Genomic DNA, 144,179 nt, shown 5'->3' with positions numbered 1-144,179 from the left:
TGCTCCCTTATCATCAGCCAGAGCTGCTGAAGCAAAGGATTGTGGCACATGTAGTCCCTAACACAAACGGCCAAATCGTTTCCTATGGGGACAAAACTACACAGACCAGCTGCCCTCAGCATAAAAGATAGGAAAGGACCCATCTTGTCTGGCTGGGGGAAGGAGACACTACAAGATAGAGGAGAAGACCAGACCTGGGGAGAGGTATTGCCTCCCGGTATGGCGTACCGTTATTGCTAGGCATCCACGACAGGTTGGGGGACATGATGCCTGAGAGGGGGATCCCAGGTGCATATCCAGCGCACCTACACCGACAGCATGAAGCGTCCAGTTGTGAGGTAGCCAATCGGGCTACCTGAAGAGCCTGCCTGTTCCAGAAAATTTCTCTTGGGCTTTGACCGCAGGATTAGTGAGCGAGCACTTACCCATTTGCAGGAAACAAAGACAATGCATACAGACAATGCTGTTATTACTTTGCCCACACTTGCCAGAACCTGGGTCACACGGATGCCTGTTAAGCAGTCACAGTGTCTGTCCTGTTATCCAGACACTGCCAGCATACTGCATTTACACTCTACCCAAGAGGAGTTCAAAGTGTACCAACTAAAGTGGCTAGCCGAAGATTTAAGGCCTTCTTCTTCAAAAGGGACTGAAATTACTGTGGCCATACAGGCATGCACCCATACTCAGGGCTCAGTACATGTGATGCATGACCGGGGTAGTTTTTCTTGGGAGTTAAGCCTTTGACCACTGAACTAGGCGCCGTGTTTATCGTTTGTGGGCCTGTGGTGTCAGGGGACAGAAGAGAGGGTCATTCCTCTGCTCTCTTCCTGCCTGGACTCATGGAGCCAAATTTATGTAAAGGTGACCAATCCGTTACAGAGAGCAGCCAGATAGTACCAATTAGTTATATTGCTCTTGATCCTCAGTCATTACTACATAGTTAATTTACTTAAGATATACTTGCCTGCTGTTCCTATATAGTGCTACTGTTTGTTACTACTTCAAAGAAATTTCACAGTAAGGACTATTTCTGTGTTTTACTATAACATGTGTCTTTCATTTGGTGGTGTTGCACTAACATTATTGCCAGGTGTGTAAGAGGGGCTGAGACTGTTCTTGGGGTTGAGAGGCAGAGTACAGAACCAATTATACTTAAGCGGCTCCATCCAGGGTAGCACTACATGTGTATTCCAGAAAGTTTAATAATCAGCAGATACAGTGCCTTGCAAAAGTATTCACCCCCTTGGCTTTTTACCTATTTTGTTACATTACAGCCTTTAGTTCAATATTTTTTTTAATCTGAATTATATGTGGTGGATCAGAACACAATAGTCTAAGTTGGTGAAGTAAAATTAGAAAAAAATATATATAAAACTATTTTTCAGAAATAAAAAACTGATAAGTGGCATGTGCGTCTGTATTCACCCCCTTTGTTATGAAGCCCATAAAAGTCTCTGGTGCAACCAATTACCTTCAGAAGTCACATAATTAGTGAAATGATGTCCACCTGTGTGCAATCTAAGTGTCACATGATCTGTCATTACATATACACACCTTTTTGAAAGGTCCCAGAGGCTGCAACACCTAAGCAAGAGGTACCGCTAACCAAACACTGCCATGAAGACCAAGGAACTCTCCAAACAAGTAAGAGACAATGTTGTTGAGAAGTACAAGTCAGGGTTAGGTAATAAAAAAAATATCCAAATCTTTGATGATCCCTAGGAACACCATCAAATCTATCATAACCAAATGGAAAGAACATGGCACAACAGCAAACCTGCCAAGAGACAGCCGCACACCAAAACTCACGGACCGGGCAAGGAGGGCATTAATCAGAGAGGCAGCACAGAGACCTAAGGTAACCCTGGAGGAGCTGCAGAGTTCCGCAGCAGAGACTGGAGTATCTGTACATAGGACGACAACAAGTTGTACGCTCCATAGAGTTGGGCTTTATGGCAGAGTGGCCAGAAAAAAAGCCATTACTTTCAGCAAAAAACAAAATGGCACATTTTGAGTTTGCAAAAAGGCATGTGGGAGACTCCCAAAATGTATGGAGGAAGGTGCTCTGGTCTGATGAGACTAAAATTGAACTTTTTGGCCATCAAAGAAAAAGCTATGTCTGGCGCAAACCCAACACATCACATCACCCAAAGAACACCATCCCCACAGTGAAACATGGTGGTGGCAGCATCATGCTGTGGGGATGTTTTTCAGCACTCAGGACTGGGAAACTGGTCAGAGTTGAGGGAAAGATGGATGGTGTTGAATACAGGGATAGGGATATTCTTGAGCAAAACCTGTACCACTCTGTGTGTGATTTGAGGCTAGGACCGAGGCTCACCTTCCAGCAGGACAATGACCCCAAACACACTGCTAAAGTAACACTTGAGTGGTTTAAGGGGAAACATGTAAATGAGTTGGAATGGCCTAGTCAAAGCCCAGACCTCAATCCAATAGAAAATCTGTGGTAATGACTTAAAGATGGCTGTTCACAAGCGCAAACCATCCAACTTGAAGGAGCTGGAGCAGTTTTGCAAGGAGGAATGGGCAAAAATCCCAGTGGTAAGATGTGGCAAGCTCATAGAGACTTATCCAAAGTGACTTGGAGCTGTGATAGCCGCAAAAGGTGGCTCTACAAAGTATTGACTTTAGGGGGTGAATAGTTATGCACATTGAATTTTTCTGTTATTTTGTCCTATTTGTTGTTTGCTTTACAATAAAACAAAAAAAACAAAACTTTAAAGTTGTGGGTATGTTCTGTAAATTAAATGATGCAAATCCTCAAACAATCCATGTTAATTACAGGTTGTGAGGCAATAAAACACGAAAAATGCCAAGGGGGGTGAATACTTTTGCAAGGCACTGTAAAGATACTCCAAACACCATCCCCCCAGGCAGATCCCAAGATACAAGAGATGGTCAGAGACTGCAGACGTGATACAAGAGATGGTCAGAGACTGTGCAGACATAGTACAGGAGATGGTCAGAGGCTGTGCGGACATGATACAGGAGACGTCAGAGAGGACTGTGCAGACATGCTACAGGAGATAGTCAGAGACTGTGCGGACATGATACAAGAGACTGCAGATCTACTATAAGAGATGGGGTGAGAGATTGTGGACATGATAGAAATGGTCAAGGACACAGATGACAGCAGAGGCTTCTCACACAGGCCATGAATGTGTACAATGTTCCGTGTATGGGGGGAGGTATGTCAGTGAGGTAAGTACAGGATGAGGAGGACTTGTGTACAAAGAAGATGAGAGTGATAATCACCCTTAGTCCTGTCCTGGTTCATCCCTGGACTCCTCCACTCACAGCCTGGCCACTCCATTTACCGGTTTCTCTAGGGGGTGTGCTTACTTCATTCAGGGTGACACCATGATGTCATTGTGCATGCGCCCCCCCGCCTGAGCCCGAACAGTCGAGCTTGCCTGAGCAGCACATGTGCAGTTCCAAAGTCGGCCCACAGCCACGGTTTTACGGGCAGAAGCTGCGGCCTTTTTATGGGGAATCAGGGCAGCCCAGGGGGCCGCCCAGGATAAAGCCAATTTTCCGGAATTCTGCCTGAGACATGGTCAGACCTGCACATGGGTCTGAATTCCACGAATGTCCTGGGCAAATTGGGACTATTGGCATGCTGCACGGAACCAGGCATCAGACATTAAAGCCTCATACACAAGCTTAGATTTTCGAATGTCCGTTTTTTGTGGCATGCTAGTCTTATGTCGAAAGTGCAGAGGTTACTCACAATACTAAAACTTTCGTATGACAGAATACAATGTCAGAAGTGACGTAATGTGTTGAATAGTTTTGTATGTATTCTTTCGCTTCTGAGCATGCGTAGCCTTGCTCTTACGATTTTTTTTTTGTACTAAAACCGTACTAATGAAACGAAAATCGGACGTTGAGTTCTCATCCAACAAAAATTTTATAGTCTGCACATCCAGCTTTTGTCTGACGAAAAAGCGAAATCGGCTGTCGAAAGCACCGCACTAACAATCCGAAAATCGGCAGACAGCTCGTCGTACAAATTTTTCCATCCGATTTTTGGATCGTGGGTACAGACCTTAAGGTTCTTCAGCAGACTGTAGCACTTGGCAAGTCATTAACCTAAAGAGTTATGTGTATATTAGGTGTCCTGAACTATTAATGTGTATTTGGTTGTGGTTAATTACTAACAAAGTACTGAAGAAAGTTTAGGCAAAAATGTTTGTTTAGTACTGGACAAAGCAAAGAAGGGTTAGAACCTCTGTCAGGTTTTCTTTGCCTTCTGTGTCGCTACTAGGGAGATGTTTTCCCCATTTCGTGCCAGGACAAATTTCACATGTACTTGAAACATTAGACTTCAGACATGAGTTCTAAGCCAAAACTTAATGATAAGCAAAAAAACATGAGGAATTTAATTCAGATAAATGAAGCAAGTCACATTATATTTGCTTGTGATTTGAAATTGTGTTGTCTTTCTTTAATGTCAGGATGTACTTTTATTTTAAAGTAATTGGCTTGGCACGGGACTAAACATATTTGAATGCAATATTTACTCGTTTCAGTTCCATAGCAAATCTTTCTTCATAATAAGAATGCTTTGAAAATTGTACCAGATGTGTTCTTCATATTATCAATAATACTAGGAACTGCCCTATTTTTTATATAAGTGCCATCTCAGCAAAGAAGATAATAAAAGTAGGATATTATGCATACATCTGCTACATTTAAGGTAAAGTATTAAGTATTTTTTTTCTTTAAACATGGCTTTGGAATTTGTTCCTTTGTGATGTTTTGCTGTGGTTTCCTTTCATCTTTATGTTCACTCGGCTCATCTCATGAATACAGCCACAGTAAGCATAAATGAAACATGGGCGCAGTATGAAATTTGCATTTATTAAGACATGATGAAACACAGGGAAGGAGGAAGAGCCACAGCTATGACTAGAAAAGCAAAAGGTAAAGGTGACATGGAATACTGTACATTTAGAATAATGTGACATAAAAATACAGTGCTGTTCTGTTGGGTATGATAGCCAGAGCTAGAAAGTTATGGTGAAAGGATGTCTATTCAATGTGTTACTTGAACTTTAGATTAATCATTGGTGGAAGGTGAACGGACCTTGTGTCGTATTGTGCCAGTGACTACCAAGGGATTGGTTTAGAGCACCTATCACCCCATTATTAAATCTTAACCGGTTATAAAGCTACTAAAACAATGTTGTGCCTAACCAATTCTAAGTATATTGAAACATGCAGTTGCCCATCTCTAAGAAAAAGAATCCCACACAAGGCATGTTCTACTGATTTATTGTGTGCTTTTTGAATTTGAGGTTTTAATAAAGTAAGGTGTATGTTTTTTGAATGCAGATCATGTGGGATGCTCACTAATAGAGATGGGCCGAACACCCCTTGGTTCAGTTCGCGCCAGAACTCTCGAACATTGCAAAAGTTCAGACCCGAACGATTAACCCCATTGAAGTGTATGGCAGTGGCGGCCCGTTCATAGGAGGCGCCTGGGCACGTCTCCCCTCCTGTGTAGTCCCCAAAAAAAATTTTTTTTTAAACTGCCCCTTTAAGAAAAAAAGTCCTTTAACATAGTGCACTGTGTTCGAGCGCCGGACACAGTGCACTATGGGAAGCACCACGTCAATGCAATCACGAGATTGCAGACGCGGCGCTTCATTTGCGGGCGTTTAACCCGCCTTGGGGCACTTTCCGAAGCGCTGAGTAGCTTCCGCCCGGCGCTATTACTATGGCCGGGTGGTTTGATTGACATCTGGGTTTGATGTCACTTCCTGTTTTCTCTGTATCATTTTTTAAACCTGCTGGAGTTTTTGTGGTTTTCTTCCTCTGAGATACATTTTGGCTTGGGTTTCTCTCTGAGCGCTTGAGCCTGCCCCTGCCTGTGTTGCAAAACATCCGGAGCAAACACATAGAGAGAACTCTGCTGGTCTGATCTGCAGCTGCACACTTGCTGTTAACTTTGCTCTCCCTCCTGCACTAACTTTGGGCATAACAGCAAGTAGAAGAGCCGTGCCAGTGAGTACACTTGATATCACACAGATTCAGACTGTCTCTGACAAAACTCTAGCCCTGCAGCCGCAAAACAGATGCCTCTGATCCTTCGCACGCGCTCCCCCCTCCTCTCTCTGTGCTTGATAATGGAGGTGAAGTCCACTCCAGCCAGCTACTATCTCTGATGTTCTTCCAACCACTGCACGGTGCCTCTCTGATCCTCCCTGTGCTCTCCCCCTCCTCTACTTGGGCTTGATAACAGAGGTCACTTCATTAATCAAAGAAATGGTGTTCCACCCAAAGTGAGATATTCAAATGCGCTCACCAGATAAATTTGGCCAGCAAATGACCATCAGGCATGGATAAGATAAGTATGGATTCCCTTTAATCGATAGAAGCTTTTTATTGTGGTGATCATACCTATCGATTGAAGGGAATCCATACTTATCTTATCCATGCCTGATGGTCAATTGCTGGCCAAATTTATCTGGTGAACGCATTTGAATATCTCACTTTGGGTGGAGCACCATTTCTTTGATTAATGAAGCACTTTACTTCACTGAATCACAGTGTTGGAGTTTATACATTGGGCTGTTACTACTCATATCACATTCTTTATTTTATGAAATTTTTGGTTTCGGCATTCTTATATATATATATATATATATATATATATATATATATATATATATATATATATTATATACATATTTTTTTGGCCTTTCACATTTTTTTGGATATTTATTCTGAATATACACTGATGTTTTAGAATTTTATGAAATGAAAAATGTATCACTAGATTAATCAGTTAGCGCCCTTTTTTTCATTTATTCCACTGATGTGGCACGAATGAGAAATGATGTGGCATGGATGATCACGGATGTGGCACGGATGATCACGGATGAGCACTGATGTGGCACGTAAGATCAGTGATGTGGCACAGATGAGCATGAATGAGGCATAAATGAGCCATGGAAGGGGATTGATAAGCCTTGGATGAGCATGGATGGGGATGGATGAGCCATGGATGGGGATGGATGAGCATGCATGAGCCATGGATGGGGATGGATGAGCATGAAGGAGGCAGGAATTGGCACAGATCAGCGCTGTGGGCACTTCAGGTCCAGCCCACAGCGCTGCTACCCTCAATCTCTCCCCTCTCCTGTACCAATTGGTAGGGATAGGGGAAGAGCTGAACCGGACATGCGCCAGCTTGTTGACAACTGATCGCTCCATCAATGGATGGAGTGATCACGTGGTAAAGGGCCGCTGTCATTGTGCCTTTACCCTGATGCGTCGGTCACAGACATTCCTGGGTGCATGGGTCTTAGAGTTATCCGACCACGCTGTAGCCGTCATTCGGCTATGGCCCGGTCAGTGAGTGGTTAAAGGAACAGTGATTTTAATAATGCTTAACTACTTCCTGATCAGGAAGTACGGCGGCAGGTTGGCTCCCCTGCGCGAATCGTAGCTTTACGGCGGCCGCTTTAATGGGTATAGGGGGCACGCGTGGCCGGTGGCCAAGATGTCCGTCGGCCACCCACGATCACTCCTCAGAGAGCCAGAAAGGGGATCTGTCAGTGTAAACTGACAGATCCCCGTTTTGTCAGGGAAGTAGAGAGAGAGATCTGCTGTTCCTAGTGATCAAGAACAGTGATCTTTCTCTACTCCCAGTCAAGGGAACAACTTGATCGCCCCCTAGTGTTAACCCCTAACCCCTTTATACAATGACATTTATACAGTAATTAGTGGCTATTTTTGGCTCTGATCGCTGTAAAAATGTCAATGACCCCAAAAAAGTGTCAAAAGTGTCTGATCTGTCCACCGCAATCCTGCTAAAAATCCCTGATCACCGCCATTACAAGTAAAAAAAAAAAAAAAAAAAAAAAATTTATAATAAAAATGCCATAAATCTATCCCCTATTTTGTAGATGCTATAACTTTTGCGCAAACCAATCAATATATGCTTATTGCAATTTTTTTACCAAAAATATGTAGAAGAATACATATTGCCCTAAACTAATGAAGAATTTTTTTTTTGTTTGGATATTTATTATAGCAAAAAGTAAAAAATAGTTTGTTTGTTTTTTCAAAATTGTCGCTCTTTTTTTGTTTATAGCACAAAAGATAAAAACTGCAGAGGTGATAAAATACCACCAAAAAAGCTCTATTTGTGGTAAAAAAGGACATTAAATTTGTTTGGGTACAACGTCACACAACCGGGCAATTGTCAGTTAAAGCGACGCAGTGCCATATCGCAAAAAATGGCCTGGTCATTAAGGGGGCAAATCTTCCCTAAGTGATTAAAGTGAAACAATAAAAATGAAAAATTTAATATAGTGCCTGGGGGGTCCCTTAGTCTGCCTGTATAGTGGCACATCTATACCGTGTATAGAACCTGCTGCAGCAAAACTGACATTTATAAAGAAAAAAAAAAAAGATTTTCCCTGCAAGCTTTTTTTTATTTAAACAACAGCTTGGGGAGCCAGTCTGTATGATGGGGCCACATTTTAGTGCACTCGAGACAAGATTGGAGAGTTTTTGGATAAATTCTTGTTTCTCTTTGGCAGACTTTGGATGGAAATGAAAGTTTTTCATTACAGTGGGCAAGCCCTATGTGAAGAAGCCAAATTATAGTACACTCAGGCCAAGATTAACATTTTTTTTTTTAGATAAGGTCTGGGGTCTCTTTCATAGACTTTGGATAGAAGTGCAGAAAAATTGGGCTTTGAGTGTTGGTGGTGCCTTCACACCATAACCCTATAGAGTTAGTCTTGATGAAAGCAAGAATTGGCCTTGCTGTAAAAAAAAATTAAATTTGACACCCCTGTCACACAGTTGCGGAAAAATTGGTCTTTGGGTGTTGTTGGTGCCCTCACCCCCTAACCTTCTAGAGGTAGTCTTGATGAAAGCAAGAATAGGCCTTGCTGTAAAAAATTTACATTTGACGCCCATTTCAAACAGTTGTGGAAAAAATGGTCTTTGGGAGTTGTTGGTGCCTTCACCTCGTAACATTTTGGAAGTAGTTGATGAAAGCAAGAATTGGCCTTACTGTAAAAAAATATTAAATTTGACACCCCTTGGTTGTCAAAAGGGGTCTTACACTTCAAAATACATTCTGCTACTCCTCCAGAGTATGGCGATCCCACATGTGTGAGACTTTTTCAGTCTAGCCACCACATAGAGAGGCACAAAATCAAGGGAGCACCTTCAGGCTTTCTAGGGGCAGAAATTATGCATCTAATTTCCTGACTACCTATCACAATTTTGGAGGCCCTGGAGTAGCAAGATAGTTTAGGCACCCACAAAATGACCACATTCTACACTCCAACGTATTATTTAAGTGGGATGGTTAGTCTTTTGAAGACTTGAGATTTTTTGCCACAAGTTTTTGGAAAATATGTAAAGAAAATAAAAAAAAAAAGTACATCAAATTTTCAATTTAATAAGATATTTTTCACACACAGCATTGGCATACTTACAACCCAAAACACATTCTGCTACTCCTCCTGAGTATGGGGATACCACATGCGTGAAACGGTTTCACTGTTTGGACTGATTATGTACTAGACATTGTATCTTGTGTATTACACAAATCAATCAATTGTATCAAAACCATTGTACTGTATTGGTAGTCCCCATACAAGTGATCAGGGAATAGAGCTTAGTGTAGCATCACCCAAAGCAATCAACATTGCTAAAAGCCACTCAAGCTTAGCCTACTAAAATGTGGTTGCCCCCAGAAATGCCATGTTTACTGTCCAGGAAGTATTGGAGGCCGAAGAAAGGAAGAAAAAAAGAGTTCCTGTGGTTTCAGGAGTGCAGTTGTCCACAGGGAATTGCTGGGATTGGTGTCTCACATGCTGGGACTAGTGTCTGACAGGAACGTAGTGAGTCAGACGTGCAGATGGGTCAGTTCAGGTGGCAGGCAGAGAACCGGTCAGCAAACAGGCAAAGGAACTGGCTCGGACAGCAAACAGAAACCTGATCAATAACCAGTCCATGGTCAGTACAGGCAGAGGCACATGTCAATGAGTCCTTTTGGTGACACTGCACCTGTGAACGAGTCCTTATGGTGAGACTGGTGTGATGGTGTTCATGGACACAGACTGGTGCAGCTGTGATCAGGGACACTGTGAATGGTGCAGCGGTGACCAGGGACACTGCAGTGACTGCTGTATCACTGTGCAAAGCACTGTTCCTTCCTTAAAGACTGTCATTCATGTAGTCTCTTTACCACTGTAATGACTGTAACTGCTCACAACCAACGTGTAACATGTGATGGGTGTGACCAATCACAGTAGTACCCAATTGTATGAATGACAGCCATTGTTTACTACTGTTAATGTGATTGCTTTGATTATTCACAGCGATCACATGGTACAGAGCCAATCACATCGGTCCTGTACCCCAATCTGTGATCCCCTGTGTCCAATCACACCACTGCATGAGCAAGAGGGCGTACTTGTAAGTCCTCCCATAATGACGATAGTCCCACCCAGCAATTTATATATAGTGGCTGGGTGGGAAGTGGTTAAAATAGGGCTATACAGAAGTGTCCGCTACATAAAAATTTCCAATGCAGAAGTGGTGGAAAAAACAAAACATAATTTAAGAACACGCAAGATGGCCTCCAGTGTACATGGTAAAACACCAGGCAGGAACAGACTACTGATAATTAGTAATATACAGTGCCTTGCAAAAGTATTCACCCCTCCTTGGCTTTTTACCTATTTTGTTACATTACAGCCTTTAGTTCAATGTTTTTTTAATCTGAATTACATGTGATGGATCAGAACACAATAGTCTAAGTTGGTGAAGTAAAATTAGAAAAATATATACATAAAACTATTTTTCAGAAATAAAACAACTGATAATTAGCATGTGCGTATGTATACACCCCCTTTGTTATGAAGCCCATAAAAAGCTCTGGTGCAACCAATTACCTTCAGAAGTCACATAATTAATGAAATGATGTCCACCTGTGTGCAATCTAAGTGTCACATAATCTGTCATTACATATACACACCTTTTTGAAAGGCCCTAGAGGCTGCAACACCTAAGCAAGAGGCACCGCTAACCAAACACTGCCATGAAGACCAAAGAACTCTCCAAACAAGTAAGGGACAATGTTGTTGAGAAGTACAAGTCAGGGTTAGGTTATAAAAAAATATCCAAATCTTTGATGATCCCTAGGAGCACCAACAAATCTATCATAACCAAATGGAAAGAACATGGCACAACAGCAAACCTGCCAAGAGACGGCTGCACACCAAAACTCACGGACCGGGCAAGGAGGGCATTAATCAGAGAGGCAGCACAGAGACCTAAGGTAACCCTGGAGGAGCTGCAGAGTTCCACAGCAGAGACTGGAGTATCTGTTCATAGGATGACAATAAGTTGTACGCTCCATAGAGTTGGGCTTGTGGGGATGTTTCTCTGCAGTCGGGACTGGGAAAATGTGTTGGAATGGCCTAGTCAAAGCCCAGACCTCAATCCAATAGAAAATCTGTGGTCAGACGTAAAGATTGCTGTTCACAAGCGCAAACCATCCAACTTGAAGGAGCTGGAGCAGTTTTGCAAGGAGGAATGGGCAAAACTCCCAGTGGTAAGATGTGGCAAGCTCATAGAGACTTATTCAAAGCAACTTGGAGCTGTGATAGCCGCAAAAGGTGGCTCTACAAAGTATTGACTTTATGGGGTGAATAGTTATGCACATTGACTTTTTCTGTTACTTTATCCTATTTGTTGTTTGCTTCACAATAATAAAAAAAATCATCTTCAAAGTTGTGGGCATGTTCTGTAAATTAAATGATGCAAATCCTCAAACAATCCATGTTAATTCCAGGTTGTGAGGCAACAAAAAACAAAAAGTGCCAAGGGGGGTGAATACTTATGCAAGGCACTGTAACGTAATAAAACAAGTGATATGCTAGGACAACATAGCAACAACTGAAAAATCACTGTGACGGATTGCCTGACACCCTGCCTGGAGCCTCTTCTCTCCAAACCCTCTTAGCAGACAGATAGCTAATAACAACGCTTTACCCCAAGCATCATAAAAAGACAAGATGTTGAGGTGAAAACCAAAGAAATCACTTTATTAAACAGAACTACAGCTTTATACAATTCAAAAACAGGGGCCGCTACCACGTGAACAATAAAAACAAATCTCACACATTGGGGTAAACATCCCACAATGATTAGGTAACGAGGTAAAGGTGACACAAGACTAATCACATCATGTAGGAACCTCCAGGAGGATTAGCCAACAAATAAACAATAGGTGACTCAATTAACAATGGGAATGCACACCTAGGTGGCACACAATGGGAAAAAGACCCGTAAAAGTAAACACATAACTCCTTAATAAACAGATTACAAATAACAGCAGGAGAACCCAGCATCAGGTGGTTTTGAGCCGATTACAATCATCAGCCTTGAGTCTCTGAGTCTAGGAGGTGTGGAAGCAGTCAATGCTGGTTTAAGCTTTTGACTCTATATCCTCTCAAAACACAGAGGTCCCAAATCTGTATCCGGGTCCTCCAGTTCTCAGAGTCTGTGTTTCGGGGAGACATGGACTTATACCAAGAAAAACTACTCCAAAAAGGTCCCCAAGGCACACACCTCCCAAAAGAATAGAGCCCCCTCAAATGCCAGGACCCATAGCCAGTAGGCAAGAGGCTAGTCTGCAGTCCCCTCTAAAAGCCCCTGTCCTGGCTGAGTCTGTCACAATGACAAAATAGTCACACACAAAAAAAAAAAAAAACTATGCAAGACCACTATAAATACACTATATGTATGTGAGTGTGTGTAAAGTTGAAAGAGCAGGGCAATTTCCTTAGTGACCAATGCAGGTCTGCCCTGTCTCACTTATTTTTCTGTCACTCTTGTGGATTGCAGTTATTTAGTCTGTCCAAAAGATGTAATACTCTAATATAATTTATACAGTAATCTACAGAAATCAACAGAATAAAACGTTTTGTGTGTAGAGTTTAAAAGGGATTCACTTTATTTATCAACTGTTCTGCTTCCCCAAATTAAGCACCACAATAGCGATCTCTATAACTGATCCAGTTGTGACAAGATAGCTTTAAAGTGGTGTTCCGGCCGAAATTATACTTTTTAAATAAAAAAAAAAACCCCTATAATACACAAGCTTAATGTATTCTAGTAAAGTTAGTCTGTAAACTAAGGTCTGTTTTGTTAGTTTATAGCAGTAGTTTGTTATTTTATAAACTTACAGCAGGCCGTGGCCATCTTAAGTCTGGGCATCTGAAGCCAGACTGTTTCTTCCTGGATCTCATCCTTGCAGATCTCGCACATGCTCAGTGCAGCACAAGCAGTATAATAGGTTTCAGGTCAGGTTTCCATAGCAACGGCAGTGTCAGAGGAAGTTGCCACCCCTTCCCAGAATGCATTGCAAACAAGAAATGATGCGATGGGCCGCGGCCAGGGAGGAGGAAGTGAAAAATGAATACAGCAGATATACAGTAAGTGCTGAGAAAAAAAAATTTAAAAATATCCAATTCGTTTACAGTGCACAGTTTAGTAAGGGATGCTGAAGAGTTGTAAAAGTGGGTGGAACTCCACATTAACTTACAGTTATAGCAGTGCAGGCAGACAGTGACTCAATCCAAATGACACCTTTGCAGATCATAGAATGCTTTATAGCAGATTATAACAGAAGAACATCAGATAGTTTAAAAATCATGTGTCTAACACCAGCAATGACGTACTCCAAACAGAAACTAAAAATACACACTGAAGAAGGGTGTTACAAATCATACAAAGCATCTTCTAGCTACAGTGTGAGGAAAGGAGAAAATTATTTAAAGGCAAACAATAAGGTATGTGTAACATCATACTTGAAAGCTATGGTTTCAAACATAAAACAATTGAGAATCAAGTCCAGACTTTACAAGTAAAGATTCGATCCCAGGAACACCTCTCTTTGATTGAGTCGTTGGTTTAGAACGGGGATATGCAATTAGCGGACCTCCAACGGTTGCAAAACTACAAGTCCCATCATGCCTCTGCCTCTGGGTGTCATGCTTGTGGCTGTCAGAGTCTTGCTATGCCTCATGGGATTTGTAGTTCTGCAACAGCTGGAGGTCCGCTAATTGCATATCCCTGGTTTAGAAGATGAACACTCTACTCGATTGTGGGAGGTCCTTTGCAGATGCAAGTCTGGGGTGTGGTGGTAGATCACGGTCTATAGCAGGGGTAGGCAACCTCGGCCCATGAGACATTGCAAGACCCTGACAATCACAGGCATAGAGGCATAGGCATGATGGGATTTGTAGTTTCACCACAGCTAGAGGGCTGAGGTTGCCTACCCCTGGTCTATAGGATCCTGAGGAGCTGGCCAGGGGTTTCTGGAAAAGCTCAGAGATTCCACTGAAAAAGAAAATAGGGTGGTGGGAGAGCCCTTATACCAGGGGTAGGCAACCCCGGCACGGGTGCCGCAAGTGGCATGCAAAGCCTCTTTCGCCGGCACTCGACTCCCTCCCCATCAGCAGAGCAGCGCAGGGAAGTGTCAGTGAGACACTAATGCATTCCAATTTCAGAATTCCCCACGCCACACCTGCACTGAGGGGGAGGCACTGTGCCCCCACATATTGTAAAAGAAGGGAAACATTGCTATGTTCTCTAACTTTGCTATAGCTGCGATCGTAAGCTTTTGTGATGGGTAAAAGATTGGGTGCAGTTCAGCTAGGGGGGGCGGTCCCTATTTCCAGGAGGAGTAGGACTGTCATTGGCCACTGCTAAAGCCAATCACAGTCCTGCTAGCCCCTTCCATCATCTGGAGGAAGATGACTCGCTTGGTTTCCACTACCAATCTCAGAAAGAAGGGATTTCACTGTGATTGAGAAAACCACAATCAGGTGACAGTTTGTGGAATTGCTGTTGAGCTTCTGGGAACTTTGTTACAATTATTCCTGAACCTTTGCGTCACTTACTACTGAACTCCTGCACTCTATGTCCCTTTAAGCCACAGCCAATATTCAGAGCAATTAAAATCACACCCAACTTTTGCTGTGGAGCAGAGTGACGCACTTTTTCTCAGCTGCGGGGGCCCAACTTATGATCCTGCACACAGGCCCACTGCTTTCAGAAAATGCCCCTGACCTGAGCTCATCAGTGCACATCCATTCCATATGCTTGTATGTGACATCACATACATTCCATACAAGCACGTGGGCTGGATGCGAGAGGTGGATCAGCAGGATGAGTGTGCCAGGACAGGTAGATGTGTCTCATCTCTGCTTCCTTTCACCACTTTGCATATCACACATATCATAGATGAGAAGAGGGTACAGCGGTGGAGCAGATGAGCAGGAGGGTACAGCGATGGGGAAAATGAGCAGGAGGGGTTCAGAGGTAAGATAGAAGAGCAGGAGGATACAGCAGTGGGGCAGATGTGCGGGGGGGTACAGGGGTGGAAGAGATGAGAAGGGGGTTCAGCAGTGGGACAGAAGAGCAGGGGGGTACAGTGTTGAGGTAGATGAGCAGGGGGGTTCGTTGTTAGGGCAGATGAGAAGGGGGTTCAGTGGTGGGACAGAAAAGCAGGGGGGTAGAGCAGTGAGGTAGATGTGAAAGGAGGTGTATTGGTGGGACAGATGAGCAGGAGGTTACAGTGGTGGGGCAGGAGAGCAGGGGGAACAGTGGTGGGGCAGGAGAGCAGCGGGAACAGTGGTGGGGCAGGAGAGCAGGGGGAACAGAGGTGGGGCAGAAGAGCAGGGGGGTACAGAGGTGAGACAGATGTGCAGGAGGTACATTGGTGAGGCAGATGAGAAAGTGGGTTACAGTGGTGGGGCAGATGAGCAGATGGGTTCAGTGTTAGGACAGATGAGAAGGTGATTTAGTAGTGAGACAGAAGAGCATGGGGATAAGGCGGTGGAGCAGATGTGCAGGGAAGTACAGTGGTGAGGCAGATAAGCAGGGGGGTTACAGTGGTGGGACAGAAGAGCAAGGGGGTACAGTGGTGGGGCAGATGTGCCGGAGGTACAGTGGTGGGAGGGATGAGAAGGGGTTACAGTGGTGGGACAGAAAAGCAGGGGGGGTACAGTGATGGGGCAGATGAGCAGGAGGTTACAGTAGTGGGAGTGATAATCAGGGGGATTCAGTGTTGGGCCAGATGAGACGGGGATTACAGTGGTGGGAAAGATGAGTAGGGGGTTTCAGAGTTGGGGCAGGGGAGAAAGGAGGTACATTGGTGGGACAGATGAGCAGGGGTTACAGTGATGGGGCAGAAGAGCAAGGGGAACAGAGGTGGGACAGATGTGCAGAAGGTACAGTGGTGGGGCAGATGAGAAGGGGTTTCAGAGGCGGGGCAGATGTGCAGAGGGGTGCAGAGGAGAAAGATGGTACATCAGTGGGTCACATGCGCAGGGGGTTACAGTGGTGGGGCAGAAGAGCAGGGGGAACAGAGGTGGGACAGATGTGAAGAAGGTACAGTGGTGGGGCAGATGAGAAGGGCTTACAGTGGTGGGGCAGGTGTTAGGACAGATAAAAAGATGGTTCAGCGGTGAGAGACAAAAGCATGGGGTACGGCGGTGGAGCAGATGTGCAGGGAGGTACAGTGGTTGGGCAGATGAGAAAGGGGGAACATTGGTGGGGCAGATGAGCAGGGGGTTACAGTGGTGGGACAGAAGAGCAGGGTGGTACAGTGGTGGTGCAAATGTGCAGGGGGTTACAGTGGTGGGGCAGATGAGAAAGGGGGTACATTGATGGGGCAGATGAGAAAGGTGGTATATTGGTGGGGCAGATGAACAGGGTAGTACAGAGGTGGGGCAGATGTGCAGGGGGTTACAGTGGTGGGGCAGGTGTGCAGGGGGTTACAGTGGTGGGGCAGGTGTGCAGGGGGTTACAGTGGTGGGGCAGGTGTGCAGGGGGTTACAGTGGTGGGGCAGATGAGCGGGGGGGTACAGTGGTGGGGCAGATGAGCAGGGGGTACAGTGGTGGGGCAGATGAGCAGTGTGGTACAGTGGTGGGGCAGATGTGCAGGGGGGTACAATGGTGAAACAAATTTGCAGGGGGGGCAGTGATCTGAGGTGTGAAGGTGCATGAATTGGGGCTGATCTGAGGTGTGGAATTGCAGGAATCGGGGCTGATCTGAGGCGTGAGAGTGCAGGATGTTAATTTCTCACTACTAAAGTAGTTTACAGCATTTACTTTATAAAAACTTCTTTTTGCGATTGAGAGTGTGAAGTTGACATTTTTTTGTTATAAAATTGGCATGCTCAATTTCTTTGAAAACATTTTTCGGTACACTGTGCTTAAAAGGTTGTCTACCCCTGCCTTATACTGTAGTACAGGGACATGCAATTAGTGGACCTCCAGCTGTTGCAGAACTACAAGTCCCATGAGGCATAGCAAGACTCTTACAGCCACAAGCATGACACCCAGAGGCAGAGGCATGATGGGACTTGTAGTTTTGCAACAGCTAGAGGTCCGCTAGTTGCATATCCCTGCTGTAGTAGATTCAATTTAGGGACAAGAATACAGTGCTTCCACAATAATAGGAAAAAAGGTAAAATAGACTTACAACGGTTGGGGTTGCGGTCACCCAGCTAGAGGGGAACACGCGGCGTTCCTAGTGCCCAGTTCGAGAAAACCTGTCTTCACACAGGGTAAGTGTGGTTGCTCTGTATGACTCAGGTATTCCCATCCTGGGTGCCCTGTGGGGGTTCTCAGGTGTGTGAATGAAGCATGAGAAGGAACCAGTGAAAAAAAGGGCTTTTGGGTAGTTCGAATAGCAGAGGTGCCAAACGTGGTTGCTCAACGGATAGGCACAAGTCATCTGCTTTGGTAAGACTTCCGATTACTTTATGTACAGTGGTGACGGAAAGTATTCAAACTCCCTTAAATTGTTCACTCTTTGTTATATTGCAGCCATTTGCTAAAATCATTTAAGTTCATTTTTTTCCTCATTAATGTACACACAGCACCCCATATTGACAGAAAAACACAGAATTGTTAACATTTTTGCAGATTTATTAAAAAAGAAAAACTGAAATATCACATGGTCCTAAGTATTCAGACCCTTTGCTCAGTATTTAGTAGAAGCACCCTTTTGATCTAATACAGCCATGAGTCTTTTTGGGAAAGATGCAACAAGTTTTTCACACCTGGATTTGGAGATCCTCTGCCATTCCTCCTTGTAGATCCTTCCCAGTTCTGTCAGGTTGGATGGTAAACGTTGGTGGACAGCCATTTTTAGGTCTCTCCAGAGATGCTCAATTGGGTTTAAATCAGGGCTCTGGCTGGGCCATTCAAGAACAGTCACGGAGTTGTTGTGAAGCCACTCCTTCATTATTTTAGCAGTGTGCTTAGGGTCATTGTCTTGTTGGAAGGTAAACCTTCGTCCCAGTCTGAGGTCCGGAGCACTCTGGAGAAGGTTTTCGTCCAGGATATTCCTGTACTTGTCTAGCATTCATCTTTCCCTCAATTGCAACCAGTTATCCTGTCCCTGCAGCTGAAAAACACCCCCACAGCATGATGCTGCCACCACCATGCTTCCCTGTTGGGACTGTATTGGACAGGTGATGAGCAGTGCCTGGTTTTCTCCACACATACCGCTTAGAATTAAGGCCAAAAAGTTCTATCTTGGTCTCATCAGACCACAGAATCTTATTTCTCACCATCTTGGAGTCCTTCAGGTGTTTTTTTAGCAAACTCCATGCAGGCTTTCATGTGTCTTGCACTGAGGAGAGGCTTCCCTCGGGCCACTCTGCCATAAAACCCCGACTGGTGGAGGGCTGCAGTGATGGTTGAATGTCTACAACTTTCTCCCATCTCCTGACTGCATCTCTGGAGCTCAGCCACAGTGATCTTTGGGTTCTTCTTTACCTCTCTCACCAAGGCTCTTCTCCCCCGACAGCTCAGTTTGGCCAGACGGCCAGCTCTAGGAAGGATTCTGGTCGTCCCAAACGTCTTCCATTTAAGGATTATGGAGGCCACTGTGCTCTTAGGAACCTTAAGTGCAGCAGAATTTTTTTGTAACCTTGGCCAGATCTGTGCCTTGCCACAATTCTGTCTCTGAGCTCTTCAGGCAGTTCCTTTGACCTCATGATTCTCATTTGCTCTGACATGCACTGTGAGCTGTAAGGTCTTTCTTATATAGACAGGTGTGTGGCTTTCCTAATCAAGTCCAATCTGTATAATCAAACACATCTGGACTCAAATGAAGGTGAAGAACCATCTCAAGGATGATCAGAAGAAATGGACAGCACCTGAGTTAAATATATGAGTGTCACAGCAAAGGGCCTGAATACTTAGGACCATGTGATATTTCAGTTTTTCTTTTTTAATAAATCTGCAAAAATGTCAACAATTCTGTGTTTTTCTGTCAAAATGGGGTGCTATGTGTACATTAATAAGGAAAAAAAATGAACTTAAATGATTTTAGCAAATGGCTGCAATATAACAAAGAGTGAAAAATTTAAGGGGGTCTGAATACTTTCCGTCCCCACTGTAACTGAATAAAACGTGTTTCATGGCTTTAAATTACCACTGCCTCAGTTTAAGGTGATACAATACATGCACCAACTATGACACACTTCATGGCCATCAGTGTTGGTTGCGAAATGATCAACAACATGGATAAGCTGTGAGATAACTCGCACAACAGAAGACCACTTGGAAAAGCTTTCAAAATGATGAAAACTCCTCATGATGATGAATGATGAAAAAGCCTCAACTTCACAGAGGTCTTGGGTGTATTGGTATTAGCTCTGATTTACTTATCAGGATTAACCAGTAAAATGTAGAATCAGTGTGCATTTTGATGGGGTCATTATTCAAGTAATCAGGTGGGGACAACCATGAAATGTCTGGAAACGCAGTGGCTGGTACTGCACGAGTGCTGCGATCAGCTGGACTGAGGTTTGTAGGCACACAGTGCCCTTGATCAGGATGCATACACAGCACTGATGATTGGTTATATATGCATCCTAACACTATCTTGCTGTCTGTGTAAAAGTTAAGAGAGTCTATTTCAAATTCCATGCCTTGGGATGGTATGTGCTGGTTTTGGGGTAAGCTTGGTCTTACCAAGAACAAAATCCACACTCACTTTGTCTCTTGGATCTATAACTTTGAGGTAGGCTACCATAGCTATTGTTTCAATGGAAGCATTAGAGAAAACATAGGTCAAAATATCAAATTGTGTCTAGCTCTAGCAATTAGATGTGTTCCAAATAGAAACTAAAAGACACCTCCTTGAAGAAGGGACTAACTATACAGAGTATCTTCTAGGCAAACAAGAATGCACGTGCAACATGATGTCAACATATACAAGCAACAAATATCACAAGAATTACTCTTCCCATACGGTTTTTGCTTCTCCATTCCTAAGGAAAAAAATTGAAACTTGATGCTGTCACAGATGATAAAAATAAAACCTACATACGTTAATCAAGTTAGGTTTGCATTATATTAAAGGGAAACCAGAAATTGCCACATTTTCAGTTTATTTTCTGGTTTACAGTTACTTAAACTGAACTGAGGTACCCAGCAAATACTTCAGGTTTGGCTCTGCCCATTTTGGTATCAAGGGTTTCTTAAATGATTGTATATCAAAAATTAAGTGGCTACATAATTGCTGAATTAGAAAACATGCACTGTAAGAACTAGTGAATATGGCAAGGTATAAAACATATAAAAGCATGTTTTGTGACATAAGATAATTCTATACTATAACAAGGAATATCCAACATAACTTCGTATTTTGCTTTACAGTTTAGGGATCCAGTGCCTTGTGTCATGAAAGGAAACAGACTGGCTTCTTCCAGAGCAGTAACCCAGTCATTGCAATGTTCTGCTGCATTACAGCACCAATGTCACTGATCAAGAACAGCTGTGCCGTCTTCTTTACTGGAGCTCACACCAGTGTTCTTTACTGGCTGGCTAAGCAGAGAGGTGCTGGCTGTCATTAACTGTTCATAAAACACTTTGCTTTATTTCCATTCTAGTGAATTGATTTGCTCATGCTGGAGGATATTATGGAGCCAAGTACATTCTTTCTTGTTCAAATTTTTATTGAAGGTAAAAGAAAACAAGAAATCTTAACAGAATACAATTGAAAGACATTTCCCCTGGATGAGGGGGGTAATGGTAGAGTGCTATCTCAATGAAAAGTAGGGGTGCAGCCCTGTGCAACAAAACATACAGAAAATATCAGAAAAGTAAGATAAAGCAACATATGACTACACCATGCAGACCAGGTAAACGACATGCAGGGGATTACGGTTAGGTGAGGTCTAGGGACTGTTCTGGTGTCTGAGAACCTTGGTTGATTATTGGTTATATCCTGATGAAGTCACCTGGAGGTTTACCAGGTGTCTGAGTGTCCTCATACCGGGTAGTATAGGTTAGATTGTATGATGGGCCTGTAGGCATTCATAGATCTTGACTTAGGGAGATTGTGGTTCGACAGAGATGCCTAGCTTCCACAAAATGCGTATTGATGTTGGTTGGAGCTGAGAAGTTTACATCCAGGAGAGCAGAGAGGAGCTGAGAAGGGGGAAGTAGAGGAAGAGGAGGAAGGCAGTTCACAAAGAGAAGATGAGGGACAAAGAGAAAAAAAAAATGAGGGGGGGGGGAAAGGGAGTGGGAATGGGGATCTAGTCTCTATGGGTAAACAAAGTTGTCGGTATGGTTATTCAGGGTAGTAGTAGGGCATTGTCAAAGTCAAGGGGTAGATAATGGTCGACCCAAGGTTTACAAAGGCGTTCAAATTTTTGGACCCTGTCTAGGAGAACTGCTTCTATTTTGGCATGAAACATGGCTCTGGTAACTCTATTCTTTTTTTCCAGGACTGTGAGGCGTGGAGTTTTCTAGGCCTTCGTGATGGTTTGCTTTGCAGCGATTGTTATCTGTAAGAGTAACTTGAACTGAAGATAGTCCTATTTAATAAACCCGATATAACCTATGGTTGGGTGGGGGGCTATGGTGTTACCAGTAAGGGTGGAAAGGATATGAAAGATTTCTGTCCAATATGATTGAACTAGTGGACAACTCCACCAGATATGTAGGTGTGTGCCTTCGTCTAGACATCCTCGGAAACAAGCAGGGGAATATGACGGTAGATATTTGGTAATCCGGGAGGGGACCAGGTACCAGCGCAACATTACTTTGTAATTAGTTTCAGAGGCTACAACATTCTGCGAAGCTGATTTTGTGGAGGTCCAGATAGATATTGGACCAGTTAGTGGTGTCCAGTTGGAGGCCCAAATCGGATTCCCATTTTTTAACATAGTGCAGGGATATGTGTGTGGTGGTGGGTTTAATAATTGTGAGTAGAAAGAGGAGATTAGGCCCCGTGCATGAGGGTCTTTTTTTCAGATACGTTTAAAGCTGGTCATGTCGGGTAGAAAAGATTCTGTGAGTAAGTTTGAGGAGAAAAAAAGTGTTTAAGTTGAAGGTAGCCGAAGATTTTGAAATTGGGAATTCCGTATGTTTCACAAAGATTGGGAAATGTTTTAAATGTGTCAGGAGTTGTGAATTTGTGAGCCCGGATTAGGTTGGCTGCAGACCATCGGTTAAAGGAAGCTGGGGACGTCCACGCTGCATAAAAGGTGGGGTTCCGCAAATAGGATAGAAGAGGATTATGGGGAGATTGAAATTTAAATTTGGTTTTAAGATTATCCCAAATTTGCAGGAAGTGACAGGTGACCGGGTTCCTCACTGTCTTGTGGTCACTAGGGCGAAGCCACAGTAAGTTGGGCACGGAAAGGGGATCGTGCTCTACCGATTTCACTGCTACCCAGAGAGGTGTTTCGTGAGAGGCGTGATATTTTGGAATAAAGGCCAATTGGGCTGCCTGGTAATATTTGGCGAAGTGTGGGAGACCAAGGCCACCTTGCAGTTTGTGTAAATACATAGTTGATCTTGCCACACGAGGTCTGGTCTTACCCCAGCCGTAGAATAGGACTCTGCGTTGTAGTATGCGGAGGAAGTGAGATGGCACTTGGATTGGTGAAACTCTGAACAAATATAACATTTTAGGGAGGATTGCCATTTTAGTCACGTCCCAGCCACGCCAGGGGCAAGGCAGCCCAGGAAGACATGAGGTTAGATAAATGGGTCAACATGGGTGGATAGTTGGCTGAGTATAGGGTGGCAGGATCATCGGTAAGTTTATTGTCCAGGTATGAAAACTATTGGGGCGACCAGGAAAAAGGGAGGGTCTGCTTAAGTTGTGAAAGCATCGGCTGGGGTAGTGAAATGTTAAGGGCTCTAGATTTCTGTGGGTTCACAACTAGTCCTGAAATTGCTGCGAATCGGTCCAAGATTGAGAGGAGGGTGGGAGTGGATGTCAGTGGGGAGGAGAGAAAGAGGAGGATGTCATCCGCAAACAGGCAGAGTTTATAGTGGATGCCACCCATTTCCAGGTCCTTGATCTCCGGGTTAGAACGTGTAAGGTGGGCTAGGGGTTCAATGGCAAGGGCAAAAATAAGCGGGGACAGGGGGCAGCCCTGCCTTGTTCCGCGACACACTGGAAATGGATCTGATTTGTAGCCTGCATATTTGAAGTATGCTGAGGGGGAGGTATATAGGAAGGAGACCCAGCGGAGAAAATGTGGTCCAAAACCCCATCTTTGTAGTACGAATTGGAGATATGGCCAGGAGAGGGAATAAAAGGCTTTTTTGATATCCAATGATACTAAACATGCAGGCATACAACGTGAACGGGCCGCGTGTGTTAGTAGAACTGCCCTACGAACATTGTCTCCGGCTTGTCTCAGAGGGATAAACCCAACTTGATCTTTATGGATTAGAGACCCTATAATCAGATTTAAGCGGGTGATGATTTTCGCAATAAGTTTGAGGTCTATGTTTAGTAAGGAAGTGGGTCGATAGTTGGCCCAGGAGTCATCTGTTTGAGGTTTTGGAAGCATGGAGACAATGGCCGTGAGAAAGTCAGCACGAAAAGAGTGTCCTTTTAGAATAGAGTTGAAGGCTCTAGTCAGGAGAGGTGTAAGTCGGCATAGTGTTTATAATTTAAAGCCGTGAAACCGTGGGGCCCGGGCACTTGTTTTTCTTCAACATGACTTCCAGTTCAGAGATGTGTTGGTCTAGATTGGCCCGTTGAGAGGCTGTCAGGGAAGATAGAGTGAGGGTAAAAAAGTGTTGAGGCACAAGCTTTATCAAACTATCAGCCAAATAGAGTTTGGCCAAGTGGCAGACAGACAGAAGACAGACAGGACCTTTATAGGGTCGCTTGAGTAAGCCTCTCTCCCGACCTTCAGTCTGATTGGTTTATAGGCACGGTCCATTCTATGAAGGTATCCGGTTTGTTAGCTTTCGCATAATATTTATGCCTGGATCGGCGTAAGGCTTTTTCAGCTGAATCGATCAGGAAAAGATCCAACTCCAGTCTGGCCCTCTCCAAGGCCTGCCTGTGTGTAAGTTGTTTTGAAAGGCGGCATGAAATTGGTGGAAAGTGGTTTCTAGTTTTTGGTATAGGGTTCGGTGTTCCCTCTTGAGATGGGTGGCTAATCTAATACAAGTGCCATGGATAACAGATTTGTGGGCTTCCCAGATGGTTAAGGGGGAGACGTCAGCTGTGACATTATGGGTTATGTAGTCCTTGATGGCTAGGGAGATTTCCATGCGGTGTGAAGGGTGGGCCAAGAGGGTTTCATTTAGGAACCAAGTGTGGCCCATCTGCCTGGGCATTAGGGAATCTAGAGAGGCGAGGACGGTGTTGTGGTCTGACCAAGTAAATGGTAGGATGACCGAAGCAAGGAGTGTGGGGGACAACCCGATTGAGATGAAGATGTGGTCAATGCGTGACAGTGTTTTATGGGGGTGCAAGTAGAAGGCATATTGTCGTCTGACAGGGTTGACCTCCCTCCAGGAGTCTAGTAGTGAGTGGCGATGCAGCAATTTTTGGAAAGTTAGTCTGCTTAGATTTGTGAAGGCTTGAAATGGTGATTTATCCAAAAAGGGTAGATGACCTATTTAAAGTTACCGCAGATCAAAACGGTGCCATGTTTATGTGTGTCTACAACTTGTAGAAGATGAGAGAGAAAAGATGTGGGATTATGATTTGGGGCGTAGTAGGACACCACTGTAATCTCAACGTCAAGAAGCTGACCTATCAGAAGAATGTATCTGCCTTCAGGGTCCTTAATCTTCTCCTGGAGTGTGAAGGGGGTAGTGCAGTGGAAAGCCACTAGAACTCCCCTTTGTTTAGTGGTGGCTGAGGCTGTGAATAATTGTGGGTGAAAGGCGCCAACAGATTTGGGGAAGAATTGGTTGGTGAAGTGGGTTTCCTGGAGGCAAACTTCAGCTTTGGCTGAAGCAAACGATCAGAAGGCTTTGACTCGTTTTTGGGGGGAATTCAGTCCTTGTACATTAAGTGTGAGGATGTTCAACTGAGCCATGGTGTGGAATGAGGAAGGGGCCTGTTAGGAATGCGTTGACTAGATCTAGTCTTCTCCTCCCGGTGAAGATAGGAGATGGAGAGGAGAGAGGGAAGCCAGGAAAGGAAGTTTAGAGGGAGAAAAGTGGGGAAGAGCATTGCAGTTGGTAGAGACAGGAGAAGGAGGAAGGGAGGGGGTGGAAAGGACAGGAGGGATGTGCGAATCCTGTCTGGGCAGGTCAAAAGTACCTGAACAGAGAGGGTTGTGTAGCCTAGGGAGAGTCCAGTAGGGGATGTCCACAGGCTAATGGGAGGCAGCAGTGACAACCGTGGGGGACACAGGAGCCGTCTATATGAAGATATATTGGGGTAGCATGCCAGTGAGAATAGCCAGTCCATCAACAATAAGGTGACTCACGGTTTATGATTATTAAATTATTATTAAATGTGGGTAGGTGGAGTATAGGTTACCTCAAAATATGAAGAAACTTGAGCTAAATAACACATGTGAACATAATGAAGTCAAAGCGGTTAGCAGAGAGTGAACTATGAGGGGTAGACCCATCAGACTGAGAGCGACCATGTCGCATGGAGGCCCATCTGGCTTGCGTGGAGCTAGGGCTCTATGCACCCGTTCCATTTCAAGGCGTTCAATAGGAATGGACGGGAATAGCGCAGTCACCATGGATTGGAGATCTAGCACAGTCTCAGGGATTCCATGGATCCTTATATTGGAGCGTCTAGCCCTGTTCTCATAATCTTTTAGCTGGGTTTGGGGGGATTGATTTTCCTTATGTAGAGCTTCTATCTCATCAGTACGATTGCTAAAGAGGGTTTCTAGATCATCTACCCTCTGCTCCAGGTCAGATGTACGTTGACCCAGTTCCCTGAGTTCTCTGAAGAGGCATTCTGTAATCTGGTCTGAGGTCTGCTTCAGGGCACGCTGTAGCATTCGCTCTAATTTCTTCAGCATATCAGGCTGCCCTGGGTTGGAATGTGAGAAATGTGGAGTGTCAGAGAAATCCGTGTCTGACTCACCCTCTCTTCTGCTGGTAGGCGGCTTCAGTCTGTATGGCCATGGGGAAGCAGTGTGTGGAGCTGTCGGCGGCAGCATCTTAGCTGCTGCCCGCGCCAGGGCCTCTTGGATGTTTCTGTACTTGGTTTTGCTCTTGCGGGACCCTCCGGTGACCATGTCCGCTATGCCCGGGTCCTGTTGGAGGCTGAAAATAAATTGCTATAGATTGATCTCCATTAATAGGAATAACCAATCAAAAAAGAAATTGATAATTTATCAAAGCGTGTATGTCCACCATTAGGGTTTAAAGTGTATTTTCTGTGCATGGGTGTTTTCTGAAAGTGCATAGGCAGTGATGGATTAGAAAAAAAAAATAGACAATAGTCCTATTCTAATGCTGCTTCAAATATAGTACATATTTCCCAGTGCTATTGTGTTCGCAAGAAGATATTATTTTGATTTTTTTTGAATGGCTGTCATACACAATATATTCCACTAGAAGGCACCCTTGTATAAATACTAAACCTCTTAGAAGTTCTTTTTTATGAAAAGTATGGGAACCAAGAGTACTGGCGTCCTTATGAAAAATTCCCTTTTTTCTTTGATACTGATTAGGGATGGAGGTGTGTGCGGTTCAAGAGCCTTTACTGCCTTGTATCTGACCCCTAGTGGTCAAGTTACCATATACCACATTGAACACAGCTGATTTTGATGGGGATGGGGGATTGGGCAGGCGCCACACCTTCCACTCTATGCGTGCGATGCCCAGTGGGCGTCCTTTCACGCAGGCGTGTGCTATTTCAGCTTGGCTGACACATTGTGAGTAGGTCCGGCTGCTGCCGTGCTGTCTCTCCCTTGTTGTCATGCCAGTGTGACGCTGGATGGGACCCTGGCCGCTGGGCTCACCTTGCAGTTCCCCTTTAGTGACCTTTTCTCAGCAGTCCCACACTGCACTCCATTTTTGGTTCATATCCCATTAGGACCTACATGGGTAAATACATAGCAAGCTCTTGCTTTATTCTTAAATTCTGCTATAACAAGCATTACTAATATTCCTTTACTCCTAGTTTTCATTAATTTCTCCTAATTTCAGGAATCTCATCTCCTCTTCCCTATTCTTACTGTATGGACACCCTATTTTTTTTCATTCTGTTCACCTTGTTGATATGCTCCACAATATACTTCTATACTGTGGTGATGGGTCTACTCTATGAGACATTTCTTTTTATTTATACCAATATGGTAACAAACCACTTACTTTATTGTATACAATACAGAAATCCCATCCACGGTTACATCAAGATTTTTCCATACACACTTTTTCCTTTTGGGGGGACTGCGTGTGTGCTCCTGATCCATGCTTGGGTCCTTTCCTCAGCTCCCGTGCTGGACATAATTATCTTGCTGACCTCCGGCAGGTGGTATCGCATGGCCTAGTATCAGCTCGCATGTGAGTACTTTCAGTTATGGCCCTTTATTTGTTCATCATCATCTTTAATCCCTCTACACCTCTAGTCTGTGGTTATATCAAACTATAATGGTGTTTTTTTTTATCCCATTTTTAGTATATGGATGCACTTGCTCCTGATGAGTGGATAGAAGTCCACAAAACGTTGTTGAGCTTATTTTGATGCATCCATCTCATATTCATGATTCTAGATGGTTTCTATTGCTCTACCAGCCTGATATGTTATGCCTACTCCATTTGGGGGACTGTGATGTATAATATTTACTTTCTGTGTCACGTTGGTGACTATCCTCAATATGTATGTTGATACTTTGTATTTTATATGCCAATGTGCTATTATGCGTTTATATGGGTTGATCCATGCCCTATCTTTGGTCTAATAAAGAATACAATTTTTTACATATGTATATGGTTTTGTCTAGCTCTACCCCACACACCATCTAAAATCCCCCCCCCCTCTTTTTTGCAAAAGCAACCAGGGATGGAGGCGCAATATTCCCCGTTGCGTCTCATTTAAAGTCCCAAATATTCCCTTTTTTCTTTGATTATGAAAAATACTAGTTGCCTGGCTGTGTCTGGCTCTAACACTTTTGGGTTACAGAACACTCATGCTATGAATGTGCATTATTTTTTTTAAATAATTTCTTATCACAGCTCTGAAACTTTAGCATCAACTTGACAGCCAGTTATTGGTAAAAAGCAAAAGATCGGCCACTACCCTGAACTAACCCAATGAACTACTCTACCAGCATGTCTTTGGAGTGTGGGAGGAAAGCGGAGACCCTGGAGGAAACCCACACAGGCAGAACATGCAAACTCCAGGCAGGTAGAGTTGTGGTTGGGATTTGAACCATCGAAGGGAGATGGGCGGAGCCTAGTGGAGCAGACATGCATTCTTAGAGCTCCGCACCGCTGAGGAGAGAAGAGAAGGACAAAGCGGAGCCTGCAGGCTCAAAAGGTATCCATTTGAACCTTTTTGCCCCTGGGAACAAACTGTGAAAGTTTGGGCAGGAAATATGGTACTGGGAGGAAACCGTGGCAGATATAAAAATCACCTCAGAACGAAAGAACAAATACTAATTGCTGCAAGAGAAAAAAAGGAACTTAATTTTCAAGGACACAATTATCAAATTTTTGCTGACCTATCCCAACTTACTATTACTAAAAGACGATCCATGAAACACCAACTAATGGAACTGCAACGCCACAACATTATGTATCAATGGGGCTTCCCCTTTTCAGTCAGATTTAACTACCAAGGTACAATTTACAGAAGCAGATCAGCAGATGAACTACAACAAACCCTTTTAAAATTAAATCTGACAGAACCCACAAGCAGCAACTCTCCCACACGCAGAAGAATGGCATCATCTTCACCTTCAGGCAGCACTCAGAAAATTTCAGAACAAAATGGGAATCATCATTCTCACAAAAGAGGCCGTTATGCCACATCATCCATGGACCAAGAAGATTCAATGGACTGACATCCTAATTCCTGATATCTCTTCATTTATTATACTAAGAGATGGTTCTCTATAAAAAACCTGTATTTATAACTGAATGTAACTGCATTCTGATAGTCACACACTGTGTGGGATCATGTTACATTCCAGTTATATTTCTTATTACTTCTGATTCATATAGCCTTAGAATATATAAGTGAAATAAGGAAATTCTTGTTCAGTTATATATTATCAGGTAATAACAATAGATTTATTACTTTTTAGGACAAATATGTTCAATAATCCGGAAGTAATGAAAGTTTTTTCTTTCTTTTCTTAAAACAAATATATTATTACCTAACTAGTTCCTAGAATTATGTTTTTGTTTATTCTAATCTGAAGCAATACAACCTCAATTTTATGAGTTAACATATCTAAACAGTTACATATGAATAAAATATGTAATTGTTTACTCTAAAAGGGTTAAAATCCCAAAATAATTCAAACTATCTTCATCAATACCAAAGTTATTAACAGTACCTTTCTAACTGAATTATTTAGCCTAGGGCAAGACTAACCATATACAACCACCCTGGAAAAAATAATTTCAACAAAAACTATATTCTGCACTCCAATTAATGAAACATCATTTTGATGTCTTTTGACATAGCACTTCTCTCCTGTAAGCGGAAGATCCGTGTACCCCCATTAGCCCTCCTCATTCTCCCAACCATATTATGTGGGAGTGTGACGAAGGCACTTATTCCCCTGAGAGAGATATTTATTCTCTTTCACGGGTAAATTGTGATTACTTGCAAAAAATAATTTATACAATGTATCATCTAATCTCATATGTTTTTTGTTTACTCTTTACTCCAGAATTCACTGGTTTCTTTTCTATCTATTCAGTCCACACAGGTTGATCTGCGCAGTCAGCTCTGCATAACAAAAAGTAAGTCAAAATTATTTGATCTGTTGCCATGGCACCACTTAATATACTTTCCCTGAATGTTCAGGGAATAAATGTCCCTCAAAAAAGGACCAAAGCCTTCCGTACTTTCCATAACAAGAAGGCTCACATAGTATGCCTCCAAGAAACACACTTCACCAAAGATTCTACTCCAAAATATATTTCTCCTTTTTATCAACAAATTTACACGGCTTCTGCCTGTACCAAGCAAAGGGGAACTCTAATTGTATTTCACCGATCCACACCATTCACCTTATCATCAGAAATTAAAGACCCAGAAGGTAGATACCTGATACTCATGGGTTATATAATGGATACAGCAATCACGGTGATTTCCTACTACGCTCCTAACAAACAACCTACACCATTCCTCTCACATATATTACAAGTGATTAATACACACAAAATAGGAACAGTGATAATGTGTGGGGATTCGAACCAGGTCCTCCTCCCATTTCTAGATAAATCACCTTTTACACCATCCAAAATAACCTCTAGATTACCTTTTTCTCAACTTCTTTCCAAATACAATCTGGTAGATTCGTGGAGAGAAAGTAACCCAATGAAAAAGAAATTCACTTATTTCTCGCACCCTCATCAAACCTTTACCAGAATAGATCATATTTTTCTAACAATAGGAATGATACCAGAAATTATTGCATCAGATATAATTCTGATTCCGTGGTCTGACCATAATGCAGTATACACTACTATAGCCTCAGCCATACCAAAAGCGCATGACCCAACGTGGTACTTACCGGACATAATGCTCAAACACCCACTACATCAGATGGCCATTGAACAAGCTTTAAAGGAATACATATCAATTAATAATACAACAGACATCTCCCCAATAACACTGTGGGCAGCTCATAAGCCTGTCTTGCGTGGTACAATACAAAGACAAATGGCACTATTTAAACGGGAACGCAAAAATCTAGCAAAAAAACTAGAACTCAATTTTAATGCAGCCTACATATCATTTCAAGATAATCCATCTCAGAGTACAAAATCTCATCTGGAAAAATCTAGATTGGAATACGATCTATTTCTCACTGAGTCAGTTGATAAATCCCTCAAACGCTCCAAACACAATTTCTACATGAATACAAACAAACCAGGTACATATTTGGCTCGGGCATTAAATTCAACTAACAAATCTTTCAAACCAATACGTTTGAAATTATCAAAAAATGTTTACACTTGTAATCCAGTTAAAATAGTCCATAAATTTCACTCACATCTCGCAACTTTATACAAGACAAACAATGAATTTAATCCTACAGAGGCTGAATCCTTCTTCTCAAAAATAACCTTACCTGAGTTATCTCAGAATCAAAAAAGCAGTTTGGATGAGCCTATAACTATAGATGAAGTTGCTAACGCCATAAAAGACCTAAAACTTAACAAAAGACCAGGCCCAGACAGCTACTCGTCTTTATACTATAAAACATTCTCAGAAATACTCTCTCCCATTCTCACTGAAACTTTTAACAAACTTCTAGATGGACATTCTTTTCGGCAAGAAACACTAATGGCAATTGTTTGTATGATTCCCAAAACCCCTTTCTGATGATACTTCCTGTTTGAATTATCGGCCTATCTCTCTGTTAAACCTCGATATTAAATTATTAGCAAAAATAATAGCAAAACGCCTCAATAGCATTATAGGAAAATTAATACATAGAGATCAAGTAGGCTTCATGCCAAATAGACAGGCAGGCGATAATATACGCAGGGCAGTGTTATTGGCACATATTGCTAAAAAACGGAAAATCCCTTTATGTTTTCTATCTCTCGATATTAAGAGGGCATTTGACACAGTATCCTGGCAATATATGCAATATTCATTACAAAAATGGGGTTTTGGACCCCACTTTTTAACATGGATCAAAGCATTATATAATAAACCCAAAGCCTATATAAAATATGCTGGATACAAATCTGAAGCCTTTAATATCGAAAGAGGTACCCGACAGGGTTGCCCATTATCTCCCTTATTATTTGCCCTTATACTCGAACCCATGGCCCAATACATCAGAACAAACCAAACTATAACTGGCATTGAAGTAGGAGGTATTACACACAAATTATGTATATTTCCAGACGATATATCACTTTTTCTATCATCACCACAGGTCTCTGGTCCTAACTTAATACCAGCTCTTGATGGATTTGCAGCCCTATCCGGCCTTATGATTAATCCTAAGAAATGCCTAGTGCTTAATATTTCACTCACAAACATGGAATTGATCCCGGCTAGGGCTGCACTCCCATTCACATGGGCAGAAAAATCAATCCCATATCTTGGAATTCATTTAACAGCATCTCATTCTGACTTATTCTCAACCAATTATCCTCCTGTATTAAGACAGATCACAAATCTAATAAAACAATGGTCGCAACTTCCTTTATCCTGGATAGGGAAGATTAATGCAATCAAAATGACTATTCTACCCAAATTGCTTTATCTATTCAGAGTCCTCCCTATTCCAATTCCTTCCTATTTTTTGAGAATAGTACAAAAAAGAGCAACTTAGTTTATATGGGGCTCTTCTAAACCACGTATACCTATACACACACTACATCTTCCCAAAAATAAAGGAGGCCTGGGATACCCTAATTTTACTAACTACTACAGAGCAGCACATTTGGCCAGTCTGTCCAAATACCATGCAAAACAGGAAATCCCATTATGGGTATTTATAGAGGCTTCAGAAAATGACCCTCTATTAATATCAAATTTATTATGGCTTGATCCTAAAGACCGCTTTAAAATTCATAATCCCATAACTAAACACTTCTTATCTCTCTGGGATAAACTAAAAACCAAATATCAGTTACAATCTCCACACAATCCTCTCCTTTCTTTTATCAGAAATCCGGCCTTTTATCCGGCATGGATCTACCCAAATTCTTTTAAAGCTTGGACAACATCAGGCATTCAGACACTAAATGACTTCATAGCATCTAAATCATTCCTTTCATTCCCATCATTTAGAGAAAAATATGATCTACCAAACTCTGAGATATTTAGATATCTCCAAATCAAAAATTTCTATACACCATTCCTAAAGGGGGATACACCATTATCCCAATTATCCATTTTTGAATCAATCTGTAAAAAAGATCCATTTGCTAAAGGTACAATTTCATCACTTTATAATCAATTATATGGAGTAGCAAATCTTAATAGACCCTCTTACGTTCAGAGGTGGGAGGAGGACCTGGGACGAACTTTAGAAGACACGGACTGGTCTAACATATGGCTCACATCTAAGTCATCTTCACCCAACATCTTAGCACTGGAGACAAATTATAAAGTCCTAACTCGCTGGTACCTTGTACCCGCTAGAGTGGCAAAATATTCACCTAATACCTCAGCTCTTTGTTTTCGAGGATGCCCAGAAATAGGCACATATTTACACATATGGTGGACGTGCCCAGTAATCCAAACCTTCTGGAAGGAAGTCTTCGTGATTGCATCTAAAATATTTTAAAAAATAATACAACCAGATCCATATTTAACTTTACTTAATCTAAAACCGGAATGGTTAACACTCTCTCAATTCAAACTTATGATCCAACTAATAACGGCTGCAAAACAAACAGTGGCCAAGGCACGGAAATCTCCTACATTGGTACTAGCAGAAACAATTCACAGAATGAATAATACAATGTCCCATGCTAAGATGGTAGCCATCGATCAAAATCAAATTCCAAAATTTGAAAAACTTTGGCATCCTTGGATAAAACAACAGTTCCTGTCAAACTTCAATGACTCTGTCCTGTTGCCATGGTAACAGATTAAATGACTTACAGAGACACCCATTCTAAGGCTTCAAAGAGAACTAAAAAGAATAATAAACTGACGAGCGAGACAACCTTGTGGACCATACCTCTACCTTTCAACCCTTTTTCTTCTTTCTCTTTCCTTTTCTCCACCTCACGATTAAAGCTCATTATCAGAATTTATTTGACCTATATACACTCTACATGTAAACAATATGTATAGTAGGTATAAATCATTTAAATACCTACAAAAGTAACTAAGGAAATGATATATATCTTTAATTTAGGTTTACGTGAACCCAATGTTTAATATTTGAAATTTCATGATATTTACCTATATAAACCCTACTGTAAAACAATGAGCTTACTTTATAGATCCCTGTAAACTTACTTTATGTATCTTTATAACATTGTATACTCAATAAACTTCTTTTGACAAGGGATTTGAACCATCAACCTGGTTGACTTTTTCCTGCCAGGTGAGAGTGCTACCCACTACACCACTGTGCCGCCCACCGTGACCATAAGCCCTATAGATGAGATATCTACTAAACAGGTAAACAACCTTGTTGCCATAGCAACAAGTTTGTGTACATGTTTACAAACCTGAGCTGTAATATAGACAGCGGGAGGCTCCTTATTTATTTTTTTTTTTACAGCTCAGGTATGTAAACAAAATGGCAACAAGGTTATTTTATCTTTTTTAGCTGACATCTCATGTATGTTTCCTAGAACAAGTATAGGATGAGGTTTTTTTCATGTGGAGTGTGAAGAAATGACAGTGTTTGTTTGCTATGAGGGTAGTGGGGACATCTTGTAAAGTCCCCTGGATTGTTTATTATGGGAAACCTGTACTGGGAGAATGTGAAACTGTGACTGCCGATGTCTCCTTCTGAATATACTAGTTGCCTGGCTGTTCTCCTGATCCATTGGTTTCTGTTCATTCTCCATCACTGATTATATAATGATTGGATAAAATGTAAATTGCCATTGCTACCTATACTTGTGGGGTGGGCAGGGTATTCTTTTTTTCACCGAAATTCTCTGACAATGTGTTAATCTGTGTAGATGGCTTCTGCTGCCTTGCATGTAGTCTGCTGAATTGGCAACATTTATTCTCTCTGTGTGGTGTACAATCTCTGGAATTAATGCTGTTATATTTCAAACAGGTTTTCCTTCTGAGAAAAAAAAAAAAAAAAGCAGGACCATGCCCCTGAATTATGATTGGTTTTAGAAGCATCTCAAAAATACATACAACTGATCCAATCAACACAGATCCATTGCTCTTTGACACAGGCCCTAATAATGGGAGGCTTTATAAAAGTAGCTGACCATCAGTACTGAAAAACCTATCTTCCTGCTGAACACCAGTGATGGGGTACCATTCTGACCCCTGACACAGAAGCATTTTACTCCCAGGACATTTATTATTCCCTCTGATGCCAGGGCATTTTTGAATTTAACATATACCTGGCCATTTATTACTCCCTCTGGCAATTGATATAGGGGCATTTATTACTGCCACTGACCACTGCACAGGGATTTATTTTTTTCACTGCCCACTATGCAAGAGCATTTATTACTCCCACTGAACTGCAACACAGGGGCATATTTTTACTCCAACTGACCACTGACAAAGCAGCATTTTTCAGCCGCACTGACATAAAGGGCCTTTTTTTTTACTCCAAATGACATTTTCAATCCCAATGACCACTAATGTAGGGGTATTTTTAATTTCTACTGACAACACTCGGATATTAAGGCTCGGTACACACTGCATGCCGATGCGGCTCACAGCAGGGGTCTTGCGCGTCCTGGCTCACTGTTTCGGGTCTGATTTCAGCCCGAATTTTGGTCTGAATTCGGACCTGAAACGGACCAAAAGATGCACAGGGCTCCTGTGCAAATTCGCACAGGAGCCGCATCAGAGATATGTGAGCCGCTCACAATCTCCTGCTATTGCAAATTAGATGCGGGGATCCCGCATCAATTTCGCAATAGTGTGAGCCCGGCCTTAAGGAGAAGTACAGCCAAAGGTTGTTGCAGTTCGTTCTGCACTCCTGTGACCCATTTTCAGCAGTGGGCTAAAGCCTGCTATTGGCTGACATCACGTGAGCCAGTCAAGGCTCGGGAAAGACCGCGACCATATGATCGGGATCTGCCCACATGCCTGGATTGGCACCCGGCTCAGCCTCTCAGCGAGCCGGCCACTCCCGCCCCCTCCACAGTCCAGCACTCCAGTGAGCACGAGGGGGCTGAGCAGAGAGCCGTTGACTGACAGACTGAGAATGGTATGCGGCGTTTGATCCCTCAGTTCTCAGTGTTCAAGCCAGAGAGGGGACCGATGCTGCATCCAGCTAGACAAGTATGATTCTGAAAAAAGACGTCGTTCGTCATGACGTCATACTCCTCTTTTAAATAATACCACTGATGTAGGGCATCTCCACAAACCTCTGACATTGGGGAATATTTTTTACTCCTAGATGCCACAGTCTGGTCCCCAACAGTGTGACAGACTGTAAACTGGCCCTTGGTTTAAATATTGTAGACCCCTGAAAGACACCAATTTAAGTTGTGAAGCCTACCATTTAGACACAGCTTTTGCACCGTCTACTATATGCTCTCTAGTGGAAGAACTCCTTGCTTATGATAAAGAGAGCTATTCCCAAACACAGCTATTGCAATCATTGAGAAACTGGCATTTATAATCTGACCAACAAATCAGAATCAAATCTGTTTAGGAAATGTGAATATGATTGGTGATACAGAAAGCTAAAGAGAAAAACAAAGCACAGGTTTCAGGAAGTACACTACCAGTAATTGAGTAGTGTTGTATTGTAAGTGTTTTCTGTAATTTGGCTGCAGTTGATTATTCAGAAAACAGATTAAAGCAAACTGACGGAACATTTTGATTTTAGTGCAGTTACAAAGCTGCTGGATAGCTCAATTGGCTCACCAATTGCTTTAGCAGTATCAGAATGCATCTGTTAACTACACAGAATGAGAATGTGTCACCAGCACACTATATATCTCCAAAAATGGATCCAAAGTTTATTCAGCGATCAAATGTCTAATGAATAGGTCCTGTGAGGCTAACTCTGCCTGAATGATGCGATTGCGGAATAAAGCTTAGGACCCATTTTTAGAGATCTTTGGTGCGCTAATGACAATCTTTCGCTCTGATTGTCTTCAGTTCCAGCCGGTGATCATTGCAGCACTCTCTTACATACACACACAGTCATTTTTGCAGGAATGAGTGCATTGGGAATAGATTGTTGTTAAACACACACACAGATATATTAGGTTACTTGCTAGGCTATTTTTGGCTTCACCATTTTCTGAGCAACCTGACCTGGTACATGCATGCAAATCACAAACGTCAGTATGCAGTCAGGACTCTGACTTACTCTGCATTATAATTCCAGGTCATCAACTGAGAAAGTATTGGAGGACAGTGAATCAGAATGACAACCAGAGGCCTAATATATTTAGAAGAAGAGGTCAGCAATGGCAGCCTCCATACATCCTCAAAGCAGGTTTTCTGTAAACAGAATCTGTCACTTTGCCAGTTCATAGAAAAGTGGCAGATTCTCTTAACAGAATACCCTCCTTCCTCACCCACCAATCCTTATCTATCCCACACCTCTTCACTGGCATGCTAAATAGTGAAAGCATAGATGTTAAACTCGGTGTATGCTCTGACTATGCACCTGCTGTTTACAGAGAGAGGTGCAAACAGAAAGGCACAGTGACAGTTGCAGCCAGCAGGCTTGTTTGTAAGCAAACTGAGTGTGATTACTACATGTGGTCACTGTGATCTCATAACAGAGAGCCACACTGAATGGATCCAGCTCAATAGGTAAAAATGGACAGCAGTCATTGACGGCAGTCGCAGAACTAGTAGTGCGCACGGAACATAGATTGAGGTTGTCTTTGCACATGGCACTGTACTTTGTTAACCTTCAGACACTGAGGGGGGTTCAAACACGTTAACTCCAACATTTAAATTATCATTACCAGAAAAAACAAACACAGTGGCCATCACCACCCTATTATAGACTATTTGCTGTGTAAGATAAAGTGCACTTTAAAATGCAAATTTGACCAAAATCCATCTTGAAGGGGGTCTTCTCTCACAAAGTCAAAGGCAAAAAGGTAGGGAAAGTTGGAAATTCTTTTATTATAGACATATATCATTTGTAACATTTATGATCCTGTCTTATTTTTTACAGTCTTTTGAAGCACTGCTTAAAATCTTGTACAATAAAAAGATAACAATAACCTTTTTCTAACCTACAGAAATTGTAGTTTGTAAACCAAGCACTGGAATGTATAACAGAACCACTGGAACAAAGTAAAACTTTTTAAACTACAAATAAAAAAATCCACACACAATATGTTAACAGTCCATTAATTACTGAAGTAGGGAATGTTCTGATAATTTTCAGTTCTTTTTCTGAGCCCAAACAATTGCATCACAGGAACAGTTGTGTCATTCTCCAAGACTTCCCCAATGTTCTCAAATTAAAACCTTTGAATATGGGACAGGTAAATGGTATGAAAAGCCAGTGACAGAGAAGGAATTCATGAACATCCTTCAAAAGTGAAATGGTTTTCACATGCCAAATTTAAACAAAGAATTAGTTAAAATCGGTATATAAAAGGATATTATGTAAACCTCTTCAGTGACAAATGAGAATGAATGTACCACTACAGTTACCATTGCCATTTTACTGGCATTTACTTTCTCCCGTTGAAGCAAAGTGCACACAACTGGCACAAAACAACAAAAATTAAAACAAGGTCCCAACAGCAAAGCTAAACTACAGTAATATCGAAAATTAAACTCCAATATAAGAATAAATAAGAGTGGGAAAATGAACAATGAACGCTTGATATTTGCTGACTACAAATGTTAAGGCACAACAGAGCTCATTCTTTGCAAAACAATTCTTAGTTCAATGGTTAGCATGTGGTTCAATATACAAACCAGCTAAATGGCATCTGTTGACAAATGAATGAAGTGCACAAGCTCTCCCAGCAGAGCTCCAGCAATCTCATTTCAGCCTCTTCTTTGATGACCCCTTATAAAATATACATAAACAGTCTGATAATGCCGTGCACATTTTCAGAAAGAGCTTCCAGTGAGTTTCATTAAAGCTGAACTCCAGGTACAGTTTGCATTGTATAGAAAATAGAATACATATTCCATACCTGAAGAAGCAGAGAATCACCGTAGTAGCTGTGGTTACAACAGTGATTTTTGAGGTCTTCTGGTGCCATGCTGCGTGACTGCCCTGCTGGATGGTGACCAGCATGGGCAACATTCAGGGAACCTACCTTGTATTTTTTTCCCAATGAACGCAAAGCGTTCTCAGACTGAAGTCACCACCCCACGTCTCCTCCTTCTAGAGTTCAGCTTCAACCAACATATTGGCCCAAATTTAGGAGAGATGGGGTCAGATTGCTGGAAATGAGCAACATATTTTATGTCTCTGGATGAACATGACCAATTGGTGCACCATAGGAACGCATGCATTTTATGACTAGAACCATTTAAGAGTCTTGTTTATGCATGAATGTTTTCAGCAATATAAACTCTTTTGATCTATCACTTCTATTATTAAACAATAAAAAAACCTACCCATAATGCACAACAAAACTCTGAAATATTGGGGGTTGTTTTAAAATATTTCTAGGACAGATTTGTAGGACAGCTGGCACAGTTTATACAGTAAACTGACGCATAAGATGCTGAGCAGTGATGAGCTAGTATATGGACATTGCCACTGACCAAATGGCCATATTAGGTCAATGATATAACCAGCATCCTCAATCCTTTGTTACATGTGGCTGCAGGGGGTGGGGGAATTACCCAGCTGCAGCTTTTTAGGCCAGCGGTGTTATGTGACAGTTTTCCAAAGGTGCTAAGGAAATGTAAGCAGTGAACATTAAAAACATATGGGTATCCTTATCAGCTAATTCAACAATGCTTCAACATTCATAGAATTCATACAGTTTCCTCTTCGTTCAATCAGCGGGTTGAATAAAAAACTGGTTTGCTTCCCCGTTGCACATCTGCCGAGCTATTGTATTCTGACAGCAGCGAGACTTCCCCACCATCAGAATACACTGATCAGTGTTGCAGGCCTGCGGCACTGATTTAACAAGGAAAATCCAACAGGGTGGTTGTACAGAATTTGATCGGTAGATCGACTTCTGTACAACCTCCCTGCCCGTACATGGATTGCAATTCAGCCAGTCCTAGCATGACTGGCAGAATTTGGATCCATCTATGGCCGGCTTAAGTATGTCTAAACTACAACATCGTTTTCTTTTTTGTTTTTAAAGCTGAATACTGAATACAGGCAAAAAGCTAAATAAACAGTCAGCATACATACATATGAGAGGTGTCTATTTGTCATTTAAATGTGTAATTTTGATAAGCCAATTCTGAGATTTACACAGACTTGCAGTCAGCTCAGCAGTCAGTCTGATAAAGTGACTTTTCTCTACTATAGTCATGCAGTACAGCTACCTACTCTCATCATGTAAATGGACATTGAAGGAACAACAGTGATGAGTTCACTATCTGCCCTCTCCTCCTGTCAGTATGCTCCTTAACAGCATGTGCTGTAAGCACACCTGATCAGCTCCTAGTGCTTGCCCTTTCGTCTCCCAGTGTGAGTGCTACTGTACAGGGGATTTCCAAAGTAAAATTCAGCGATTTAAACATTTAAAATTACAATTTTTAATGAATACATAACTGGACTAATTAGCCGATTGGTTTATCTCCCGAAGTTCAGCTTTAAAAGCAGTCTTGTTTTATTATACTTTCCTATGCATGTAAACAGAATAGCTCAGAAACGTAAACTGCCCTTGTAAAAGCAAATAAAGTCAGACTCCAGAGTGGAATTACATTATGATGAATTACTGATGACATACTTGGCAGATCGGGCCATGTTTAGCTGCCCATACTTACCTTAATGCCAATGCAGATATATGATGTTATTGATTAAAAGTTTTAAGATTTGTGTGTTTTTTACAATTTGCTGAAAAGACAATCACAGGAAAGTATTGTTTTTTAAAATCTTATATAACAGTTTTAACCTAAATAAAATGAACTTAACAGATTTTTTTCAAATATGTTTGAGGTTCTCCAAATAACCATTACACCAGCCACTGAAATACTGCACTATAAAAACACTATGAAGTAAAAGAAAAGTTAACTGAATTCCCATGGGAAACAGAACGAACTCCATCCATACAACAACTAAAAAATCCCCAAATGGGGCTATGTTACAAAACACAAGAAAGTTTAGCTTTTAGTCATAGCAACCAATTAGGTGTATCTAACATGCACTGGAAATATCATACATGGAATCGGTTTGTTATACGCCCTCACCTTTGTTCAAACTTTTTAGTGTTATTTTTTAATAAATAAGCCACAATGACAAGCATACAGTAACTCACATCACTTAGATTGCACATCCATGCTACAATGTAAACACAAATAAAATAGGTTTATACTGTAGAATTAGTCGTGGTTAGTGCTGACGCTAGGTGAAAGTATTTTGGGCTTAGAAAATCCCAAGTGGAAAAGAATAGAGTTCAGATTAATAACAAGAAAGGCGTGGTCTGGGTTGGCTGTCCTCTGCATTTCTTGGATCACTTGAGGGATGTTAAAGGTGTCAAAAAACTTTTTATTACTCCTAAAAAAGAAAGAAATAAAATATGTCAGTGGCTTAGTGATTGTGAACTAAAGTAAAAATGATCTACTTTCTACAACAAACTGGGGTAGTTTCTTTCCTTAAATAGAAAATTTATTCCCCCTACTTTTTCTCCCCCCCATCCCGCTTTACCTTTTATGCTGGGTTGAATTCAAAACACACACTCACCAGCCCAGTGGACTGTTCAGCTGTCTCCCACATCTTGGTTCTCTTCAGCTGGATGCCTCTTCCAGGTTTAGACAGCCCAGGCCCTAAGATGCGGAAGCTCTACCCCTGGCTGCTCAGTGAATGGGCTTCTACAGCATCTTGGGATATGTTTTGGGGGCTGCTGGAGCAGAACACATCATTCTGGCCTAGGCCAGAATGATGCTGGGGCCAAAAAAAAAAATAGGAAGGCCCCGTAAAAAAAAAAACCCCAAAAAAACAAAACTATTATTATTGCGGTGGGTGGAGGGTGGAAGGGTGCTACAGCACTGGCTACACATCAATGCCAAGGACCGGCTTCCTGATGACAATGGTGGACCATGCCTGAGCAACGTACTGTATACCAGAAAGGCTGCTGGTAGTCTGTACATGTGATAAAATTACAGCTGTCACCCCATAACAGGAAGTTCCTGGATAAGGACATTTATGGCAGAGCAATAGAAAGTATCTTAATAAGCTTCAGATTTAAAACTATTTTTACAAATTCCGTTAATATACTAAGGCGTATATGAAATTTAGGTGATTGGGTTTAGGTGTACTTTAAATTTATGGCTGTCTTGAGATTGGACTTATGGCTTCCTCCTTGCTGACAGCCAAAAATGACTTCTGCATTTTGTTCTTTGTCTTCTAAAAACAGAAGTCTTAGGGGTTTTATTTAAGGGCTTGTTCCCCATCAGATATATTGTCAAGCACTTGGCTGCACTTTCATGAGCAGACTAAAATCAGTTATTACAAAGGCTGATTTCCATAAAAATATTTTAGTATAACGGTAAAAGGACTTTCATATTAAACCTGAATTTTCCTATTCTAGTAAATTAAAATGTAATCTTTCAAATTACATAATGTAATGCATCTGAAAAAAAAAAGCAATGCAGGTTATTACAACAAGCACTAAAGTATCTATTCTGGTGTGATTAATCCCAAAGGTAAAATTTAGTGACCCACAACAGTAACATTTTATGTGGTATTACCCTTAACTGCTAAAAGGAAAAATCGAATTTATTATGAGCTGCTGAACTCTGATCTACCTGCTTATTAAATAGGCTGAACCATATTGGGTTCATGATCAAAGATACACTGCACCAAACCATGAAATAACAAAATGTAAATTTGAACAACTAAATTCATTCCAATACATGCCAATCATAGCCAACAACCCTCTATTAAAAGACATGATCTAGAAAGACAAGGAAGGGTTGTTTTTGCCCTGTACTGTACTCCACAAAAGGGATTTTACATATAAATCAAAAATCCTTTATATCTTGACCATAGAACACACCGAAACAATACAACTAAAGGGAGGGCCCCACAGCAAACAATGCCAACCTTACAAGTAAAGACAGCCAAGGGATTGTGCCAAATGGGCCAAAAGGAGAGCTTCTGCAGAGCCGGTAGGACCAATGTGATATACCAAGGCAAGATGAACATGGGGAGTGATATGAGCCACCCCTGAACAAAAGGCCTTTACCAGAGAATGAGTGGCCAACAGTTTTTTTTTTTTTTTGCCTTCCTCTGGATCAACTGTGGGTATAGGATACTATATATGGAGGTTTTCCATTTGTGTGTTTGTGTGTTTTTTTTTTTTTCTAGATAGACTAAGGTCTTTTTTTTTAAACCTGACTATGGAACTAACTATGTAACAGTCTCAGAAAAGAATTGCCCCTTCATGGTGCTCAAGACACCAAGTGACGCTGATCTCTGAGAACTTGGGTTTTAAGAGTCAAACGGTCAAAGTCAGTGGCCGTGAAGCAGGATGGTAGATCAGTCCTTGAGACAGCAGGTCTAGACGGTCTGGAATTGCCCATACAACATCTCCCAGGAGATGGAGAATGTCTGAGTACCAAGTCCATTTGGGCCAGATTGGTGCTACCATGATCAAGGACATGTCCTCCATCTCGAACCTGTGAAGCACTTGAGGAAGAATCATGATCCTGGCCACAATCCTGTCCAGCTTGTTGTCGAATTGGGATGCAAACATATATATATATATGACATTCCCAAGCAATGACATGGCAGTGATGGCCATGACACATCAGGGTGAAGTGACCCCTCATCCTAGCCCCATGACTGAAAAGTCTGCCTATCAACTGTCTATTCTGAGAATGAGGACTGGGACAAGCCTGCAATGTACCTTTTGACCCAAGCCATAAATGGAGTGCCACTTTCATGGTTTATGAGAGCCAAGACTGACATCTTTAGACAGAAGCCTCATTGGCTGCTCCTAAAACTAGTTGGTCCAATACATACATGGATAGGCAGATAGTCCTTCGTTATATATTATATTGGTGGGAAGTCTGGATTCCCTTGACAAGCATGTCCCTTGGACCTTGCCCAGTCTAACAGGCTGGCAAATGTTATGAGAACTGTTCAGGTCATCTGGTGACTGAGGCTGCAGGGTAATCCAGTGAAGGCTGATTTGGATACTTGAGTCATAATTTTTGAGCTGGAGCTGCAGTACAGTCTGTATAAGAGCCATGTGCTCAAAATGGCGCCCGGAGCTTGAGGAGAGCTGAGGTACCTTATACAGAGGGCATTACTGTACACAGAGAATGGGCTATTTGCTTATTGAATGGAGATTTTGGTTCAGGGCCTGCAACACATTTGGGTATGCAAAGGGGTGTAGAACATGCTTATGGCTGCATCAAACTATTTAAAGTGGCACATTTTAGGCTATGGTCGCAACAAAAAACTTACGTGTCACAGGAACCCTGAAATACACACAGCTCTTGACCTAAGGAACATCCACTGCCCAGTGTTCAGGGTAGAAGGAACCCCACAGTGAAAGAGGCCAAGCCCTGTACTCACACCAGGTTACATGCACAATCCCAGGGAAGAAGAACTAGATGGAAATGACCTGCATCGCCCACTTTGGGAGGGCATACCCTCTCCGCCATGCAGAGGATCTTCAGGGACTGGAACTACCAGGATTCACATCTCACCACTGCCCTGGACCTGTACATCACTCTGCGACTAACTATACAACGTTGTACTGCTAAACTGAGTGTGAGCTTCACATGCAGAGTGCAGTTTCCAAAAGCAACATTACAGATAGGGCTCATGTCCTCCAATGTATTAGGATTCGGGTATGGAACTGGCTGATTGTCTCAGCGGTGTCCATGCAGCCAGGTAGAGAGAGGGCTTCTTCGTGTAAAGAATCAAGCAAAGTATTCAATCTTCCAGTAAAATTGGAAACCACTTAAGGACACTAGCAAAAAAACTGAGGTCTGCCAGTATCCTCACCTGAAGGTGGCAGCACATAACCCATTGCCGAGTTTTAAAGAAGCCTGTATGATTAAGAAAAAACTAGAATGTGCAAAAGGTGCACCAAGAATATATAATTTTATCCATTTATACTCACACAAAACATAAAATAAAGTCAAATACAGTTGACTTAAAAAAAGAAATACATACTATATGGAAACTTACCTGACTTTGGAAAGCTTTTGTAGAACAATACTTAGTTTTTCAAGTATTTGCACATCAACTTTAGGATCCTTAAGTAAAACAGCACAGGTCCTAAAAAATGATTCCGTGCTACATGACTCCAGGAATGGCTGCAAAAATCCTGCAACATACACAAAAATACACATCAGTGGTTTATTTTTATGCTCAGTTACAATTCATCTATCATGCAGCTCCCTCTCTTCTAATTACTCCAGAAAAAGCTAAATGTTATAACGAAAGAGCACACATGACACACCAAAGATCAGAATTTGTCAGTCTTTTAAGCACCACAGCCATATAGAAGTAAAAAAAAGTTGAAAACTATACTTACTACTACTATCCTAGTTTAGTAGGTAGTATGCATTCATAAAGTATCCAAAAATCCACCTCCCATGAAGAGCTGAGTTTTTGACAGTGCTAGAAAAGTCATGTTTTGAGAGTTGGTGAAGTTGGGTGCAGAAACAAAAGGGGGTTATTTACTAAAACTGGAGAATGCAAAATCTGGTGCAGCTCTGCATAGAAACCAATTAGCTTCCAGGTAATTTTGTCAAAGCTTCATTGAATAAGCTGAAGTTAGAATCTGGTGCAGCTGTGCATAGTGACCAATTAGCTTCTTTTTGTAAGCCTAGGTTCACACTGACTGCGGTTTAGAAATTTCAAACCCGCATGTCAGTCCGACATTCAACCCCCCCTCACGATCTCTATGCAGAATTTCCCGATTCATTCATGTAACAAGTGTACAGAGTTCTCTACTCACTTAGCTGTCAAAAGAAAAAAAAACAGGCAGCCTGTCAAGATTTTCACATTGTCCAAGCTAGTAGATAACTATAAACATTGTAACTTTTTCTTAGATCAAAGGACTGAACTTCCATGTGTAGATGAGGTAAGTTTAACCATTTAAAAGCTAAACCTCTTTCTGACACTTGTTTCTTACAAAGTTAAAATCTGTATTTTTTGCTAGAAAATTACTTGGAATATTTTTTAGCAGAGACCATAGAGAATAAAATGGTGGTTATTGCAATAGTTTATTTCACACTGTATTTGCGCAGCGGTCTTTCAAACGCAATTTTTATGGAAAAAAATACACTTCAATGAATTTTTAAAAAAAACTAAACCGTAAAGTTAGCCCAATTTTTTTGTATATTGCGAAAGATGATGTTACGTCGTGAGAATTGTGATCTTTATTCTAAGCAAAAAAATAGTGATTCTTATTTTAGTCAGAATCGTGCAGCTCTAATTGAAATCGCACCCTGAAGTTGCCAAGAGTAGTACAGGAACTAATTTTGGGAATCGGTGTGGCAGCACAAAGTCAGCATCGCAGCTATTTGGATGATGCCGTTGCGGGCAACAGCTGCCAATTTGGCATGCGATTTGACATGTCAAATCGCATGCCAAAATCGGCCCAATATGAACGTGGGCTAAATCTACCCCAAAGTATATACATGCAGGTGTCGGGTACAGTCAATAAGCTCAGCTACTCTTCCACTGAAGTGAAAAAGATTTAGTGTTGGCAATTAGTGTTATTTTGGATTTTCAATAATGTCCCATTTTAACACAATAGATACATTTTTTACTAGTTTGGAACAGTTTCCGTTAAATGGTTAATGTAGCTCCTACACAGCCACCCATACTACATATATCCTTTATATAAGGACAAAAGGCTGCACAGTCACAAGCAGGTGAACTATATTTTCTATACTCCCCCATCCCATACGTTTTTTATATATAATATTGAGATTTTACTGGCAGCAGATCACACAGATGACAGGAATAATAAAAGTGTAAAAAAAAAAACAATTCAGTAAAGTAATGACCTGCAATTACAAAAGTCACACCGAGTTCAGTTTTCACGTAATCTATAACATAACTATTAATCTCCAGCTGGTGAAAGCTATCAAGGGTAAGCTGCAAGATGGCACTGTGCAGGCTTATTGCCCTCCGCACATCAAAAGAGACCAGCTTTATTTCTGAATTTAGGTGAAGACATTCTGTCTTTAGACTAAATTAGAATTTATAAAGCCAAATCTTTATGGCTACATAAACTACATCCACTTTATTAACATTCTGTCAGCCAAACACTGGTGAAGAATTACAATGAAGACAAAGAGATAGTGAACAAAGGCTAAAGAATAAACCCTGGATTTAAAAGGTTCAGTAAACTGTAAAAGTGGATACACTATATTGAACCTGCTGTGCAATACAGTATAAAGAGAGGTCCCTTGTGGGGATATGGGCTTAAGCTCGAAGGTTGGGGGCCTGGAAGTTATTTGACAACAGACAGGCTTATTGTTGAGGTAAAAGGTAGAAATTAGTATCTATGCTATATAATTTCTGAACATGAATTCTAAGTCTGTACTGATAGCAAACTGGGATAGTAAAATGATAAAAGAATTATATAAAAATGTTCTGAAATGTAAACTGCTGAAAGCACTGGATCCGCTTAAAGATATTAGTGACATCAATGCTGCCATCTTGTGTCTGGTTAGAATAAGTAAGCAAATGTTCAAGAGTTAAGCTGATTCTGTAAAAGAATGACTAAGAAACGATATTTATATATAGTTGTGCTCATAAGTTTACATACCCTGGCAGAATTTATATTTCTTGGCCATTTTTCAGAGAATATGAATGATAACACAACAACTTTTCTTTCACTCATGGTTAGTGTTTATTATCAATCAACTGTGTTTACTCTTTTTAAATCATAATGACAACAGAAACTACCCAAATGACCCTGATCAAAAGTTTACATACCCCAGTTCTTAATACCGTGTATTGCCCCCTTTACCATCAATAATAGCTTGAAGTCTTTTGTGGTATTTGTGGATGAGGCTCTTTATCTTCTCCAATGCTAAAGTTGCCCACTCCTCTTGGCAAAAAGCCTCCAGTTCCTGGAAATTCTTGGGCTGTGTCTTGCATGAACTGCACGTTTGAGATCTCCCCAGAGTGGCTCAATGATATTGAGGTCAGGAGACTGAGATGGCCACTCCAGAACCTTCACTTTATTCTGCTGTAGCCAATGACAGGTTGCCTTGACCTTGTGTTTTGGATCATTGTCATGTTGGAATGTCCAAGTACGTCCCATGGGCAGCTTCCCGGCTGATGAATGCAAATGTTCCTCCAGTGTTTTCTGATAACATACTGCATTCATCTTGCCATCAATTTTGACCAAATTTCCTGTGCCTTTGTAGCTCACACATTCCCAAAACATCAGCGATCCACCTCCGTACCTTTCATTATACGCCTTGTTGACTCCTCTCCAAATGTAGCGTTTATGGTTGTGGCCGAAAAGCTCAATTTTGGTCTCATCACTCCAAAGGACTTTGTGCCAGAAGGTTTGAGACTTGTCTCTGTGCTGTTTGGCGTATTGTAAGTGGGATACTTTGTGGCATTTGTGTAGTAATGGCTTTCTTCTGGCGACTCGACCATGCAACCCATCTTTCTTCAAGTGCCTCCTTATTTTGCATCTTGAAACAGCCACACCACATGTTTTCAGAGAGTCCTGTATTTCACTTGAAGTTGTGGGGGTTTTTTGCATCCCAAACAATTTTCCTGGCAGTTGTGGCTGAAATTTCAGTTTGTCTACCTGACCATGGTTTGGTTTCAACAGAACCCCTCATTTTCCACTTCTTGATTAGAGTTTGAACACTGCTGATTGGCATTCTCAATTCCTTGGATATCTTCTTATATCCCTTTCCTGTTTTATACAGTTCAACTACCTTTTCCCACAGATCCTTTGACAATTCTTTTGCTTTCCTCGTGACTCAGAATCCAGAAACGTCAGTGCAGCACTGGATGAAAGATGCAAGGGTCTGTCAGGAGTCCAAAAACTCATTGACTTTTTATACACACACACTAATTACAAGCAAACAGATCACAGGTGAGGATGGTTACCCTTTAATAGCAATTCAAACTCCTTTGTATCAACTTGCGTGCATGTTATCAGGCCAAAATCATCAGGGTATGTAAACTTTTAATCAAGGTCATTTGGGTAGTTTCTGTTGTCATTATGATTTAAAAAGAGTAAACACAGTTGATTGATAATAAATGGCTTCAGCCAAACACTAACCATGAGTGAAAGAAAAGTTTTTGTGTTATCATTCATATTCTCTGAAAAATGGCCAAGAAATCAAATTCTGCCAGGGTATGTAAACTTATGAGCACAACTGTACAAGGTTTTGTGTTCGTTGGGATTTCAGCCAAGTTGGTTATGGTGTTGCATATAACACTTTAATACAGTATGTTCGGTAATGTCATTTTAATCAGGTAATGATTTTAAACTGTTCAGCAGTATAACACACCTTGCATATACAGCTTTGTATAATTATTCAGTAAACATATTGATGTTATTGCATGAAAATTAGTAGGTTAATAAAAAAAAAAAAAAACGTTTGCTCTTCTGCCTGTGCTGTATTGTTGAATAATGGGAGCCAATTACCGTATTTATCGGCGTATAACACGCACTTTTTTCCCCTTAAAATCAGGGGGAAATCGTGGGTGCGTGTTATACGCCGATCCCCTGCTGACTGTGAGCAGAGGAGCGATCGCCGCGGACATTCATACATAGCCGAGTGTACTCGGCTAGCTCCGCTCACAGTCACGCCCAGTCCCGCCCTATGATGAACATAACACAGGGGCTGGGCGTGACTGTGAGCGGAGCGGAGCTAGCCAAACCTAGCCGAGTAATCTTGGCTATGTATGAACGGGACCAGTTCTGTGTCTCTCGGTGGCGCCATATTTAAAAACGCTAGTGACACTACAAGGCTGCAGATGACACAAGGCTGCAGATGACACAATAAGGCTGCAAATGACACAATAAGGCTGCAAATGACACAATAAGGCTGCAAATGACACTGGACAAGGATGCAAATGGACACTGATAAGGCTGCATTGATGGGCATTTAAATGTAAGTTTTTTTTTCCTTAAAAAGTTTTTACCTTAAAATTCCCTCCTAAACTTGGGGTGCGCGTTATACGCCGATAAATACGGTAGTTGATATTGGTTACTGAACTATCCACATGACACCAATGTACAGCCTTATTAGCAAACCTAAGAAGGGAGGAATCTGCAAAAAAAATTCTACTGTATATAGAAATGGCACAGCATTTCCCCACGCATACACAAACTCACACATATACACACACACATAAAATGGAATTAAAGTCAAGGAGACCAGGGGTGTTCACTATGGTGGAGGACTGGTGAAAATCTGTTCACTAATCTTTACAGTGTGATTTTTCATGGAATCATTCTGCTCTGAGCACTTCTGGGTATGCAGCTGTCAGGAAAGGAGTAAACAGTCTGTACTCTATTTGTTTCAAAGCAGTGCAGGGGAGACATCAGTGGTTAACATAAAGAGGGCCTGTCAGGCTAAATGCACTATTATATAGGGTAGGGGTCATCTTTCCCCATGTGATAATAAAGATAGATGAAAAAAAAAAATAATTTCAAAGGATTAGGGCTGAAACAATACATTTACATAATCGATTATAATCTATTATAAAAACAGTTGTCAACTATTTTCATAATCGATTAGCTGGCCTGCATACAGAATGCATTATTTGTTTACATATTAGGAAACACAGTGCAGCACACATACAGCTCAGTACACCATCCATAGATGTTTGTAAGTGCCTGAGATCATGGGAATGTGTGAGGAGCAATGCCTCATGGGACATATAGTCCTAGGCAGGAGAAGGAAGTGATTTAAAGTGATTCTAAAAAGCTTTGTTTTTTTTAACCTTTATGCATTAAGGTAAAAAACCTTCTTTGACCAGCCCCCCCCCCCCCAGCATACTTACGTGATCCCAAACTCAATCCAGCGCTGTACCTGAGAGCAGCATTGCTCTCTCTCTCTGCCTTCTGGCAGGACTCAGATGCAGCAGTGGGAGCCACCAGCTGTTAATCATAGCCTGTGAGGAGTGGGGAGCGGAGCTGGGACGCACTGTCTGTGTCAACAGAAGCACACAGTGCAGCTAGGGATCGCGCCTGCACAAGTACCCCCCATAGCAAGTGGCTTGCTATGGGGGCACTCTGAAGGCAAGGAGAGCCAGAAGCACCTGTGGGGGAACCCTAGAAGAGGAGGACTGTGGCTGCTCTGTGCAAAACTATTGTACAGAGTAGGCAAGTATGACATGTTTGTTTAACCACTTAAGCCCCGGACCATTTGGCTGGCCAAAGACCAGAGCATTTTTTGCGATTCGGCACTGCGTCGCTTTAACTGACAATTGCGCGGTCATGCGACGTGGCTCCTAAACAAAATTGACGTCCTTTTTTTCCCCACAAATAGAGCTTTCTTTTGGTGGCATTTGATCACCTCTGCGGTTTTTATTTTTTGCGCTATAAACAAAAAAAGAGCGTCAATTTTGAAAAAAAAAAACGCATTATTTTTTACTTTTTGCTATAATAAAAATCCCCCAAAAATATATAAAGAAAACATTTTTTTCCCTCATTTTAGGCCGATACGTATTCTTCTACATTATTTTGGAAAAAAAAAAAAAAATCGCAATAAGCATATATTGATTGGTTTGTGCAAAAGTTATAGCGTCTACAAAATAGGGGATAGTTTTATGTCTTTTTATTAATAATTTTTTTTTTACTAGTAATGGCAGCGATCGGCGATGTTTATCGTGACTGCGACATTATGGCAGACACGTCAGACAATTTTGACACATTTTAGGGACCATTGGCATTAATACAGCGGCCAGTGCGATTAAAAAGCATTGATTACTGTAAAAATGTCACTGGCAGTGAAGGGGTTAACCACTAGGGGCCAGGGAAGGGGTTAATATGTGTCCTATTGTGTGTTCTAACTAAGGCTCGATTCACACCTATGCATTTTTAGTGCTTTTTGCATTTTGCAGATTTGCACTACAGTCCATTTAACATGGTTTCCTATGGAACATGTTCTGTAGTGGAAATCTGCAAAATGCAAAAAGCACTAAAACTGCATAGGTGTGAATCCAGCCTCAAGGGGGATGGGACTGTGCAGGGAAACTAACAGATCATTGTTCATACTCTGTATGAACAGACGATCTGTCAGTTCAACCCTCAGAGAACCGGAAACTGTGTGTTTACACACACAGCTCCTGATTCTCCGTGTGCCTCGAGCGATCGAGACCGCAGGGCACTCGCATCAGTTCGGGGGGCGAGCCTGGGGGACGCGCCCCCTAGTGGCCGTTTATGTTACCAGCGTAACATAACGATGATTTGCGCAGCCGAGCCATGCTGCCGCAGTACAACTGCGGTGGCTGGTCGGCAAGCGGTTAAAAGAAAAAAAAAGTCTAGTGTTTACAATCACTTCAAGGGATATATATCTATATTAGGGCTGAAATAACAAATCGGCATAATCAACTATGAAAATAGTTGTCAATCTTTTTAAAATCATATAGTTGGTCAGTCGATTAGTTGTCCTGCCTACAAAATGCATTCTTTTTTTTACATATCAGAAAAGACAGTTCAGCACACATACAGCTTAGTGCACCTTCCTTACAACATGTCAGTAAGTGCCTGAGAACTTGTGCATGTGTGGGGAGCAATGCCTCATGGGACATGTAGTCCTGGGCAGGAGAAGGCCTTGTTATAGGGACACTCTATACCAGTGATGGTGAACTTTGGCACCCCAGATGTTTTGGAGCTACATTTCCCATGATGCTCATGCACTCTGCAGTGTAGTTGAGCAAATGTAGTTCCAAAACATCTGGGGTGCCAAGGTTCACCATCACTGCTCTACACTATACTTTGCGGCTTACTATAGGGGCACTCTGAAGGCAGGAAGAGCCAGAAGCGCTGGTGGGGGACCCCAGGAGAGGAGTATCAGGGCTGTTCTGTGCAACACCGTTACACAGGGCAGGTAAGTATGACACGTTTGGACTCTTTATTTTTAAACAACATTTACAATGACTTTAAGGGCAGGGAAGATCAGCTTCTGAACCCAGAGAAGCTGGAGGCTGATAGACTGGAGGTAATACAAAGCATTACAATTACGTTTAAAGTAAAAGTTCACCAGTATTGTGCATTATATTTAAAATGCTTATAACTATAAAAAAAAAAGTCTTCAGTACTACTTTAATATAAAGGAAGTATATTCCCCCTCCACCCTTCATATAGCTTTGTGTCTGACTCCCAGTAAAAATACCCTGTATATCCAACTTCTGGATATATTTATTATATAAGTGATATATATATTATTACTGTTTCACACAATAAATGAACCCCTTATAGTAGTGTTATCTGCTGTTTTTGTACTATAAAGGGCAAATTTGTGTTTTTTTAACCCCATCATGATAAAAAACACATGCTGCTGTTACCAAATGTCTTTTGCTTGCCACACACGTATCGATTTTTGGACGAGAATATTCGTACAAATATTCTTTGTACATATGAACATTTCTCTTGCATTTAACATACAATTTTAAAATGAATGTAATTTCTGAACTAAAATAACATACACTGTCTGAAAAATTCCTTCGACCTAAAAGTTTTCTATTCTGCTCCTTCACAATTTCCTATCACTGTGGTCACAAACGAATGTCGATTTGACCCCACTAATAATTCAAAAATTAAACAAATGGTTTTTAAAATTAAAATTTTCAAAAGGAAAAAATGGTTTGTGTATGGCCAGCATGAGTGAGATCAGGTGCAGGTTGTATCAAGCGACAAGGGAGTCAGTCATGCATAACATTACATTACAGTCCTGTCTGAAAATCTGCAGAACAGCGTATTAGGTTTTTTTTTTCTTTAAATAAAAAACTTGGTCTCGGAGTCTGAAGATTTTAACCAGATTCAACCTCAAATCGTGTATGTGTGTATATATATATATATATATATATATATATATATATATATATATATATATATTATACACACACACATATATACACATACACACACTGTATATCCTTTCTGTTATTCTCAGAGTGGATTGGATATTTTGTTCCCCAACGATATAGCTGGTTATTTCTATTTACTACTGCATAGAGATATTTAAGTATAAACTGTCTTTTTTTTTAGCTAAATTATACACCAAACTTTTTTTGAGGTTTTTTTTTTTTTTTTATGATTAATCAAAACAATAAAATCGATTATAAAAATATTCATTAGTTGCAGCCCTAATTTAAATACATCTATATATCCACTGCTCAAAAAAATTAAAGGAACACTTTGAAAACACATCATATCTCAATGGGGAAAAAGATCATGCTGGATATCTATATTGATATGGACTGGGTTAATCTGTTAGGAACGAAAGGATGTCACATTGTTTGATGGAAATGAAAATGATCATCCTGAGGAGGGCCGAATTCAAAGACACCCCAAAAATCAAAGTGAAAAAATGATGCAGCAGGCTAGTCCAATTTTGCTGAACTTTCATTGCAGCAATTCAAAATGGTACTCATTATTTTGTTTGGCCCAAACATGCTTGTATGCATGCCTGACAACGTCGGGACATGCTCCTAATAAGATGACGGTTGGTGCCCTGGGGTACTTCCTCCCAGATCAAGGCATCACTGAGCTCCTGAACAGACTGCGGTGCAACCTGGCAGTGTCAGATGGACCAACACATAATGTTCCAGAGGTGTTCTATTGGATTTAGGTCAGGCGAGCGTGGGGGAAATTCAATGGTATAATTTTCTTCATCCTCCAGGAACTGCCTGCATACTCTCGCCATATGAGGCTGGGCATTGTCATGTACCAGGAGGAACCCAGAACCCACTGCACCAGCGTACGGTCTGACAATGGGATCAAGGATTTTATCCTGATACCTAATGGCAGTCAGGGTGCCATTGTCTAGCCCAGTGATGGCGAACCTTGGCACCCCAGCTCTAAACTGATCAGCTGTAAGAGTCCATTCACATCAAATGCGGTGGGATTGCATTGGGCTACAACTCCAGCACAGTCCCACCACACTGACTTGTCTCCTATGTGCCTGGTTCCCACTACCACGTTGCAGTGGTGTGTGGGTGGTGTGCGCTGAAAAAAAAAAAAAAAAAAAGTACGGTCATCCATAGTATTTTTTTAGCACAGTGCAAGGCAACCCACCGCCTAGCATTGCGCACGGCCAATAGAACTTAATAAATGTTACTGCGCATTGTAACGCAACGCTGGTGTGAATGAATCTATGAAGTTTCTAAAGCGTTGCTTGTTTCATTATCAAATTTACTCAAACAGTCTTGAGAACCTTTTACATTTTGCAAAATGATGGGGAATATACAGTGCGTGAATTAAAATTAATTGTAGTGTGGTGTATTTTTTTACTGGAACTTTCTCGAAAAACAGTTGTACAAATATCCAGCTACATAAAAATTGCAACTACAATGTTTTTATTCTACATTACAGTGAGGGGAAAAGTATTTTGCTAATTTTGTACATTTTCCCTCTGACAAAGAAATGATCAGTCTACAATTTTAATAGTAGGTTTATTTTATCAATGAGAGACAGAACAACAAAAAAATCCAGAAAACCCCATTTCAAAAAGTTCTAAATTGATTTGCATTTTAATGAATAACTTGGTACTTGGTGGCACAACCCTTGCTGGAAATCACAGAGGTCAGACGTTTATTGTAGTTGGCCACCAGGTTTGCACACATCTCAGGAGGGATTTTATCCCACTCCTCTTTGCAGATCCTCTCCAAGTCATTAGGGTTTTGAGGCTGACGTTTGGTAACTCGAACCTTCAGCTCTCTCCACATATTTTCCATGGGATTAAAGGTCTGAAACCGTCTACCGACCTTAATGTGCTTCTTCTTGAGCCACTTCTTTGTTGCCTTGGTCGTGTGTTTTGGGTCATTGTCATGCTGGAATACCCATCCATGACCCATTTTTAATGCCCTGGCCTAGGGAAGGAGGTTCTCACCCAAGATTTGACAGTACATGGCCCCGTCCATCGTCCCCTTGATGCAGTGAAGTTGTCCTGTCCCCTTAGCAGAAAAAACACCCCCAGACCTAATGTTTCCACTTCCATGTTTGACGGTGGGGATGGTGTTCCTGGGGTCATAGGCAGCATTCCTCTTCCTTCAAACACGGCGAATTGAGTTGATGCCAAAGAGCTTGATTTTGGTTTCATCTGACCACAACACTTTCATCCAGTTCTTCTCTGAATCATTCAGATGTTCAATAGCAAACTTCAGACAGACCTGTACATGTGCTTTCTTGAGCAGGGGGACCTTGTGGGTGCCGCAGGATTTCAGTCCTTCATGGCGTAGTGTGTTCCCAATTGTTTTCTTGGTGACTATGGCCCCAGCTTCCTTGAGATCATTGACAAGATTCTCCGATGTTGTTCTGGGCTGATTCCTCACCGTTCTCATGTTCACTGAAACTCCACAAGGCGAGATCTTGCATGGAGCCCCAGACCGATGGAGATTGACAGTTATTTTGTGTTTCTTCCATTGTGTGCAGTACCGCTTTTGGCCTGAGGTGGGCGCTGGAGCCGAACAGCGCCGATCGTCGGCGTTCGGAAATGCACGAAAAGGCCCGAGGACAGTTCGGCTTACCTCGGCAAACTTCGGAAAGGCTCGTGAACGGAGTCTTTCCGCGGTTTGTCGAGGTCAGCCGAAGTGTGCTCGGGCCTTTTCGGACGTTTCTGAGGCTCTCCGGCGCCCCCCGCCTCTGGCTGCATGCGGTATTGCATCCCATTGAAGTCAATGCGGAACAAATGATTTTCGTTTCAATGGGAAAACTCACTTTGATATGCGAGTACTTTGGATTACGAGCATACAGTAGGTGACCGCGATATTGTGTCAATCTCGCCGCATTTCTCGGCGAGATTTGACACCTACGAGCCCCGTTGCAGGGGCCAGCGCCGAGATGGCTCACTCAACAGGAAAGGAAAACTTTGTTTTCCTTCCGCAATGAGTGACAGGCAGTGCTGACAGCTGTCTGGTATGAATCCTGAGGCGGGAACACCGCGCCAAATTTTAAATGAAAAAACCGGCGTGGGTTCCCCTCCCCCCCAGGGGCATACCAGGCCCTTAGGTCTGGCATGGATTGTAAGGTGAACCCCCTACGCCGAAAAATTGGCGTGGGTGTCCCCCCCCCCAATCCATACCAGACCCTTATCTGAGCACGCAGCCCGGCCGGCCAGGAAAGGGGGTGGGGACGAGCGAGCGCCCCCCCCCTCCTGAGCCGTACCAGGCTGCATGCCCTCAACATGGGGGGTGGGTGCCTTGGGGGAGGGGGGCGCCCTGCGGGGCCCCCCCCACCCCAAAGCACCTTGTCCCCATGTTGATGAGGACAAGGGCCTCTTCCCGACAACCCTGGCCGTTGGTTGTCATGGTCTGCGGGCGGGGGGCTTATCGGAATCCGGGAGCCCCCTTTAATAAGAGGGCCCCCAGATCCCGGCCCCCCACCCTGTGTGAATGAGTTTGGGGTACATGGCACCCCTACCCATTCACCTAGGGAAAAGTGCCAATATAAAAAAAACACAGTACACAGGTTTTAAGAGTAATTTATTAGTCAGCTCCGGGATCTTCTTCCAACTTCGGGGGGTCTCCTTCTGACTTCTCCCGGTGTTCGGCCTCTTCTCCCGGGCCCCGCCGCTATCTTCTTCCAGCTCTATTGCCAGCAAGGGGCCCGGTCTGCTGCCGCTGTCTTGCCGCCGCTGTCTCGCTGCTTCTTCTCTTCTTCCCCGATGTTGACACGACGCTCTCTCCGGCTCGAATGCTGTGTGCGAGCTGCGGAGCCATTTATATAGGCGGTGACCCCGCCCCCTTACGACGTCATGGTCCCAGTATGCGCAGGGACTCTGGCTTCATAAGGGGGCGTGGCCCCAGAGTCCCTGCGCATGCTGGGACAATGACGTCGGAGCCGGAGAGAGCGTCGTGTCAACATCGGGGAAGAAGAGAAGAAGCGGCGAGACAGCGGCGACAAGACAACGGCGGCGAGACAGCGGCGGCGAGACAGCGGCAGCAGACCGGGCCCCTCGCTGGCAATAGAGCTGGAAGAAGATAGCGGCGGGGCCCGGGAGAAGAGGCCGAACACCGGGAGAAGAGGCCGAACACCGGGAGAAGTCAGAAGGAGACCCCTCGAAGTTGGAAGAAGATCCCGGAGCTGACTAATAAATTACTCTTAAAACCTGTGTACTGTGTTTTTTTTATATTGACACTTTTCCCTAGGTGAATGGGTAGGGGTACCATGTACCCCAAACTCATTCACACAGGGTGGGGGGCCGGGATCTGGGGGCCCCCTTATTAAAGGGGGCTCCCGGATTCCGATAAGCCCCCCGCCCGCAGACCCCGACAACCAACGGCCAGGGTTGTCGGGAAGAGGCCCTTGTCCTCATCAACATGGGGACAAGGTGCTTTGGGGTGGGGGGGCCCCGCAGGGCGCCCCCCTCCCCCAAGGCACCCACCCCCCATGTTGAGGGCATGCGGCCTGGTACGGCTCAGGAGGGGGGGGGGGGGCGCTGGTCTGGTATGGATTGGGGGGGGGGGGCCCCATGCCAATTTTTCGGCGTAGGGGGTTCCCCTTACAATCCATGCCAGACCTAAGGGCCTGGTATGCCCCTGGGGGGGAACCCACGCCGTTTTTTTCATTTAAAATTTGGCACGTTGTTCCCGCCTCAGGATTCATACCAGACAGCTGTCAGCACTGCCTGTCACTCATCCTTTCCTGATGAGTGAGCCAGCGCGACATGCACAGTACCCTGTCGCCGAGAACCAGCGTGATGGTATCGCGCTGGAAACACAATCTCGCGGTCAGGTACTGTACTGCTGGAATGGATTATGCTTGTAATCCAAGGTTCCACTGTAATCGCAATCAACTGTTGTCACTCTCTTACCAAGCTGCTTGGCGATGGTCTTTTAGCCTTTTCTAGCCTTGTGTAGGTCTACAATTTTGTCTGACATCCTTGGACAGCTCTTTGGAGAGATTGGAATCTGATTGATGGCTTCTGTGGACAGGTGTCTTCTATACAGGTAACAAGCTGAGATTAGGAGCACTCCCTTTAAAGAGAGTGCTCCTAATCTCAGTTCGTTATCTGTACAGAAGACAGCTGGGAGCCAGAAACCTTGCTGATTGATAGGGGATCAAATACTTATTTCACTCATTAAAATGCAAATCAATTTATTATTTTTTTTTAAATGCGTTTTTCTGGATATTTTTGTTGTTCTATCACTGTTAAAATAAACCTACCATTAAAATTATAGATTGATAATTTTTTGTCAGTGGGCAAACGTACAAAATCAGCAGGGGTTCAAATCCTTTTCTCCCCTCACTGCAATGTTTTAGGGTTTTTAGGCTGAAAATGTGCATTATAGAAAATGTTTTTCTGGGGAATACTGCTACACTAGGGCACATGGATACTACCCCCAACCCCCCCCCCCCCAAAAAAAGGAAGAAAATGGCCAGGTCGGATTCCTGCATTAACTTGAATTACTTAGTAAATGTAGTACTTACTCGTCTCCATTGAAAGTTGAAGTAAAATATCAAGGACGCTGGAAATAAGTCCTCTATTGGTGAGATGTAGGAGATGTACAACCATTGGCACAGCCTGATACTCCAAGAACAATATTCTTCCCTCATCACATTTCAGGTCCATGCAAAGGGAATCCAAGGCCTGAGCTAGGTAGTCCACTGAAAGTAATATAATAAGCATTTGACATACCGGAAAAAAAAAAATATGTCTGCATAGTACAGTATGAAAATATAGATTAAACTATATAGGAGTACTTAAAGTGGTTGTAAAGCCAGAATGATTTTATTTATCTTAGGAGATAACGCCGAAATTTCAGCTGAAAATGTTATCGGCACTTATCGGACTGACCAACTGACCAAAACTAACTGACCAAAAATGAAGCAAGCAGGATTTTTAACATCATAATGGAAGCCCAACGGACCAGTGTGCAGACATACATAGAATTTAAAGGGATACATTTTTCTTGAGCTTTTCTTGCGCTAAAAAGGAGACAATAATGGCCGACGATAAATTCATATTCATTTAAATTGATATTAATTAAAAAGTCGAACATAATACAATTATATATAAAAATATTTTTTAAAAACTGTAATTTTTTTTTTTTGGTTTCGGTTTCCGGCCAAGTGCATCCTGTATTTTCGGCACCAAAATTTCCATTCGGTGCACCTCTAATCTTAGTGCATTCTATGCATTAAGATAAAACCTTCTGTGTGCTGCAGCCTCCCTAATACTTACCTAAGCCCCATCTAGATCCAGTTATATTGCACGTGAGCCAATGAGGAGAGAGAGGGGGCGGGGCTGAGGCATGGCTCTGTGTCTGAATGGACACAGGGAGCTGTGGCTCGGGTGCCCCTATAGCAAGCTGCTTGCTGTAGGCGCACACAACAGGAGGGAGGGGCCGGGAGCGCTGAAGAGGGACCCAAGAAGAGGAGGATCTGGGCTGCTCTGTGCAAAACCACTGCACAGAGCAGGTAATTATAACATATTTGTTATTTTTAACCAAAACAAAAAAAAAGGACTTTAGTATCACTTAATGCTGGATACACACTATACGACTTTTGTTGTTCGAGTTCCTTTAGATTTACCCTCAACCATGTAGTACAAGGACCTGCCCGATTGCATACAAATTGAAAGCGTTTAGGTTTAACCTCATATTATATGGTTTTGGTAAATCTAAAGGAAAAAATCTAAAAGGGAATTGTATAGTATGTATCCAGCTTAAGTCTGCTAAACTACAGGATAGATGATGCAGATGATGATACGTTGTTTGTGTTTGAGGCTGGGTTAACATTGGTGCGATGTCAGACATCACATTTGATTCACACCACACTGCTGTGCAAATCACATGTGATATCTGTGCGATGCAAACTCAGCCATACAGATTATATGGCTGAATTTGTATTGCATTTGGACCAAAGTCATGCAGGACCCTTTTCACACCCATGCGATCCGATTACTGTTCGCACTGTGATATGCGAACCAATCTGGGGGTGTCATTACCTTTGTATTGACACTCCCAGCGGTTCGCATAGGGCAGTGTGAACTGCCTGCGAGTCAGGTGCAATGCAGGTACCCGCACTGCACCAATGTGAACCGAGCCTCAAACCTTACTTTGAAATAAGGCTACAAGCAGAGGAGCTCTAACCATTAGCCATGACTCTTTTTAACCACAAAAAGTCCCACAAAAGTTAGGTGTTTTCTGTAGAAGAGTTGTTGTCTCACAATAGAGCTCATTTATGACAGCACTGCCTAATTATTTTGTATGACCTTTCTTCTACTTTTTTTGGTTAAAGTTTACTTGCCTTCAGTCGTGAAGAACATCTGCTCTCTCCTCTTTAAAATCCTTCTTGGCACAATGGGGAAAAGAGGAGTCGTTAACAGAAATCCTCTTGCTCAAATAGACTGCTGCATATATCTGGCTGTGTAAGGCCCAGCATCACATTGCCTCTTCCAGTGCAGTCTAGCTGTCAATTTATATACCAATATTTTGTTTTCCAACATAGAAGGCTGGCATAGTAATACCTTCTTGGCCACCACAACACTGCAGCGCACAGCGTAGTGACGCGATGTATAGTAGGTAAAAAAGAAAAGAATCTAACTACAATTGTATGCCCTCTTATTTAAAAAAACAGATTAATAAGTACACCTAATGTTTTACATGCTATATTGTAAGGTCAGAATTACACCTTTGTGATGTGGCACAGTAACGCACGTGTTACCATAATGTGCATTAATGCAAGTTACATGTGTTATCCCATTGTGGTGCCATTTATTGTGAATGACAAGGCATACCTGATGCAGACAACAAAGCACAGTAATGCACTAACATGCCTGTTCATGCATCAGAAAATATTCTGCATTGTACATATTTTTGTCCATTCTTGTGCATTATGTTCATATTAAACAGGTTGTATAATCATGTACAGTCCTTGGCGATAGCCATTTATTACATACTACAAGGAAAAAGTATATGTAAAAAGAGACTGAAAATTGATATTAAAATAAACTGGTGATCCACTTAAAGGGTTAGTCCCCTCCTAAAAGATACTTGTATTACAAGTATACCTTGGTGGGCTGAGTCTAGCCTTTTCTTCAATAGCCTGCCTTAACTCCATACATGTACATTGCTGGGCATGTTATCCAGTAAAGCCCCTGCTACACCTGAGCATTTCAACGTCCAAAACCTCACATTAAAACGGAGACTGTTCACATTTGTGCACTCAGAGACCTGTAGGTCAAAGTCTGAAACTGCAAAAGATACATGAGCCGATTATGAGGCATATTACGGGTTTTTTGGTCCCATATACTTCAATGGGAATGCCTGAAAACGCTTAAATCAAGTGTTTTAAATCCTTTTTTTTTTAGGCGTATTTCAAGCATTTTTAAAGCTGTAAGAACTGTTCACCTCCCCCTAGTGGTTTTAACTGGCTAAAAGAAAAATGTCTAAAGCTTGAGCACACATGTAAAATGCTTGAAATATGCTGCTAAAATGCTTGCATATGCATGTAAAAATGCAAATAAAAACACATGAAAGAGCCTGAAATAAACTGAAAGCTTAACTACGGGCATTTTTTTTTCCATGCAGTGGGATGTGCCCGCATTGCATGGGTTAACTGCTCGTTGGGATTGGAGAGCAGAGATATACTCACCTAATACTCCCAGAGCAAGACCTGTCCCCTGCAGCGCCTACCTCTCCCGCGGTCTTAGGTAGTGGAATGTTCCTGACATCCTGACATCACCACGCTCATAGACAGGCTCTGGATGTGAAGATATCAGGAACAGTCCACGGCTGGGGAGCGCCGTTTTCCAGAGGATCGAATAATGGGGCGAGTATAGGCTCTGTGTTCAACCCTAGATGAAATGAGCAGTTAACCATTGCAGTGCGAGCACAGCCACACTGCGTAGCGAAAAAAAAGTTTTTTGACCGCAGTTGGGCTTTAAGCAGAGCCATACACTAAAACTGGCCGCACATGTGGCAACTTTCAGGCAACTTCGATCACTTTTAATCCAAAAATCGAACAATCAAAAGTGGTTGCCTGAAAACAAGCCATCTATAACCATTGATCACCTGTTTTTGATCAAACTACTAGACTATAAACAAACAGCTTCAATAGAGATTATTAGGAGGAACAAAAAATACAGAAATGTTGGCAAAAGTATTCAGATTTTTTTTCATGGAGTTCAATCCAATCAATTTCAGTCACATCTTCTTGTGATCAATCCAACCACAAATTCTGCTTGATCAAAGTGGTTGAAATTGCCAGAAAATTGTCAAGCTTGATTTATTGCAAAATTGCCACACCACCAGTAGCAGGAATAACTCATTGCTGAAGCAACCAGAACATACAAGAAATGGCTTGATTCAGCCCACCAAGCTAGATTTATAACAAAAATATAAATTCTGAGAGGCCTGATTTTTTAAATGGATCATCACTTTTTCTGAATTGTCCTCTCTCTTACATACTGTATACGGTCTCCTTGTGCAACAGTCATCTGAATTTTTTTCTGTCGTACGTGACTTTAGTAAACCCATCAGATTCAATCTGAGATTTGCATGCAAAAAAAAAAAGAAAAAAAGGACGATCATTTCTCCGATAATCATTGTGAATACGAGGCTTAAGTTTGCAGCAACTGGGGATAGAGAAAGTGAATTAGTTGCTTTCAAGTGTATCATTACTTTAAAGTGGACTTAAACTCAAAAATGTGAAGAGTTGCCATGTTAGATAGGGCATATAGAAAAATGTTAGTTGTGTTTAAATAGTACTCTGAAAAAGCTATGTTTTGTCTTGAATTACTTCTGAGAAAATATAGTTAATGTTCCTACTATGTTTAGGTTCCTAGGAACATATTGGCAAGCAGTGCAAAATTTACCATTACTATGTAAAATGGGGACCTACCTAAAACTACACATTTAATCTGTATCCAATCAGGCAGGCACTCATACTAATGGTGCAACGAAATGAAAATTCAGGATGCACTTGGCTGAAAACCAAAACAGACAGTTTTTTAAAAAAAATATATTTTTTTATATAATTGAATTATATTCAGCTTTTTCATTCATTTTTGAAGCGCTTTTGCGTTAAAAAAAAAAAAGCTCAAGAAAAGTTCTAGAAAAATGCATCCCTTTCAAAAAAAATTTTGTATGTCATCATACTGGTATGTTGTGCTTCTGTTGCAGTGTAACGCAACTATCTATTGAAATACATTGAAAATGTGGTAAAAACGCATCCAAAAAGCAACCATGTTGCGTTTTTAAGTCACATGACCTATGAAAAACGTGGTAAAACCACGGCACAATCATGTTAAATTGCTGGCAAATCACATTTTTTGGTTTTTTGATGACCATTATCAGCGAAATGCCGATAACCCTATTTTCGCACGATAATTTTCAGCAGTCGATATATTGGTGTATCTCTAATGCAGGCCATACATAGGTCGATTTTCGAACTAATTCTCTTCTGAAAATCAGAAATTTTGTGATTCGATGGTGCCCCCATTGATTTCAAAATTCGACCAACAAAGTTTTCAATTTCGCCTCATGCTGCTACAGAAAAGAATTTTCATGGCTGGGAATCTTCTTTTCTTTCCAGGTCACAGCTCATGCGCATTTCTTTTTTAATTAGATTTCTTGCACGAGTCTCCCATCATTGATTAGAAATTAGTTTGAAGAAGTTTATTTTTCAAAAAATTTCCAGCATGCCCGATCACTCAAATTTGATGGTCGCGCGAAAATGGTGCAAAATTTGAATGTAAAGTCTTAGTTACGATTTTCGAAAGAAAATTATTTTGGAATTTGACCCAAGTATGGCCAGCTTCACTCATACCAAAAATGGTTGATGGCAAATCTAAAGGAGATTGCACAATCAGATTGGAACATGTATCATCCATTAAATAAATAAATAAAAATAATAATAGTTTTCAGAGATTGTTCCCCAACAGACAGCCATTTAGAATGACCATAATAATGACATAACAGAAATGTTGATGAGGATACAGAAAATGCTGAGAATATTACTGTTGACATATGGTATGTATGTGGTATGATATGTGTACAGGTGGTCCCCTAGTTACAAACATCCGACTTACAAACGACTCCTACTTACAAATGGAGGGAGACAGCAGAAAATCTACTCCTAGGAAGGGAATTCACTCCTGTAAGAGTTATCGGAAAAAGGCACCTCCACTGATGCTTTATCACCAACAACCCAAAATTTTCAAAATCCAATTGTCATTGGGACAGAAAGTGAGGTGAAATCTTCTGAACAGGGGCACAGACAGCAAAACAAAGATTACGGGGGTGTTAACCCTTCCCTATGCTACCCAAAAGGACCTAAAAATATTTTTTTTTTTTTTGCTGGAGCTACACTTAAAAAAAAAATGTACCTGTTCCGACTTACAAACAGATTCAACTTAAGAACAAACCTACAGACCCTATCTTGTTTGTAACCCGGGGACAGCCTGTATTTTGAAATTTTTTGAACTGTCATAAGCCAGTAAAGAGATGGTTATTAAAAACGATTCAGTTGATTTATAAAAAGTTAAAGTGGAGTTCCACCCACTTTTACAACTCTTCAGCATCCCTCACTAAACTGTGCACTGTAAACAAATTGGATATTTTTAAATTTTTTTTCCTCAGCACCTACTGTATATCTGCTGTATTCATTTTTCACTTCCTCCTCCCTGGCCGCGGCCCATCGCATCATTTCCTGTTTGCAATGCCTTCTGGGAAGGGGCGGCAACTTCCTCTGAAACTGCAGTTGCTATGGAAACCTGACCTGAAACCTATTACACTGCTTGTGCTGCACTGAGCATGTGCGAGATCTGCAAGGATGAGATCCAGGAAGAAATACAGTCTGGCTTCAGATGCCCACACTTAAGATGGCCACGGCTTGCTGTAAGTTTATAAAATAACAAACTACTGCTATAAACTAACAAAACAGACCTTAGTTTACAGACTAACCTTACTAGAATACATTAAGCTTGTGTATTATAGGGGTATTTCTATTTATAAAGTATAATTTCGGCCGGAACACCACTTTAATGTAATGCAGTTATTAATTTTGCTAATATAAAAGAGAACAGATCAGCATGAAGCTTTCTGACAATGCAGTGGAATATATCTCATTTTTTGTATCCATTGAGCTCCAATTCCAAAAAAAAAAAAAAAAAAATTTAGTCATTCCCATATTTTATTTCACAGAATACCAAAATGCTTACCTTGTGTTACAGTTTTGAGAACAACCAGTGTTGAAATAAATCGGAGTGGTAAGTTATTGCTCTTAAAAAAAGCTACAGATTTCGGCTTGCGTTCCATGCCATTATCTTCTGTGGAATTACACAGAACTCCTTTATACGTTTCATCGCCAATTCGCCTTAGAGTTGAGGTCATGGTGGACTGTGGCCATAAGAAAGGGAAAAACATAGTGTAAAACAATGAATGGAGATCATAGCATAACGAGTCATTTAAAAGAACAGACAGCTACTATGTGGATATAAAATACTGCTGTGTGATGTCAATCCAGAAAAAGATTGGTATTCTTAAATCTACAGAAACTGGGTTACAGAAGTCCAGCTAGAAGTATAATTAGCTTTACCTGTGTCGCAGAATCAAGCTGAACCACAGTCCAATATGTAAACCTCATGAATGACAAATGCATCTTGGCATTGACATATGGCATCCATTCAAACTGCTCCACAATAATAGGCAGGGCCTGAAAAACGGAAAAATTTTAAAATGTAGTTTACTTTTTTTTTGCAAAAAAAAAAAGGCCAAATGCCAAAAAGTTACTCCGACCAAAACAACTTTTTTCTTAAAAAGGCGTCTTTTGTGCATCAGCCTTTCATAACCAAGCCTATGATAGAGATATATATATATATATATATATACACGATATATATATATATATATATATATACACGATATATATATATATATATATATATATATATATATATATATGTTATACTAACCTGCAGAGCTACTGGTTGCCGTGTCCTTATTCAATTTACCAGATTATCTAAGCTATTATATATTATGAACCCCCACAGGTCTAGTGAGACTGTAGGTCCTGCAGGCAATATATACGAATCATCTTTTATCAATTTCCCATGTGGTGAACTAAGATATTTTGTGTGGTTATTCCATGAGAAACCAATTTTCATTGCCATCACCTTACCTACTGTTACTATTGTTAACAGTGTCACATGTATGTATATATGTATTGTGTTATGTGCCAAGATACATCATGAATGTTACCTTATATTTTTATGACCTCAATCGTGTATGGTTATTATTCAGCCTTTAATAAACTATTATTAACAAAATATCTTTTTATGTTCACTCACTTACCTTCCTTGCAGCTACGTGCTTCATACAAAGTCCCACGCTCCTTGTTAATTAACTTCTTGTTAATTAACCCCTTCCTCTGCTGAGCACAGAGCGGTGATTGTCAGTCACCAGCTCTGTGTCCTGCCCTTCCAGGTCTCACTGGAGCGCTGGACCGCGGAGAGAGCGGGAGCAGCACGCTGAGGCTCTCAGCATTGCGCTGAGCAGCTAAGCCAGCTGTTAGTCATAAATCTGGGCGGATCCCAACATTATTGTTGGGATTCCTGTAGAGCCTGTAGGATTGACTCTGTGACATCAGCCACCAGCAGGCTTTAGGTTGGGGTGGTTGCCATCTGTTTGTATAGACAGCGGGCTTCAGCCCGCTGTCGGCTGATTCTGGGTCACAGGAGTGCAGAAATAAGTGCACTCCTATGATCTATAGGAGAAATATGGCCAAAAGAGCTTTGGCCATAGTTCTCCTTTAAATAATACGCATTTGTGCTCAAGCACAGTGAACGTTTCTGGCAGGATAAGTGACAGTGCTTTGTTGAAACCTGCAACTCTAGAAGAGCACCATAAAATGTTGTAATAAGCTTACCTTGGCACACTTTTCCTGCACACAGTTTACGGGCAATTTGTCTGTGCATAGTGGCTTGTCTCCAATTCTACTTTCTTCCGATGCATACATCCAGTCCATAAGAAAGGTTAAGAGTTTGTATACTTGCATATTGGTAGGAATCTGCAAAATGGCCAACATGTTATAATTTTCATCTGTGTACTGTGCACATTAGAATAATAAATTGAGCCAATTTATGCTGATGATCTGGCATTGCTTTTTCACACAATGAATAGACAGTTTGACCTTGCCTGACTTCACTTGAATTAAGATGTGAAATGCTGCCAGGATCTGATGGAGCTGCCTGTGCATGGTAGGAGACACCATCAGGTGCTGAAAGCTCTGTCACAGAAAAAACTAAAATGTTTGCTTATAGCTTTAAAGATAAAGATAACCAGTCACAATATGGCTTATGCAAGAATCGGAATACTCCCCGTTAAATAATTACCACCACACAGACTAACTTATGAAAGGCTTGCCCCATATTTAGCTGTATCTACTTTGTCCTTGTCCAAACTGAGTCAGGGGGTTCAAGATCACCAGAGGTTTGGAAACTGATGACCTGTCAAAACCTGACAGCTACTAGATGTATGCATAACTTTATAAGGTACCAACTATTCAAATAGGATCTGACTCCCTTATCTGTGCTAACCACTAAGACAGAGTAAAAAAAATAAAAATTCTTTAAAAAAAAAAAAAAAAAAGCACAAACAATTTAAAAGGAGTTGTAAAGGCAGAAGGTTTTTGATCTTCATGCATTCTCTGCATGAAGATCAAAAACCTTCTGTATGTAGCAGCCTCCCCAGCACCCCCTAATTACTTACTTGAGCCCCATCTCTCTCCACCGATGTCCACGAGTGTCTTAGCCGTCCGAGACTCTCCTCCAGATTGGCTGAGACACAGCAGTGGCGTCATTGGCTCCCGCGGCTGTCAAAGTCAGTGAGCCAATCACGGAAGAGGGTGTGAATGGACACACGGAGCTGTGACTCGGCTTGGGTGCCCCCATAGCAAGTTGTTTGCTGTGGGGGCACTCGACAGAAGGGAGGGGCCAGGAGCAGCGAAGAGGGACCCTGAGAAGAGGAGGATCTGGGATGCTCTGTGCAAAACCAACTGCACAGAGGAGGGAAGTATAACATGTTTTTTTTGTATTTTTTAAACAAGAATTTACAAATCACTTTAAGATGGAAAAGCCCAACTGTGATCGGTTCTTTTTAAATATTATATTAAACAAAAAATGTTTCTTAAAACTATGGTGTAATGTGAAGAGAAAACAAAATTAGGCCTCATTCACACTGACATGGTCAAACCTCGTTTAGATGCATATAGAGGACATTTCTAAACACACATAAATGGATGTAATGGTTTTTAAATGGTGCCATACACATAGAGTTTCCCTGCGATTAGGTGCAGTCGGTTTAACTTCTTTGAGGGAAAATAGAATTATGTGAGCCAGACTCCAACTAGAAATTCTAAAATGTGGCTAAACCTGCTTTAAAAAAAAGGAAAGAAAAAGTGATCTGCGATGCATAAAAGGATATTTATACTTCCCAGATCACTTCTGCTTTTATAAAAGCTATACGTAGGGAGTACAAGGGTGAATGAGGTTTTTAATAAAGCCTTCTACCACTGCAGAAAAGGGAGACACTTTTTTAAACACCTGAAGGTTGGCAATCTTCAACATTTTGAAAGTTAGCACAGATCTAGTTGGTACTTGTCCGCTGTCTTCTTTTCAGGAAATACCAACAAATAATGGCTACCCGAAAAACTGTTGGCCAATAAGCCATACTAGAGGAGGACAGCTATAGCGATATGCTGCATAAATGCATCACATTACAGTGCTATTTAGTAACACATTAACCTAACCCTCCAACCATTGATATTATTATTGTAATTCTATGCAATACTGACATATATGGTAATCACACACACAAAGGTTGGACTTGATGGACTTGTGTCTTTTTTCAACCTCACCTACTATGTTACTCTTTACTTAAACAGCACTAACATATTTCACAACTACCTACAGAAAGTCTCATGTTAGAATTTGTAACAAAAAATACATAACTTGAACAAAGTGGCAGTGGAAGTGTGGCCCGTATAAGAAAATTTAAACTTGCCTTAGCTTTTTGGGGAACAGGAGCTTTTTCAGTCTTATTATATTTTGGTTCACGTATGACCTGAGAAACATCTTTGCATTTCTGCACTGTAAGAAACGCTTGCTTTTTCTGAAAAACATACAGCTTACGTTAGCAACATGTCTCAGCTGGCAACAACAATTCTATCACACAAATTACTTTAAAGTCAAATTTTTTATGGTCAAATAAAACAGAAGAAAAAAAAAACTACACGATTGTCTCCCAAAATGGGGATATAGCCACAGTGCAATCCTAGAAATTCCATGGTTTTTAACTTGTTGTAGTCACTTGTTGGTTTGGGATGATGGTACCCTTGGGGTCTTATGCCTATCTTTCTCCCTTTTTTTAATTTATGAACAAAAAAATAAATATTATTATATTATAGTATATTCAGAAATGTTGGCTTACTGAAAGTATGGTATGTCCATGTACAGTATAGTATGCACTCAATACTTGCTTGGGGCTCTTTTTACTGCATCAATGCGGTGTGGCATGGAGGTGATCAGCCTGTGACACTGCTGTGTTATGGAAGGTTTCTTTCTGAGTGGCTTTCAGCTCATCTGCATTGTTGGGTCTGGTGTCTCATCTTCCTCTTGACAATACTCCACATATTCTCTATCGAGTTTATGTCAGGCGAGTTTGATGGCCAATCAAGCACAGTGATACCATGATCATTAAACCAGGTATTGGTACTTTTGGCAGTGTGGGCAGGTGCCAAGTCCTTCTGGAAAATGAAATCGGCATCTCCATAAAGCTGGTCAGCAGAGGGAAGCATTAAGTGCTCTAGATTTTCCTCCCCAAATCATCACGGACTGTGAAAACTTCACAATGCACCTCATGCAACTTTGATTCTGTGCCTCTCCACGCTTCCTCCAGACTCTGGAACCTTGATTTCCAAATGAAATGGAAAATTTTCCACAGTCCGTGATGATTTGGGGAGCCATGTCATCTGCCGGTGTTGGTGAATTGTCCATCAAGTCCAAAGTCAGCGCAGCGCTCTACCAGGAAATTCTAGCGTACTCTATGGAGATGCCGATTTAATTTTCCTGTAGGACTTGGTACCTGCCCACACTGCCAAGAGGACGATAAAAGACACCAGACCCAACAATGCAGGTGAGCTGAAAGACACTATCAAAGCAACCTGGGCTTCCATAACACTCCATGCCACGCCGCACTGATGCAGTAATTCTATACATGGACATAGGGAATTCGATCAGCCATGACTAACTGTAGCCACAACATGTGAAAGCATCATTACATGGTAAGGCAAATGATACAGGGAATGTAACTACATTAACCAGTTGCCGACCGCCGCACGACGATGTACGTCGACAGAGCGGCACGGGCAGGCAAAAGGACTTACATGTACGTCCTTGCCTGCCCGCGGGTGGAGGGTCCGATCAGACCCCCCCCGGTGCCTGCGGCGGTCGGCAAATCTCCCCCGGCGATCGGTGGTGAGGGGGAGGCCATCCATTCGTGGCCCCCCCCCTCGCGATCGCTCTCAGCCAATGGGATCATTTCCCTGCCTCTGTATTGTACACAGAGGCAGAGGAAATGATGTCATCTCTCCTCGGCTCGGTATTTTCCGTTCCGGGCCGAGGAGAGAAGACTGAAATGTGAGTGCACCAAACACACACACACACACAGTAGAACATGCCAGGCACACAAAACACCCCGATCGCCCCCCGATCCCCCCCCCAATCACCCCCCCCCCCCCCGTCACAAACTGACACCAAGCAGGTTTTTTTTTTTTCTGATTACTGTATTGGTGTCAGTTTGTGACAGTTACAGTGTTAGGGCAGTGAGTGTTAGGCCCCCTTTAGGTCTAGGATACCCCCCTAATAAAGTTTTAACCCCTTGATCACCCCCTGTCACCAGTGTCGCTAAGCGATCATTTTTCTGATCGCTGTATTAGTGTCGCTGGTGACGCTAGTTAGGGACGTAAATATTTAGGTTCGCCGTCAGCGTTTTATAGCGACAGGGACCCCCATATACTACCTAATAAATGTTTTAACCCCTTCATTGCCCCCTAGTTAACCCTTTCACCACTGATCACCGTATAAGTGTTACGGGTGACGCTGGTTAGTTCGTTTATTTTTTATAGTGTCAGGGCACCCGCCGTTTATTACCAAATAAAGGTTTAGCCCCCTGATCGCCCGGCGGTGATATGCGTCGCCCCAGGCAGCGTCAGATTAGCACCAGTACCGCTAACACCCACGCACGCAGAATACGCCTCCCTTAGTGGTATAGTATCTGAACGGATCAATATCTGATCCGATCAGATCTATACTAGCGTCCCCAGCAGTTTAGGGTTCCCAAAAATGCAGTGTTAGCGGGATCAGCCCAGATACCTGCTAGCACCTGCGTTTTGCCCCTCCACCCGGCCCAGCCCACCCAAGTGCAGTATCGATCGATCACTGTCACTTACAAAACACTAAACGCATAACTGCAGCGTTCGCAGAGTCAGGCCTGATCCCTGCGATCGTTAACAGTTTTTTTGGTAGCGTTTTGGTGAACTGGCAAGCGCCAGCGGCCTAGTACACCCCGGTCGTAGTCAAACCAGCACTGCAGTAACACTTGGTGACGTGGCGAGTCCCATAAGTGCAGTTCAAGCTGGTGAGGTGGCAAGCACAAATAGTGTCCCGCTGCCACCAAAAAGGAAGACAAACACAGGCCCGTCGTGCCCATAATGCCCTTCCTGCTGCATTCGCCAATCCTAATTGGGAACCCACCACTTCTGCAGCGCCCGTACTTCCCCCATTCACATCCCCAACCAAATGCAGTCGGCTGCATGAGAGGCATTTTTATGTCCTCCCGAGTACCCCTACCCAACGAACCCCCCCAAAAAAGATGTTGTGTCTGCAGCAAGCGCGGATATAGGCGTGACGCTCGCTATTATTGTCCCTCCTGTCCTGAGAATCCTGGTCTTTGCATTGGTGAATGTTTTGAACGCTACCATTCACTAGTTGAGTATTAGCGTAGGGTACAGCATTGCACAGACTAGGCACACTTTCACAGGGTCTCCCAAGATGCCATCGCATTTTGAGAGACCCGAACCTGGAACCGGTTACAGTTATAAAAGTTACAGTTACAAAAAAAGTGTAAAAAAAAAAAAAAAAACACAAACAAAAATATAAAATAAAAAATAATAGTTGTCGTTTTATTGTTCTCTCTCTATTCTCTCTCTCTATTGTTCTGCTCTTTTTTACTGTATTCTATTCTGCAATGTTTTATTGTTATTATGTTTTATCATGTTTGCTTTTCAGGTATGCAATTTTTTATACTTTACCGTTTACTGTGCTTTATTGTTAACCATTTTTTTGTCTTCAGGTACACCATTCACGACTTTGAGTGGTTATACCAGAATGATGCTTGCAGGTTTAGGTATCATCTTGGTATCATTCTTTTCAGCCAGCGGTCGGCTTTCATGTAAAAGCAATCCTAGCGGCTAATTAGCCTCTAGACTGCTTTTACAAGCAGTGGGAGAGAATATCCCCCCCCCCCACCGTCTTCCGTGTTTTTCTCTGGCTCTCCTGTCTCAACAGGGAACCTGAGAATGCAGCCGGTGATTCAGCCAGCTGACCATAGAGCTGATCAGAGACCAGAGTGGCTCCAAACATCTCTATGGCCTAAGAAACCGGAAGCTACGAGCATTTTATGACTTAGATTTCGCCGGATGTAAATAGCGCCATTGGGAAATTGGGGAAGCATTTTATCACACCGATCTTGGTGTTGTCAGATGCTTTGAGGGCAGAGGAGAAATCTAGGGTCTAATAGACCCCAATTTTTTCAAAAAAGAGTACCTGTCACTACCTATTGCTATCATAGGGGATATTTACATTCCCTGAGATAACAATAAAAATGATTAAAAAAAAAAAAAAATGAAAGGAACAGTTTTAAAATAAGATAAAAAAGCAAAAAAATAATAAAGAAAAAAAAAAAAAAAAAAAAAAAAAAAAAAAAAGCACCCCTGTCCCCCCTGCTCTCGCGCTAAGGCGAACGCAAGCGTCGGTCTGGCGTCAAATGTAAACAGCAATTGCACCATGCATGTGAGGTATCACCGCGACGGTCAGATCGAGGGCAGTAATTTTAGCAGTAGACCTCCTCTGTAAATCTAAAGTGGTAACCTGTAAAGGCTTTTAAAGGCTTTTAAAAATGTATTTATTTTGTTGCCACTGCACGTTTGTGCGCAATTGTAAAGCATGTCATGTTTGGTATCCATGTACTCGGCCTAAGATCATCTTTTTTATTTCATCAAACATTTGGGCAATATAGTGTGTTTTAGTGCACTGAAATGTAAAAAAGTGTGTTTTTTCCCCAAAAAATGCGTTTGAAAAATCGCTGCGCAAATACTGTGTGAAAAAAAAAAAATGAAACACCCACCATTTTAATCTGTAGGGCATTTGCTTTAAAAAAATATATAATGTGTGGGGGTTCAAAGTAATTTTCTTGCAAAAAAAAATAATTTTTTCATGTAATCAAAAAGTGTCAGAAAGGGCTTTGTCTTCAAGTGGTTAGAAGAGTGGGTGATGTGTGACATAAGCTTCTAAATGTTGTGCATAAAATGCCAGGACAGTTCAAACCCCCCCCCAAATGACCCCATTTTGGAAAGTAGACACCCCAAGCTATTTGCTGAGAGGCATGTCGAGTCCATGGAATATTTTATATTGTGACACAAGTTGCAGGAAAGAGACAATTTTTTTTTTTTTTTTGCACAAAGTTGTCACTAAATGATATATTGCTCAAACATGCCATGGGAATATGTGAAATTACACCCCAAAATACATTCTGTTGCTTCTCCTGAGTACGGGGATACCACATGTGTGAGACTTTTTGGGAGCCTAGCCGCGTATGGGACCCCGAAAACCAAGCACCGCCTTCAGGCTTTCTAAGGGCGTAAATTTTTGATTTCACTCTTCACTGCCTATCACAGTCTCGGAGGCCATGGAATGCCCAGGTGGCACAACCCCCCCCCAAATGACCCCATTTTGGAAAGTAGACACCCAAAGCTATTTGCTGAGTGGTATAGTGAGTATTTTGCAGACCTCACTTTTTGTCACAAAGTTTTGAAAATTAAAAAAAGAAAAAAAAAATTTTTTTTGTCTTTCTTCATTTTCAAAAACAAATGAGAGCTGCAAAATACTCACCATGCCTCTCAGCAAATAGCTTGGGGTGTCTACTTTCCAAAATGGGGTCATTTGGGGGGGGGGGGGGGGTTGTGCCACCTGGGCATTCCATGACCTCCGAAACTGTGATAGACAGTGAAGAGTGAAATCAAAAATGTACACCCTTAGAAATCCTGAAGGCGGTGATTGGTTTTCGGGGCCCCGTACGCGGCTAGGCTCCTAAAAAGTCCCACACATGTGGTATCCCCATACTCAGGAGAAGCAGCAGAATGTATTTTGGGGTGCAATTCCACATATGCCCATGACCTGTGTGAGCAATAAATCATTTAGTGACAACTTTGTGCAAAAAAATAAATAAATAAATAGTCACTTTCCCGCAACTTGTGTCAAAATATAAAATATTCCATGGACTCAACATGCCTCTCAGCAAATAGCTTGGGGTGTCTACTTTCCAAAATGGGGTCATTTGGGGGGGGGGGGGGGGGTTGTGGCATCTGGGCATTTTATGGCCTTCAAAACTGTGATAGGTAGTGAGGAGTAAAATCAAAAATGTACGCCCTTAGAAATCCTGAAGGCAGTGATTGGTTTTCGGGGCCCCGTATGCGGCTAGGCTCCCAAAAAGTCCCACACATGTGGTATCCCCATACTCAGGAGAAGCAGCTAAATGTATTTTGGGGGGGCAATTCCACATATGCCCATGGCCTGTGTGAGCAATATATCATTTAGTGACAACTTTTTGTAATTTTTTTTTTTTTGTCATTATTCAATCACTTGGGACAAAAAAAATGAATATTCAATGGGCTCAACATGCCTCTCAGCAATTTCCTTGGGGTGTCTACTTTCCAAAATGGGGTCATTTGTGGGGGTTTTGTACTGCCCTGCCATTTTAGCACCTCAAGAAACGACATAGGCAGTCATAAATTAAAGGCTGTGTAAATTCCAGAAAATGTACCCTAGTTTGTAGGCGCTATAACTTTTGCGCAAACCAATAAATATACACTTATTGACATTTTTTTTACCAAAGACATGTGGCCAAATACATTTTGGCCTAAATGTATGACTAAAATTGAGTTTATTGGATTTTTTTTTAGAACAAAAAGTAGAAAATATCATTTTTTTTTCAAAATTTTCGGTCTTTTTCCGTGTATAGCGCAAAAAATAAAAACGGCAGAGGTGATCAAATACCATCAAAAGAAAGCTCTATTTGTGGGAAGAAAAGGACGCAAATTTTATTCCCTAGGCTTAGGGTCTCTGCTAAAATAAATAAATAAATAAAAGTATATTGTTGAGGGATACAAGTAATTATCTAGCAAATAATACTAATTTAAACAAAAAGTGCCAGAAAATGCCTGATCTTAAATAAAAGACTTTATCATGTTTTTTGATCAGTCATATTTTCAATATTAATGCCAAAATTTCACGATTTGTGCCAGAGTATGCTAACTTTTGAGCACAACTGTACATAGCTACACTGGTACAAGTTGGACCAATATAACTATGTAAAAATATACCATACCTGGAAATCATTTTTAAGACTTCAGGTTTTTAAAGCCCTTTCAGAAGCTAATTTTACCACTTAGGCTTAATGTACACAGGACGTTTTGAAACCTCTCCTGAACGATTCAACTTGACAGATAGTTACCAACGTTTAAAAACGTCTGTTTTGCCGCGTTTACATGTCACGTTTAGCCGCGTTTGTGTTTAGAAGCGTTTTTTTACCATCAAATAGTCAAAAATGTATCTGCTATAAAAACGCCTGTAAACGAGTTACCGCATTTACAAATCTGTTACAGGTATTTGGCATTTCAAAATGCCTCTGAACATCTGTCCTTGCTTTCCAAAAAATGATTCTAAACTCAACTGCCTGGAAACGACCCTGTGTACTTGTACTGATAAGATGACATAGAGAGGGGGTTCTGAGCCAAACACTAGCAGGGATGAGAAACACAGAGATCATTCCCTGTGTATAGAGCTCTGTGTTGAATGCCAACTCAGAGCTGTGGGCTGTGAATGTACACAGCCCATCAGCAGGTCCCAGGCGTGAATCATTGGTAGGGACTTGCTGACATGCGTATGCATGTGCCCTAAACACAGAATTAGGTAGTGACGTACGGGTACATTTCTTTGCCTACAGTAGCTGCTTGTCCATGTAAATTGCGGATGGTCGGGGCGTGGCCTGGACCGGCATGGTGTAGGGAGTGTGGTACGGGAGCTCCGCTTGCCTAACATCCGTTATTATACATCCTGGGGCTAAACTTGTTCTTTTTCTTTACAATACCGGATTTCTGGACTGACATGGTACCAAGGAACATGTCACCGCCAAAAAAACCGACGGATTCAGCTGCTAAATTGGCTAAATACCGCCATGCAGAAAAGGAGGCCGAGGAAGATAATGGCGCCGGATCTCCTTCTGGGACGAGCTCTCCTGCAGAGGACACTGCACGGGTGCTGGAGGTGATATCGGATTGCAAAAGTACCCTGACGGGTAAAACTGAGGAGGTTAAAATTGATGTCTCGCTCAAACGCCAAGACCTACAGAAACTCCGAGATTGGGTCACCGAGACGGAGAACCGTATAAGCCATGTGGAGGACGAGATGCACCCGTTACAAATGGCTACAGAACAACTACAGCACCAGCTCCACACAATTCTAGTTAAACAGGACGATATGGAGAATTGCCTCAGGAGGTGCAACCTACGAAGGATCAGAGGGCACAGACCCCCCCTTATTTATTGAGAATCTCCTTATTACCACCTTCGGACGGGCCGAATTCTCCACGTCTTTTGTGGTTGAAAGAGCGCACAGGCTGGCTGCCAAACCTCCCCCTCAGGGGGCACCACCTAGAACATTCATAGCCAAAATGCTTAATTTCCGAGATCGAGATGCGGTTCTCCGCCTCACCAAACTAAAAGGCAATATTCCTTTCAAGAACGGCGAGATCAAGGTATTTCCAGACTTTTCAGCTGAGGTTCAGAAAATTTACTGAAGCCAAACGGCAACTGAGGATATATATAATAGGATATTCTTATGCGATGTTATTTCCAGCTAGACTCCGCGTAGCTGGAGGACCGGGCACATTTCTTTGAAACGCCAGAAGCTGTCCTTTCCTGGCTTGAAAATACAGCGGCACCAGCATGGGACCTCGCTTGACAACTCGGCTGCTCCCCTTTTGGATGACCATCCAGTTTAAGGTGTCTGTACGGATGAATAATTTTTCCTAAACTTTCTAGAAACATCTGGAACATGAAACCCTGAAGGTACTGTGTGGTTTTGAGCTCCTCTAAACCCCGTGGTCTGTGTCCCCCCCCCCACTCCCCCCCCCCCCCCCGTCCGTAGGGGGGCGAAAATCTCTCTCCACTCTGTCCCGCTTTGGTACCATTCCCCCGTCATTTTTGTTTATTTCATCCCAGGTTATCCCCTCCCCTAAGGCCACACATGGCTGCCACGGTACTGAACTTGATATCTATGGCCCTGACCTTCTAATTTAAATGGCAGGCTGACTACCGACATGGCATCTGTGACAAGGCCTTGAACTTTCAAATCCTCCCGGTCCCCCTGCATACTTCATCCTGATGTCACAAGAATGGATGTCACACTCTTTGTACTGTAGTATGTTTTTCAGCAGTTAATCGCCCCCTTAGATGCGGAGACCCCTAGGGGCCCCGCTACTGTTACTAATAACTGCAACGTGTTTTGTTTGACTCAAGTCTGGTTTCCCTGGCCTGCCCGGTTCCCAATGTCTACACTTGATAGATCTTCAGTGTGCTGTCTTGCCGGGCATGCCAGCGTGTTAGTTTATGTTGTTTTAAGTTTAAATACGTGGTTTTTCTTTTTTTGTTACAATACTCATTACATATATGGTGTACACAGAGATACTTGTGGTCATGATTGCATAAAGGCACGGATGTTATCCAAAAAGCCGTGCTTTTTTTGTGCTGCTGATATGCTGCAGATCTGGTGGCGTATGTTGCAATATCCTGTTCTGGGGGTCCCGGGCTCTGCGGGCGGTCCTGCATATCCTCCTGGTTGTGGGGGGGTGTGCGGGATGGGCGCGTGGAGTTGGGATGCTGGGACACTGGATACCTATTGCCCTGTTAATATGCCTGATATAAAATGTATTACATGGAACGTATGTGGCCTCAGAGCTAGACCCAAGCGTAATGCAGTCCTGTCTTACCTTAAAAAGCAGATGCAGGGATTATGGTATTGGTAGAGACCCACCTCACAGGCCAACTTATGTTAGCACTTAAAAAACCGTGGGTGGGGTGGATGTATCAAGCTCTATTTACTGCAAACTCTAGGGGTGTAGCTATCCTTGTGGCAAAAACGGTGCAATTTGTACTATTAACGCTTAAATCTGACCCCCAAGGTAGATTTTTATTCTTGCATGCCAAAGTAAACGGATTAGAACTCCTAATACTAGCAATGTACATACCCCCCCCATTTCAGTTTGGTGTTCTGACAGAGGGGTGGCATTTATGTCCCAATTCCCTACTGTCCCTGTGCTTTGGTTAGGCGATTTTAATATTATTATCCACAAAGACTTAGATAGATTGACATTGACACCTCCTGATAACCCCAGTCAATCCTACACTAGGTTTGGTAAGCTCCTTACTGACCTTAATTTAGTGGATACATGGCGGCACCGGCACCCAAAAAGACAGGGTATTTTCGTGCTTCTCTACATCACACAACGCTATGTCACGCATAGATCTAATTCTGATCTCTCACGCCATTCTCCCCATTTTGGGCGAGGTAGGATTTAACCCACGGGTCCTATCCGATCACGCCCCGTACTGGATCACACTTCGAATAGACTCCTCCCCTATGACATATACACGGAAACTAAACCCTTTTTGGCTGACGGTTATCCCTGAGCTAGAGGGACTTGGTACTGAATGGGAATTGTTCTTCCAGATCAACAGGAACACTGCACCACTTGAGATGATCTGGGACGCTTTTAAAACGCATGCTAGGATGATATTATTGCAGCGTATATCCAGATATCGTCGGAGCTCATCTCAGGTGGTTAGGCAGGCAGAACAATCCCTTGCAGAAGCAGAGAGAGACTTTTTGGCTGACCCATCACCGTCCACAGTGGATCGGTTAAAACTACAAACTAGACTTCATTTCCAAAAAGCTGAAAGGAAGATCTTTTACAACAGAGGATGTATGAGTGTGGAGAGCGGGCGGGACGCCTCCTGGCATACCTGGCCCACTTGGACCATAAACCTCCCGTTGTGGTATCTCTTCGCACTGCCGAGGGAACAATGATTACTGACCCCGATATGGTGGCTGAAGAGTTTTGCTACTCTCTATTCCTCCACTGCCACCAACCCCCCTGAGGAATTAGTGACACTCTTAGCTAATATAGAAGTGCCCACTCTGACACATGACCAATATGAGCTGTTGGAGGCTCCTATATCCAAGGATGACATAATTGAAGCCATGTCTTTACTTAACCCGTCTAAAGCACCCGGCTCTGATGGTCTCCCCCTTGAATTCTACACGACGTATACTGAGACCCTAGTTCCCAGACTACATGACCTATTTTCCCATATGTTTAAAGCTGGTGCTTTGCCCCCTTCTATGTGCGAAGCCTATATCGTGCTGATACCCAAACCTGGGAAAAATACTGTCCTCCCTGAATCGTATCGTCCAATATCCCTACTCCAACTGGACATTAAGATATTGGCCAAGATCTTGGCACTACGTCTGAATAAGGTGATAATGAACCCTAATCCACCCAGACCAAACTGGGTTCATGCCAGCCAAAAACACAGCTTATAATTTACGTAGAATGAATGAATGAATGAATGAATGAAGGAAGGATTTGTAGAGCGCTGCAAATGCGAACTGAATCGCCTCAAGGCGCTAGAGTTCATATGTAACATAGGTTACATATGAACCTGCAAGCTGAACATGACCAACTAGGTTGCAGAGTAGTAGTGTCCCTTGATGCCGCCAAGGCATTCGACTCCGTCGAATGGGACTATCTTTGGAAATGCTTAACACGCTTTGGTTTTGGGCCTAAGTACATCAGGTGGATTCAACTCCTATATCAGAACCCATGTGCCAGGATCTTGGTCAACGGAAAAGTTTCTGACCCTTTTCCCCTCTCTAGAGGCACTCGTCAGGGGTGCCCTTTATCCCCATTATTATATGCCTTGGCGGTGGAACCTCTTGCTTCCTCCCTCAGGGCAAATCCTGGTGTCCAAGGACTGAGACGTGGAGAATTGGTAGAAAAGATTAGTTTATACGTGGACGACATGTTGTTTTACTTGGCAGACGCTGGCCCATCCTTAAAAATAGCCCTCCAGCTTATTCAAAACTTAGGTAAATATTCCGGCTTAAAGATCAATTGGGACAAATCTTTGATTCTCCCCATTGATATTAGCGTTCCCACTGATATGATGGCCTCGTCCCCTCTCCTTAGGGTTAGTTCCATGACATATCTCGGTGTAGTAATAACTCGTGCACCAGAAGAATATGTCAGGCTCAATATAGAACCCCTGATAGCAAGTTTAAAGGCTAAAACGCAAACATGGGCCAAACTACCACTGGGGATTATGGGTCAGATAAATCTTATCAAGATGGTTCTCCTCCCCAAATTCTTGTACATCTTATGGCACGCTCCAGCTTATATACCCCTTAGGCTCTTCAAGTCTATAGAAGCCTTTCTTAACGCCTTCGTATGGGGAGCGACAAGACATAAATTGTCCTGGCAAGCACTTAAGAACCCTACTGAGCTGGGGGGTGCGGCGCTGCCAGATTTCAACATGTACTACCTGGCTACGCAGTTGTCTCATTTTTTCTTTTTAGATAAACAGGACAAAGAGCGATACCTAACCTTGGTATGTTCCCCTCATGCCCGGGGACTAACACACCCCTTCCAAATTCTTCTTAAAGCCCGTAAGGGAACTGGGCAGCTGGGAGGATGTAAAAGTTTATTGTATCATCATTGGAAAATATGGGAGGTAATAGGCCGCAAACTGAAAATACCACCTACGCATTGTCACACACCACTATGGGACAACCCTGACTTGCAAGAACTACTAACTATCCCCGATTTTAGTATATGGCTGAACCAGGGAATAAGATATTTATCTGACGTCTATTGTGATAGTGTACTTAAATCATTTCAACAACTCAAGGGAGAATTTCATCTTCCCAATTCGATGCATTTTCGGTACCTCCAGCTCCGCCACGCCCTCTAAACACAGTTTAGAGATGAATCCCCTAATGTAGAGTGCCTTGATGTTATATGTACTATAACAAGCCAAGACTCCTGCAAACTTATATCTATGTTCTATAGTTCTCTACTCCGACCTTCCGCAACCACTTTAGCATATAATCTAAAGGAGCGAAGGGCCCGGGACGTGGGGGAGTTGGAGGATGACGAATGGGAGGATGCATTGAGTACTAATAAAAAGTTGTCTACTAAACTATCTGATCGCGCCACACAACTGTATATTATGCATAGATCATATTTAACCCCCAATAGACTGGCTAAATTTAAACCTAACCAGAACCCACTATGCCCTAGGTGTAATAGCGACTCTAGAACTTTCTTCCATCTTCTTTGGACGTGCCCGGTGATACAGGATTATTGGTCCCAAATAGTTAAGTTCATACATGATGAGATGGGATCTCCTCTGACGCTATGTCCGAAACAATGCTTGCTGGGAATATTCCCTGACCCTGACTCGGACAAATTCCACAAAATTTTCCTACAAGAGGTATTGTTCACAGCTAGGTTACTTATAGCGAGGAAATGGCTGCAAATCACGCCACTGACGCTTCAGGAATGGATCTCAGCAGTCAGCCAGGTCTTGCCATACAAAAAAACGATATATACGTTCATAGGAAATGCCCTGCTAAATATGGTAGGATTTGGGATACGTGGCTGGGAAATGCAGATACGTGCACAGAAATATCTAGTGACTCATTATAGTATGGCTCCTGTGCCAGGTTATTTACAGACCTTGTATCCAAGATATGTGTGTACCCGCATTCAATATGTATCCCATAATAACAGAACGCGGTATGTTTAAATTATGTACGACATGTAATCGGACCACACCCTTTCAGTTGTTTCCACATATTGTAAAATTGTAATGATGTAATATGTATACCATGTGTGTTTCAATTATTTTTCAAATAAAACACCACGTTATTTGTAAAAAAAAAAAAAATTGTGGATGGTCACTAAGTAGCTATTTAGTTCTTATGTGCACCATTGGTAAGAGACCCATTTTGGGATATGTAGTTTCTTCACAGGAAGTGTCAGCTATAATTAACGGTTATAAAACTTACTTGCAAATTTTCCAGGCGCGACTGCACTTTTCTAGCTTGAATTTCCAATTTCTTGTTTTGCTCACTTACTTCATTCAGCTGCAAAGATACAGAGAACACATTACAGAATGCAAGATTTTATTCTGCAGAGGGAAGCAACATGGTGCCACTCTCTCAATAAACAATACCAAATGGCGTGGGACCTTTCCTACATCTAAACATAACTTACAACAAGAACAAGTTTAGTCACTTAATTATAAGTACAGTCACACACTACAGTTTTCTGCAAATTGGAAAAAGTAAGGACATTCCCTATTAGTCATCCCCAACAAAAGATTTCCTTTTACCTCCTGTTTTGGCGATAACCAAAATCCATCAGTTTTAGTTCTGGTATAATGATCTCCAATAGAAATTTAGAGGGTGAACCACCCAAGGGGAAATAAGCTTTAAAAGGTAGCAGCATTATTCATGGAAATTGAAACGCATGGACAGCTTTTTTTTTTTTTTTTAAACTGCACGCTGAAATTGAAGGTTAAAATGGTGCATGCATTCATACTTTCAAAATGGTGCCTTGTGGCTTTTCCCAGGAGGTCATTCAGTTGTTGTGTAGGCACAGTGCAGAATTCCCCATCACCTCATAGTTTTACCTCTTCTGATGGAGCAGTTCAGAGGTCATAGGTTTTTCTCAGGTCCCTCTTAGTATGTATTTATATCTATTTGTGTAGGAGCCAAAGACATCACTGAACAGAACCATGTGACTCCTCTTAGTCATATACTATTTTCGTCCTTCTTACTGGATAAAGGACTGCAAAGGAGGAGCGGTGTATGAGAAAGCGCTGGCAGTGATTTATTCTTAACTTTACAGTACGCTGGCAGTGCTGTCCCAGGAGACTGGGGGTCTCCTGGGAGTGCAGAGGGGGGTATTGTGGGGGGGTGTACTGTGCAGAGGGTGGGGGGTTGTGTATTGTGGGGGGGTGTACTGTGCAGAGGGTGGGGGGTTGTGTATTGTGGGGGGCTGTGTACTGTGCAGAGGATGGGGGACCTGTGGAAAGTTTTTTTCCTGAAACTTCCCTCCTAAAATTAGGGTGCGTGTTATACGCCGATAAATATGGCAACTTCCAGTTTTCACAGAGCTGTGTCTGTGAGTTTGTTCAAACTTTAACACCATAAATAATAACATTCGTTTTTTTTACTTCAGGAGTATATAATGAGTATATAGGAGTTTGGAAAATCCAGAGAAATGCTTAAATAATGTGTTACAATTTAACCAAACACATTCGATTTTAGTTGACTAAAATTATTTTGACTAAAATGTACTGGAGATTTTAGTCGACTAAAATACGATGACTAAAATGGGACTAAAACTAAAGTGGCATTTTAGTCAAAGACTATGACTAAAACAATTGCAGAAGACTAAAATTGGACTAAAACTAAAATGCCATATTAGTCCTAAGACTAAAGCTCAAACTAAATCGAAATGTGCTGCCAAAATTAACACTGCGTTGTACCCATATGAAATTTTTATCTTTTTTTTTTTTTTTTTACATAGAGCTTTCTTTTAGTGGCATTTAACCACAACTGGGGTTTTTATCTTTTGCTAAACAAATTAAAAAAGAAGACAGAAAACTTTGGAAAAAATAAATTAAAAATTTGGTTACAACATTTTGCAAATAAGTAATGTTTCTTTTTCACTGATATGTGCTGAAGAAGCTGCACTGATGTGGCTGTACTAATTGGCCATGATGGGCACCGATGAGCTGCACTGATGTGGCTGAACTGATAAGTACTGACAGCCTTGCCGGGTATCGGCTGTCCATTCCTCACACAGACACAGCGTGTGAGGCAAGAACTGCAGATAACCGACAAGTCTGTTTGCATGTAATCAACTGTGACTGGACACAGCTGATCACATGGTAAAAGGCTGCTGTGATTGGCCCTTTACCATGATCTGTAATAAGCTGTGTCTGAAGTACACAGCTGTCACGGAGCGTGCTGGATGCGTGCCCCAGGGGGTGCACATGAGGTAGGTTCTGGGAAAACGTCCATGGATGTCCTCTCGGAACTGGAAGACCGCGCTGTAGCCGTCTTTTGGCTATAGCATGGGCAGGAAGAAGTTAAACTCTGATTTACCATAACAGTCTCAAAACATCACTTACCACGTGTGCCGCCTACCTAGATTGGCACAAAAACATTTTATTTAAACTGTTATGTCACAAACACCATTATTAAAGTGTATGTACAGCCACAACTTTTTTTTTCCATTTTTGGATTTGGATAGGAGTAGAGGTTAAAACCCTGTTGGGGAGTTTCCCCTTAACTTTTTGTACTGGCTGCACAACAGAGGTCTGTTTCATATGGGCTTCAGCTTGTATAAGAGCAGTGTGAACAGTGAACATTGACAAATCATTTTCAGAGCTTTTAGAAAGTTTTGGGGAAGCTTTTAAAATACCATTAAACTCCTGAAGCGGTAATCAGCAATCCCATTAGGATCTGTGTTCAATATTTACAAACTGAATGTTCAGCTTGTATAAGAGCAGTGTAAACAGCAAGCTTTGATAAAGCATTTGTACATATTTCAGCAAACTTTGTTGAAGCAACATTCAGTTTCAGTTAATAAATTATGAACACAGATCGTAATGGCAGTGCTGACTTGCCACTTTAAAGCGGGGTTCCACTCAAATTTTTAACTTAATCTTACCCCCTTCAGTTAATTGCATAGATGTTCAAATGCCGCACAAAATTTTTTTTTATCGCTGTAATTACCTTTATATTGTGGCACTTCCTGTCTCTCCTCCCATGGGAGTAGGCGTGTTTATTGCCTTTCCCCGGCGCCGCACTGCCTCCTGGGAGCTTAGTGTCAGGCTTCCCAAGATTCAGTGCGGGAACAATGATCATGCTTGTGAACAAGCTGTGAATGAACAGCATTCAACGTACCCAGGAAATCAATGCTTGTGGGCTTCACATGCCCACAAGCAAGATGGAAACAGCCAGAATCACATTTTTAAAGTTATTCTTCAGTACGAAAACAGAGGCGGAAATATTACACCCAAACTGTGAGTATTATTTTGGGATTAGCAAAGTGTCTCAATGACCTAAAAAAAAAAAAAAAAAAAAAAAAAGAAGAAGATTGGTCGCCGGACTCCCACTTTAAACAAGCTTGTAGCAGGTTTCAGCAGACTTTCAACAAGCTTCAAGGCTTTATTGGTACTTTAAAAGCTTCAACAAAGTTTGCTGAAAGCTCTGCAAATGTTGATGTTTACACTGCTTTTATACAAGCTGAAGCCTGTGTGAAACTGGCATTAAAGTGAGAGGAAACCTCTAAAAAGTGAGCTGAATCCCACTCTTAGACATCTGTCACTAAATCAGGTGTTCCTACTGGAAGATATACCTTCAGCCCTTGTTCTTGGTACAACTCATACATTTTGGGTTTCCCATCATTTTCTGTCTCAGTAAGCATGGTCACCAAGAGAGGGTGAATATAATTTGTGAAGACAAAGGCAGAAATTAAAAACATAACAGGAGTTTTAATCCTTCCCTACTCTATCCAAAACAACAAAAAATACAGTTTTGTAAAAATATAGGAAGTTCATATATAACTGCTTTTTAGGGCGGCCATAGACATTTCGATTCACGTATGGGCAGGCTGAATGTACCCAAGCTGATCGATCAATCAACTTGGGTACAGCCATCCTGTCAGATTTTACATGTGATTAACCCCTGTTCTCCCAGCAGGGATGGCTTCTCCCTCCCCTCCTCGGCAGGAGAACTCAATGGCTCTGCGGGAGGGATTTTCCCATCAAAACTGACTGTGTTGGTGGGGGAATCAAGCGATTTTCTTTCCTGCATAATGGGACTGTCATGAGAGAACAATGGGGGCTGACATTACTGGCTCTGTTTTGAAAAAAAATCCTTATCTCTATATTTGTGTTATTTTAGTTACTCAGAGAGCATTGAAGAAAAATGCATCAACGTGACAGCCTGTCAACTAGCATTTTCAAAAGTAGACCAGCAACGGCAGTTCTTTAAATGATGAACTTTCTGTTAAACAGCAGAAGTAGTTTAAAACCAGGGGTCATTAGAATGTCTAAATTAACTATTGTACCTCCTCTGCAATAAACTGGATAGGGCTTTGATATCCTTGTGCCTGTGCCTGTGCCCAGGCCCTTCAACTACATCACAGCATATCAAGATAAAAAGTATTCTCCTATTTCACAATGGGAATCAAGCTCTATCATTTTTCAGACTACTAGTCAATAACATGGTGAGAAGGATGGGCTACAAACAGGTCTTTTTTGAATATTTTTACCCCCCCCCCCAAAAAAAAAAAAAAAACAACTGTGTAGTCTCCCTATAGAAAGAACATTTTTTCTAGGGTTATAGAATTTACAGTTATCCTATGTACACCAATGACAACAACTAAAGCACAGCATAACCAGAGCGTGAAACACCAATAAAGAGAACCAGGTTTTTAGTCCACAGTGTGTAAACCATACTCAGAAAGGTTTCTGATCATCTTATCTTGTTCTGACCTGTAATGTAATGATTAGTGGGTCAGAGTTTATTCATCGGATCATAAGTATTATAAACAGAGGCCGTTTCTTGCCTGTTTTTTTAATGCATCGTTCATTTCCTTCAAGGTGTCGAAAGAGGATTTTAGCCTTTTGTTTTCTTTAATCTTCTCTTTAAGAGCTTCTGACAGATGTTTTACCTCTGCATCATGCTGCTATAAAGCAAAGATAAACACGTGTGAGAGATGGCTTTAACTGAAAAAAGAAGATTTAATTCAGAATATTTGCTAAACAAAGAATTTCAACTTGACTTTTTACACACTTCCTTTTTACAGATCTGTTTATGTTCAGTTATGTATAACTTTTTTTTTTTACAAGCATGATAAAAAAATAAAGCAAATCAAAATTCAGAACACAGTTTACAAAGGAATAAATTATATAAAACCCACATCAGTGTTTTGTAATAAAAAGCCTGGATAGTTAAAAAAACAAAAAAAAAAAAAAAAAAAACCCACCACACTAACATATAAACGTGGAACGAAAGTTGGAAAATGATAAACTGGGAACAGGCACAGTATTTATTGCGGAGATAAATGCAATGTCTTTGTTAATGTACACTGAACTGCACATGAGCAGTTCAGTGTACATTTCAGCACACTGGCTGTGTGCTAGGATTGACTGCACTCCTACACGTGCGTGCTAGTGATGTTATCCTGCACTGGGCCAAGCAAAACAGTCGAAGACTGGCACCTAGAAAAAGCCAGGGAGAAGATGCTGGCGTGGGACTTTGCAGGCGTTGGATTTTTGGAACAGAGGTATTTTTTACCTTTACCGCTTAAAGAGATCTTAAAGAAAATATCAGTACCATAAGTAATCTATCAGTATGATACTTGATAGGATCCTTAGCATATTGATTCGGCTTTTTGCAGCCTCATGGTTGAAATCCGTCCAAGAAAAGACACAGAAAATAAAAACTGTGTATTGTCATGCTAAGCAGAACTATCGTGATACCAGTCTCTAAACCCTAATCCCAGCCATGGGGTCGTCACCTTTATCATACTTCCCCAGCCACCTGTGAGTGCAGAATCATCGGTTTCACATCACTTTTCATGCGTATTTCAGTGAGACTTTATGCACGTTGACATCAGTATTCATACAAGTCAGTTATGTGCCGTGTTGACATCACTTCAGGTTTTTTCGGTGCAGAAAACTAGATACGTGTTGAAGATTCCTGCGCAAAAAAAATCCACATGCGATACCAGTGTGGTAGTTTGAACAGGGCACATAGAGAACATTTTTTTTTTGTGCCCTTGCAGAACGCGCACAGAAAAACTAACGTGTCTGCACATGGTGTGAACAAGGCCTAATAGCTACAGTATTTGTAGCTGCTGACTTTAACCACGTCACCTACGGAATGTTTACTCCCCTTCCTGACCAGACCATTTTTTGTGATACGGCACTGCATTACTTTAACTGACAACCAGGCAGTCGTGCAACACTGTACCTTTTTTTCCCCAAAAAAATAATGCTTTCTTTTGGTGGTATTTGATCACCTCTGCAGTTTTTATTTTTTGCGCTGTAAGCAAAGAACGACCAACAATTAAAAAAAAAACACACAAAACACTTTTTTTTACTGTCTGGTCTAAAACATATCCAAAAAAATAAAAAGTAAAAAAGTGTAATTTCTTCATCAATTTAGGCCAACATGTATTCTGCTACATATTTTTGGGAAAAAAAAATCCCAATAAGCGTATATTTATTGGTTTGCGCAACAGTTATAGCGTCTGCAAATTATGGGATATATATATATTTTTTTTTTTTTTACTAGTAATGGCGACGATCAGCAACTTATAGCGGGACTGCGATATTGAGGTGGACAAATTGGACACCTGACACTTTTTTGGGGACTAGTGACATTATTACAGTGATCAGTGCTAAAAATATGCACTGTCACTGCACTACTGTCACTGGCAGGCAAAGGGTCAACATCCGTGGCATTTAAAGGGTTAACTGTGTGCCTAGCTAATGTTTGTGTAGTGGGGAAGTGCTTTTGCTAGGGGAATACATAGATCGATGTTCCTGCTTTACAGAAACACAACATCCATGTCTTCTGTACTGACAGAATGACACTGCCTTGTTTAAAAAAAGGCAGACTGGCATTTAGCTAGTGTAACGAACGATCAGCTGGTGCCGACGAAGCTACACTGTGCTTTGTGAATGGTCCTGTAGCATTCTGGGACCTGTGACATGTTCCAGAAGGCAGCAGCCAAAAAAATGAAAAGGTATTCAAAAAGCCATTGGGGGGGGGGGGGGGCGGGGGGCGGCGGAGCCAGAGAAGCGCAACTTGCCCTTTTGGATGAAGTTCCGCTTTAATCACCAGGCCTGAATATTGTCAAATATATAATTATATTATATTTAGAGGTCGACCGATATGGGTTTCTCTCTGGCCGATGCCGATATTTACAAATCGCGGTGGCCGATGGCCGATATGTGATGCCGATTTTTTTGGGCCGATATATTAGGCCGATTTTTTTTTTTTTTTTTTACCTTCATCTCATAAATTCTAACAGTTAGACCCCTTTTACAATGGGGCATTTTTCAGGCGCTTTTGGGATAAAAATAGCGCCTGTAAAGTGCCTGTCAAACGGCTCCCCTGCAGTCTCAGTGTAATATCCCGAGTGCTTTCACACTGAGGCGATGTGCTGGCAGGATGTTAAAAAAATAGGATTTTTTAAAACAGCTTACCTGTAAAATCCTTTTCTTTCGAAGGACATCACGGGACACAGAGCCACAGTAATTACTGATGGGTTATATAGGTATCACTGGTGATTGGACACTGGCACACCCTATCAGGAAGTTCAACCCCCTATATAATCCCTCCCCCTTGCAGGGATACCTCAGTTTTGTAGCCAAGCAATATAGTGTATTAGAAGAGGGGTGGGACCTCTGTGTCCCGTGATGTCCTTCGAAAGAAAAGGATTTTACAGGTAAGCTGTTTTAAAAAATCCTATTTTCTTTCTCGAACATCACGGGACACAGAGCCACAGTAATTACTGATGGGATGTCCCAGAGCAATGCTACCTGAGGGGGGGGAACCACGACCAAGTAGGGTGCAATCAGACCTGAGGACCCTGTACCGCTGCCTGCAGCACACTACGCCCAAAGGCGATATCCTCATGCCTTCTCACATCCACCTGATAGAATCTGGTGAATGTATGAACTGAAGACCAGGTTGCGGCCTTGCAGATTTGAGCCATAGAGGCCCGGTGATGCACTGCCCAAGAAGCAATAATAGCCCTTGTGGAATGTGCCCTGATCTGAAACGGAGGAATCTTCTGTTTCAAACCGTAAGCTTGAATGATCAACTGTCGAATCCATTTAGAAATGGTAGCTTTTGACGCTGCCTGTCCTCTATTGGGACCCTCTGGCAGCACAAACAAAACATCCGTCTTGCGGATCTGAGTAGTTGCCCCTAGATAGGCCTTAACTGCTCTTACTACATCCAACGAATGTAGAGATCTCTCTTCCGGAGAACAGGGATCTGGAAAAAAGGAAGGTAGAACAATGTCTTGGTTTAAATGAAAATCAGAAACCACCTTCGGTAAAAAACTAGGATGAGGGCGTAGTACCACTCTATCCTTGTGTATAATCAAATAAGGCTCCTTACAGGAAAGAGCTGCTAATTCTGATACTCTTCTAGCAGAAGAGATGGCCACCAGAAAAATTAATTTCCTTGTCAACAAGACCAAAGGAATCTGACTTATTGGTTCAAAAGGCCGTTTCTGTAACACAGCCAGGACCAAATTCAAGTCCCAGGGGTTTAGGGGTGCTTTAACCGGAGGATTAAGACGCATCACCCCCTGCATAAAGTTTCGGACCAAAGAATGTGAAGCAAGTGGCCGCTGAAATAATACTGATAAAGCAGAGACCTGGCCCTTGATGGTACTCAAGGCCAGCTTCATCTCTAATCCCATCTGTAGAAAATCAAGGATTCTACCTATGACATATCTCCTGGGATGCCAACCTCTGGATTCACACCAGGTTATATAAGCTTTCCAGACTCTATGATAAATCATCCTGGAAGCTGGCTTCCTTGCATTAATCAAGGTAGATATGACAGGACCTGAGAGCCCACGACTCTTCAGAACGTGGGTCTCAATAGCCAAACCGTCAAATTTAGCGTTTGTAAGGCAGGATGGAACACTGGACCTTGAGATAACAGGTCTGGGCGTTCCGGTAGTGTCCACGGGGAACCTACCGTCATCCTTACTATTTCTGCATACCAAGTCCTTCTGGGCCAAGCGGGGGCCACCAGAAGTACCGACTTCCTTTCCTGCCTGATCCTGCGAAGGAGTCGTGGTAGTAGCAGAATAGGCGGGAATGCGTAAATCAGTGAGAACCGATGCCACGGAATCACCAACGCATCCGTCCCGCATGCAAGAGGATCTTTTGTCCTTGCCACAAATCTGTCTATCTTTTTGTTGAATCGGGATGCAAAGAGATCTACATCTGGAACCCCCCATCTTTGGCATATGGCCCAAAAGACGTCGGGATGCAGAGACCATTCCCCTGGAAGTAACTGCTGGCGACTTAGATAGTCCGCCTGCCAATTCTCTATTCCCGGGATGAAAACTGCCGATATGCATGGCACATGCATCTCTGCCCAGACTAAGATCTGGTTCACCTCTTTTTGAGCAGCTCGGCTCCCTGATGATTGACATAAGCCACTGCTGTGGCATTGTCGGACTGGATCCTGACCGGACAACCCTGTAGCCTGATAGTCCAGGCTTTTAGAGCTAGATGTATCGCCCGGATCTCCAGAATGTTGATGGGTAAGGTCCTCTCTGTCTTGGACCATACTCCTTGGACCGCAGCCTGTTCCAGAACTGCTCCCCAACCTGACAGACTGGCATCTGTTGTTACCACCGTCCATGTAACCGGTAGAAAGGATTTCCCCTTCTGCAGGTTTTCGGGTATGAGCCACCAATTGAGGCTCTGACGCACCGCATGCAACAGGTGCATCGGAAAGTCTAATGCCTGAACCTTCTTGTTCCAGGTCGACAGAATACTGTGTTGCAGCATTCTTGAGTGAAACTGAGCATAGGGAACTGCTTCGAATGAAGACACCATCTTCCCTAGTAGCCTCATACAAAGGCGGACTGAGGGACCCTTCTTGGTCCTTACTGTCAGAATCAGCTCTCTCAAAGCAGTGATCTTTGCCTGGGGTAGAAATATTTTCTCCTGGCTTGTATGTATAATCAGACCTAAATATTCCAGTCTTCTTACTGGTTTTAGGAAAGACTTTTCTAAGTTGAGGATCCAACCCAGGTGTTCTAGATACCTGACCGTGGTCCTCAAGTTTCCATTCAAAGAGGCTACCGACTGGTCTATCAAGAGCAGGTCGTCTAGGTATGCTATGACAGCTATACCCTGAGCCCTTAATCTGGCCAGAGGAGGAGCCAAGATCTTTGTGAACACTCGAGGTGCAGTGGCTATCCCAAAGGGCAGAGCCATAAACTGGAAATGGCGCCCTCCTACTTCGAAGCGCAGAAACTTCTGATGAGCAGGAAAAATGGGCACATGCAGATATGCATCTCTGATGTCTATTGATGCCAGAAATTCTCCTCCCTGCAGGGTGGGAACTACTGTTCGAATTGATTCCATGCGGAAGGATTGAATCCTTAGGAATCGGTTCAGATCCCTTAAGTCCAAAATGGGCCTGACATCCCCATTTGGCTTTTGGACCGTAAAAAGGTTGGAATAGAAGCCCAATCCCTGGTCCTTTGCGGGAACTATCATAATGACCTCCTGCGACAAAAGTCGCTCTAACGCTAGAAGGAGCGACTGCTTCTTCTCTGGGTCTCTGGGAACATTTGATCTGAGGAACCGAGGAGAAGGGAATTCCTGAAACTCCAGCTTGTACCCTAAGGTTACCGTGGAGACTACCCATCTGTCCTGGAAGTCCTCCTGCCAGAGCTCTGAGAATTGTCGCAGTCTTCCCCCCACTCGAGTGAGCGGGGGCGCCCCCTCATGCAGAGGTCTTAGTGTTTTGCCTAGTAGGCTTCTTTCCCCAGGACTTCTTTTGTCCCTGGGGTTGACTCTTGTCTCTGGACCCCGATGGAGGCGGCCGTCGAGACTGCCTGGAGGCTGAAGCCCCCGGCGCTGGGGAAAGAGTCCGTTTGAAAGAGGGACGCTTACTCTTCTTCTTGACAGGTAAGAGAGTGCTTTTCCCACAAGAGATTCTCTTGATATATTTATCCAAGTCCTCTCCAAACAACCTTGCACCACGAAATGGAAACCCAGCCAGTAGCTTCTTACATGGTGCTTCGGCTGACCAATTTTTCAACCATAGGATTCTACGTATATGCACCAACCCCAGTGAAAGACGGGAGGTTTGCACGATAGAATCTCTAATGGCGTCAACCACAAAGCATAAGGCCGCTGGAAGGTTAGCAAACCCCTGGGCCTGCTGTTCAGGTAATACTTTGATGACCTGCTTAACATGGTCTCTTAAGTATTGACAGACTCCAATCGCTGCTATTGCAGGTTGGGCCACTGATCCTGCTAAGGAGAAAACATCCTTCAATAGGGATTCCATCCTTTTATCTACAGGATCCCTGAGCATCTGAGCATTGTCTACAGGACAAGTCAGGCTATTATTTATGGAGGAAATGGCGGCATCAATAGCTGGTATTCCCCACATTTTAATAAACTTTTCTTCCATCGGATAAAGTGTTGAAAACTTTCTCGGCGGAAAAAAACGTTTGTCTGGGTGATCCCACTCAGAATAAATAAGCTTTTCAAGTAAAGTATGAACAGGAAAAGCATGTGCTGCTTGGAAAGGTTTCAGTGACCCCAAAGCAGAAGAGGATTCTTTAGCAGTTTCAGGTATGGGCAACTTAAATGTGGAGCGGACCAATCCAGTGAGGATCTGCACTAAGACTTTCTCCTCTTGGGAAGTCGCAGAGGGTCCCTCTCCACCTGAATCCTCCGAAGAGGAATCATCCATCCCATCCCGATCCTCTGAAAGGGATTCATCTCCTTTATCCCAGAGCTCCTCTGTCTGAGGGTCTTGGGGAACAGAGGAAAGCCTAGTGCGTTTTCTTCCACTGAGTGAAGACGTAATCACGGCCATTAATCTTTCCTCTAGACCATTAATGGTTGAGGAAAAAACCTCCTGTGTAATATATACAGGGGCTGAAGTGCCAGAAGCAGGTGTAGCCCCTGACCCCGATGGCTCTCCCTGGCTAGCCGTCCCTGGCCCATCTTTAGGGGGGAAGGATGCTGCCGACAGGGGGCCCTCAGAACCTGAACGAGATCCCCTAGTGTCTCTGGTTCCTGGGGTGCTTGAACCTCTTCTACCCATAGTGCAAAGCAACAAGGTGTGAGGTATACAAATGAACACTGTCCGCTGAGCGATGTAGTCTGGCTAAAAGCCTTGCTACCCAATGCTCAGTCTGGTGTTACTTCAGTAAATGCTGCCTAGGAGAATGCCTGTGTCCCACCTTACATGCGACCGTCAGCTCTGTGTCTCTCAGAAGGCTGAGTGCACCTGTACAGAGTGCCTTTAATAGCCTGCAGCTGGCCTGAGTGGGAGTCTAAACACTCTGTGCTGACATCCCGCCCCCTCCTCTACCGCCCCCCCCCCTCGAGTTTTGAAAAAAACGAGCGCTTCCCGCACTGCCGACTCTCCTGTCATGCTCTGGAGAAAAGGCTGGGGATGGGGGGGGGGGGAAGGAGGGAGACTGGTAACAAGATTTGCCTGAACGGCTATCTTCAGAGATGGTGGCCATTAGGCCACAGAGCCCGGGTGGTATAACCACTTTCTAGACCCCTGTGGCCCCTCTCTAGCCTGGGGGGGGGAACATTCAAACATGAGAAATCCCCCCATCCACCTTACCTGCTTGCAGCCTGCTTGATACGCTGGGACATACACAGCGATTACAACACCTGAGACAGACATTCAGCATGTGTAGGTTTGTGCTCTTGGCAGCCCCCGGTGGTCACAATAGGCATAGCATGCATTTACCTTAAAGGAGAAAAGCCACTAGAACTCAAAAATTCTGTGGAATCTCCTCTTACCTTATCCAGCCGCAGGGTGCCGTTTACACAGACCCAATCTTCACCTCTCACGGTGGGCTCCGTTTGAAAAAACCGTCAGAGACTGGGGCCCCCATCAGTAGGGGGATCCAACAGTTCTGGGACCGTAAAGCACCTCGCCAGAAATTAGGAAGTTTAAAGCCATTTTCTGATCTGCGGGGTCCAGCTCTCTAAAAAGAGAAGCATTACGGGTAAAACCTCGTTTCTTCGGACACGAGGCCCGGGTACCATTCAATTCGGCCATGAAAAGACACTTTGAATGGATCCGGTTCGCCTGGCTTGCCCCAGTATAGGATCTTAGGATATTCCCTTTGGAGCTCAGCACAGGACATCTTTACACGTCCATCACCTAAGACACTGGCTTAAAAACTGAGGTATCCCTGCAAGGGGGAGGGATTATATAGGGGGTTGAACTTCCTGATAGGGTGTGCCAGTGTCCAATCACCAGTGATACCTATATAACCCATCAGTAATTACTGTGGCTCTGTGTCCCGTGATGTTCGAGAAAGAAAAAGTCCTGCAAGCAGCATCTTTGGAGCGGTGTATACCGCTGCTCCAACACTCCTGCCCATTGAAATGCCTGCAAAGTGTTTCTTCAGGGGCGCATTTAACTCCTTCCTCGGCCGCTAGATGGGTTATAAGCGCCCTGCTAGCAGCCGAATAGCGCCGCTAAAATGATGGTAAAGAGCCGCTAAAACTAGCAGAGTTTTACCGTCAACGCATGCCCGCTCCAGTGTGAAAGCAACCTTCAGCGATACGGAAAATTTTTTACATTTAAACATTTATTAAACAAAACAAACCTCCAATCAGTTCACTTGTATGTAGAATTTAGATTAAAAAAAATATAAAAAAACACCTCTCTTAAATATTAAATACACAAAAACAGGTAATCAAAACTTCTGGATGAAAAAAAATGGGCTAACTTTACTGCTTAGTTTTTTTTTAAATTTATTAGTGTATTTTTCTTTTAAAAATTGCATTTGAAAGACCACTGCGCAAATACCGTCACATAAAATATTGCAACAACCGCTATTCTATTCCCTAGGGTCTCTGCTAAAAAAAAAATATTATATATATATATATATATATATATATATATATATATATATATATATATATATATATATATATATATATATATATATAATGTTTGGGGGTTCTAAGTGATTTTCTAGCAGAAAATACAGGATTTTTACTTGTAAGCAACAAGTGTCAGAAAAGATTTAGTCTTTAAATGGTTAAACTGAGAGCTTCTACACACCAGCTCAGTTCATTTATAAGTGTAAACATTGTATCCTTCAGGTTCTTTTTATCAGATTTGGCAGGCTGCCCAGAGAGGGGGAGAAGTCTCTTCACACAGGCAACTTGCACTGACTTCTATTACAGAAGTCTTTTGCAAGTCGTGCTGAAGCTAGATCGACTTTTTTTATCAGCACAATCGGCCGATGCCGATTAAGTAAAAAACACCAAATATCGGCCGATATATCGGTCGACCTCTAATTATATTATTATAATAATATCTAAAGCATCAAAATAAACCAACTTATGGCAGATATGACCTAAAACAAATAATCAGTCCACCCCCGCGTCACACCATTGGAGCTAAAAATGGTGAATAGTAAATATAATAAATATATACAGTATAAACACCCTTAACTTCCCCACTGCCACATTAACACACTCGAAATGTAATAGAACCGTGAATAAAATTGAAGAATAAGAATTCATCTTGCATCATATGGGGGAGGGGGGTTCTTCCTTCCACAACTATGTGAAACAATATTAATTGGTTTTACGTTTAGTACCTAATAAAAGCTGTATGATTTATATTAAATCGGAGGTCCGCCCACTGCTGCAAAAATTAAAAGCCAGCAGCTACACATACTACAGCTGCTGGCTTTTAATAATGGGACACTTACATTTCCTGGAGTCCAGCCATGTCGGCACCACAGCTGATGTTTCCATCAGCTGTCGGGTGCTGCCGCCACCATTGTGCGTAAGGGAACCCGGCAGTGTAGCCTTACAGCCTCACCCTGGGAACCCTACTGCGCATGCGCGAGACTCCGCTCCTCTCTCCTACTAGTCCGACGGCAAGGGAAGGAGGAGGGAGCCGAGCGGTGACGTCAACAGCCGTGCCTGTGGCTCCCAGAAGTGGGAACATATCCCCCAACCCCCCCCCCCGAAAGGTGTCAAATGTGGCACTGGAGGGGCGGGGGGGGGGGGAGTCAAATGAGTGGAGGTTACACTTTGCTTTAACATTTTGATCCTTGGGATGCCTATAAAGTCCATAGCTTTTCTCTATTCAGTCAATTGCTATTTCAGTTATGGGATGTGGCACCCTTTACCATTTTTACAGTATTGAGTATCTATGGTGCCACCCAGTAGATTTCAAGCTCACAGAGCATTGATTAAGCACTTGTTTGGATCCATTTATTCACAAGAGGACACTTAATAATGCACTTTGATATTAGGACTACACAAGACTTATAAACTTTCACTACGTATTTCATATGAATTTTTTTTTTTTTTTTATTGGTTGTTAGGAAACAGAACATTCACAGAACATTTTATTTAAATAATTATTTCATATTTATTCTGGACACACAGCACTGCATTAATGTATATAATTGAATTGAAATCCCAGCTCAAGTTCAACGTGTACGCCAAGTATCAAACAAGTACAAATAGACATTGCTGTTATTCAAAAGGCTATCATGTATGCAATCCCTCCCTATAGTCTGGGCATACATGGCTCAATTTCAGCAATTCCTGCTTTTGAGTTATCCATTTCTGTAAACCAAGCACTAGTTCTAATTTGCATCGCCTCACTTTTATATCCCTGGCAGGAAAAGGCAGTGTGCCGACTTTCAAGTCCAAAACCCACCACTGTCAGTCCACAGGACGCCATGTATTGCACTACATAAACAGCTAATAGATCACATGTTCTTTGCAAGACATACCAATGTGGAAATATTTAGAGGCGCTGTGCAATTTGATTTATTTCTGAAAGTGTTTCAAGATCTTTGCACTGGAAAATGACATAACTTTTATTTTGGGACATATGGTACAAAAACTCTTTTTGATGTGATTTATTGAAGAATTGTTACCAAAGCTGGGAGTCACACCATGGAAACACAGCCTTGCTCAAATAATTATTAAGACTGAAAATCCATAAAAAGTTTCCAGTAAGAGATAAAATGTGAAAAATTATTGAATGAACTAAAGACAGGTGATAGATAACATAGACGACATCAAGATTTTTCTTAGGATATCAGCAAGCAGGGCAAAACATAAAACTTTGATAAGCACACCTAATCAATGAACAAAACATAAAACCATTATTATGATTAATAGCTTAGACACATTTGTGCTGGGTGTTTTTCTTTGTTTTGTACATGAAAAGAGTAGATGAAAAAAAAAAAAAAAAAAAAAACCCAGTCTCCGTTTCTATGCTGCGATGGATATCACAATCTGAATATTTATGTGCTGTATTTTATTAAATACACTGAACACACAAAAATAATACAGAACAGCCCTATCAGAAAGAAAAATGGTAAAATTATATATATATATATATATATATATATATATATATATATATATATATATATATATATATATATATATATATATATATATATATATATACACATACACACACAAGCCCTACCCTGAGAATAAGACCTACAAGGACTTTAACTAGGGCTTATTTGGGGGGTAGGGCTTATATTGCAGCCATTACCGACAATCACGCTAGGTCTTATTTTCGGGGAAACAGGGTATATACACACACACACACACACACACACACACACACACACACACACACACAGTGTGTAAGCTTACCACACACAAGACTTTGTGCACTGACACTTAATGCCTTAGGACCAGTACACACCACATGCAGTCCAGTGCGTTTTTTTCGGCATCAAAAATGCATGGAAAAGTAGGTTACATGGTTTTCAATGGCACAAATCACACCAGTACTTGCAGTTCCAGTTACAGAAAAGAAAAAGTAGAAAATGCTGCATTTTTCCTGCACTGGAACGCTGTAAAACACATCAAAAATGCACTGGAACACACGTCCTTATTTAAGAATAAGAAAAAAAAGGGGGGGGGGGATTGAACTGGACTGCATCAAAAATACGCATGCAGAAAAGCATCTGAAACGCATTCGGACTGCGTTTCTATGGTGTGAACTGGCCCCAAGAGAATATTATGTACAACATTCTCATACAGTTTGTTTCCATTCAAAAAAAAATATCCAGTTTATCCAACCTCATTCAATTTTTAATACTGGATTCTATACGAGGATGTAAATCAAGATTGATGTATAACTTATCATGCAATTATCAGATTGTACCCGATTGCAGTGTGCTTGCTTGGCTAGGTCTGCAATAGTAAATACGGTAATTTCTCCATAGCAGGTGACTAATAACCTATGCCATCTGCTGAAAATTACCAAAAACAGTAACATTGCCAGAGTGTAATCTCAAAAGAACAAAAAAATAAAAAATGATGCTTGCATACAGTGCTGTGAAAAAGTATGATGTTTGATTTTTTTATTTTGTTTGTATATTTGTCACACTTAAAATGATTCAGATTATCAAAAAAATAATATTACACAAAGATAACCTGAGAAAATAGAAAAATGTAGGTTTTTAAATAGGATTTAATTTATTAAGGCAAAAAAGCGGTCCAAACCTGCCTGGCCCTATGTAAAAAAATAATTGCCCCCTAATCCTAAAAACTGGTTGTGCCACCCTTGGTGGCAACAACTGCACTCAAGCGTTTGCGATAACTGGCAATGAGTCTTTCCCATCGCTGTGGAGGAATTGTGGCCCACTCTTGCAGAATTGTTTTATTCAGATACATTGGAGGTTTTTTGAGCATAAACAGCCTATTTAACCACTTTAAGACCAGCCTCGTTTTGGATTTTAGGTGTTTACATGTTTAAAACAGGTTTTTCTGCTAGAAAATTACTTAGAACCCCCAAACATTATATATGGTTTTTCTTCTAACACCCTAGAGAATACAATGGCGGTCATTGCAATACTTTTTTTTGCACCGTATTTGCGCAGCGGTCTTATAAGCGCACTTTTTTTGGAAAAAATTCACTTTTTTGAATAAAAAATAAAACAACAGTAAAGTTATCCCAATTTTTTTTAATATTGTGAAATATAATGTTACGCCGAGTTAATTGATACCCAACATGTCATGCTTGAAAATTGCGCCCGCTCGTGGAATGGCGTCAAACTTTTACCCTCAAAAATCTCCATAGGCGACGTTTAAAAAATTCTACAGGTTGCATATTTTGCGCTACAGAGGAGGTCTAGGGCTAGAATGATTGCTCTCGCTCTACCGGTCGTGGCAATACCTCACATGTGTGGTTTGACCACCGTTTCCATATGCGGGCGCTACTCGCGTATGCGTTCGCTTCTGTGCGCGAGCTCGTCGGGACAGGGGGGTTTTAAAAAAATTTTTTTTTTATTTTACAATATTTTTTTTTATTTTTACACTTTTAAAAAAAAAAAAAAATTGTGTCACTTTTATTTCTATTACAAGGAATGTAAACATCCCTTGTAATAGAAAAAAGCATGGCAGGACCTCTTAAATATGAGATCTGGGGTCAAAAAGACCTCAGATCTCATATTTACACTAAAATGCAATAAAAAAAAAAAAAAGTCATTTAGAAAAATGACATTTGAAAAAATATGCCTTTAAGAGGCGTGAACGGAAGTGACGTTTTGACGTCGCTTCCGCCCAGCAGTGTCATGGAGACGAGTGAGCGCCATCTTGGCCTCACTCGTCTCTACACACACCACGGCAGAGGACGCGATCGCCTCCGCCGCTACCGACGGCTCCGGTAAGCGGCGGAGGGCACTGGATCACGGCGGGAGGAGGGGGGGCCCCTCTCCCGCCACCGATAAAAGTGATCTCGCGGCGAATCCTCCGCAGGGACCACTTTTATCTGAAAGCCGGCCGCCGCACGAAAACGGGGATACCGGGGTTATGGCAGCTAGCTGCTGCCATAACAACGATATCCCCGTTCAAACTTAGGACGTACATAGTCGTGCGGCGGTCGGGAAGTGGTTAAGGTCATGCCACAGCATCTCAATCGGATTTAAGTCTGGACTTTGGCCACTCCAAAACCTTAATTTTGTTTTGTTTTTTAGCCATTCAGAGGTGGACTTGCTGTTGTGTTTCGGATCATTGCTCTGCTGCATAACCCAAGTGCACTTGAGGTCACAAACGGATGGCCGGACATTCTCCTTTAGGATTTTCTGGTACAGAGCAGAATTGATGGTTCCAAAAATTATAGCAGGTTGTCCAGGTCCTGAAGCTGCAAAGCAGCCGCAAACCATCACACTACTACCACCATTTCTGACTGTTGGTACGATGTTATTTTTATGAAATGTTGTATTAGTTTTATGTCAGATGTAATGAGACGCACACCTTCCAAAAACTTTAATTTTTGCCTCATCAGTCCACAGAATAATTGCCCAAAAGTCTTGGGGATAATCAAGATGTTTTTTGGTAAATGCGCGACGAGCCTTTGTGTTCTTTTTGGTCAGCAGTGGCTTTTTGCCTCGAAACTCTCCCATGGATGCCATTTTTGCTCAGTCTCTTTCTTTTCAATCTTAGTTTATTTCAGAGACAAAAAAACATAATAAAAAAAGGAGATATAACAGAAAGAGAAAGTTCGCTACATTGTACTTTTACAATACGTGATTACATGCATTGTGCAAAAAGCAATGGTATATATCTATACCATAGATGAGCAGGTGTATACAGTTTGACATAAAGTCTCTGGTTAAACAACGAAATATATTGTAAACAAAGGCCTTTAGACATATGGGAAGTATGTTATATGCGTGGGATCCAACATATGTTTACTCATATGGTTTTGCGTATTGGTATTATCAGAGGGATCTCCCTCTTCCTGATATACTGTTGGGACCTTTTGTTGCTCACTTATATGAAGTATTGATGTAGTTAAACTAATCTGGGTATATGGCCTTTGTTCATATGCTTAAGAGACTGGTTCAAAACAGAAAGAGAAGTATGTATAGAGAGGGATGGGAAAGACGCTGTGAAAAGAAGTAGGGGATGATGAAGAAAGTGGGAAGCACCCCAGGATGGCTAGCCTGTAGTCGGTGATGGGGCATCCCTGACCCATACAGAAAAGTCGTCAGAGTAACAGAACATTGCCCACGCGGTCCAGGTGATGGAAAATTGTTCCTCCTTCCCCGCTTCCTGCGCCAACAGGCGCTCCAGATCTCTTATCTAATCCACCTCGACAGCCCAGTCGCCCAGGGAAGGCACATCTGCTGTTCTCCAGTGGCGGGGAATCACTGTCCTGACTACGGCCAGCTCAGTCTCTTTCTTATTGTTGAATCATGAACACTGATCTTAAAGAGGAACTACAGTCTGCTCACATAATTTGTAAAAAAAAAAAAAAAAAAAAAAATCATCTTTGCCATTCTGAAGCTTCCCTCCAACCACTTTGCATATTATTTTATATACCGTATAAGTCGAGTTTTTCAGCACATTTTTTTGTGCTGAAAGTGCCCCCCTCGACTTATACTTGAGTCAAGCACTTTTCTGCAGCAACAAAAATTCATTTTCCAAACTGATTTTGGGGCCCCGTATCTCAGGGCCACTTTGTGCTAGGAACCATAAATTTGGTGTGCAAACCCAGTGGAACTGGTACCATAACATATCCAAAGCTGGGGTTCCTAGCACTAAGTGGCCACAAGATACGGGGCCCCAAAATCGGTTCGGAAAATGTCATTCTGTTACAGAAAATGCTTGACATTTTCTGAACTGACTTTGGGGCCACGTATCTCAGGGCCACTAGGTGCTAGGAACCCCAAATTTGGTGTGCAAACCCAGTGGAACTCGTACCATAACATATCCAAAGCTGGGGTTCCTAGGACCAAGTGGCCCCAAGATACGGGGCCCCAAAGTCAGTTCGGAAAATGTCATTCTCTGCTGCAGAAAAGTGCTTGTCATTTTCTGAACTGATTTTTGGGGCCCTGTATCTCGGGGACACTTAGTGCTAGAAACCTCAGCTTTGGATATTTTATGGTGCTAGTTCCACTGAGTTTGCACACCAAATTTGGGGTTCCTAGCACTAAGTGCCCTGGAGATACGGTGCCCCAAATTCGGTCAACTGTGTCCATCTGCAGCAGTGTCATTTCGGGACCATTTGGGTTCAGAGACCCCAAATTATGGCTGCAGCTAGGGGGCATCTAGGAACCCTTAACTACCGAGTTTGAAGTTCGGGGGACCTATGGCTGCAAATGGGCACAGTGAGGCATGCAATTGGGCACAGTGAGGCATGCAAATGGGCACAGTGAGGCTGCAAATGGGCATTGTTGACCCTCTTTTCCACTTACAGTAGCTGTGCATTTCTCACCCTCGTCTTATACTCGGGTCACTAAGTTTTTCCCATTTTTTTGTGGTAAATTAGGGCCTCGACTTATACTCGGAACGACTTATACTCGAGTATATACAGTATACTGTGATTCTGTATTTGCCAAATATGCTGCAGAAATCTCCCTCCACTAAGACTGGCTGAATCTATTTTAACTGTGGACAGCTGAAGCTGCTGCCTGTTCACTTCCTGGATTTACACACACACACACCTCCAGCTCTGCAGCCCGGCAGCTTTCATTGGCCCTCCCATGACTCATCTCCCCTCCCTACCTGGCAAACTCTCAGGAGAGTGAGAAAGAGAGCTGTGCATGATGTCATAAACCTAGGCTTTTTACCAGACAAGAAAGTTTTACTATCCAAAGTTAAAACAACAAGGGCAGAGGATTTAATAGATAGAAAGTTGAAAAAAGAACGACTGAAGGCCCGCTTTAACATGATTGTAAAGTCTCATTTTTTTCCTATAAAAATAATAAACATTTTATACTTACCTGCTCTGTTGCAGTGGTTTTGCACAGAGCAGCTCGGATCCTCCTGTTCTGGAGTCCCTCTTCAGCTCTTCTGACCCTTTCTTCCTGTTGGGTGCCCGCACAGCAAGCAGCTTGCTATGGGGGCACCCAAGCCAAGTCACAGCTACCCGTGTCCATCCAGAGATGGAGCCCGACCTGGCCCAGCCCTCTTTCTTCTCCCCCGATTGGCTGGTTGATTTTAAATGACAGCAGCGGGAGGCAATGGCACCACTGTTGTGTCTCAGCCAATCAGGATGGCTAAGACACTCATGGACATCGCTGGGCAGAGAGGGACCTCAGGTAAGTGTTAGGGGGACTGAGGGGGGCTGCTGCACACAGAAGGATTTTTATCTTAATGCATAGAATGCATTAAGATAGAAAAAAACTTCTGCCTTTACAATCCCTTTAACTGAGGCAACTGAGGCCTGCAGTTCTTTAAAAGTTGTTCTGGGTTTTTTTTTTTTTTTTTTTTTTTATGACCGCCTGGATTTTTTAAAATTGCTTTTACTAAGCAATAGCGGTGATCAGCGATTTAGTGGGCCTGCAACATTGCGGCGGACAAATTGGACACTAAACGACACTTTTTGGGGACCAGTGACACCAATAAGGTGATCAGTGCTAAAAAAAAAAAAAATAAAAATGCACTGATCCCTGTATAAATGACACTGGCAGGACAGGGAAGGGATTAAAACAAAGGGGCAATCAAAGGGTTATATGTTTCCCTGGGAGGTGCCTGCTCACTGTGTGGGGGACAGATACACTGGAGGAAAAGAGAGATCCGTGTTTCAGCTTAACTGAAACACAAGATCTCTCTTTTGCTCCCTGACCGATCAGCGGTCTGCCTTGTTTACATAGCTGCTCCGTCTCTCCTCTGAATAAAATGCGGGTTGCGGCGGCCATTGCGGCTGCCGGACCTGCTGATTGGCCCCCCAGCTGTGTCCAATCACAGCGGGAGCAGCACCCCCTACAGGATGTGTAAAAAAAAATCACGTACAGGTACGCGATTTTGCGCAGTTTGGCCACCCTGCCGCAGTATATTTGCGGTGGGCGGTCCGGAACTTGCTAAAGTGTGACAAATATGCAAAATTAAATAAATAAATACAGAAAGAGGGCAAATACTTTTTCACAGCACTGTACATAGAATGTGGAGGCCAGATTTAAAAAATGTTGATAATCCCTTTTTCTGATAACATGCAGACAGGAAATCTGGTTGTCTGCCTCCTTGTTCCTCCCCACAAACGTCCAGTATTTTACCCTCTACACCTTTCCCATAACCCTAAACGGAACAAAGGCCTCTGTCTAATTTGCAGAGGGACTAGGATTCAAAGCAAAACTAGCTAGATAACCAAAAGGGTCTTTAAGCCCAACTCAAGTCAAAACATTTTCTTCTTTTTTTTTGGGGATGGAGTGGAGAAACATTTGAATCTACATGAAGTTCCTGTGTCACCAGGGCAGGAAGAGAGAGGGCCTCAGTAAAAGCATGTTGGGTTTGATAGAATGAGTGGGAAAGGATTAATTTTTGTTTGCACCCCTGTTGTGCAGATATCCCACACTTCCTGTGTGGTCACCACGGCTCGTACACGTGTGTTGATTATGAAGAAATGCTCCTATAGCATTTATGTGTTTATGATGTGTTTTTGTTGCGTTCTTGGCACTTTAAAAAAGCTTTTAAGAATGCTTGATAAAGGCTTGTGGGAGCGTTGCTTTTCTAGTGTTTAAAGTGGAAGTGATGTGGAGGAAATTATCTACTCTGAGGTGCGGTCAGGTTGTGATGTGATTGCAGACATTTCTGTAATTTTTCTGCAAGATGGATTTGTATACTTTGATCTCTCTGACACTTGGCTGAGTGCAGCTCAACTTTGCAGGCACAAAGCTTTTGCCGCTGACAATAATGCACAATGCCTCTGCTCCTACAGAATTGCTGGCTGGCTGATGCTTTTGTCTGTACACACAAGCAAATAGTGTTACCACACAGCTGCTCTGTATAAGTAGGAAGTGGCTGGAGCTGCTCTGTCCTAGTTCTCTATTATTTCCCAGTGCATTCTGGGATACCGAAGCCTCCACTGTCTCTCTGCCAATGCCCAGGTAACACTTTATAAAATGTTTCACCAACATGCCAAAAATGCTCTAGGTTCTGTTAAGGTGCGGCCACAGAGCCATTACCATTGAAATCAATGGAGGAGGCTGACAAACAAACATCGATGCCTCATGAAAGCGTCATGCTGCTTAATTTTTAACATGACACAACACAATGCTACCGCTGTGTGAACAGCAGTGTGTGGTGTCCATTGTAATATTCATGGCAGGCATTGAAGGGCGGTAATGAGGGGTAATGAGGCTTTCAAATATCTGAATGGATGTTGCTTAAACACAGGGTATTGATGCACGTGTGAACAAGCTCTAAGAGACAGCAAGTGAGAGTAAATACTAAACTTCCAGCTGAAATTGGGCATTAAACTGCTGGTATTTAGGGCATTGTAGATCCAGATCTTTTAAATACAAGATCCACCAGAGCTTTGTATTTAATAAACACACATTAAAGTTATAATCTAGAACCTCACCACAGAAAGAGAGCCAACTAGATTATTGCCCATTAAACTACTCAATTTACAGCCTTGCATCTCACACTGATAACAGCAATAACTAAAACGCAAAAGAGTATCCAGAGCGCACCAGAAAAGTCCTATATTTACTACAATATAAAACAAAAAAAAAAAACTTGTAAAAGTATCCAAATAACTACTCGTCATCCACTCGGTCCATATTGATTCCATTTGGCTGAGCTACAAATTCCAGATTGTGGTCAGTGGGTGTTAACCTAAAACAGTGCAGATGAGTCTGGGAGAGTGGTGGGAGAGATTATTAAATCTATCATATGGCAAGGAAGAAGTGGTGCTCTTTTATCGGCATCTGTAGTTTGTGACTGCAATCCCCTTTGACTTTCTGGGAATTGCAGTTCAACCACAAACTATTGGCACACAGTATGAATGATTTTTTTGGCTACTTCTGTGAGTAGCTTTTTTTAATCAAAATTAATACATACTTAGCTATGCTAATGCACTCTTGTGTCTCTTGCTTTGTGGATAAACATCTAAAAAAATATCACAACAAAATCTGATAAACAGTTTAACTAGAACACGTACAGAAGATTTAGTATAAAAACACTTAAAGCATTTTTGATTTTTTTGGGTAACAAAGGGATCCTGTTCCCTTTAAAGCATGTTATACAGTGCCTGTGCTGTGTATTTATGGCTCCCTGTATAACCACAAATACCTGGCTGATCCTGCCAGGTTCTGCTCTTTCCCCTGTAAACTGACCACGGTTTATCATGGCTCCTGAGCCCCAACACTGTGGTCAGTTTACGTGCCACCATCATCCTCAGCTCTCCTCTGTCCTCCTCTCACCCCTCCCTGCCCGTCAGCTCTGTCCACTCCTCAGCTCTCCCCTCCTGCTGCAATCATAACTATATTATAAACATGCCATCCCCTCTGTTAATAAACTATGTGTATCCCAGTGTCTTTGCTATATAAAAAAAAAAAATGATGTTAACTTCTACCTTACATCAGATCGTCGCCCGGCACTCACTCACGTGACTCTTCGGCTCCCTGCTTGTCTCCTCCCCTCCTCACGTCACGTCCCGCTATAGCTGTCAGCCGGGGAGAGGAGAAAGCCGAGGAGCCACGTGAGCACCAGGAGACGCTCTGATATAAGGTAGAAGTCAGCATCTTTTTATATAGCAAAGACACTAGGATATATAATGTTATTTAAACAGAGGGGATGGCATGATCATAATATAGTCGCTTAACAACCCCAAAATGCAACTGGGCTTTGGCCACGGGTCTGTGGCTCAGGACAGTAAATGCTGTTCATGGAGAAGACTGAGGAGGCCTTGTTTGTGTAAAATTATATATATATATATATATAAATATATATATATATACATACACACACACACACACACACACACACACACACACACACACACACACACACACACACTCTACAACCAATGTGTGAACCTCGTTCATTAAGATTTGTGGTCTCACTATGTGATGTATTCCCTGAAACTGGTTTGATGGATAATCCCACCTGTTGGACAAAAATGGTAATTAAAAGTAAAACATAATTTTAATCCAAACGTCCTCAAGTCACAACAAGAGTTCATGTTTTGCAAAAACCCAAATGTAGCTAACAGTGGAGCTCCCGGCAAACAGCTACATCAATTTCTAACACTTTAGCTGCCAAATAATTTGCAATTCTGCTCAGATCCAGCACTGCACCTTCTATAGAACCTCTCTGTCCCCAGCCTGCATACTGAACAATAAAAAAAAGCATAAAAGAGCAGGTTTCTGACCTAGGAAGCAGTATAGATTATCCAGGAAGTAGCAGAGGTATGTGCATCATAACAATGGCTAAGCAAAATTACAAATCCATGGGCAGGAAAACAACAATACATTACAAAAGTTTTAGCCACTTGTGAAACAATGATATAAAGTGAGGATGCTTTCAAGAATAATTAAATACTTATCAATTAACAACCTAAACAGTTAAACAAAAAAAAAAAAAAAAAAAAAAAACACACACCTTAAATCAAATCAATATTTGGTGTGCTTACCCTCTGCCTTTAAAAACATTGAATTACCTAGGTACACTTACAACCCACAGTTAATTGGTAGTTTTAGCAGTCTCAGTCACTTTGGTCTCGTCATGTAATTCCAGACAGGCTCAGTAATGTTGAGATGAGGGCTCTGTAGGGGGCATGCAATCTTTTCAAGGACTCCTAGTTCTTTTCATTGAAGATTGTTCTTTATGACATCGGCTGTATGTTTGGGGTCATTGTCCTGCTGCAGAATAAATATGGGGCCTATCAGATGCCTCTCTGATGATACTGCATGATGGAGAAGTATCTGCTCTTAATTTTTTAGAGCTGAGGAGGTCATTCATTCTGACCAAATCCCCAACTCTCATTTGCAGAATGCAGCTCCAAAGCTGAAAAAGGAACCTCCACCATGTTTCATTGTTGCCTGCAGACACTCATCCTTAACACCTCTCTCTCCAGGATTTTGGCAAACAAACCTCCTTCTAATACAGCCAAATGTTTTAAATTTGGATTTATGAGTCCAGAGCACATGCTGCCATTTTTCTTGAATTTTATGAGGTTTCCCACAGTTGATGCACTAAGTTTCCTTGGCTGACTATTTTGTTTTTGGTTCTCAAATGTTGCCCATTTCTTTGTGCTTCTCCAGGGAAGAGCTTGGACAGCACATCTGGAAACAGCTGTCTCTCTTGTAACATCTGCCTGTAAGAAACCTTGTTAGTGCAGGAAGACTAACCTGCGTCCTGCTGATGTACTCAGCCTTGCCACTGTGTAATACTTTTTTTTTTTTTTTTTTACACTGAACAGTCTTAAAGCGGAAGACCATAGATTTAACTGTTTCAAAAACAGTTACATTTTCAGCACGTGCCAGGAATGTAACGGTCACATTGGTTGTGCTCTCAACCAAACTCTCAAACCATCCAATGGCTGGTGTCTTAACTGATCACATGTGCAGCTTCATGGCAGTTGAAGATTAAACAGAGGCCAAGATGGCAGCTTCCTTAGCTGAAAAAGTTTGGAGGGTTTAGTTCCACTTTAAAGTGGTGTTCCGGCCGAAATTATACGTTTTAAATAAAAATACCCCTATAATACACAAGCTTAATGTATTCTAGTAAAGTTAGACTGTAAACTAAGGTCTGTTTTGTTAGTTTATAGCAGTAGTTTGTTATTTTATAAACTTACAGCAGGCTGTGGCCATCTTAAGTCTGGGCATCTGAAGCCAGACTGTATTTCTTCCTGGATCTCATCCTTGCAGATCTCGCACATGCTCAGTGCAGCACAAGCAGTGTAATAGGTTTCAGGTCAGGTTTCCATAGCAACGGCAGTGTCAGAGGAAGTTGCCGCCCCTTTCCAGAAGGCATTGCAAACAGGAAATGATGCGATGGGCCGCGGCAGTGGAAGTGAAAGTGAAAAATGAATACAGCAGATATACAGTAATTGCTGAGAAAATTTTTTTTTAAAATGTCCAATTCGTTTGCAGTGCACAGTTTAGTGAGGGATGCTGAAGAGTGGAACTCCACTTTAAGTGACCTCGGTGTGTTAGTAAAGCAAGGTTTTTTTCTCACACAATTAAATTTCTCCTACACAGCGGCTTATTTTTTATTTAAAAACCTATGCTGACAGTCTTTATTTTCCCCTTACCTTATAAAGCCAGCAATACACACCACAATCTCCCATCCAGGTCCCTCACGGTCACCACTTCCAGTGCTGGAGACTGCTAATACAGCACTGAGATGGTGCCCCGAGACCACCGTTCCCCTGCAGGCAGTGAAGTGGATGCCCGAAGAAGGACCTCAAGCATGAAGTGAATAGAAGAGGAGAAAGCTTGGGGCCAAAGTGTCATTTGACCGTGGCTAAGTAAAAAGGGGAATTTAAATAGGGCTTTTTTTCTTTTTCCATTAACACAGCAGTAAGTTAGAGGAAGGTGGTGTGGCATTGGGGTCATCTTTATCAGAGAGGGACTTTAATGATTGTATTTTTAACCTACATGTTATCTTGTTAATCATTAGCACCTCTTTGGTAAGATTATCTATTCGTGAACTGGATCATATACTGTACCTACAAAAGCCTTAACTGTGTGCAAGTGTACCTGGGAGAATTGATGTTGTTTTGCAAAGGTTGGCAAAGGGTGAACACACTATTATGTTTTTGTTCCTTTTTATACATTTTGTACATGGTTAATTGGTAAATAAAAATAATTAATTTCATTAATTTTTGAAAGCATCCTCATTTACAGCTTTCTTATACAAGTACCTAAAACTTTTCCACAGTACTGTACGTGTACATGTATCTGAACTGGGCATTTTGCCTGGAGATTCACCATAAAGCTTACTTGATGCAAGTGTTGCCATCACTGACCTCCTGCGACCACTGGCTGCCTTGCTTTTATGATTTGCACCTGCATTTCTTTTTTTAAATCCTTACTCAGAACTGAGTACTACTTTGTTTGGCTACTAAGACATTTCTGGAATTTTGAGTATATGTGAGCACCTCATACACTTGCCCTCTTACATGTGACAGTGCTGATTGGCCCAGGAGTATCACATGGTGACAGGGAAGCAATTCATAACCTATAACCATGTGTAAGTTTTAACAAGTTGGTTTGAACCTTACACAGTACTTTCTTTTCCAAATCCTGGCGGCCAGGTATAGTGGCAGGGGCAAGGAAAGGTAAGTATACACTGCTGGGGAGACACAAAGCTAAGATCGTTATCCTGGGCTAGGTTACATATGCTACAAGTCTGATGTCACAACTCCAAATTCCACCAAAACAAGGAGCTGTAAGAATAGGGAATCGCATTTTGTCAGGGAAAATGTAAAGACTGTTTTCATAGATACGATTGCCCATCAAATGGCTATAGTAATATTTTGCACTGTCTTTCTGTGACCTCACTTTATCATCAACTGCTTCCCAATATATCAACAGAAAAGAAATTTTTGAAAGCAAGAAGGTGCCTGTCCGAATTGCATGTGGTTTCTCCACCGCTCCTGCGTGAACCCAGGTTTGTCATAGAGATTTCAGCCTGGGTTCACACAGGAGCAGTGCGGGAAACCGCATGAGATTCAGAAAGGAATCGCACCGCAATCCTGTTCAAAATTTCACATGACTCTTTGCAGTGGGATTTGAGCCCATCCATTTTGTATTGATGCACATCACACCGCAAAGTATTGGTTTCCGGTATCGGGAGCATTTTTTTTTTCTTTAAAAATAGGATTTTTTAAAACAGCTTACCTGTAAAATCCTTTTCTTTCGAAGGACATCACGGGACACAGAGCCACAGTAATTACTGATGGGTTATATAGGTATCACTGGTGATTGGACACTGGCACACCCTATCAGGAAGTTCAACCCCCTATATAATCCCTCCCCCTTGCAGGGATACCTCAGTTTTGTAGCCAAGCAATATAGTGTATTAGAAGAGGGGCGGGACCTCTGTGTCCCGTGATGTCCTTCGAAAGAAAAGGATTTTACAGGTAAGCTGTTTTAAAAAATCCTATTTTCTTTCTCGAACATCACGGGACACAGAGCCACAGTAATTACTGATGGGATGTCCCAGAGCAATGCTACCTGAGGGGGGGGAACCACGACCAAGTAGGGTGCAATCAGACCTGAGGACCCTGTACCGATGCCTGCAGCACACTACGCCCAAAGGCGATATCCTCATGCCTTCTCACATCCACCTGATAGAATCTGGTGAATGTATGAACTGAAGACCAGGTTGCGGCCTTGCAGATTTGAGCCATAGAGGCCCGGTGATGCACTGCCCAAGAAGCACCAATAGCCCTTGTGGAATGTGCCCTGATCTGAAACGGAGGGATCTTCTTTTTGAAACCGTAAGCTTGAATGATCAACTGTCGAATCAATTTAGAAATGGTAGCTTTTGACGCTGCCTGTCCTCTATTGGGACCCTCTGGCAGCACAAACAAAACATCCGTCTTGCGGATCTGAGCAGTTGCCCATAGATAGGCCTTAACTGCTCTTACTACATCCAACGAATGTAGAGATCTCTCTTCCGGAGAACAGGGATCTGGAAAAAAGGAAGGTAGGACAATGTCTTGGTTTAAATGAAAATCAGAAACCACCTTCGGTAAAAAACTAGGATGAGGGCGTAGTACCACTCTATCCTTGTGTATAATCAAATAAGGCTCCTTACAGGAAACAGCTGCTAATTCTGATACTCTTCTAGCAGAAGAGATGGCCACCAGAAAAATTTACTTCCTTGTCAACAAGACCAAAGGAATCTGACTTATTGGTTCAAAAGGCTGTTTCTGTAACACAGCCAGGACCAAGTTCAAGTCCCAGGGGTTTAGGGGCGCTTTAACCGGAGGATTAAGACGCATCACCCCCTGCATAAAGTTTCGGACCAAAGAATGCGAAGCAAGTGGCCGCTGAAATAATACTGATAAAGCAGAGACCTGGCCCTTGATGGTACTCAAGGCCAGCTTCATCTCTAATCCTAATTGTAGAAAATCAAGAATTCTACCTATGACATATTTCCTGGGATGCCAACCTCTGGATTCACACCAGGTTATATAAGCTTTCCAGACTCTATGATAAATCATCCTGGAAGCTGGCTTCCTTGCATTAATCAAGGTAGATATGACAGGACCTGAGAGCCCACGACTCTTCAGAACGTGGGTCTCAATAGCCAAACCGTCAAATTTAGCGTTTGTAAGGCAGGATGGAACACTGGACCTTGAGATAACAGGTCTGGGCGTTCCGGTAGTGTCCACGGGGAACCTACTGTCATCCTTACTATTTCTGCATACCAAGTCCTTCTGGGCCAAGCGGGGGCCACCAGAAGTACCGACTTCCTTTCCTGCCTGATCCTGCGAAGGAGTCGTGGTAATAGCAGAATAGGCGGGAATGCGTAAATCAGTGAGAACCGATGCCACGGAATCACCAACGCATCCGTCCCGCATGCAAGAGGATCTTTTGTCCTTGCCACAAATCTGTCTATCTTTTTGTTGAATCGGGATGCAAAGAGATCTACATCTGGAACCCCCCATCTTTGGCATATGGCCCAAAAGACGTCGGGATGCAGAGACCATTCCCCTGGAAGTAACTGCTGGCGACTTAGATAGTCCGCCTGCCAATTCTCTATTCCCGGGATGAAAACTGCCGATATGCATGGCACATGCATCTCTGCCCAGGCTAAGATCTGGTTCACCTCCTTTTGAGCAGCTCGGCTCCGGGTGCCTCCCTGATGATTGACATAAGCCACTGCTGTGGCATTGTCGGACTGGATCCTGACCGGACAACCCTGTAGCCTGATAGTCCAGGCTTTTAGAGCTAGATGTATCGCCCTGATCTCCAGAATGTTGATGGGTAAGGTCCTCTCTGTCTTGGACCATACCCCTTGGACCGCAGCCTGTTCCAGAACTGCTCCCCAACCTGACAGACTGGCATCTGTTGTTACCACCGTCCAGGTAACCGGTAGAAAGGATTTCCCCTTCTGCAGGTTTTCGGGTATGAGCCACCAATTGAGGCTCTGACGCACTGCATGCGACAGGTGCATCGGAAAGTCTAATGCCTGAACTTTCTTGTTCCAGGTCGACAGATTACTGTGTTGCAGCATTCTTGAGTGAAACTGAGCATAGGGAACTGCTTCGAATGAAGACACCATCTTCCCTAGTAGCCTCATACAAAGGCGGACTGAGGGACCCTTCTTGGTCCTTACTGCCAGAATCAGCTCTCTTAAAGCAGCGATCTTTGCCTGGGGTAGAAATATTTTCTCCTGGCTTGTATGTATAATCAGACCTAAATATTCCAGTCTTCTTACTGGTTTTAGGAAAGACTTTTCTAAGTTGAGGATCCAACCCAGGTGTTCTAGATACCTGACTGTGGTCCTCAAGTTTCCATTCAAAGAGGCTACCGACCGGTCTATCAAGAGCAGGTCGTCTAGGTATGCTATGACAGGTATACCCTGAGCCCTTAATCTGGCCAGAGGAGGAGCCAAGATCTTTGTGAACACTCGAGGTGCAGTGGCTATCCCGAAAGGCAGAGCCACAAACTGGAAATGGCGCCCTCCTACCTCGAAGCGCAGAAACTTCTGATGAGCAGGAAAAATGGGCACATGCAGATATGCATCTCTGATGTCTATTGATGCCAGAAATTCTCCTCCCTGCAGGGTGGGAACTACTGTTCGAATTGATTCCATGCAGAAGGCTTGAATCCTTAGGAATCGGTTTAGATCCCTTAAGTCCAGAATGGGTCTGACATCCCCATTTGGCTTTTGGACCGTAAAAAGGTTGGAATAGAAGCCCAATCCCTGGTCCTTTGCGGGAACTATCATAATGACCTCCTGCGACAAAAGTCGCTCTAACGCTAGAAGGAGCGACTGCTTTTTCTCTGGGTCTCCGGGAACACTTGATCTGAAGAACCGAGGAGAGGGGAATTCCTGAAACTCCAGCTTGTACCCTAAGGTTACCGTGGAGATTACCCATCTGTCCTGGAAGTCCTCCTGCCAGAGCTCTGAGAACTGTCGCAGTCTTCCCCCCACTCGAGTGAGCGGGGGCGCCCCCTCATGCAGAGGTCTTAGTGTTTTGCCTAGTAGGCTTCTTTCCCCAGGACTTCTTTTGACCCTGGGGTTGACTCTTGTCTCTGGACCCCGATGGAGGCGGCCGTCGAGACTGCCTGGAGGCTGAAGCCCCCGGCGCTGGGGAAAGAGTCCGTTTGAAAGAGGGACGCTTACTCTTCTTCTTGACAGGTAAGAGAGTGCTTTTCCCACAAGAGATTCTCTTGATATAGTTATCCAAGTCCTCTCCAAACAACCTTGCACCACGAAATGGAAACCCAGCCAGTAGCTTCTTACATGGTGCTTCGGCTGACCAATTTTTCAACCATAGGATTCTACGTATATGCACCAACCCCAGTGAAAGACGGGAGGTTTGCACGACAGAATCTCTAATGGCGTCAACCACAAAGCATAAGGCCGCTGGAAGGTTAGCAAACCCCTGGGTCTGCTGTTCAGGTAATACTTTGATGACCTGCTTAACATGGTCTCTTAAGTATTGACAGACTCCAATCGCTGCTACTGCAGGTTGGGCCACTGATCCTGCTAAGGAGAAAACATCCTTCAATAGGGATTCCATCCTTTTATCTACAGGATCCCTGAGCATCTGAGCATTGTCTACAGGACAAGTCAGGCTATTATTTACAGAGGAAATGGCGGCATCAATAGCCGGTATTCCCCACATTTTAATAAACTTTTCTTCCATCGGATAAAGTGTTGAAAACTTTCTCGGCGGAAAAAAACGTTTGTCTGGGTGATCCCACTCAGAATAAATGAGCTTTTCAAGTAAAGTATGAACAGGAAAAGCATGTGCTGCTTGGAAAGGTTTCAGTGACCCCAAAGCAGAAGAGGATTCTTTAGCAGTTTCAGGTATAGGCAACTTAAATGTGGAGCGGACCAATCCAGTGAGGATCTGCACTAAGACTTTCTCCTCTTGGGAAGTCGCAGAGGGTCCCTCTCCACCCGATTCCTCCGAAGAGGAATCATCCGTCCCATCCCGATCCTCTGAAAGGGATTCATCTCCTTTATCCCAGAGGTCCTCTGTCTGAGGGCCCTGGGGAACAGAGGAAAGCCTAGTGCGTTTTCTTCCACTGAGTGAAGACGTAATCACGGCCATTAATCTTTCCTCTAGACCATTAATGGTTGAGGAAAAAACCTCTTGTGTAATATATACAGGGGCTGAAGTGCCAGAAGCAGGTGTAGCCCCTGACCCCGATGGCTCTCCCTGGCTAGCCGTCCCTGGCCCATCTTTAGGGGGGGGAGGATGCTGCCGACAGGGGGCCCTCAGAACCTGAACGAGATCCCCTAGTGTCTCTGGTTCCTGGGGTGCTAGAACCTCTTCTACCCATAGTGCAAAGCAACAAGGTGTGAGGTATACAAATGAACACTGCCCGCTGAGCGATGTAGTCTGGCTAAAAGCCTTGCTACCCAATGCTCAGTCTGGTGTTACTTTAGTAAATGCTGCCTAGGAGAATGCCTGTGTCCCACCTTACATGCGACCATCAGCTCTGTGTCTCTCAGAAGGCTGTGTGCACCTGTACAGAGTGCCTTTAATAGCCTGCAGCTGGCCTGAGTGGGAGTCTAAGCACCTGTGCTGACGTCCCGCCCCCTCCTCTACCGCCCCCCCCCCTCGAGTTTTGAAAAAAATGAGTGCTTCCCGCGCTGGCCGACTCTCCTGTCATGCTTCTGGAGAAAGGCTGGGGGAGGGGGAGGGGAGAGAGAGAGGCTGGTAGCAAGATCTGCCTAAACGGCTATCTTCAGAGATGGTGGTCATTAGGCCGCAGAGCCCAGGTGGTATAACCACTTTCTAGACCCCTGTGGCCCCTCTCTAGCCTGGGGGGGAACATTCAAACATGAGAAATCCCCCCTTCCATCTTACCTTGCAGCCGGCTTGAGACGCTGGGACATAAACAGCGATGAAAAAACACTGAGACAGACAGTCAGCATGTGCAGGTTTGTGCTCTTGGCAGCCCCCGGTGGTCACAATAGGCATAGCATGCATTTACCTTAAAGGAGAAAAGCCACTAGAACTCAAAAATTCTGTGGAATCTCCTCTTACCTTATCCACCTGCAGGGTGCTGTTTACACAGACCCAATCTTCACCTCTCACGGTGGGCTCCGTTTGAAAAAACCGTCAGAGACTGGGACCCCCTACGAATAGGGGGATCCAACAGTTCTGGGACCGTAAAGCACCTCGCCAGAAATTAGGAAGTTTAAAGCCATTTTCTGATCTGCGGGGTCCAGCTCTCTAAAAAGAGAAGCATTACGGGTAAAACCTCGTTTCTTCGGACACGAGGCCCGGGTACCATTCAATTCGGCCATGAAAAGACACTTTGAATGGATCCGGTTCGCCTGGCTTGCCCCAGTATAGGATCTTAGGATATTCCCTTTGGAGCTCAGCACAGGACATCTTTACACGTCCATCACCTAAGACACTGGCGTAAAAACTGAGGTATCCCTGCAAGGGGGAGGGATTATATAGGGGGTTGAACTTCCTGATAGGGTGTGCCAGTGTCCAATCACCAGTGATACCTATATAACCCATCAGTAATTACTGTGGCTCTGTGTCCCGTGATGTTCGAGAAAGAAAATCTTTTTTATTGAGTTTTCATTTTCATTCAAAACAGCACTAGCCCACGCAGGGGCCAAACATTATTTGCCCACACAGGGGCAAGTCTCATATTACAGCAACATACCGTATTTATGTACAACGCAACACATACTACTAAACTACTACCCCAATGTGGGGAGAGGTTCCAGTTCAGGGGGATCTGTGCTCAAACTGGTGTTAGCAGGATACTAGATCGGGAGCATTTTTACAAGTACGAGTACTCGTGAAAATTTTTGGTGTCGGCACAGATATCAGTGCATTCCTAATGTCTGTCATATACCAGAATTAAACCTCACTAGTGAATAAAAAAAGAATCAGTCATTGCATCTACTAGTTCTGGTAATGCTCTGAAATGTCAATATGGTCCGATTTCACTTTCTAACTAAAACATTTGCCAAAATCTGAAGTGAATCAAAGTTAAAAAAAAAATGTAAAATTACCTCTTTCATTATCCCAAATTTGTCATGCACAATCTCTTCAACGCTTTTAATTTTGCTGAGAGTAGCTTGATGCTTGAATAACATGTCTTCCCTGTCTCGTAAACTCTGCTCCCGTTTTTTCAACTGAAATGAATACTCATGCTGCGACATCCTTTCTTTCTACAGAAATACAAGTGCATTGTCATATGGCATTTGTAAAGCAAAGAAATCAAGTTTATAAAAAATTTTAATAAAAGTCTTTAAAAGCTGTTAAGCAATATACCACGATAGCCTTTAACACAAATAAATTATATACAATTATACAATATAGCATTAACAATCATTTTGCTATGAGCTTGAATCATTCTAGTTTGTTGCACATACAGCCCGATGTACAACAGAAGCTGGCATGCCTTCTACATAAACAGACCTGATGTACTTAATCTGCCAGATTCGTATATAGTGGCGGGTCCATAACACCAGCACATACACAACCGAAATGTTGTACTTTGTCAAACAAAAAGAGACCCACACTTAAATCACTACTACTTATAATACAAAAACTTAGCATTAGATTAGCCACCTATGCGCTACAAATGGAACTTTTGGAATATTCATAAGTAATGTTTTATTTTTACCAGATTATGACTTCATTTAAACCTGCTTTACAATACAACTCTTTTTAAATTTTGCTGGAAACAGATTTAAAGAAGAACAAGTATCATCACATTTTAAAAATACTTGTTGAATCTCCCAAGTGACCAAGTACATGTTGCACTTGATCCCATTTTGATACATGCTGCAGTTTCAGAGCTAGTGTGGTTAACAGCATGCCATTCCTCCCACCACCTCTGTTTGACCATGCTGCTCACATGGAGACAAATATTTAATGAGGTCTGACTAACCGTGATGGACTCTGCTGTAGATGAGCATTGTCACACAGCACAGCAGGGTCAGCTGGAATCATAACACAAGCACCTCGCTGACGTTATACAAACTATTCTGCCACAGTCATTGCAGCTTATGCTTACTAGCAGCTGGCTAGTGCACTCAGTATTTGATGTACCATTTCATATGTATGCGCACCATCTGTTTTTTAAACTGACTGAGTAGGTGCGACTTTAACATGAACCCTTACTGTATTACTTTCAAAAGCTTAGAAGATGGGGTGGGAGGGGAGGGGATTACCAAAACTAGAGCCGTCAGAATGTGGAGCAGCTGTGAATAGTAACCACCAATTAGCTTTTAACTTCAGCTTTATCACTTAAAGAGGAAGTTCCTTTCTTCTTCCCTGCAAAGTAAAGGCATAATGTGCTAGTATGCATCGCATACTAGCACATTATATGACACTTGCTTGCAAACGAAGCCTGCATTTCCCCATTGCAGGCCGCATCCATCTCCGCCCATATTCCTTCTGGGGCCGCGGATTCTGGCTCTGTGACTGGCCGGAGCCACGCGACGTCACTCCCGCGCATGCATGCAGAAGCCGCCAGTCACGGCACACTCGCCTGAAGAAATGGCATGGGCCTTCACAGTGCATGCGCCGATGACATCATCGGCACAGTAAACAGTAAATATCTCCTGAACGGCGCACGTTTAGGAGATATTTACAGCACCTATTAGGTAAGCCTTATTATAGGCACAACTTACAAAAGGAGGTTTACAACCTCTTTAAGCTTTGAAGATAAACGCTAGAAGCTCATTGGTTGCACAGCGTATGTGAAGTCTCAAAGGCCCTGCCACCTTAAAGCTGAACTCCATCCCTAAGAGCCACAAATGATATAGATCCATCTTATGTGCACCAAATGCTTTTGTTATTCCAGCTTTTACCTTGTAAAAGTAGCATGTGCGGTGTATTTAAACCCCAACAATGAACGTCTCTTATTTGCTCTCTTTTAGTCTAAAGCTCTAGGTAATTTTTTATTTTGGAGAGATACACACTATTACACATAACTTACCTGTTTTTGTATCACATCACCTCCAGACAGCTACTGCTGTTAAAAAGATTCCGTTCAATCCCCACTTCAGAGCTGCTGGATACTGATCTGAGTGACTGTGTATAGAAGCTGCTGGTACTAAGAAAAGTTGCACTATTTCCCCCCTGCCTTGATGAACTGAGATAGAGGAGATTCTGCTAGTCAACTGCTCCTCCATTCACAGAATGTGATGCATTGTGGAAGAATAGTAATATGCACAAACGTAATTGCTGTTAACCTTTAAACAACTCTAAAGGAGACAATGAACAGGAAATTTTGACCAGAAGCAGCCATAGACAGGTAATAGGATGCACATTCATTATAGATAACAAATGTGTTTGATGCTGTATCCCAAAATATAAATACATTTAAGCTTTATACCAAAACACTTATATGAAAGCCTGTTGTTACATCTGTTTGATACGTGTCCAAAATACCTGTCGATCATGTCAGAAGTTCAGAGTTGTCCTGTGTTCAGTGCTTACTTCCTGTAATATCCCAAAGACCGCCCTCCCAGTCCTTATCTTAGAACTATAGAATGATTACCCTTTATGTTATGTGAAGATGGGAGAGTGTTTGGGTCTGATTACTTTGGCAAAAAAAAACTTGGCAGGACTGAAAACACTCAATTTAAAAAAAAAAATACTGGGTTGTCAGCCTACAACAGGACTCGGTAGTGCATTTCAACAGGTATATTTCTGTATTTGCAGAGTCTTTAAAAGGGATAAACATAAGAAAATGGAAAACGGGTGTTTCCTACATGTTGGTTTTGGGTATAGTGATATACATGAAAAACGACTATAGGTTACCTGCAATTTCTGGTAGATTTCTGACAACTCTTCATAAATATCATGAACCTCCGAAGATAAAGTACTTGGGACCTTTAAGGAACTGTTGCGTGGTCTCCTCAGATTCAGTTTATTAGCAAGAGGGCTGTTAGTATCCAGAGATGGCTCAATACAAGTGTTGGCTACCAGATGAGAAGGCAATGTTACATCTGTAAAATAAACAACATAAAGACTCTCAAAGACAATCACTATAAAAAAATAAAAAGAAAGAAAAAAGAAGGAAGAAGAATATTACAAAGCATTATAAAGCTGTAACAATTGCATGGCATTTCACCAGTTTTAAAAATACTTTCACATATTTAAACAGATAAACCAGCGCACTTTAGAGGAAAAAAAAAAAAAAATTGAGGATTTTAGGAACACAACACTCAAACACTACACTTCTTTTACAACCACTGGAGAGAAATGTCAGATTTTAATTTGAAGCAGAACTCCAGATAAAGTTTATTTTGGCTAGTTCTGGATAGATTTGGAAAAGGTTACAAATCACAGCTGGCTGAAGAGAATCACATATCTTTGGCAATTAACGTGGTTAACATTTAAATGTTTAGCTGTAGAAAACCATGTTAATGTTAAAAGCTGAACCAGTACTGCATTTACCTGTCTCTGTGTATAGATGTGTATTATAATCCTGAATAGGACAAACGTCGTCATCACTTTGGTCTGCTATATCCATCTGACTGAAATCATATTCATAATCGATCCTATCAAAACCAAAAGAATTAGTATACAGTGAAGCCCAGGCTATTTCTAGCCATGAGAATAGATCCTACACATAGACTTTCTGTGGACACAAAAGACACTAAGGCCTCGTTTACACCTGCCCTGCAGTTTGAAGCACTATCTGCATTCAGATCGCTCTCCAGAGAGCAACAGACAGGCAGTGAGGAGGCAATGTATCACCTCCTCACAGCCCGTTTTATCCCCCTAAATACCGGACAACTATGCCGCAACCACAAGCATTGTGTGTGTTTGCGAGGCAGTTGGTATGCCCACCGAGTGCAATGGGGTAGAATTGCTGCAGCGATCACAGCATGTGTACACCCCGGCTGCTGTCTCAGCTGCAAAAGGGGGCGGTGTTGAGGGGTAATAATGTGGCTCAACCACAGGATTTTACCCCTAGATCAGAAATGTAAACAAGCCCTGAGAAATGTCAAGAGCAAATGTATAGATGTTTCCACACAAAAGCTCCCTGGGACAACTCACGAAAAAAACAAAAAAAAAAACAAAACAAAAAGTAATGCAATCTCTATATACGTCAAAAGAAAATAAACAGCTTTCCGTGAATTTCAAAATTGCTGACATATAATTAAAGATGAACTCTGGGCAGAAATTTCATCAGATTAGTATACAGGTGCTTCCATGCCTTTAAAGAATTTCTTGTAAGAGTGCACAATCCTCCTGCACCACAGAAAGGCCCTCTGTCCCCTTCAAATTCTTATCCCCCTTGCCACCGGTCTTGGATATTCCCCACTGTACATCTCTGTAAAGCAAGCGGTAACATAACTATGTTGCCACTTGCTGTAGTGGGCAGACCCAGGAGCCTGAACTGCCTACTGCATGGTGTAGTTTGATAGACAATATGGGTGGCTAGTCAGAAGCCTAGGTCAGAAGCACACTTCTGGTCTGCCACACAAACTTTCACAGTCTGCCCCATATGGCCTCCCATTCAGTAATGAAATCCCAGGGGACGATGGGATTTGTAGTCTTAGTGAGCTGCGATGAACACTAATAGGATGTGACATCACCACTTCTGAGATACCTCCTTCTGGAGCCCAGGTATTGATGAATATTCCATATAAATGAGATGACATCACAGGGCCAGCTTTAAAAAAAAAAAAAAAAAGTGTAATATTTTACCCAAAAGAACAAAAGTGTAACTTAACCCTTCTTTCTTTTACAGCCCAGGAAGCTGCCATCTTAGCCTCTGTTTGATATACAGTTGCCATGGTGCTGCACATGTGATCAGTTATGACACCAGACATTTGATAATCTGATAGTTCAGTTGAGAAATATTAACGTGAAAAAATAAAAAATGATATATACACACCCTAAAGAGTTAACTAAAATATAATTTATTGCTTAAAAAGAGCAAGGTACAAAAAAATTCCACAGCAAATCACAAAATCCCGCTTGTCCCCTTTATATAGAGCAAGGAGGAATGTTGAATTCCTCAGTTTTCTATACTTCCCCACATAAATAAGAACAGATAAACCATGTAGATATTTGACTGTCTCCCACTAGGGAAACAAACAGGGTAAATACGGCAATCCACAAACCCCTACCTCCCCTAACTAGAAAGCACCCTTAGTAATACCTTGATTCCCCCAAAACTGCCTCTAACCAGGTAGCCAGCATTAAATTCCTAAAGGGACCAGTGTATATCCGTAAAACACAGATAGTAAACACACTGTTCCATAATGGAACAGATAAATAAAGCAATTTTTTTTTTCCTATCTGTCTATGGGAATTTACCTGCGGTTTGCAGGAAACCTGATATGTGGTTACTTTGAATATATCAGTGAAATTATCTGTGGCTTTGAGACTAAATTATATGGTCCGCGATGTCTAGGGATTTATAGAATCTTGTTGGTAAGTGGATAGTCATCTCTATCATTGCACTTTAAAAAATATCAGATCGGAAGCTATGGGAACTAATTGCCTTTGGAAAAACAACACACCTGGTCGTGAGGGAGCATTTTACCATCATTTGGATAAGCACGTCTCACTATGAATAACACATTTGTGTTTCTTTATCCCATTGACTGACTGACTAGTGACACCAACCTGACTTATGGACATATCAGATTAGTGTGGATTGGGCATCATTCCATTACGGAACAGTGTGTTTACTATCTGTGTTTAATATACACTGCTCCCTTTAGAAATATAATGCTGGCTACCTTGTTAAAGGCAGTTTTGGGAGAATCAAGGTATTACTAAGGGTGCTTTCTAGTTAGGGGATAGAGGGGTTTGTGGATTGCCGTATTTACCCTTTTTGTTTCCCTAGTGGGAGACGGTCAAATATCTACATGGTTTATCTGTTCTTATTTATGTGGGGAAGTATAGAACACTGAGGAATTCATCATTCCTCCTTGCTATATATACAGGGGACTAGCGGGATTTTGTGATTTGCTGTGGAATTTTCTGTACCTTGCTCTTTGTAGCCTCCCTGGCGGTTTTCCCGAGTGTGGTTCGGGGTTAAATTTCAGTCCCATTAGCGGTAACCCTGAGCCACACTCGGGATTACATTGCAGGATCCTGGTGCGGCATTACTTACCTTGTCCCCAGGATCATGCGATGTCCCCCGCTGTGTCTGCGGGCTCTGTCTCCTCCGAAGCCTCTCCGTGCCAGGCTGCGTTCCCTGCGAGCATCGCAACGCACGGGGGCAGAGCCTGGCGGCAAATTAAAAAAAATGTAAAAACCATAACACATACAGTACTGTAATCTTACAGGTTACAGTACTGTATGAAATTATTTCATATCCCTTTTGTCCCCAGTGCTTTGGCCCATGCCCTGCATGCAGTTTTATGTTATATATACTGTTCTTTCTGCCTGGAAACTTGAGATTGTCCATAGCAACCAAAAAGTGTCCCTTTACATCAAAAGTGGCTTTAGACCAGCTAGAAAATAGCGATAGTAAATTAGAACACTTGAAGAATTGAGCGATAGTGAATTGTGGGGAAATTTATTTTATTATTATATTATTTTTTTTTAATTATTTATATTTATTATAATTTATGTTTTTGTGTTTCAAACTTCATCATACCCGGGATATCTACTAGACTCTTGGTGGACAGATTTAAGTATGTTATTGTTAAGAATTACAGGCCTACAATATAAAACGCCAAATTTATGCAAAATAATTGTACTGCTTTCAGCACCTAAAATCCAAAATAATCATACCGCCAGGGAGGTTAAGCAATAAACTATATTGTAGTTGTATATATCTTCTTATTTTTTCAAGTTATAATTAGTGTTATCTTTGATTACACCCCCCGATATTATCGGTGAGTACTATTATTTTATGTACCAAGGTGGGAATCCCATTATTCTTTAGTTTTTGCATATATAGTTCAGTTGAGAAGACAAGCAACTGTGACAGTTATCATTCAGGGCACTGTTTTGGGAAACCGGTAAATCGATATATTTAGTTTAATTTTAACTAACAATACAGAAATATTGTAAAGATTTAGTCACCATCCTGGAGTTCAGCCAATGTAACTAATTTCAACTATATTCTGTTACCCCCTATTCACACCGGTGTGACTTGTCATGCGATTTGACAGTTCCAAATCGAATGTCAAGTCACAACCCATTGCCGACAATGGAACTGTTTATATCGCCACAACTCATGTCGCAGCGATTATGAAAAAGGTTCCTGCTTTACTTTTTATAGATTTAATTACGGCTTGCATAGACTTCTGTTAAATAAAGTCACAAGCCAGAATGATAAAAGGCAGTGCAAATCACACTGATGTGCAGCTTTGAAATCGTGCTGAATTAGTGCAATTTCAAAGCTGCACCACTGTGAACCAGGGCTGAGACTGCACAGAAAACAAGGTCACACGATCAGGCCGGCTTCACACTTTTGCTTTGCAATAAACCACATAAATTAGAAATAGATTGCAACACAGCTTCACTACATACCAGCGTCGCAGCGTACATGTGCGCTATGTAAGAAAAATAGTGCAGGCAAAATTTTTTGTGCATTCTGGTGCATTGTCAGTCTATTCAAATGAATGGGCTGTATTAACATAAGGCACGTTAACACATCCAAACAGTAAGGTGTGAAGGAGGCCTTAATGGTTTAAGATTATTCTTTTTTTTTTTTTGCAACAATATGCTAAGTAGTAGATTTACGCTTAAATTTTTTTTACCATTTAGAATTCTGTATTATTCCCAGCAACTCCTTGAGGGCTTTGTTGTAATGCTTCTTGTCACTGACAGTCGCAGCTGAATGTGATGTTGGTGATGCAAGCATCCTTGACTCTGCCATCTAAAAATCCAGAAAACCTGTAAAAGGTCAGAACAAATCACAATAGGGTCAATATAATATGGCATACTTTGTATAAATCAGCCTGAAAGACTAGAATAAAGACCACCGACAGAAAATATTACAGTAATAATTGCAATGGTACCCCACCCTTCTTCTGTGTCTGTTGTTTTATCCTAGTCCAATCTAAGGAATCAAAAATCATCTTTGATGCTAAAGCTAGCTATATCCTTGCCAACCTATAAATCTGCTGCCCTAAATTACATTTTTTCTTTTCTTGTTCCTGCCTGAAATGGTTCTTTCATGTGTGCTTCTACCTGTACAATATGTAGGTTTATTTTTTTTTTTTTAAATTCTTTTTATTAGAAGTTTTTCACATAAAAGTTACAAACATAAAAAAAAAAAAAAAAAAAAAAAAAAAAAACATATTAAAAACATTCAGCACTACCAATTCAACAGCACCAGTGTAAAATATAGCTCCCAGAGAAATGAAAGCAGCAATCTTCCCAGAGCAAATAATGAAAAAAGAAGAATACAAAAAAAAAAAAAAAAATTATATATATATATATATATATATATATATATATATATATATATATATATATATATATATATATATATATATATATATATATATATATATATATATATATATATATATTTTTTTTTTTTTTTTTAAGCACAGTAACCAACACTGTATCCCGCTTGCGATAGCAAGAGATATCAAAGCGCTCATCAAGACCCACATAGACCCAGCATCTCACCACAAACAAAGGACTCCTAACCAGGGGGGGCAATTGATCAGACATGATTAATGGAGCTATTTTTTATCCAACCACCCCATACCTTTTTAAACTTATCAGGTACCCCTCTGTTTAGATATGTGGCTTCATACAATGACAAAGCTTTATTTATCAATACCTTCCAGGCCATTATGGTGGGGGTCGTTGACTTCTTCCAAAAAAAAAATAATCATTTTGCGGGGATAATACAGGAGTAGGGTGAGCAAAGTGCGAATTACCTGCTTGGGTACCAACATATCTACGAGGACTAACAGACAGACCTCTATAGATGGTCTTATAGCGATCGTCGTGACCGACCCAACACAGCCCACCACCTCCACCCAGAACTGCCGGATGTGTGGGCAATGCCAAAAAATGTGCAGAAAATCTGCACCAGGGGCATCACACCTCCAACAGTTCGAAGGACAAGCAGGGAAAATCCTCGCTAGTTTAGCAGGAGTGTAGCATATCCTATGAAGGAACTTGAACTGTATCAAGTGATCACGTTCTGACACCAATCTAGCAAACGAGAGGCGCTCCATACTCCAATCATCATTGTCCAGCTGTGGGAAAACCGACAACCATGCAGCACGACAGGAGGCCAAAACCGTGGTAGTATCTGTAAATAATTTCTTATAAATAATAGACAGGGTTTTAGGTAGATCTTTAGCTCTGAGCAGCGACTCCAGGTCCCCAACCCGCACCTCCAGATTGTAAGACCCAAATTGGGCAGAAAAAGCATGTCTAAACTGGAGAAAACTGAACAAGTGTGAGTTTGGGAGCCCGTATCTACTTTTAAGCTCATTGAATGTCAACAACATCCCATTTCCGAACACTGTGCCTACTGTTTTTATCCCATATCTGGTCCAAGTGACTGGATCCGAATAGGATAAAAAAAAAAAATGAGACAGCCGAGGATTACACCAGAGGGGAGTATGTGGACACACCACACTTCCCTGAAGTGCAGCCCCTCCAGCCAAATCCCATGTTCAGAATACTGACCGCAATGACCCTGTAAGGGGATAGGGAGCCCCCCTTCCCCCTGTATAGCAAAGAAGATAATCCCTCATAAGACCCTACCACACCAGCTTCTAGAGTTACGGCGGCATCATCATCTGGTTGAGACAACCACCTATGTGCAAGTACCAACTGCCCCGCTAAGAAATACCTAGCAAAAATGGGTACCGCCAACCCCCTTCCTTCCAGGGCTGTTGCAACACATGTAATCTAACACGTGGTGTCCCCCCACCCCAGAGGAAATCCAAAATTATTCTATCAATGGTTTGGAAAATATGAGTGGTCCCAGTCAAAAATACAGAAATAAGGGGAGAAATTTCATTTTCAGCAGATTAATTCTAGCGATCAGGGATAATGGTAGGTTACGCCAGGCTTGAGTGCTATGCTTAAGAAGAGTTTGTATAATCAGAATAACATTAAGAGGGATAAAATTCGAAACTGAATGAGATAATTAAGCCCAAATATTTTACTTTATCAACCCACTGCAGTGGGCAGCCCATCGGGGCCCTCAGGGTCGGAGATGGGACCTGCAATGGTAAAATTTGTGACTTACCCCAGTTTACCTTAACACCAGATAACTGAGAGAAGGTATCTAAGATGGATAAAGCTGAGGCTAACGAGTGGTCCGGATCTCGCAGGAATAGTACCATATCATCGGCATATAGCGCAGTTTTTTCCTCCAACACTCCCACCTGGATCCCCTTCACTCCGGATAGGCTACACACACGTAAGGCTACAGCCAGGGGTTCTATAAGTAGGACAACTAAACAGATCCCTGGCGTGTCCCCCTAGCTACTGGGAAGAAATCCGAAATTATCCCATTAAGTTTAACTGCCGCAAGTGGGTGATGTTATAATAGCATAATCCATTCACAAAATGTGGGACCAAAGCCAAAACGCCATAGTACTTCCTGCATGTAATTCCAGTCTATGGAATCTATTTTTCCAAATCCAAAAAGACTAAGATTCCCCCCTTAGTAATCTCAGGGCCCAAATTGTAGATGAGTGTAAACTTTTCTCAAATGAATATCAATGGCCTTACCCGACATAAACCTTGTCTGGTCTTCAAATACTAAATGTGATATAACCGACATGAGTCTGTTTGTAATAAAGAGATGTGGGGAATTGGCGCTGCCCTATTGACAGTAAGTATTGCTTAGAGGTCAGAAAAATAAATAAATAAGTGAATATATAGAAATAGTGACAAAAATTGTGTATATGCAAGGAAAGGAATAAATGTGTGTTCCTTAAGTGAATGTCCCCCTATAAATGCACCAAAAATGAATGAAATAATTAATTTATATAGTATAAAATCCTAAAAAGTGAATGTGCACATCTTCTGTATTGTGTAAATAAATATTTCAGTAAGTGGGTTGAGTTTACACTTGCTCCACTTCCAGTGTGAACCTTTGCATATGCAATAAACCAAACAAGACAAAAAAATAATAAAAATAGAAATATAAAAAATTTTTTTTGTTGAAATTAGTGAGTAGCCTCCTTTTTAAAAATATTCGGGGTCCGTGAGAAAGCACACTGTTTGGGGGCTAACGGTAACCGTATGAGGTTACCACATATCCCCAATAAATATGGTGAATAAAGTGCACTGTGTATAAAGTGAAACCAAAGTGCAAAAAACCTCTATGTTACAGTATATTAAATTTCCTCAAATTTCATATATAAAAAGATAGGAGTCCAGACAATTAACACTCATATTAGAGACAGCGAGTATGAATACAACATCGGTAAAACAGTCCCTATATTGGACTCAGGCAGGAATAAAATGTCTAATATGTAGAGACAGGAACAATTGAGAACATCAGGGTCGGTTGACATGCATTTAAAAATGCTCAAGGGGTGATATGAGGTGACTTCCGTGCAAGTAGAAGCTGGTGACTCCAAGTGCTCCCCCCCGTGCTCCCCCACTCACCAGACTCCGTCACCCCCAAGGGGGTATTAGGCAGAGGAGTGGGTGTCTTTGGGTAGCTGCCTCTGATGGATGTCCCTCTTAGGCTTCACTGCACCATGAGTTTCTTCCGTATAGACCGATAATGAGGGTCCCGTTGTGCTGATCCAGGCCCGGGTACCTCCGCTACTATCCACCTCCGTGCTGCTAAATCTTGAGATTGATTTTCTTTGTTATGCTTATCTCTGTTAACAGGGAATGATCTACTAAAACTGGAGAGGACAAAATCTGGTGCAGCTGCACCAGATTTTGTCCTCTCCAGTTTTAGTAGATCATTCCCTGTTAACAGATATAAGCATAACAAAGAAAATCACCAGATTTTGTCCTCTCCAGTTTTAGTAGATCATTCCCTGTTAACAGAGATAAGCATAACAAAGAAAATCAATCTCAAGATTTAGCAGCACGGAGGTGGATAGTAGCGGAGGTACCCGGGCCTGGATCAGCACAAGGGGACCCTCATTATCGGTCTATACGGAAGAAACTCATGGTGCAGTGAAGCCTAAGAGGGACAACCATCAGAGGCAGCTACCCAAAGACACCCACTCCTCTGCCTAATACCCCCTTGGGGGTGACGGAGTCTGGTGAGTGGGGGAGCACGGGGGGGAGCACTTGGAGTCACCAGCTTCTACTTGCACGGAAGTCACCTCATATCACCCCTTGAGCATTTTTAAATGCATGTCAACCGACCCTGATGTTCTCAATTGTTCCTGTCTCTACATATTAGACATTTTATTCCTGCCTGAGTCCAATATAGGGACTGTTTTACCGATGGTGTATTCATACTCGCTGTCTCTAATATAAGTGTTAATTGTCTGGACTCCTATCTTTTTATATATGAAATTTGAGGAAATTTAATATACTGTAACATAGAGGTTTTTTGCACTTTGGTTTCACTTTATACACAGTGCACTTTATTCACCATATTTATTGGGGATATGTGGTAACCTCATACTGTTACCGTTAGCCCCCAAACAGTGTGCTTTCTCACGGACCCCGAATATTTTTAAAACGGAGGCTACTCACTAATTTCAACAAAAAAAAATTTTTATATTTCTATTTTTATTATTAATATTTATTTACACAATACAGAAGATGTGCACATTCACTTTTTAGGATTTTATACTATATAAATTAATTATTTCATTAATTTTTGGTGCATTTATAGGGGGACATTCACTTAAGGAACACACATTTATTCCTTTCCTTGCATATACACAATTTTTGTCACTGTTTCTATATATTCACTTATTTATTTATTTTTCTGACCTCTAAGCAATACTTACTGTCAATAGGGCAGCGCCAATTCCCCACATCTCTTTATTACATACTTTCAATTAACTCCTAAATAGGAATTAATTAAGGGGAGGCTGCAGCCCTTTTAATAGCTATTTTCCTAAGCGTGGACTTTTAATCAAGAAGACATGAGTCTGTTGGCCAGCATTTTAGTGAGGATTTAGAAAACCATATTTAATAGTGAAATTGGACGATATGAAACGTAGTGCAATAGATCCTTATCAGGCTTGGCTATGAGAACAATATGTGCTTCGTACAGTAAGGGAGGCAGTTGACCTGTCTTCAAACACTCCCGATAAAAGGGTTAACAAACGTGGTGAGAGTAAATCTAATAGTTGTTGGTACCACTTAGCCAGAAGCCCATCTGGTCCCATTGCCTTACGGTTGAGAAAAGAGCCTACCGCTGCAGCAAGTTCCTCTGCCTTGAAAAGGGGCATCCAGTAGCTCAGATACCTCCTGCAAAAGGTAAAGTGGGAAGATGGAGTGGTTCCAAGAGTGTCACCAAATCCTCCCCCGAGTAAGAAGGAATAGGGGACTACAGTGCTGCCAAAAAAAAGAGACAAAAGCGTTAAGAATTTCCTCCCGAGAAGACACCAGTGATCCAGAAGGCGAATAAACACAAGGGACAACAGTGGAGGTATAGCTATCAGCCACAAGCATTGCCATTCCTTTCCCTTTGCTCAAATACCTGTTCCACAGTGGGGGTCCTAGCTTTTTTTGTCATATCTTTATAGTGTAAATAGAGATCCCTTTTAGCCTGACATAGGTCTGCCAGTGAGGTGGGTGAAGGAGTGTCAGCATATATCTTTTAGGGTATGCCCTCCAAATATCTTGTTTGTCTATTGTATGGATTCTGACCAAATCCTTTTGGTTGAGGAGCACCCCACTCCCTCATTAAGTACCTCTCATTAGTTTCCACTTGTGTCATGGGTGGAGACCTCAAAGTTCTCCCATATAGCAGAGTGTATTGCTCTCATGGTTCAGAGAAGCAGGATCTCCCAATCTATGGATAGTGTAGGACCCACTAATCATGGGGTACTTTGTCGCAGTAATGCCCCGTACACACGGTCGGATTTTCCGATGGAAAATGTCCGATCGGAGCGTGTTGTCGGAAATTCCGACCGTGTGTGGGCTCCATCGGACATTTTCCATCGGATTTTCCGACACACAAAGTTGGAGAGCAGGAGATAAAATTTTCCGACAACAAAATCCGTTGTCGGAAATTCCGATCGTGTGTACACAAATCCGACGGACAAAGTGCCACGCATGCTCAGAATAAATAAAGAGATGAAAGCTATTGGCCACTGCCCCGTTTATAGTCCCGACGTACGTGTTTTACGTCACCGCGTTCAGAACGATCGGATTTTCCGACAACTTTGTGTGACCGTGTGTATGCAAGACAAGTTTGAGCCAACATCTGTCGGAAAAAATCCTAGGATTTTGTTGTCGGAATGTCCGAACAAAGTCCGACCGTGTGTACGGGGCATAAGTGGGCTTAGCACTATATAGCAATATCGTGTGACCAAATCCCCATATTTTTTGATAATATTTTTTGAAATTGTCTAGGGGTTTTAAACTAGGTAAATGTCTTTTTTGCATGTGTGCGCTGTAATATTTTGCTTTGCTGTATGGTCTTATGGCTGCACCAGCTTTAATGCATCTTTTAGGGTGTGCCCCCCCAAATATCTTGTTTGTCAGCGTATATCTGAGCGCAAGCCTGTTCTTTTACCTGCAAAACCTCTGTAGTGACTATGCTGGGTTCTAGAAGCATTAATGGCTGAAATATACTCCCCTCTAACAGTTGCCTTGAAGGCATCCCAGATCAATTGTGTAGTGGATGAAACCTCATTAATTTGCCAATAGGATTGTAGTGACAGCTGTATTACACCATCTACCAACGGATCACATACCCACTCGAGATAACCGCCAAGAACCTGAGAAATGGGAATCTGCCAATCGGAGCACAACCTGGAGTGGGGAGTGATCTGATAAGCCCCCTGTAAGATAGGAGGCCTCCATTATCAATGGCAGCAAATCTGAGGAAGAGAATGCAAGATAAATTCTGGAGGAGGAAGCATGTACCAGAGACAAGTGAGAATAACTCCTAAGTCGCGTATTCTTGCACCTCCATACTTCCGTCAGTCCCGCAGAAGCAGCCCAGTCAACCAGCTCCAGATTATGTGCACACTGCGGGTTAGAAGTATCTAATGTGTAATCAAGAATATTATTGAAATACCCAGCCATTAGAATTTTTACAGGGGCAGATGAGGCCAGTTTATCTAGCAGTTCGTACAGAAGTCCACTGATGAAAGGGGGATATACACATTCACTAATGCTATGAGGTATGCATAAATTTCCAATATCACTATAACGTATCTCCCCCTGGATCCGTGAAGACCCCCTAAATAGAACAAGGCAAAGATTTGTGCAGGAGAATTGTCACTCCCCTGGCATAGGATGAGTAAGTGGCATGTATGGCTCGCTGAATCCACGGGTGCTTGAGGGCCAAGATTTTATTTCCCAAGAGGTGGGTCTCTTGAAGAAACATAATATAGGGACAATGGGTGCATAGATATTGAAGTACTAAGGCCCTTTTAAATTTGGAATTCAAACCCCTGACATTCCAGGAGACAAGCTTAATCTGTGTACCCATGGGTGCAGTACCAAAAAGAGTCACAAGATGGGGGCCTGACCACAGTAAATAAGTCAGGAGTCATACATTGCGGTGCTACAGATAAGGGGCTGGAAAAACATTCCCCCCTACCTTCTCTATGAGAACTGTTGTAGTGCATAAAAAAACAAAACAGTAAAAAGGGAAAAACAAGCAAAAAAAAAAAAAAGATAAAAAAAGAGTCCGAGTGTAATAAACATAGTACCTTGTCCCTGCAGCTTGACCAAACCAAAAACAGTGCCAAGGGACTTTATATCCAAAAAACCCTCCCCAAAACAGTCAGGTCAAAGGCTACAAAACAAGGGACACCCTGACCAGAAAGGGAAGGGGAGAAAAATAAACCCTCAATACAAAACAGAGAGGCTCAGCTAATACACTGTCCTCCGGCTTCCAAACCTGAGCTTACGCAGGATACTGTCCAAGTCCCAAAGGTAATTTGTAATCTCATAATCAACAACAGATTATGACCACTAAGGCACAGATACTAAGTGGAAAGAGGGCAACAAGCCCCCATAGGCCGATCAACAGTTAGCCACACATAGGAACAATTATACTTGCATGTGAAGCGATCACCCTATGGAGTCCAGCCCATCAGTAGCATCCGATGGGGTAGTAAAGAATTTGACAGAACCTTGATGCACGACTTGCAGCTTGCTTGGATACAGCATACTGTAGGAATACCCCCATTCTCTGAGGCACTTACGGACATCGACGAAAAAGAGTACCTGTGATGTTGGATCGTCAGAAAAAAAAAATAAAAATCTGGAAACAGGTGCAGGGTGGCATTTTCATACTTGAGCTGTGCATTCTTCCCGGCAGCCGCGAGGATGAGATCCCAGTCTCTGTAAGTAAGGAATTTTACCAGGAACGGCCTTGGAGGAGCTCCGGATGGGCGAGGCCTAGTTGGTACCCTGTGTGCACCTTCCACGATATATGCAGGGGAGACTTAGGTAAGGTGCAGAATTTGGTTGAAGAAATCCTCCGCGAAGGTGGCCGGATGAGCCCCTTCAGGCACGCCGACCACACGAATGTTGTTCCAGCAAAGTCTGTTCTCAGCGTCCTCCGATCGTTCCACAAGCATCCTCACCATGCATTGCAGGTCAGCAACAGTGCGGGAGTCCTCCACCTCAGAAATTTTGGATTCTGCCTCTGACATCGGCCCCCTAAATTTGTCCAGGTCACTGCGGATTAGTCCACATTCCAGGGTCAGGGAATCTATGCGCCCCATGAGAGAGGATCTGCTGGCCTCAATGGCTGCCAGGATGGTGGCTGTAGAGGACTCATCGGGTGTAGCGGGCGGATCCGTCCCAAGGGCCTGGGGGGCATGAGTACTCCAGGGCTGTGATCCATCAAGAGAATCTGCGGCAGCTCCGTGAGGCCGTCAGAGGACACAGCCAACCACGTGGAAGAAGGCAAGATGGCGGCCGCACGAAGTCCGACCAGCGAGTTAAGGGGCTTGGGAGGAGACTGTTTCTTACTCAATCTCCATTTAGATGACATGGATGAATCAGGGAGAGGTCCCCGATGCAGCAGCAGCAACTTGCTGAGTAAGAGGACGAGGATATCTGCAGGATTAAGCAGGATAAAGAGCCTAGGAAGCCGGAGCTCTCAGCCGAAGCGTCCTCTCACACAGACATCCGGCCTCGCCCCCCAATATGTAGGTTAATGGAGATTCACCAGATCACATTGCAACAGGGATTGCCCAGCTACTTTGTACTTGTATAGCAGGCGCACAAGGTTCAATGTGAGTTAACCACTTGACCTTTAGAAGATTTACCAGGCCATTTTTTGCGACACAGCGCTGCGTTATTTTAATTGGCAATTGTGCGGTCATGCGACGCTGTACCCAAATTAACCACTTGCCGCCCACCCACCGTCAAATGACGGCTGGGTGGTGATTCTCTCGTTCTGGGTGGACGTCATATGACGGTTTCCCCGAACAACCACTCTCGGGCGTGCAGCGCAGCGATCGCGGCCGCGCCGTGTTGCTAGGACACAGCGCAGCCACGGCTCTTTAACCATGTGATCAGCTGTGTCCAATCACAGCCGGTCACATGTAAACACGGAGATGCCGGTAATCGGCGCTCCTCGCCTCACACTGACAGAGTCTGAGGAGAGGAGAGCCAATCAGCGGCTTCTCCTCACAGAGGACATCTGGGAATGTAATCAGGGCATTGATCATCAGTGCCCTGATTACAATTAAGTGCCCACCAGTGCCAGCAATCAGTGCCCACAAGTGCCAGCAATCAGTGCCCACAAGTGCCAGCAATCAGTGCTAGCTATCAGTGCTGCCCATCACTGCTGCCCATCAGTGCCCATAAGTGCGACATATTGTGCCACCTCATCAGTGCCACCTCATCAGCGCCCATCAGTAAAGGAGAAAAATTAATTATTTACAAAATTTACTGACAAACTAAGAAAACTTTTTTGTTTTTTTTTTTTAATTTCAGGATTTTTTTTTTATTTTTAGGAAGTGATTAAATACCACCAACAGAAAGCTCTATATGTGTGAAGAAAATAATAAAAATTTCACATGGTTACAGTGTAGCATGACTGCGCAATTGTCATTCAAAGTGTGACAGTGCTGAAAGCTGAAAAATGGCCTGGGCAGGAAGGGGGTGTGAGTGCCCTGTATTGAGGTGGTTAAATTCATGTCCTTTTTTTCCCCACAAATAGAACTTTCTTTTGGTGGTATTTGATCACCTCTGTGGTTTTTATTTTTTGCGCTATAAACAAAAAAAGACTGACAATTTTGGAAAAAAAAAAAAAAGCAATATCTTACTTTATACTATAAAACCTATCCAAGTAAAAAAAACTACTTTCTTTATAAATTTAGGTTAACATGTATTCTGCTATATATTTTTGCAGAAACACAGGATCAATACCTTCCCTACTGACAGAACGGCAATCTGCCTTGTTTACATAGGCAGACCGCCCTTCTGCCGTGTACTATACCACTGCTGGGTGTCGGCGGACATCGAGCCTGTGGTCCCTGCCACTGGGCTTCCGATGTGTGTGATCACAGCAAGGGAGCGGGTCGCCAGCTGCACACGTGTGCACCCCAGACCCGGAAGTGGCAGATCAAGTACTAGGACGAGCGTCTGCCCTGCTGTAGTATATCTGCGATGGGTGGTCAGGAAGACATTAAGGAGACTAGATGGAAACAAAATAATCTGCTGTTGACCTCACTCACAAAAGCTAGTGCCTGGCTGGAATAATACTCTGATGGCCAACTCACTAGGGGAGATTTACTAAAACTGGAGCACTCAGAATCTGGTGCATCTGTGCATGGTAACCAGTTTTGAACTTCAGCCTGTTCAATTAAGCTTTGGCAATAAAACCTAGAAGCTGACTGGTTTCTATGCAGAGCTGCACTACATTTTGCACTCTCCAGTTTTAGTAAATAACCCACACTAAGTAACTAAATCTAAAACAAGAATGCAGTTTAGAAGTTTGTAAGTAAAGTTGCAAAGAAGTCAGGAATCCTGATGTTTATACCTGTCCTGAATCAGTGACTAAAAAGGCCAGTTGACAGCATTTTCAAAAAAGATAGGCTAGCAATGGCAGGTCGGATACTTTATAATAATACAGGATTTGTTAGAGTTTTTTTGATCAGTACCCCTAGCTTGTCTGCTTCTTGCCTGCAACGTGAAATTATAGGTGAAGTTAACATACTCTACAAAACCATAACATAGCTACTTGAGACTTTTAGGCATAGCATCTAGGAGATGGGCCCTTGTGACCACTGCGGTTACAGTTCCGGAAAGGAAAATTACCATAGTATTACTTTTTCTGGCTGCCATCTCAATATGAATATATATACACTACCGTTCAAAAGTTTGGGGTCACATTGAAATGTCCTTATTTTTGAAGGAAAAGCACTGTACTTTTAAATGAAGCTAACTTTAAACTAGTCCTAACTTTAAACAAATATACTCTATACATTGCTAATGTGGTAAATGACTATTCTAACTGCAAATGTCTAGTTTTTGGTGCAATATCTACATAGGTGTATAGAGGCCCATTTCCAGCAACTATCACTCCAGTGTTCTAATGGTACAATGTGTTTGCTCATTGGCTCATAAGGCTAATTGATGATTAGCAAACCCTTGTGCAATCATGTTCACACATCTAAAAACAGTCTAGCTCCTTCCAGAAGCTACAAAACTGACCTTCCTGTGAGCAGATTGAGTTTCTGGAGCATCACATTTGTGGGGTCAATTAAACGCTCAAAATGGCCAGAAAGAGAGAACTTTCATCTGAAACTCGACAGTCTATTCTTGTTCTTAGAAATGAAGGCTATTCCATGCGAGAAATTGCAAAGAAATTGAAGATTTCCTACAACGGTGTGTACTACTCCCTTCAGAGGACAGCACAAACAGGCTCTAACCAGAGTAGAAAAAGAAGTGGGAGGCCGCGTTGCACAACTAAGCAAGAAGATAAGCACATTAGAGTCTCTAGTTTGAGAAACAGACGCCTCACAGGTCCCCAACTGGCATCTTCATTAAATAGTACCCGCAAAACACCAGTGTCAACATCTACAGTGAAGAGGCGGCTGCGGGATTTTGGGCTTCAGGGCAGAGTGGCAAAGAAAAAGCCATATCTGAGACTGGCCAATAAAAGAAAAAGATTAAGATGGGCAAAAGAACACAGACATTGGACAGAGGAAGACTGGAAAAAAGTGTTGTGGACGGATGAATCCAAGTTTGAGGTGTTTGGATCACAAAGAAGAACGTTTGTGAGACGCAGAACAAATGAAAAGATGCTGGAAGAATGCCTGACGCCATCTGTTAAGCATGGTGGAGGTAATGTGATGGTCTGGGGTTGCTTTGGTGCTGGTAAGGTGGGAGCTTTGTACAGGGTAAAAGGGATTCTGAATAAGGAAGGCTATCACTCCATTTTGCAACGCCATGCCATACCCAGTGGACAGCACTTGATTGGAGCCAATTTCATCCTACAACAGGACAATGACCCTAAACACACCTCCAAATTGTGCAAGAACTATTTACAGCAGAAGCAGGCAGCTGGTATTCTATCAGTAATGGAGTGGCCAGCACAGTCACCAGATCTGAACCCCATTGAGCTGTTGTGGGAGCAGCTTGACCGTATGGTACGCCAGAAGTGCCCATCCAACCAATCCAACTTGTGGGAGCTGCTTCTAGAAGCGTGGGGTGCAATTTCTCCAGCTTACCTCAATAAATTAACAGCTAGAATGCCAAAGGTGTGCAATGCTGTAATTGCTGCAAAAGGAGGATTCTTTGATGAAAGCAAAGTTTGATGTAAAAACAATGTTATTTCAAATACAAATCATTATTTCTAACCTTGTCAATGTCTTGACTCTATTTTCTATTCATTTCACAAAGTATGGTGGTGAATAAGTGTGACTTTTCATGGAAAACACAAAATTGTTTGGGTGACCCCAAACTTTTGAACGGTAGTGTATATATATATATATATAATGGTTTCAGTAGAACATTGTATAACTTTAATGCATGTGAAAAGAGAACCAAGGTAAAATACACTAAACATAAAAACTAAAATCAAGACCTCTGTATAGAATAAGTTTCTCATCTTGAGTCTGCTATTACCCCAAACACATGTTTTTTTCACATGCAATGAGATACAACATGGATTCATCTAATGGAACCCAATGCAAAGAATACAATTTAGAAACATGTAGCTTACCACTAAACTTGATTGCAATTTCTTCAGTAAAAGAAAAGGAGCCTTTGTTCTGTAAGGACAACACAAAACTTTACCAACTATCTGCACAGCATAATTGCATCATGAGAAGTTTTATACAGATATTTTTTATTATTAGTAACTCCCTCCGTTTGTTGTTTGCTCTTTAACCACTTCTGTACTCTAAAAAAAAAAAAAAGAAAAAAAAAAAAAAAAAAAGGTGTGAAATGGCTGTGATCTCAGTGATCACTGCACAGCTCAGATCACAATCACGATGTACAGAGCCAATTAGAGTGCCTCTGTACCTTGTGATTAATGTGAACCAATCTCAGCCATCACAACTGTTCACATTCAGCCCATTCACAACATAGGAAGCTTCCCTTCCTCCATTGTGAATGGGCTGAATGTTCAAAAATCCAGCAGGTAGGAGGATCGGCATATCAAAGGTGAATGTAAGGGGTTAGAGGAGTCCTAAAGCGCCACTGACAACCAATTGTGATAAGATTTTTTTGTTTGGTCGCAGGGAGGGGGCAGGAAATGACATTAAAGCGGAACTATATTCACCTTGCCTGCAGCGATGTGGCGTCCCGGAGCTCCCTGCCCTGCCGCTGACATCTTCAGGTGGTCAGCTTCTGGGTCTCGATCACCGGACGCCGAATTTGTACAGTGAGCTGCACATGCGCGGCTCACTATACAAAGGGCGGACAGGCAGGTAAATAATTTTAAGGCTAGGTTCACATATATGTGGTGCAGGATACTGCATGTGATATGGATGGGAATTGCACCGTATTTCTATTCAAATCACATGCGAGGTCTGTGCGGTGCAATTTTATCTATTCATTTGTATGGCTCAAACCGCACCAAATTTGGGTGTTCAAACCTGTGTGATCCGATTAATCGCACTGTGTACCTATACATAATTTCGTGCAATAGCCACTGGGGGGGGTGGGGGCGCGAACGCACGCTGATTGGACACAGGGGATGCCAATCAGCAGGTCCGCCAGCCACCCGCAATCATTCCCGGGAGAGGCAGAACGCCGATTTGCTTATGTAAACAAGGCAGATTGCCATTCTGACAGGGGAGTAGAATGAGATCTTGTGTTCCTGCTAGGCAGGAACACTGATCTCTGTCTTCACCCAGTCAGAGCAATCCCCACAAGTTAGCAAGCACCGGCTAGGCACACAGTTAACCCTTTGATCGCCCAAAAAAAATCAAAAGTGTCAGTTAGGTGTCAGATTTGTCTGCCGTAATCCTGCTAAAAATCACTGATCGCTGCCATTACTAGTAAAAAAATTAAAATTCCATAAAAATATCCAACCAATATGTTTATTGGGATTTTTTTTTTACAAAAATATGCTGAATACATATTGGCCTAAATTGATGAAAAAATGTTTACATTTTTTTTTATTGGATATGTATTATAGCAGAAAGTAAAAAAAAAAAAAAAAAAGTGTTTTTTTTTTTCAAAATTGACAGTCTTTTTTTTTTTTTTTGTTTATAGCGCAAAAAATAAAAACCGCAGAGGTGATCAAATACCACCAAAAGAAAGCTCTATTTATGGGGAAAAAAGGACGTCAATTTTATTTCGGTAAAGCATTGCACAACCGTGCAATTGTCAAAGTAATGCAGTGCCGTATCGCAAAAATTGGCCTGGTTGTGAAAGGGGGGTACAGAGCTGAAGTGGTTAAAATTCCTTCCTGTTCACCCATATTTTTATTTATAACTTTAATTGCAGGCATTCTATATACCTGTGTACACAACACCTCCAGGCAGTGGTGGCCCATCCATAGGGGGTGCTCGGGCTGAAGGTAAGAGAGATCCACAAATACTGACCTATATATGCCGATTAGTGTGAGAGATCCGAGACTGAGAATGAAAGCTGAGTGACAGATTGGCACAATGGCTGCATTTGATGGGCACAGTGGCTGCAATAGATGGGACAGTGGCTGCATTTGATGGGCACAGTGGCTGCAATTGATGGGCACAGTGGCGGCAATTGATGGGCACAGTGGCGGCAATTGATGGGTAAGGATGAGCTCCGGCGTGTTTGCACAGCCCACGTGCAGAGCCATTGTCCCAATGTGCAGCTGCATAGATCGGGAAATGTCTCACTGCCTGTGATTAGCGCAGTGCTGACTTCCTGGCGGGCTCCACACATGGGCTGTGCGAACACGCCAGAGCTCATCCTTATTGATGGGAACAGTGGCTGCATTTGATGGGCACAGTGGCTGCAATAGATGTCACAGTGACTGCATTTAATGGCCACAGTGGCTGCATTTAATGGTGTCATTTGATGGGCACAGTGGCTGCAATTGAGGGCACAGTGGCGGCATTTGATGGGCACAGCGGCGGCATTTGATGGGCACAGTGATGCTGCAATTGATGGTTTTTTTCCAGTATGTTTCAGTTTGTTTGCGCCCCCCAAAAATTTGGAGCACCAGCCGCCACTGCCTCTAGAGAACCATATTGTATTTTACAGAAAATTACAGCGCTGCAGATTGAAAAGGAAAGGTCATTTTAAATAACATTCAATTACAATACTTATACGTTATAATATATATTTTTTTATTATTTACTATTTTTCCCACGAAAGTGGAATTCCCCTTAAAGCTGATGACAGGGTCTTTTTTAAGGAAAAATGAATGAAAACAATGACTGCTTCTTGTAGATGAGCCAACATAGTGATATAGATGTAATATCACATACCCTGACTATGTAAAGGAATGTAAACAATGTTCGCTCCCCCTGTCAAGACAGTCTGCTCTATGAGGTAACCACACTGACTGAACACCATAGTAAATAATAGGCAGCCCGGCTACTACAGCTCTCTGGTCACACAGCATCACTCACCCGTCTTCCCACAATACGCACATTGGTTTTTACCATGGAAATAGACGCCGTTACTTCACTGACAGCAACAAAGTGCGACCGGAGAGTAGCGCTCACACGAGTGACGTCACCGCACCCAGCTGACAGGAGGCCGCCCTAGCTGGCTAGGTGAGGAGATCACGTGGGTGATATATCACGTGTCCATTCCACCTATAAGAGGAGGGGCGGAGTTGGAGGAGGGAGTAGGGGAATGTGGTATTTCGCGTATGGCGGTCAGAGCTATTCTGTGCATGATGCAGGAGTCAGGACTTTTCCATTTAGGACACTGACTCCCGGGAAAATGTGTCTGCCATCAAGGACTCAGGTTGCCATCTTGTGGAAGCCTAACTAGACAGAGCTGTGTATAGAGTTCCTGGCTGCAGCCCGCCACCCACACTAGCTGTTTTCAGTTATAGGTGTCAGAGTGATTGAAAGAGAATAGCCAAAACCTTTTTTGGTCATACTTCCCCTGTGGGTCACAGGGATGCACTTACTTTTGCTCTCCTGTGACTCAGTCAGCGTATAGC

At 42.3% G+C, this 144,179-nt stretch overlaps 1 protein-coding gene across 1 annotated transcript; it reads right to left on the bottom strand.

Annotated features, from left to right (window-relative positions):
• Window positions 1-38,226: 38,226 nt before the first annotated feature.
• Window positions 38,227-143,801, bottom strand: CCDC138 (coiled-coil domain containing 138). The gene is made up of 15 exons (XM_073614809.1): window positions 143,635-143,801; window positions 140,787-140,835; window positions 127,261-127,396; window positions 122,981-123,084; window positions 122,342-122,529; window positions 119,578-119,736; window positions 88,461-88,580; window positions 83,879-83,956; window positions 70,419-70,526; window positions 68,284-68,424; window positions 66,955-67,071; window positions 66,578-66,755; window positions 59,842-60,018; window positions 45,432-45,570; window positions 38,227-41,783 (listed from the first exon to the last, which is right to left on the bottom strand). The coding sequence occupies exons 3-15, from the start codon at window positions 127,377-127,379 to the stop codon at window positions 41,609-41,611; spliced, it is 1,803 nt and encodes a 600-aa protein (XP_073470910.1). The 5' UTR covers window positions 127,380-127,396; window positions 140,787-140,835; window positions 143,635-143,801; the 3' UTR covers window positions 38,227-41,608.
• Between the last annotated feature and the right edge of the window lie 378 nt (window positions 143,802-144,179).

Source organism: Aquarana catesbeiana, linkage group LG02 (genome assembly GCF_042186555.1).
Source record: "Aquarana catesbeiana isolate 2022-GZ linkage group LG02, ASM4218655v1, whole genome shotgun sequence".
NCBI lineage: Eukaryota > Metazoa > Chordata > Amphibia > Anura > Ranidae > Aquarana > Aquarana catesbeiana.
This window is presented reverse-complemented; position numbering and strand designations above follow the sequence as displayed.

Excerpts from the sequence above, each read along its gene's own strand:
- CCDC138 (XM_073614809.1), bottom strand. The coding sequence starts at position 127,379 with ATGGCAGAGTCAAGGATGCTTGCATCACCAACATCACATTCAGCTGCG. Across the intron at positions 70,527-83,878 it reads CGCGCCTGGAAAATTTGCAA|AAAAAGCAAGCGTTTCTTAC; the intron begins GTAAGTTTTATA and ends TATGTTTTTCAG. Across the intron at positions 41,784-45,431 it reads CAAAAGCTTTCCAAAGTCAG|GAGTAATAAAAAGTTTTTTG; the intron begins GTAAGTTTCCAT and ends TTTCTTTTTTAG.